General features: G+C 46.3%; 3 protein-coding genes across 6 annotated transcripts; 2 read left to right on the top strand and 1 right to left on the bottom strand.

Annotated features, from left to right (window-relative positions):
• Positions 1-22613: 22613 nt before the first annotated feature.
• DLG3 (discs large MAGUK scaffold protein 3) lies at positions 22614-79452 on the top strand. Of its 4 annotated transcripts, none has more exons than XM_056859798.1 (21): positions 22614-22971; positions 35639-35692; positions 36630-36680; positions 37092-37216; positions 37479-37648; positions 38292-38428; positions 38658-38802; positions 39351-39510; positions 43087-43243; positions 44526-44628; positions 66337-66451; positions 69378-69554; positions 69949-70024; positions 72400-72445; positions 73411-73452; positions 74578-74628; positions 74790-74891; positions 75215-75387; positions 76725-76834; positions 77657-77748; positions 78354-79452. In XM_056859798.1, exons 1-21 carry the CDS (start codon positions 22642-22644, stop codon positions 78458-78460), a joined length of 2523 nt encoding a protein of 840 aa, XP_056715776.1. In that variant the 5' UTR covers positions 22614-22641; the 3' UTR covers positions 78461-79452. The 4 variants fall into 4 exon arrangements, with proteins under 4 accessions (XP_056715776.1, XP_056715775.1, XP_056715777.1 ...); XM_056859797.1 differs by lacking the exon at positions 72400-72445 and adding an exon at positions 70716-70815; XM_056859799.1 differs by lacking the exons at positions 22614-22971; positions 35639-35692; positions 36630-36680; ... (4 more) ...; positions 39351-39510; positions 72400-72445 and adding exons at positions 41694-41798; positions 70716-70815.
• Positions 79453-81857: 2405 nt separating this feature from the next.
• Positions 81858-119359, bottom strand: TEX11 (testis expressed 11). Its single transcript, XM_056859013.1, has 29 exons — positions 119347-119359; positions 118840-118961; positions 115736-115820; positions 114958-115037; positions 113949-114029; positions 113736-113855; positions 112842-112922; positions 112604-112689; positions 110879-110936; positions 110657-110752; positions 108182-108263; positions 107613-107691; positions 106836-106987; positions 106264-106349; positions 99938-100075; positions 99145-99247; positions 95399-95511; positions 93707-93792; positions 93053-93106; positions 92579-92619; positions 91436-91522; positions 90730-90800; positions 88314-88430; positions 87870-87945; positions 86417-86566; positions 85781-85889; positions 83197-83317; positions 82519-82692; positions 81858-81929 (listed from the first exon to the last, which is right to left on the bottom strand). The coding sequence occupies exons 1-29, from the start codon at positions 119357-119359 to the stop codon at positions 81858-81860; spliced, it is 2733 nt and encodes a 910-aa protein (XP_056714991.1).
• A 1196-nt stretch (positions 119360-120555) lies between these two features.
• NCBP2 (nuclear cap binding protein subunit 2) lies at positions 120556-125289 on the top strand. Its single transcript, XM_056859810.1, has 4 exons — positions 120556-120642; positions 122447-122628; positions 124303-124441; positions 125103-125289. Exons 1-4 carry the CDS (start codon positions 120556-120558, stop codon positions 125199-125201), a joined length of 507 nt encoding a protein of 168 aa, XP_056715788.1. The 3' UTR covers positions 125202-125289.
• The last annotated feature ends 16882 nt before the right edge of the window (positions 125290-142171 follow it).

Below are 142171 nucleotides of genomic sequence, written 5' to 3'. Positions count from 1 at the left end.
AGTACTAGGCTCAAACCAATTAATTTAAATAATACACAAGCAAACTATACAATCATATATTGTGAACAATGTGTAACATCTACAGACAACCTTACAGATTCTCCCTACTTGGACGGAGGTGGGGGGGCATTGCACAGGGGAACAAGTTCTGGTAAAATAGGCCATAGCCATTTTGAGCAGCCTTTTTGGTGCAACAAGACTGAATTATTCTCTCTGTATTAGATTGCTATTATTGCATCTACAAAGACAAACCAATTAATATCTATGAAGATTCCAGCTGATGAAGCTGCAATTTTGCAGTGAAAACGCTAGTGTGCATTCGGACCGCGTTACTGTGGACTTTTTCAGCCTTCCTCGTGTTGCTTTTTGAAGAAAACAACCTAGAGATAAGACTCTTACCGTACTTACCTTGAAAAAGACTTTCCATCTTAGATTTGCTTGTACATACTATCACTGCTGTTTTCACTTGTCTGTAGATGTTACACATTGTTCACAATATATGTTTGCATAGTTTGCTTGTGTATTATTTAAATTAATTGGTTTGAGCCTAGTACTATATTTTCACTACTATCCCAGTAGTACTTGTGCATATTTTTCTCAGACCACCTGGAGGTTGGCAACCCCAACCATTAACCCTTCCCCTCCTGGGCCGCACCAGTTTGCTCTGTGCAAGGGACCAGGTAGCTTTGGTCAGGAGAAACAGCTCCCAAACATCTTCTGACCCTTCCTATTTTACCAGAACTTGTTCCCCTGTGCAATGCCCCCCCACCTCCGTCCAAGTAGGGAGAATCTGTGAGGTTGCCAGCTCCGGGTTGGGAAATACCTGGAGGGCGGAGCCTGAGGAGGGCGGGGTTTGGAGAGGGGAGGGACTTCAATGCCATAGAGCCCAATGGCCAAAGTGGCCATTTTCTCCAGGTGAACTGATCTTTGTTGGCTGGAGATCAGCTGTAATAACGGGAGATTTCCAGCTAGTACCTGGAGGCTGGCAACCCTAAGAATCTGGCATGTAATGCTAGGCTGGCTTGTATCTCGCAGTGGGCCTTGGACCCTCTACTGAGGTGACGTAGCTGCTTCGGAAGCTTAGCAGGGTTTCCTCCGTGAGAGTACATCTTCTTCTAGTTGTTAGAGTGGTGTTGGGCTGCAGGCCTGTACCAAGCCCACTCTCAGGCCACACAGAATGACTATTCACCAGGCCACAATGCACTGCATTATGCCCCAAGTCCAACGCAGCGGTTACTAGCGGTAGGCAAGCAGCCGTGGAGAGAATTCTCGCCAAGGTAGACAGTTTTGAAAAGCGCTTCCCTTTCCGTTGGTCCTGGTGAGGGTCTTGGTAAGGCTGGGTTATGACTCAGAGGCCCGCGACCAGAGCAGACACAAGATGCTTGTTTTGGGACTGAGCCCCTGCTGGGAGAAAAGCAGTTCTGGGGTCAAGGGAAGGGCCTAGCTCCCTGTTTGGTTGCCTCCTCCATCAGGGGGCCGTTACAATCCTCCTTTGTTTTAGGGCTGCCTCCTTCACAAAGGGAAGCCCTGGTAAATTGGTGCGGGGAGACGCGCCTTGCTGGTCAAGCCGTCTTGTTGACAACAGCTACTGTGAAGCACGGCCTGCAGTAACTCCCTGTTACGACCCATAGCTTATGGTGCTGATTCCATCCTATTCCAAGAGGGAGAGGCTTAGGGCTATTTGGCTGGGGAGGGGGTGGCACGCAAATAAGAGGGGGAACATCACAACAGTGTATAACATTAACATTAGGAGGCATGTGGGGGGAGCGAACAGCACTGAAAAGCGCTTTGTATGTGGATGTTGCTATGTAAGTAATAAAGACTTGACAACTGGCTTTCTGATTCACTCACTGCTAGAACTGACGGAAGGGTCATCCCATGAAATTGATTGGCAGGGTCAGGGCAGACCAACTGAAGTAATTATTTCACAGCATTCACAGTTATCTGTGGAAACGGCTGGGTGTGGTGTTGGCTACCAGTTTTGCACCAAGTTGCACATTCCGTGCCCAGTTTTTCAAAATGAAAACCAGCCAAATTGAGGCTAAATCTAGGAGGGAAAGGATGGTTGTGGAGTAGGCACAACACTTTCTTTGCTGGCCCTTTTTACATTCAGGATTGTTCCCTTCAGCTGTTTTTCTACCATAGATGGAAAAACCAGTCTCCATATTCCCTGCAGAAAGAGAAGTTTGAAGGGGAGTGGTTTTTGAGTGGAAAAACAGCATATAGAGGATCTTTCCATCTTTCCTTGGCGCTTATCTTCAGCCTCAAAACTACTGCTTTTTAAAAAATAAACATGCCCTGGGGAAAGGCTATACAGAACTCTGCACACTGTGTACTTTGGCTGCAAGGTGGCTTTAAAATATGCTTAAGACAAATTCATGTTGGAGGGGTGTATTTATTCACATTATTTATAGTCTGCCTTTCTCACCGGGACTCAAGGTGGATTACACAGAGTGAGTTAGTACAGTAAAAAAAAGGGGACATTGAATAATCAATGTATTAGGATTTTAGAAGTCTAGAACCTCTAGAAAGAAATGGAGCATAGCGTAAGTATTCACATGACATATTAAGCGATACAGAAATTGCAAAATAGGATCCTACTACAATAAGTTATACATAGCAGTATAGACCACAGTCCCAGTAATTTATCCAAGTTTGTGAATTGTTTTGTACAGTGTGACCCTATTACCTGTGCAGAAAAGACCTCTTGAATAGTTCAGTTTTGCATAGTTTGCAGAAAGCCAGGAGAGTCAGAGCTTTCCTGACTTCCTTGGGCAGGCCGTTCCACAAGGTGGGAGCCGCAACGGAGAAAGTGCTTGAACAGGCAGTTGTTGATTTTGCCCATTTGCAGGTTGGCGCCTGCAGAAGCCCCTGCTGATGTGATTGAAGTTGTTGTGATAGGACAGAGAGAGAGAGGGTGCCCTGCAAATAAGAGGGGCCAAGGCTATATATGTTATAGCCAATACCTTAAACTGAGCCCGGTAGTGGATGGGCAGCCAATGGAGAACTTGCAGAGTGGGAGTAATACGCATGCTCTATCTAGCTCCCATTGTCAGTGATTATTAGCCAATATACTTAAATAGAACGTCCATGTTCAGAGATAGTATATCCCTGACTGGCAGATGCTTGGGGGCAAACAGCATGGGTGCTGCTGAGCAAAAGGATGGGGACTGCCGGATGGTTTGACTGTATCTGGTTGTACACAAACTTATTGCTTTCACACTTTGACCTTGTCTTGGCAGATACCAAGCGGGCTGTGGAGATCCTGGCCCGGTACCAGGGTATCTTGCAGTCTCCAGAGGAGCAGCCTCTGCAGGCATCCATCGGGAAAGTGGTGCACGTCTTCCAGAGTGAGCTCTTCCAGGCACTTCTGGGTAAGGGAAGCCCACAGCTGCAGAGAGAGCACCCGGAGCCATCTGGGGTTGTGATTAGGGTCAGGACATCTGTCTGCATCAAAGCTCTTATTCAGAAGATCTATTGCACTGCTTCAGGACCTCTGATCCCTCTAGTACATTAGGGTAGGATCCACCATGTAGGCTGTGCAAGGACTGAGCAGTCTGCTTGCAATTTCCCAGCATGATTATTATTTACTAGCAATAGACCCATCAATTTGAGGGGGAGGATCCCTCTCACTTGTGGACACCAGGTGGATAAAACTTTCCTTTGATAACACTCCCCATTAACTGAATGAAGCTTTGCTCCTATTGGCTTAGTCCTGCATCTTTATCTGCATAGCCTCAACCAGTGTGGTGTAGTGGTTAGGAGTGGTAGACTCTAATCTAGAGAACTGGGTTTGATTCCCCACTCCTCCACATGAGTGATGGACTCTAATCTGGTGAACTGGGTTTGTTTCCCCACTCCTACACATGAAGCCAGCTGTGTGACCTTGGGCTACTCACAGTTCTCTTAGAGCTTTCTCAGCCTCACCTACCTCACAAGGTGTCTGTTGTGGGGAGAGGAAGGGAAGGAGATTGTAAGCCGGTTTGATTCTCCTTAAAGAGAGACAAAATTGTCATATAAAAACCTTCTTTATCCTGGCCTCTGTTTTCTGGTCACGCTGAAGAGCAATGGAGTGTCTGTAACTGGCTTATGCAGAGCTGTCTGTGTTCAGGATACATTATGGAATTTCCTAACACCAATTAGTTCTTGCTCTTCTAGAAGCTTGCAGCCTAAATTTCCAAAGTAAGGACGACAAAGGAGGTAGAAGGGCGGGCAGCAAAAGAGGGATGGGAGCAAACACAGTTCTATGCTCTTGGGTTTCATTTATAGTTGGGGGTCAAGCCAATGGCTTCACTGAAAAAAGTTTAATTGGGGGGGGGGTGGAGAGCTGAGAGCATCCCAGGAGAAATAGAATTAGTAATTTTCCAGTTTGTACTTCTGTACTCTGTTGTTCTTAACACCATGACTGAATTGGGAGCTCCACTTAGCATAGCAAATTTATTCGGAACTAAAGGGCCTGCCTGTTTGAGACAAATCAACCAGAGGGAGGTGCGTCTGGGGGAAGAGGGGGGAATATTCTTTGGGACGGTGTGTCTGGAATGGTCTCCCATGCAGTAACTGACAGGCCCAGATCTTCTGAGCTTCATGTGCTACCTCTTGAGTGGGCTGTGCGAGGGATGCAGCTCTGTCCTGCTCAGACAGAGATGTGAGCGCAAGGGGGCAGGGTTTGTCTGGCTGGAGCGAAACAGCCACGACTGCCGCTTCTGCTCAGGAATGTGAGACCCTGGCCTTGCTCACAGAGGAAATGCCTGGGCCTCCACCTCCCTCCTCCTCCCAGCTTTTCCTGGCTGAATTGGTTGGGTGCCAAGCGGTTCCCGTTGCCCTTGCATCAGTAACAGGCGGTAGGTCTGCAGACTGTGTCCCCCCCCCAGCCTGAAAGTGGAGGGTCTGTGACCCCCTCCGGCGGCCAGACCTGTTACTGTACCAGGTGAGCTACTGCATGGAAGGCCTGGCTTGCTGATTCCCACTGCAGGGCTTGTTGGGTGGGTGAGCTCTGCACATGCACAGGCTGTGCCATTCTGGGATCAGCCCTGGCCAAATTTTAGAAGGGAGAGGGTTGCTCACCTCAGCTGAGGGCTGGGATCAGATTTTTGGAAGAAATTGAGGAAGAGGGCAAGAGAGTCAATTGTATTTTCTCTACCTTTTTAAAGGAGAATCAAACCAGCTTACAATCTCCTTCCCTTCCTCTCGGGCACCCTGAGAGCTAGCGTGGTGTAGTGGTTAAGAGTGGTGGTTTGGGGTGGTGGAGTCTGATCTGGAGAACCGGGTTTGATTCCCCACTCCTCCGTGTGAGCTGGGGAGGCTAATCTGGTGAACTGGATTGGTTTCCCCACTCCTACACATGAAGCCAGCTAGGTGATCTTGGGCAAGTTACAGTTCTGTTAGAGCACTCTCAGCCCCACCTACCTCACAGGGTGTCTTGTGGGGAGGAGAAGGGAAGGTGATTGTAAGCCGGTTTGAGTCTCCCTTAAGTGGTAGAGAAAGTTGGCATATAAAAACCAACTTTCTTCTCCTCCTCCTCCTCCGGAGCCTCTGCAATTTACAGATGTGGAGCAGCATGGGGGGGGGGGAAATCCTGGTGAGTTACTGCTCTGGCAGTTGGCTTGGCTGTTTTTCACTGTTCTCCGAAGCTTTATCTGCAAATCCCAGTAGACTTTCTCTATCTCACCACTGGTCTCACATTTGGGACAAGCTCCAGATCCTGCATCTTTTGCTGTATTTGTTGGTGTGTGAGTCCTTGTATTATGTAGTTGGGCTCTGGCTTGAGGGCCAAGGGAGCTTTCATACCATGGCTAAAGGCTGTGAAGGGTCTGCCTATGCTGGTGGGAGTGGCTTTGCTCATCTTCCATGGGTGTTTCTTGGCCTGTCTTTCAGATATCCAGGAGTGTTATGAGCTGAGCTTGTTTTCTGCCAGTAGTCAGGATGGGACTCCGGATCTGGAACCTTGTACCTATTGGAAGCAGCACAATGCAGGCACCAAGTGCGCTCTGGATGACCAAGGCCATCACAAACATGCCCTACAGGTGAGAAGGCGGGCTTCTCCTAGGATCACCCTTGGGTTCTTCCATTCCACCCCCTAAGCCCTGCTGGAAATGGAGTTTTTGCAAGCCAGAGAAGCAGCATACTGCACCATCTTCCTGTTTTGTTTCCCCAAGCTGCATCTGGCTACTATTAGTATGGTTTGTTTTATTCCATGTTCTTCTCAGGAGTAAAAAACTGAGCCAAGCTGGGCCCCTGTTGTCTCTGGGAGTTCTGCTCCCTTGTATTATTCTTTGGCTGACTGGCTCTTAAGCAGGGAACCTTGTGCAGACCCCTCTTTGTGGTTGTTTTACATCAGGGGATAGGGTTTGCCAACTGGCCTGGAGAAAAATGTCCTGTCTAGCAGAGGCTTATTTACCTGCATGGCATGAAAAACTTCAGCTGCTCATTTCCTCTATTAAAGCTCTATTAAAGGAACAAGGACCTTTTTCTACAGGGCAGCTAGTAACCCTATCTGTATTTATATGATGTATTCTGACATGTTGTTAGCCACCCTGAACCTGATTCGTCAGAGGAGGGTGGGGTATAAATAAAATTCATCATTATCAATCATCATCTAGGGAAGCTGGAAGAAGTGTTTTTGGGACATGGGGTGGCCCTGATATGGCAAACTGTTGAGAACCCCGGAGCTGATGGCCGTTTTCTTAGGCTAGGGCAATGAGCATTTTTCCTGTTTATTTTATTTATTTGTTAAGATTTATCTACTGGTCTATAGCTACACTTTCTTTGCAGGTTAGATTAAGAAGTTAAAAGTATAAACCATCCTAAAGCCACTTGCAATATCCCAAAGAACCTGCAGCAGAACGGTCTTTTTGCAGCCTGAGATCATAAAAACTCCATGAAAGAATGAGGTCTTCACCATTTCCCTTAGCGTAGCTCTTTCTGGTGGCAGGATGCCATCTTGGGGCAGTAAGTTCCACAGCTCTGTTGCTGACACCCACCTTGCCACACCTTGGGAAGACTTTAATAACCTTCAGTACCTGCGTCTGATGCTGCTTGTGCTCTTGGCAGCAATTTTCTGCAGCTCTGTCTGGGTTCAAGTAAACCCTTTCCTGCTTAGAAAGGAGCTGGGAACCGATGACAGAGCTGAAGGTGGTGTGGTAGAGCAGATTGCTGTTGTCTCTCTGCACCAGTTTTGCAGGTTTTGTGCTGCTTAAAAAAACAACAACATTTGACCTGGGACAATAGCAGGATGAAAGAAATTAGTGTCTTGCGTGATGCTTCTGTAGCACCGTTTTTAACTCTTGAAAACTGTTGCCTGTTTCCAGGCAGACTTGTTTGCAATTTGGAAACTGGTCACTGGAGGGCACCAAAGGCAACTCTCTCTTTGTTTGTTTTTTTAAAAAGCCCAGAACAATTCTGTAGATGTCCAGGCCATGCTGAATTGACTGTAAAAAGGTGAAGGTAGTCCCCTGTGCAAGCACTGGGTCATTCCTGACCCATGGGGTGACGTCACATCCCGACGTTTACTAGGCAGACTTTGTTTATGGGGTGGTTTGCCGGTGCCTTCCCCAATCATCTACACTTCACCCCCTGCAAGCTGGGTACTCATTTTACCTACCTCGGAAGGATGGAAGGCTGAGTCCACCTTGAGCCAGCTACCTGACTGACTCGTCCCTTTTTCAAAGCAGCGAGAAATACTGTTCTACAGGTCAGCTCAGCATCAGTTGAGGAGGGGCTGTGGTTCAGTGGCAGAGCACCTGCTTGGCATGCAGAAGGTCCCAGGTTCCATCCCCAGCATCCCCAGTTAAAGGGACTAGGCAAGTAGGTGATGAGAAAGACCTCTGCCTGAGACCCTGGAGAGCCGCTGCTGGTCTGAGTAGACAAAACTGACTTTGATGGACCAAGAGTCTGATTCAGTATAAGGCAGCTTCATGTGTTCGTTTATTTTGTGTTAGGCCTGGCCTAATAATATTGGTGCAGGCCACCAACTGGGCCCTGCTGCTGGACCCTGGGTTCATAGCAGAGCTCCCATTTCCTAAGATCCAAGCCTACCTCCCTTGTCTGGATGTAGATATGGGTAACCAGCTCCTACTGGAATGCTGTGTCCGCTGGATTAGTGACTCACATGCTTCTGTTGGTTGAAAGCACTGTGGAGAGCGTGCTGACAGTAACATGGTACGGAGATCACATTATTTCTGTACTGAAAGAGCTTCCTTGGCTGTAGTTTGGTTCTGGGTGTAAGCCAAGTGCTGTTGACCTTAAAGTTTTGGAGGGCATTCTTCCACCCATATACACCTGCCCACCTTTTCTGGAGAATCTGTTTTCCAGGTGTCCCAACCTTTAGAAGAGAGGCGGGTGGCACCTAGCACCAGGGCCTTCTTGGTGGTGGCACTGTGGTTATGGACTTTTCTCCCCTGTGAGATTTTATTGGTACTTTCCCTGTTTGTGCTTAGATGAAGACTGGATGATGAAGATTTGATTGCCCTGTGGATGCATCTCCTCCAGCTGTGTTCAAACATTAATATGGCCATGGTTTATAGTTCTTCTGGTAGTTAGTTTTACTGAGTTATTTTATTTTTGCATGGTGATTGCTTTTAAATAGATTTGTGAGCCACTTTGAACCTTGCAGGAAACAGGGTATAAATAATTATTCAAGAACAGGCTTAGCTTTCCTGTTATGCTAGGATCACCATGTTTTGTTTTGAGAAGAGGAGCTCCTTTGATCATCTGCTGGAGGGGGTGCCCACAATCTGCCTAGCACTACCTTTATCCATGCCTAGTAGCTGTGTAAATGGCTTTTGCGCTGCTTGGCCTACGCCTTTAAAAAGAAACTCAGCCTGTGGTCGGGGTTGTGTGCATTCTGTGATTCTACACAAGCCAAGAAAAGCCACACAACTGGGTTTCGGGAGTAGAATTTGGTATCCTGAACACCTCAACATTCTTCTTTTTTTTTAAAGGCAAGTTTCTAGTCTTCATGGGTGAAAATCATAGAATCATTGTGCAGGGGGAAGGGACCACCAGGGTCATCTAGTCCAACCCCCTGCACAATGCAGGGAATTCACAACTACCTCCCCCACACTCACCCAGTGACCCCTACTCTATGCCCAGAAGATGCCAAGATGCCCGCCCTCCCATGAACCGCTCAAGGTCATAGAATCAGCATTGCTGACAGATGGCCATCCAGCCTCTGCTTAAAAACCTCAGGGGAAGGAGCACTTACCACCTCTCGAGGAAGCCTGTTCCACTGAGGAACCACTCTGACTGTTAGAAAATTCTTCCTAATGTCTAGATGGAAACTCTTTTGATTTAATTTCAACCCATTGGTTCTGGTCCAAACTTCTGGGGCAACAGAAAACAACCCGGCACCATCCTCCATATGACAGCCCTTCAAGTACTTGAAGAGGGTTATATGCTTTAAAAAGTGTGAGAAAATGTGTGATGAAATTTTCAAATCCAGGCAAAGAGTCAACGGGATTTCCCTTGCGGAAGGCTTTAGTGCCATGCGCTGCTTTTCCATATGACTTATCAGAAGCAGAATAAGTTATACAAACCAAGGAAATATATGAAAAATCCAGCAGAATGCAGAATCCAGCTTTTCTTTGAGCTTTTTTATTTTAAATTATAGAGTAAGCCGGTCTATATTGTACTGCATTGAACTGACAAGGTGCAGTGGTTCATCTGTATATCAGGAAGTTCCCTGGTGTTACTCTTGCCTTTGCCATGAATTCACTAGGTGGCCGTATAGAAAACATTGTTTTGCAGCCTCTGCCTATCTGCAGTGTGGGCCTAATATTGGCCTTCCTTGCAGAGCTGTTGTAAGGATTATAAAGTTTGAACACGCGGAAGTGCTGCATAAATGCCAAGTACTGTATTATTTTTGCTCCAAGTCAAGGCTTGGATTTCCCCCCTTCCTCCCCCCCTATGAATTGAATGGAGCTTTTGTATATGTAATAGACAGTGACGTGGCGGAAGGAAATCCACTCAGTTAACTTGGCTCTCAAGGGTGCAATCCTGTGTGCGCACTGTGCAGCGCAAGCATGGCTTCTTGCCTGCTGAGCCATGTGGCCATTCCTGTTGCTCATGTCCTTGAAGAGCCCGGCTCTCCCGAGTGTATGACAGCTGCCGGTGCTACGTGGGGGCAGCAGTAGCCCACAGCCTAGTCATGCTACATGTTTCTTGCTGGCAGCGGAAGCCGCTTCCCTCACCATGATTTTCTGGGCTTCTTCCTGTGCCTTCACCATCCTGTCTTGTTTCAGGGAGAGCTACAGGGGCGAGCAGCTTGGAGCCAGGACTCGGGGCAAGCGCCGCGGCTCGTGAAAGTGACCGAGAGTAGGACCGAGCCGCCAGCCAGAGTGCACGGCCTGGTGGTGGGCGTCCGCAGCTCTTTACCCAAGGTGAGGCTTGTGACAGAGGAGGGGTGGAAGCAGGGCTCGAGGTCTCAGGGTGAGGAAGGAGGCAGTGCCTCGTTTGGGGTGACACGGAGGGTGTCTGTGTTGGCTTCTCTAACAAAGCAGTGGCACTACTGGGGCTTCTGCCTCTGTAGGAGCTGTGGATTGGCATGCTGGTTAGAAGAGGGGGGGGCTGTTCATGTCGGTGTGTTTGTGATCATGCCGTTGCTCAGCAGCACAAATAAGCACCATCCCCTGGAGTAGTGGTTTTTATTTGCAACCTTAATGGAAGTGAATGGAGACTGCGCAAACGTTGAACTCACTTTTCAGAGCCTTGTGCTGGAGATGTTCTAAGCTGGTGCCTGTGGCTACCCCAGTCGTGAATTTCCCCAGCACAGGGGACAAACAGGAGAAATCCATACACACACCTCAATCTCTCTGGAGCCCAAACCACCTCTCCCTGTAGAGTCCCTTTGATTCAGGTCATTGATGATTTTCTGTCTGTGTGGTGCAAATGGGGGTAGAAGGCCCAGGCTTTGCCTCTAAGATGCAGTGTGCATCTTTGAAAGTAGGGATCCCATTTATTGATTTAATTACTTCATTTATACCCCACCTTTCTCCTCAGTGTGGACCCAAAGTAGAATCGTAGAAACATAGAGTTGGAAAGTATCACCAAGGGCATCTAGTCCAACCCCCTGCACGATGCAGGAATTTCACAACTACCTCACACCCCCTACTCCATGCCCAGAAGATGGCTAAGATGCCCTCCCTCTCATGAACTGCCTAAGTTCATAGAATCAGCATTGCTGACAGATAGCCATCTAGCCTCTGCTTAAAAATCTCCAGGGAAGGAGTGCTTACCACCTCCCAAGGAAGCCTGTTCCACTGAGGAACCGCTCTAACTGTTAGAACATTCCTCCTAATGTCTAGACGAAAACTCTTGATTTAATTTCAACCTGTTGGTCTGGTCCGGCTTTCTGGGGCAACAGAAAACAACTCGGCACGGATGAACACATGAAGCTGCCTTATACTGAATCAGACCCTCGGTCCATCAAAGTCAGTATTTTCTACTCAGAGTGGCAGCGGCTCTCCAGGGTCTCAGGCAGAGGTCTTTCACATCACCTACTTGCCTGGTTCCTTTAACTGGAGATGCTGGGGATTGAACCTAGGACCTTCTGCATATCAAGCAGATGCTCTGCCACTGAGCCACAGCCCAGTGGCTTATATTGTTGTCCTCTCCTTCACTTTATCCTCACCACAAACACTGATGTAGGTTAGGCTGAGAGAGTGAGTAACTGTCCCAAGGTCACCCAGCAAGCTTCCATGGTAGGGTGGAGATTCAAACCTGAGACTATTCTGACACCTCACTGAGTGGATGGTGCAGAATTTCTGAAGACAGTGTTTCTGAAGTCTGTCAGAGATTCTTGGACTACATTTTGCTTTAATGCAAGAACAGCACATGCTGGGTCAGACCAAGGGGCTCTCTCTCCCTCTCTTGCTTCCTCTACTATGACCAGCCAGAAGTTCCTGGAAAACTGACAAGCAGAGAAAGATGAAAACACAAATCCCCTTTTTCTTCCCCCAGCATCTGGTAGTCATAGGAACTTTAGATTCACCTAAGAGGAGAGAGCGTGAGAGAGGTATGTCTGGTTCTCACACAAAACACACACAAATCCTACAGTGGACACCCAGAGAAGATGCACTTTTCTCTCCATGCATCGATGCATCAAATTGTCCCAAGCATGAAAAGTTATTAATTGTGGGCAAGAATATATGGTGATCTCTGGTAAGCTACAGTACAGAGCTATTGCTGACAGCTCAAAAGGTAATTTGTGAATTATCTGCCATTCCTAACAGCCACAGAGAGACTTATCCTTCCATGAATTTGTTTGATCCTTTTTTTTAAAAGCCATATAAGCTAGAGGCCACCCCTCCCTCTTATGGCAGTGGATTCCATATGTTAAGTGTGCATGTTGTATGAAGTTTTCAGCAGCAGTGCCATGTTTTGAGTCCATTAGGGAGGTAAGGTGCCTCTACCTGGATGGATGGTTCTTTGACCCAAATGGGGGATGGGGGATGTGTGTCCAAAACCAATGGGGCACGAAACCAGTTGGGGTGTCCTAACTGGATATTCATGTATTGTTACTCTGCCTGCATAGCTTGATTTCAGAGCAGGGACACGGGCAAAGGTAGAGGGGTTCGGCCAGTCTAGGCCAGGGAATGTGGGCTTATGTGCTTGAAGGTGGTGAGGGATTGGTTTTTAGCCAACGAGTGGATCCCCAAAGCTTTTCTGATTCATGTGGGCTCGTTTCCCCCTCCTAACATGTTCCTGCTGCTGCCTAGCAACCCAGCTGCTGTCTGCATCGAGCCAGGAGACAGACTGTGGCTGGGCCCAATCTGTGAGCCCAGGCTGGAGTGCGGGAGGATGAGGAGAGGCCGTTTTTGTCATTCAGGTCCTGGGAATCCTGTGTATGTGTCAGCTCCGGCACCCACGTTATACCAGTGGCTGGCTGGTTGAGGCAGTCTAGTGTCCAGGTGAGGGAAACAAGGGACAGAGTAGCAGCCATTTTCATGGGGCTGGAGAAGGACTTCCATTTGTGCCATCTTTGTGCCCTGGAGGATTGTGGGCATAGTTTGCCACCTAAGCCAGCGTGGTGTAGTGGTTAAGAGCGGTGGTTTGGAGCGGTGGAGTCTCATTTGGAGAACCGGGTTTGATTCCCTACTCCTCCACATGAGCGGCGGAGGCTAATCTGGTGAACTGGATTTGTTTCCCCACACCTACACATGAAGCCAGCTGGGTGACCTTGGGCTAGTCACACTCTCTCAGCCCCACCTACCTCACAGGGTGTCTGTTGCGGGGAGGGGAAGGGAAGGTGATTGTAAGCCGGTTTGATTCTCCCTTAAGTGGCAGAGAAAGTCGGCATTAACCTCTCCCTCTACTCCCAACCCTGGAGCTTGCAGCTCTTGCCATTGTATGGGACCTGAGCTATCCAAGATCCAGTGGAGGGGGCACTGATATGGTCCCTTTGCACAGAACCAAAGAGATGATTCCAAACTGCTGCACCTGCCACCTGCCTTGGCTACAAGGAAAGCCTAAGTCAGGGAGGTTGTGGTGCTACCAGTCACTGCTTAAGAACATAAGAACATAAGAAAGGCCCTGCTGGATCAGACCAGGGTCCATCAAGTCCAGCAGTCTGCTCACACAGTGGCCAACCAGGTGCCTCTAGGAAGCCCACAAACAAGACGACTGCAGCATCACCATCCTGCCTGTGTTCCACAGCACCTAATATAATAGGCACGCTCCTCTGATACTAGAGAGAATAGGTATGACTAGTATCCATTCTAGGTAGCATGACTAGGCAGCATGACTAGTATCCATTCTAACTAATAGCCATGAATACCCCTTTCCTCCATGAATATGTCCACTCCCCTCTTAAAGCCCTCCAAGCTGGCAGCCATCACCACATCCTGGGGCAGGGAGTTCCACAATTTAACTATGCTTGTGCATGCTCCTGTTAAAGGCAAGGAATCAAGAGAGTTGGAGCTGAGCTGTGTGCCTTGCCTGGAAGTACAGGAGCAGAGACATGGCCATACCCAGTATTTCCAGGCCTAGTAGCCCCAGTGGCTTGCAAATGATTGCTGTCTGGTATCACCTGATTGGGTGATTGGTGAACTGTAGTTTTGTATTGGGTTATTGTGAAGTAACTAGCAGTGGGGAGCAGGAATCCAAGGTGTCCGAGTCCTGAGCAGGAAGCAGTGTTCGTGAGAAGCTGATTTAGCTCTTAGTGGCCATTATTCTTGCCCATGACTGGATTTACTGTTAAGCTAAGTATTATACTTAAGAGACTGCAGTGAAATGGGGGCTTGCAGCTATGGGCTTAATTATCTTGGCATTTTCCCAGTGTAGTGCAGGAGTTCAGTGGGGGAAAGAAATTCTCTTCCACCTACCAGCTGCACATTGCTGGTGGAAGATTTTTGCACAGCGGGGTTTGCAAATTGCCTGGGAGATGCTCTTTCATGCAGCCCAGGTGGAACAGGTATGTCCAGCTGAGGTCAACCCACAGAGAGCTTGAAAAGATTTGCTGCCTGGAATTCCCAACAGACGCGAGTAATGCAAGCTGGTCGAAACCAGCTAGGGAGAGCAGCTTTTCTTGACTACATCTGGTCAGTTCCCAGAGAACTAGCTGTCTACACGCAAGAGCAGTTTCTCAGTGGAACAGGCTTCCTCAGGAGGTGGTAGGCTCTCCTTCTTTGGAGGATTTTAAGCAGAGCTAGATGGCCATCTGACAGCAATACTGATTCTGTGATCTTAGGCAGATCATGAGAGGGAAGGCAGGAAAGGTTGAGTAAGTGTTTGGGTCTCGTGGCCCTTTCTTACATGCCCAGGGTAATGCTGATCATCACTTTGGGTCAGGAAGCAATTTTCCTCCAGGCCAGATTGGCCAGGGATCTTGGGGGGAGTGTATTGTTGCCATCTTCTAGGCATGGATAGGGGTCACTGGCGGTGTGGGAGGGAGGAAGTTGTGAATTTCCTGCATTGTGCAGGGGGTTGGACTAGATTACCCTGGAGGTCCCTTCCAACTCTATAATTCTGTTATTCTCAGACATGGGCCTCTACATGGATGCAGTGTGGCCTTTGGGTTATGGAACCTTGTTCAACTGGTTCAAGATTGTCACCAAAAACTTGGATAAGCTGATGTAGTGCACTAGTTAAGTCTCCACTTCAAATCTCGCCACAGACTCACAAGGTGGCCATAGGCAAGCCTCCCTGTTTCAGACCTTCATCTGGAGTATGGGGATGATAAAACCTGCCTTACAGAATTATTGTCAGGATTACAAGAAGATAATGTATGTAAAGCACTTTGAATGCTTAAAAAGGCTGTGCAAATGTTCAGGGTTGTTGCTGTCATCAACCAAACATCTTGCTTTCATCCCAGTCGGATGTAAAGTTGGCTGCTCATAAGGCAAGTATCCACAATGCCATGGGCAGAGACTGAAAATAACTCTTATTGATGGCCTCTGTCTAGCTCACAGAGCAAAGATTTTTTAGAAATGTGTGTCAGATGACACTTCTAAGTTTGATGGCTTATTTGCCATTAATATGTAATTCCGTGAAGATTTACTTGCGAATAGACCCGCACTAACCTCAGTAGGCCTCCTTCTGAGTTATTTGAGGCAGAGTGCTGTGCACACATTCACAGTCACATGAAGCTGCCTTATCCCAAGTCAGACTTGGTCCATCAAGGTCACTGTTGCCTACTCTGGCTGGAAGCAGCTCTCCAGGGATTCAGGCAGAGGTTGTTCACTTCACCTGGTCCTTTTAATGGAAGATGCCAGGGCCTGAACCTGGGTCCTTCTTCATGCAAAGCAGATGCGCTATCGCTGATCCACTGCCCTCTCCCCAAGTGTCTCCCAGCTGATTTGCAAACTTCCATGTGCTTGCACCTTAATACACAGCTGGTTGTGCAATGTCTTGTGGTCCCACCTGGTGATAATGCCTGCTCTAATACCGGCAGAGTGTAATTAATTATAGATTGTGTTGCCTGTATGTTGGGTTTTTTTTTTTTTTGCTCTTCCATGCTACCAAATCACAATTGGTTTGAGATGGTGGCTATTACTGTCTAGACTGCTTATATTCAGCCATCGTGATATGCAGGATGTTTCCAGTATGGCCCCAGTATGGCATACAACAAAATGGGATAGGATGGGCAAGATGGGCAGAGATAGGACAAGGCAGGGTAGGAAGGAAGGGACTGCATTGATCTGCAGCTGCCTTTGCTTAATAACGAAGCATGGCTTGTGGGTCAGGAAGATGGGGGAGGCAGGGATCTCCTGAATATTTTTGGCACAGGGCTTCCAAGCCCTTTAATTCCATCGCTGTCTCATTCTCCCTCACTTTTCTGTCCCCTCCTGCTCTTCATGAGGAGCAGAGAGCTTGCAGCTGCAGAGTTATAATTAAACTTGTACAGATGAAAGCCTTGGCCCAATGCCTCCCCCCCATGCATCTCTGTGGCACCCCTCTATATGCAGTCTTCATTTCCTTAGCTACGAAAGGAACCTCCCCCCCCACCAAAAAAAGTCCTTGATAATATCCCTCAAAAAGAGGTATAAAACCTGAGCAATTGTGAGTTTAGGCTTAATTGGGGGTGGGGAGAAAGCAACTGAAAATCAAATGGGAGGTAGGGTAGAGAGACATGATCCATTTTCAGGATGGAAAGGTCAGCTATGAACCTGCAATCCTGACTCAACTCTGCCTTCCATGGCATGTGAAGATATAGGGGCAACGGATTTTGTCTGTCCATCTGTGTGATGCCTGGCTTGGAGGTAGGGTTGCCAACCTCCAGGTAGTGGTTGAAGATCTCCCACTATTTCAACTTATCTCCAGGTGACGGAAATCAGTTCTCCTGGAGAAAATGGCCCCTTTTGAAGGTGGACTCTATGGCATTATCCCCTATTGAAGTCCCTCCCAAACCCTGCCTTCCTCAGGCTCCACCCCCAAAATCTCCAGGTATTTCCCAACCCAGAGCTGGCAACCCTACATGGAGGGGGAGGCACCTTCTTTTTGTGAACAGACTCCCATTCCAGGAGCTTTCTAGGACTGATTTTGGTCTCCCAGTGAGACAGCCAGGGAGCTTGTCTGTCTGAAGCTGGATAGACTCCTAGTTCCTGTCTAAACCTCCCGAACTATGAGTTCAAGTTGCTCCTTTCCATTCACACCTCCTTGCTTATATACTGGTTGATTCACCAAGGCTGAAATGTGAATGCAGTTTTCTCTTGATCTCTGGTTGCGTGCCTCTTTGCTTTTGTGTATCTGTGTGGCATATTTGTGACTCTCTGTTGATCCTTTCACTACAAGGTGGATATTTCATGTTCTGCTGCAGGCAGCTTCTGGTCCTGAGCATGCATATCACCGTGGCTTGTTCCATGCTAGAAGGAAGCTCTGAAAATGCAGAATTGGGGGCGGGAGGAAGGCAACCTTCCATCTATGGATCACAGTGGCAAAGTGTTTTCCTTTTGTAAGCAAGAGAAAACCTGAAATGGTTTCTAGGGCAGTGGTGCCTTTAAGAATCATCGGCAAGGCTGGCTGCTGCAATTCCAGTGCGCCAGCTGATTGGCTGGGAAGTGAGTTGGCAAGGAGGAGGGGGGGAGCAGCCATTCAGAAATCTGCAGCATTGCTTCCCCTGCTTAAAGGGGACTGAGCAAGGGGTGGGTGAAGGAACAGCCTGGTTCTCTCATTCTCTTCTCCTCCCCTTCAATTCAGTCTTGACTTGGCTGCTCCCCCGGAAGCCTTGCTGACATCGTTGCTTGGCTCTTGCCATTCTGAAGTCCTGGAAGCAGAACGAGGCATGAGGGGAGGGGGGCTGCTCTGGGTTTTCCAAAGCTGAGAGGGAGAAACCAAGCTGGCAATAGGAGGGGTAGATGAAGGCAAATGCCAGCCTGAAGGCTCACACCTTCTTCTGGAGCATGCCCAGAGATGGCTGTTGGTTATACATGTGCCCACGCTGGAATCAAAGTGGACCTACAACAGTGAATTTGTTGGCCATTGGCTGGCAAAAGTTTTGCCAGTTTGGTGTGTGCTAGCTGTAGTACATGAAGAAGGTGGTGATAGCAGGGAGACACTTTTGCTTTCTCCTTAATGTATAAATGTTTATCTCCTGAAAAGGAAGACAGAATCTTCCTCTCTCCATTTGCGCTCCCACCCCACCCCCCACCCCCGTGGTGACAGCTGCCACATGCTGTATGGATGGGTATGAGAAGGTAATAAAAGGGCCCCTTTTGGGGGGAATTGATGTGGAGTTTAGTTTAATAGACTCATAACCCACCCCTCCCCCAGCAAGCCTTTCCCTTCCAACGTCCATGGGGCTGAAGTCTGAAGGGGCTGAATATTTTGAGCATGTAACGTGCAAGGGAGGAGCGGACTGGTCCATTAAAAGTGAAAATCCCTAGGGTGTGGCCTGGCACATGATGCAGCTGTCTTGCCAAAGCGAAGCAGGTCTGGATCTGATTGGTGCTCCGGAGGAAGGTCTCCTGGGATCGCTGCCCCCCCCCCTCACCTTCTGTGCCCTGACTTTGGCATAGAGGACTTCTTTAATACACTCTTTGGATTCTTCTATTTTCTTACCATGTCTAGCTAAGATCATTTGGGGTACAGGAGGAATTGACAGAAAGGCCTTTAGGGCCCCAGGCTGGTATTCTGAGAAAGGGTGTGTGTCCTTTTACTTGGCACTTGATGCAGCTCACTCCCCCTCACCCCCGCTTTTCGTAAATTAAGAACACACATGAGAGCCAGTGTGGTGTAGTGGTTAAGAGCAGTTGTTTGGAGCGGTGGACTCTGATCTGGAGAACCAGGTTTGATTCCCCACTCCTCCACATGAGCGGCAGAGGCTAATCTGGTGAACTGGATTGGTTTCCGCACTCCTCCACATGAAGCCAGCTGGGTGACCTTGGGCTAGTCACAGTCTCTCAGCCCCACCTACCTGACAGGGTGTCTGTTGTGGGGAAGGGAAAGGACGGTGATTGTAAGCCGGTTTGATACTTCCTTAAGTGGTAGAGAAAGTTGGCGCATAAAAACCAACTTCTTCTCTTCTTCTTCAGTCAAGACATTAACAGGCTTTCTGGCTAAAGCAGCATAACCCAGCAAGAGTTAAAGGATGGTTCACACATTACACAGAGGTGGGGAGAGGCAGAAGCATGAGTGAATAATACTTCCTCTGGAAAGTGCAAAGTGGAGGCCTGCAGGTCTCCTTCTTGGGGGATCCACAAATTCCAGGATGTGCTGTATCTTGGTGTATCTTGACCTAAATATAACTTTCAAGCCCCACGTCTAACATTACAGTAGAACTGGGTAGAGTAGAAGGAAGACCCTTTGCTACCCTGGCGGCTTTCCCTGCTTCTATGGAGTGTTTGAGTCGAGTCTTGGGCTCTTAATATCATGCTGAAGAAGTAGCCAGAGAAAAGCCTGCAGCCTGTTCCTGTGGGTAGGCTTCCTTATAAATCTAAAACAAATACATGAAGCTGGCGTTATTCTTCAAGAAAAAACAAAACAAGTGACTGGTTGCACTGGACCCTAAACATTTGGATCTGGGAGTTAGGGCTTTCTAAAATACCAGACCTTATACAAGACTGGTGTCTTAAAAGGAATGTTGTTGTGGTTACAGAGACTTGAAATATTTCTTCCAGCTCTGTCTCATCTTACCTTGATGTTCTGATTTTAATTGTTGAACTTGTTGAGGATGTGATGGTGTGAAAGGGGGAAAAGTGTGTATTTGTGTGTGAATGAAGGGCAAATGGCAGCATGTGAAGAAAGAAGAGTAGGTTTTTATAGCCTTCTTTTCTCTACCGAAAGGAGTCTCAAAGCAGTTTACAATCACCTCCCCCCCCACACATACACACAACAGGCTCCTTGTGAGATAGGTGGGGCTGAGAGAGTTCTGAGAAAACTGTGACTGGCCCAAGGCCACCCAGGGTGGTGTGGTTAAGAGCGGTGGTTTGGAGCGGTGGTCTTTAATCTGGAGATCCAGGTTTGATTCCCCATTCCTCCACATGAGCAGCGGACACTAATCTGGTGAACTGGGTTTGTTTCCCCACTCCTACATGTGAAGCCAGCTGGGTGACCTTGGGCTAGTCACAGCTCTCTTAGAGCTCTCTCAGCCCCTCACAGGGTATGTGTTGTAGGGAGGGGAAAGGAAGGTGATTGTAAGCCGGTTTGATTCTCCCTTAAGTGGTAGAGAAAGTCGGCATATAAAAACCAACTCTTCTTCTTCTTGTGGAGGAGTGGGGAATTAAACCCGGTTTTCCAGATTAGAGTCCACTACTCTTAATCACGCTGGCTGGAGGGTGTGTGTATGCAAGACGATCTAAGTGTAGAAAATCCTCTGCCTGACCTGCAGCAGGCAGAACTTGACCTTTGGGGGCTCACCCAATGATCCCATTGACACTGCACACTCACACAAGACTGGATCAGATTAGAGGTCAGTCTAGTCCAGCATCCTCTTTCACACAGTAGCCAACCAGCCTCTTTATAGTTCTACAAGCCAAGGTCCCACACAAACAAATGAAGCTGCCTTTTATTGAGTCAGACCATTGGTCTGTCAAGGTCAGTACTGTCTATTCTGATTGTCAGTGACTCTTCCGGGTCTCAGGTTGAGGACTTTCACATCATCTACTTCCTCATCATTTTAACTGGAGATGCTGGGATTGAATTTTGGACCTTCTGAATGCAAAGCAGATGTTCTAACTCTGAGCCATCTCCACACACACACACACGCACACAAACACACGGGAACTGTGTGCTCTGAGGCAGACTTAGAACTGAGGGAAACTTTAGGATATTGATAAGGTGTGGCATCGCCTCCTGATCACAGAACTGGCTGTCCTTTCAGATTAAGTTCTGACTGCAGTTCGAGAAACCTAAGAATAATCCTACTGGATGAGACCAAGATGTCTTTGCCTTATCCACCATCCTGCTTCAAGCAGTAGTCAGCCAGATTTAATTAGGAAACCCATAAACATGAAGGCACCAGCTGTCCAATGTCATTTGTTGCCCAGCAACTGGTATTCAGAGGTACACTGCTTCTGAACATGGAGGTTCCATTTGGCAGTTGTGACTAATGGCTGTTGATAGACCTACCTGTCCTCCACAATTTTTTTCTCCTGCCCTTTCAAAGCCATCTAAGGCATGAGCTTTAAAACATAAATGTTTGGAATGGAGATTTAAGCACCACCACCACCACCATGGCAGGTGCCCTGGTACAGGTGACCACATCCCTTCCTTCATTCTAAAGTCCTATTCCATTAATTTTGTAGAGTCTCCAGGGCTTAATTTGAATGGAGGTACGCTAGGGCATAGCTTCACCCATCCTGTAACATGTAAAATTGTAATAAAGAAGAGAGAGTATCTGAACATGTGCAGAATGCTTATGTCTCTACCGAGTGATCAAAGCCTGCCCACACTCACCCGGGGCTGGGGTGCCAGACTTCAGAGTGTGTAGCTGTTGGAGATTGCCTTCAGACTAGGTAATTCTGTCTGTCTGCCTGGTTGGCCACTGTGTGAACAGATTGCTGGACTTGATGGGCTTTGGTCTGATTCATCATGGCTTTTCTTATGTCTACCACATTTTTATTCTACCCTTCCTTCAAGTAGCTCAGGGCAGTGTATGTGTGTTCTCTTTCCCTCGTTTAGGGTAAGAAGGAAGTTAACTGGCTTAAGGTCACCTAGAAAGTTTCACAGTTGAGTGGGGATTTGAACTCAGATCTTCCAGATCCTAGTCCAGCAATAACCAGTACACCTCACTGTCTCTCTCTAGCTTGCTATACCATACTGTTTAGAACTTACCCTACTGTCTGACACTCCTGGGTCTTTAAAAGCACCCACAGCTGAATCTCTGTGCCTTGGCATTGTGAAGGTTCATGGCTGGACAGATACATTTTTTCTCCGGGGTGGGGGTTGTGTCCCCCCTGCCACAGTTACTCCTGAACATACTCCAGTTTTGCATGTTTCAGAGTTGTTTCAGAGCCTGCTTGTATTCCTTAGCCATTCCCTGCCATTTGGAGAAGGCATAAACAGAGGGGCAGATCAAACCTTTCCTACATCCCTGATGCCCTCTGGAGTCCTGTAGGCTCACGCATCGGAAGAAGACAGCCATTAACCCCAGATAATTCAACAAGAATGTGAGTGGGACTGGTCAGTCTCAGAGTTTTCTGTGTCTTTTCCGTGTGCACCTTCCTTGATGTGTTTGTGTGAATAGGGGTGTGCTCTGTGTGAGAGTGTGTGTATGTGGTGGGTACCAGGCTGCCTCTGTGCCTTTAAGGGCCTTCTTAACATTCTCAGTGCTGCTGCCCTGAGCTCTGATTGGCTGAGGCACGGAGAACAGGGAGGCTGGAGAGAGATGCTCTCCTCTTCTCCCTTTCCCAACCGGGGACCAGAAGCAGCAGCATCCTCTTCCTCTGGCCCTCTAGGTGCAAGAAGCTTCCTTTGCCTCCCCCGCATACGCCTGCACACCAGGGAAGGGATTCGCCTTGCCGGCAAATCCATGCAGCAGCCCACAGGAGGGGGGAGGCTGCTTCTTCGGTGAGCCCCCTCCTCTTCCCCCCCCTCCACCGTGGCTACAGCTTGGCAGGGACCGAGGGGCAGGGCGATGCAGCGCGATGCGGTAACGGGTTGCCTTTGGAGATAATAGGGCTTTCGCTCACAGCTGCCCGCACAGGGGACGGGGGTTGTGTCCCCCCCCCTGCATTGTTTCTGAGCTGTGCGTAGGCTCCAAGCACGAAGATGCACAAGCATCACCACTGCTGCCGATGCCCGGAATGCTATGAGGTGACACGCATGGCGGCCCTGCGGCGGATGGAGCCCCCCACCTATGGCGAATGGCAACACGAGCAGTATGGCTACGGGGGATACGGCTCGCAGACGCTGCCTTCCCAGGGGGGTGCCACCCCCACTGCCAGGAACAAGGGCAAGTTGATCCCCACGTCTCGTGACAACGTTCCTCCTGCCCCCCCTAAACAGAGCCAGGGCAAGCCTGGCACCCCGAAGATGAACGGGAACAGCCCAGGCTGGTGGCCCGAGTGTACCTGCTCGAACCGTGACTGGTATGAACAGGTGGGTGCTGCTTCTGAGGATGTGTGGGGCACCATGCCTCGAGGGGAGGGTGGTTGATGTGAAGAGGAAGCATGCTTGGCAGAAAAGAACACCAGTCAGGATTGGTGCCAGGCTAGACAGAAGTGGTAGATGCCTTGACTAGCTAGGACTCCTGAGCCAGTCACAAATGCCTTGGCAGTGAGTTGGAAATGCCGGCAGGGGCCAGATGTTGCCCCTGTCCCTTCTTAGCGAGGTGACAAGCATGACATCCCCATGGCAGCTGTTGAAAAGGCAAGGTACCCCAGCCCTCTCCTGTTCCTTGAGTTATTATATAATCCCACAGGGTTTTCTTCCCCCTTTTCTGGTAGCGTCTTCCATCTTCTTGGCGGGCCGAGCAGCCCGTCCTTGCCCGTCTCTCTGCTAAAACAGAGAGGACACTCCTCCGCCGAACCCCTCTCATCCAGCTGAGAAAATGGATGGAGCCTGCATTTAAGGCAGTAAAATGGAGGCTGGGTCCATCCACCTTGCCTGAGCCTGCCACGTTCTCGGCTGCCACCTCCCACTCGAGGCTGGCTTTGTGCCTCTTGTCACTAACCGAGGAGCGCCACAACAGGCAAGCAGATGGGCCAGGCAGATGCACCCCTGACCCTCTCTGGCTGTGCCAGCCAGGTCTCGGTTGCTTTCCGTCCAAGATTGTGTAGCCCAGCCCTCCTCCTTGGCAGTGTGGCTCCTGGATCTCTCTGTCGGTTTAGGAAGCCTGGCTTTTCATTTCCACCCTCGTGCCCTTTCCCTTTCAGCTCTGGGCGCCAGGAGGGCCATGCTATGGGGGCTGCTTGATTCTGCTCCCTCCCCCACCACTGCTGTCAAACGGATGTCAGGATGTCCAAACATCCCTCTCAAGATGGCAGTAACAAGATTGGAGGGGGGGAGGAGAGTAGAGAACAGCTCCTCTCGATTTTGCTGTCTAATAGAGCAGTGTTTGGTCTGATGAGGCAGCCATGGAAGAAAGAAGAAAAGAGGAGAGAGCGATGGCTAGTGAGAGAGAGAGAACCGTTGTTGTCTTTTTGTAGAGCTGCAGTTGCATCTGGGCAGGGTGAAGAGGGCTTTTGCTGTTTTACAGGGAAGATGCTGAGCTGTGTCCCAAAAGCAAGAGAGGGGCCAGTGAAGCCTGCTCAGTGTGTGTGTGTGTGTGAGAGAGAGAGAAAGAGAGAGAAAAGCAAGGTTCTACATGCAGAATCTGACATGTGAGCGTGTGCGCGCAAGTGTGAGCATGTGCTGGATCAGGGCAGGCGGAATTGCTCACTGGTGTGTAGGCAGAGCAGGCACAGTGAGAGCGAGGAGGCTTTGCAGCCAGCATTACCTTGGACAGGGAAAGAAGGAGCCGGGCCGAGGAGCCCTCTCCTTCCCCTGTGTGAGGCTGACAGGCGGAGGGGAGCGGAGCCTGGGGGCGGTTGCTGACATTACTTGTAATTGTGTCAAGCGTCAGAAGGGCAGGCGATCCCTCTTAAGCAAAGGGGGTAGTTGGAGCTTTCCCCCTTGCTGCCCCCTTTCTCCACATGCATGCAAAATGTGTGTGCGCTCAGCAGAGGGACATTTCCAGGCTGTGATCTGATTGCCCTTGCGTGCTGTGAGCTTTGACACAGAGCCGGAGCCCCCCACAGGTTCCCTCGTGCACAGCGCAGAGCATGTGCCAGGCCCCTCGCCCCACTGCTTATGCTGCCTCCTCAGTTTTCCTCCTCACCCCCCCCCCCCGCTCCTGGTTATCCTTCTCTCCCTCCCCACCGCCTTCTTGGCCTTCGTGCTGTGGGGCATTTCAGCAAACAGTTGAGACAAACAGAGGCGGAAGGCTCTGAAAAAGCAAGGTAGCCACAGTCAGGCCTCACTGCCCTGGGCCCCATATGCTCTGGATCTTAGCATGGCTGCTTTAAGGAGGGGAGGTCAGCCAGGTAGGATGAAGCTCCTTCCTCTTCTAGAGCAGTGCTTTTCACCTGGGAGGAATTCTGCAACAGGGTTTCAAACCCTGTTTGTCTGCAAGCAGAATACATTATGGAAGTAGATACCAAGGGAAAGGGAAAGCTTGCACAGGCCCTGGTCCCTTAAGGAGCAGCTGCCATGTTAGCTTCAGACCCTATTGGGTCTGGGATGCAGTTGCTAGGGAACGCTCAAGATTCCATTCCCCAGCCATCACCAGGCCAACCTGAGGTGTGTGGAGGCGGTTGGCAGGGAGGACCGACTGTTTCAGAAGGAAGGGGCAAAGGGATGGGTGTGTGCAGTGACCTGAACCCTGGGGCTGGACCCATGTTGCAACCTTGGGTGTGGTGTTGGGAACGGTGCACCCCAACAGACATGTGCTAATGTTGTCCAGTTTATTGGGCAGAGGGATAACCAGAAAAGGCCAGGCGTGAGCTGTGTTTCTTGAAAGGCAATCAGTCCAGTTTGGCCCACGAGGACTTTGAGGACTTGAACTGCAAATGCCTGCTTGGAAAACCACCCTGGAGTGAATGGGCTCAGGCCAGCAGGGGGTAGATGCAGATTCCTCGGCTTCTTAGCCCTTCCAGCAGTATTGGACTCTCTCCTGAATCCCACCTTGTGCCAGGAGATCAGGCCCTAGAATCTACACTTACATTGAAGCTACAGTCCTGAAAAAAGGGGCCTCCCTGGTCTAGGACCAGGGAGGCCCCTTTTTTCAGCCTAATCTACCTGACAGCATTGTTGTGAGGATAAAATGGAAAAGGGGGGAAATGTCTGCCCCCATGAACTGCTTGGAAGATGGGCAGGATAAAAATGGATTAGGTTTTTGTTTTTTTAATGAACCTCTGACTTGAGTGCTTTTCCAGGGAGATGGGGATGGGGCAGGATATGTGTTGAAGGCATGTTGAAATTCTTGCGTGATGTTCTTGGCCTTTATGCCCTGTTTGTTTGGCCCTTCAGGGCAACTGGTTGGCTGCTGTGTGAAATTATGCTGGACTAGATGAACTGCTGGTCGGATCCAGCAGGAATGTCTTGTGTTCTTATATTCACTGTCAATTGCCTTCCATTACAACCGTGCTATGGAAATTTTAAAATGGAATTGGCCAGCTGGTAGCCAGTTGGCAAGTCTTTAAAATCCCAGTCCGGGGGGGTGGGGGCAGGAAGCATGCTGTAACACAAAAAATAGAATAAAATTTATCTTCTTCGGGGAGGCTCTGTGGCTCAGTTTCTACAGCATCTCCGTGGCATACAGAAGGTCCCAGGTTCAATCCCCGGCATCTCCAGTTAAAGGGACTAGGCAAGTCGGTGATGGGAAAGACCTCTTCCTGAGACCCTGCAGAGCTGCTGCTGGGCTGAGTAGACAATACTGACTTTGATGGGCCAAGGGGTCTGGTTCAGTATAATTCAGCTTCATGTGTTCATGGGGAGGTGGTTAGGGCTCAAGAAAGCTAGTTCCTGCGTTGTGTTAGTAGTGTGTAAATCTGTGGTGTTTGCTGTTGAGGGAGGGAGTGCCTTGTTGCTGGTTTACCTGGTGCTCCGCTTCCAAAGGCCTGAGAGGCAGGGTGTGTGAGAGAGCAAAGGGGAGCCCTGGGACTTGAGGCTGAGGCCCAGTGGGATGTCTCAGGCCTTCTGACAGTGGCTGGCCTCTGAGGTGCCTTGAGGCGAAGGGAGTGGGTGGCAACGGAAGAAATGTGACATCAGAGACTGGGGCGGGAGGGGAAGGGGATGAGCAGAAGGGGGATTTCTGGGATGAGGCCAAGAGCAGTGGGGAGTGGGTGGGCAGCGAGCGGTTGGCTGCTGACCCGGAGCCGGGGTGGGCTGGTGATGGTGGGCTCGTCGCTTGTGGAAGGTTACCGTGGGGATGAGAGGGAACTGTGTGCAATAGCATGGGGACAGAGAAGCTGGAGGTGGGGAGGTTGGCAGGGTGAGGTTGCTATGGCTACTTACTGTTCTATTCAGGGGAGAAATTGAGTTGCATCCTGGCACTGGAAGGTGGAGGCGGAGGAGGTAGCTCTCAGCATTGGGAGGGGAGAGGAGGTGGTGGAGTGGAGAAAGCAGCAGAGTCTGGAGGTGGTGGCACCGGGGAGGGGAGGGTGGGCGGGCTGTGATTCCTGGCTGGCGTATGTGAAAGCCAGGTCCTGGTTGGGGGAATGTCTCCCTCCTTGGGCGTGGGACGGCAACTCTGCAGCAGCCAAGATGACAGGACAATGGGCAGCATGACTGACTATCCAGCTCTCCTTGAGATATTCCAGCGTCTCCTGCACCAGGCCGGGGTGTCCACCACATTGAGGTTGCTCAGTACTGCTGCTGAGAGAATGGAACCCCCTGCCAGCTTCCTGCCAGCAGCTCTTCTTTAGCTGTTTCAGTGGGGCAACAACAAAGGCTCAAAGTCACCCCTCTTTTAAGGCCCTCGGCACTGGGCTCAAGAAGGGTGTCAGCACCCTCAGCCATAGCCCTCTGCTCCAGATCCTTCTTTTTTGCTTGATCTGGAGATCTAGCTACCAACATTCTCCCTTGGGTGGGCCTGGTATACTCTGTTCTCTTACCCTTTCCTTTAGGCTGGGGGTGGCATGTCCACCCTTGCTGAATGTCAGGATCCATGTCTCCACCATGTAGACAATTAGAAACAGACCTGGGGTGAACATTTTTTCTTGCATAAGAACTTCTTGTTCTCTCTCCCCCCCGCCCTTCCCTGCGCTGTTCCAACTTCCCTCAGGCCATTGACTGTCCTAAGGATCCCCATCACCTGCCTGTACCCCCTTGGGTGCACTCTCACCTTACATTGTGCTATCTAGGCTATCCCCAGTGCTGCTGCCTTAGATCCAAAGGTGTACGTACAAGTTTGCTGCACTTCACCATTCCATAGCTTGCTCTCTGCTACACCTGGCTGAGAGACACAAACATACTTCTGTGCTATATTTTAACTCCTGATTGTAGCTACTTGTCCTGGTGTTCAGTCTGGTTGGCAGTTGGACAGTGTCTTGCTAATGGAGAAACATCACCAGAAGCCCACCTTAAACATGGCTCTTTCTGCCATGTCTGGGTTTGGGGTTTTTTTATGTTAGAGGCAGGACGGTACCATCTTTGGAGAGCCTTGTTGACACCTGATAAAAACTGCAACTACAGAACTGGCAGCCAGAGTTGGGCACCTTTTGAAATTAAAATTTTTAGTATCCCCTTTAGTGTGCTTGGTAACATGATTTTTTTTTTAAAGTTCATCCTCAAAGTTTCTGAGAAAGAAAAGGTAGATAGTCCACTTTGAACAGAGAGAGATCTGAGGCAGGGGATTAAGCAAGGGAGAAGGACAAGTCCTATGAGGAAAGGTTGAAGGAGCTGGGTATGTTTAGCCTGAAGAGGAGAAGACTGAGAGGGGATATGATAACCATCTTCAAGTACTTGAAGGGCTGTCATATAGAGGATGGTGCCGAGTTGTTTTCTGTTGCCCCAGAGGGTCGGACCAGAACCAATGGGTTGAAATTAAATCAAAGGAGTTTCTGTCTAGACATTAGGAAGAATTCTCTAACAGTTAGAGCAGTTCCTCGGTGGAACAGGCTTCCTTGGGAGGTGGTGAGCTCTCCTTCCTTGGAGGTTTTTAAGAGGAGGTTAGATGGCCATCTGTCAGCAATGTTGATTCTATGACCTTAAACATATGATGAGAGGGAGGGCTTCTTGGCCATCTTCTGGGCATGGAGTAAGGGTCACTGGGGGTGTGAGGGGGAGGTAGTTGTGCATTTCCTGCATTGTGCAGGGGGTTGGACTAGATGACCCTGGTGGTCCCTTCAAACTCTATGATTCTCTGCATTCCTGCTGGTTGATGGTCTGCCTGGGGGCGGGGAATGTGGTCTATATAAATAAACATTAATACTTGTGACCCACCATCACCTCTAGATACTTGTCAGAAGTGATTGGAACATTGTCAGTAACAGAATACATTTAGTTTCCTCTTCAACACATAAAATTTATTCTGATTGGATTAAATTCTCTGTTTTGTGAAATGAAAGTCATCTGGCTGGGGGCCGTGTGACTTCTAGGCTCTGTGTAGGTCTTAACACGTTGTATGTCAGTGAGAACAGGAAACTATGCCTGCTTTTTTTGTTTCAGTGTTCCAGTTTATTAAAGTCTTCTAAAATATGCAGCCTCTGCACTGAAGTTTCTCCTGCGTTTGTGTCATTTTTGCAGTTGAGATCAATATTTGCATGTCCAGCTCATTAAGAAAAAATGTTGACCTTGATACAGACTCTTGTTGAATTCCAGTTGTGTTTTCCCACTTTGACAGTGATTTATTGATTGCTATTTTCAAGCTAGCAACCTGTTCCTATTCATATATAATCATTAAAAAACCCCACTTATTTCAGTGGGAGCTACAGCAATGTAGGTGTGCTTCTGATAAACTGCGTGTTGTTGCTCTTTTAGATACACCTTTGTTCCCCCCAGTTTTTATACAGTCTTGAGAACAGATCTTGAGAACAGATAAGACCAAGAGGCCCTTCTGTCCAGCATTCTGTCTTCAGGCAAATGTCTCTTGTAGCTCTCACACAAAGCATGAAGGTGATAGCTCTCCCCCACACCAGCCTGTTTGGTGATCCTGAGGTATGCCGCCCTAAATGTGGAGGTTCAGTTCCTTTTGTATTGTGGCCAATGGCTGCCAATACAGATATTTTTCTGACAGGTGCTGCCTCCTTCCAGAGTCATCTTCAACTTAGGTTTGACGTATTCCTCACCTCTGTTGCTTTATGTCCTGTGACACAACTTTCTGGCAGCAAACATATTTCAAGTTTTTGTTAAGTACTGCCAAACTCACATAGGGAGTCCTGTGGGTCAAACAGATTCCATGTGCCACTGGGGCCGCTGTTCTGTGAAAGGAATCATATTGAGATCTAGCTGGGATGACCCCAAGCATCATATTGATGTCTAGCTGGGATGACCCCAAGCATGTAATCTTGGCCTGGGAAATGAGGTGACACTAGAAGATCAGTCTGGTGCCACTGTTGGTTAGAGCTGCAGTCTTCCTACAGTGCGGCTGAGAGAGGCCACTAGGTCATTCCTCTGTGCCACCGGATTACTGGCCTACACTCTCTCTCCCTGTTTGCCTTAAGCCCAAGCACTTGCCTATCCTCATTTTATTAGCTGCCAGCATGAAAAACCGAGGCAGCAGCCGAGAACAGATCTGATTCTTGAGTTCTGGCACCAAAAAACCCCAGAAAATTGTTTCTGACCCTTCTTCCAAGTAGCTCAGAACATCACGTGTGGTCTCTGTTTCATTTGATCCTCACATCATTTCTGTGAGGTAGGTTAGACCGAGAGACAGTGACTGGCCTAGGTCACTGGTGAGTTTGTTGCCAAGTGGGGATGTAAATGTGGGTTTGTACTAGGGTTGCCAACCTCCAGGTGGTGGCTGGAGATCTCCCGCTATTACAACTGATCTCCATGTGACAGAGATCAGTTCCCCTGGAGAAAATGGCTGCTTCAGCAATTGGACTCTATGGCATTGAAGTCTCTCCCCTCTCCAAACCCCGCCCTCCTCAGGCTCCACCCCCAAAATCTCTAGGTATTTCCCAACCCGGATCTAACAGCCCTAGTCTATATGGTCCTAATCCAGCTCTTTAACCACCACTGCTGGGAGAACATGAGGTTCCTACCCCCAGTTTGCATTGCTCTGTTCCCTTCACGGCTCTATTTTTCTTCTTCCTGCTGACCCACAGTCCACGAACCTCTGGCCCAGCTTGCCCATCCCTAACAGCAAATTACCCTTGAAGCTTTTTTTTAGCGAGAGTTCTTGTAGGAGCTCCTTCTAGGGCCCACTCTCTTCGTGGCCATACTGCAGACCATCTGCTCAGTCGCCTGGAAACCAGGCCCCAGTGGTGAGCTCCGTAGGGTCCTGAGTGCAGCCCCAAGCTACACTTGCAGAGAATGAATGAGCAACAAGAATGGGAAGGCAGTGGCCTGGATGGGAAGGAATCTGACAAGCCCATTTAGCACATGGCATGTTCCTTGGGGACCAACCTGTTCCTGCAAGGCAGAATCTCTTCCAGCTGCTGGCAGAATCCAGGGCAGCATTAATCAGTCAGCCTCTGCCACTGAGAAGACTTACAATCCTTCTTGCAACCTCTTTTGCCGCTTCCTTCACACATTTGATCACCCGCATTTGATCACCCGCCCTCCCACGACTGCTGTTCGTGCATTGGGGCTTGCACCCCTTCCCCCTTCTGTGAAAGTAGCCGCAGTTTCTCATTGCCCTTTGGTTTCTTTCAGCTTTGCCTTCCTTGAACAGGTTGTGGCACTGGACCTTTCCCAAACACAGGTGGAGGGGGAGCAATAGCCCCGTATGGGGCAAAGGTCATTTGAATGGAGTCTAAAACTTCCTAAATGAGGCAAAAAACAACCCCTCCAAAAAACCTTGCTCCCACTCATTTAAATGTGAATCTGCCCAGTGTTAATTTGGCACTCTGGCTACTAACTACTCCATACCAAGAGAGCATGAGCTTTGTGTCTCTAGTTTTCTTTGCTCTGTCCTGTATCTTCAGGAACACACACACGAGTCTGGTGTTTCTCCACAAGCATTATTAATGGTGCTACATTCTGAATATTGTCATGGGCTTTCTTGCTATCAGATGTGGAAGGATCATTTCATGAACAGCAAGGGGAACTCTTGCACCTCACTGTCGCTTGGGGAGGGGGAGAAATAGAGAGTAGCCTAGGGCTAGAGCTTGTGGCTGCATGTGGTTTTAGGAGAGCCATGAAAATCTATGTAGTGCATTTTTATCCCACCGGTAGTGAATCCCTTCCCCAATTTTTGTCCTCACAACAACCCTGAAAAGTAGGCTATTTAATTTTTAAAAATCTATAAACGCACTTTTCTTCCAGAGAGCCAGCATGGTGTAGTGGTTAAAAGTGGTGGTTTGGAGCGGTGGACTAATCTGGAGAACCGGGTTTGATTCCCCACTCCCCCCCATGAGGAGGCTAATCTGGTGAACTGGATTTGTTTCCCCACTCCTCCACACGAAGCCAGCTGGGTGACCTTGGGCAAGTTACAGCTCTGTTAGAGCTCTCTCAGCCCCACCTACCTCACAGGGTGTCTGTTGTGGGGAGGGGAAGGGAAGGTGATTGTAAGCCGGTTTGAGTCTCCCTTAAGTGGTAGAGAAAGTCGGCATATAAAAACCAACTCCTCCTCCTCCTCCTCCTCTTCTTCTCCTTCTTCTTCAAACAGGTTCAGTGCAGGTAAAAAAAACCCACAGTCAAAATTATTTAAAATATCAATTAAAAACTCTTTAACAGTATCCTAATAATATCATCAGACAGATAGTAAAATACAGGACAACAATATACTTCTAAAAACAATTGTGCAACAAATCCCCAGTACAATCCTTATTCTGCACCCTCTTGCTCAGCCCCAAATGCCTTCCTGAACAACTCAGTCTTTCAGCCTCTCTGGAGCAACAATATGGTAGGCATCTTCCTCTTCTCGCCCCCAAAGCTATAGTCTGTAAGACATGGGCAGTGACTGAAAATGCCTGCAAAGAGGCAGCAGCTGATTGCACCTTAGTGCGTAGTGGATCTAAAAAGAAGATTCTGCTGTGTAGAGTGGAGTTGTCACATAGGTTTATACCATCATAGCAGGGGTCCGTGTATGTGGGTACCAGGCTGTAAAACGGTTTAATGATAAGCATTTGCATCTTGGACCCAGGAAGAAATTGGCAAATTTGCATGATTTCAACGTGGGAGTAATATGTTCCTGGCAACTAATTTTAGATAACCAATGAACTGCTGCATTTTGTACCAGCTGGCGTAGTCTTCCAGGGCAGCCCTACGTACACTGTATTAGAATAATTGGACCTTGATGTTACCGTAATGTAGAACAGTGCAGCTGGGTCAGTTTGTCTCTGAGTATGGGGGAAGTTTCAGGCTATTTGCAGCTGGAAAAGTACCTTTTTAGTCACCATCAATACCTCTAATTCTCAACATGACCAAATCTGCAGATACTTAAATCCAGAGACTGGAGCCCCAAACAGACAAGACATCTTTCTACAACCCTGAAAAAGCCCCAGGTTTGCAGAAAAATCTGAAATCAAAATTGGAGGGTTAAAACCTCCCAAAATAATAGAAGCGGCATCTGAAGCATTAAGCAGTGAATGCTCTCATTGGCTATTGCTAGGCAACCAAAACAGTATTATCAGCTTTCAAACCATGGTTTTTGTCAGTTAAAGGCAGGTGGGGGGGGGGGGCTTCCCCGGTTTGTTTTGGTCTTAATGGAAGGATTTATCGGGGCCAAGTCCAGCAGCCACTGGGCAACTTACTACCATGTGACTTGCATGACATCCAGGCCCAGCTGTTTGCTACTGTTCAACAGCAGTCAGCCCAGGAAGGCCAATGTGGTGTAGTGGTTAGAGTTTCAGGCTAGGGTATGGGAGACGCAGGTTTGAATCCGCAGTCAGCCATAGAAGCTCACTGGGTGACCTTGGGCCAATCACATACTCTCAACCTACCTCACATGGTTGTTGTGAGGATAAAATGGAGGAGAGGAGAATGATGTAAACCACTTTGGGTCCCTATTGTGGAGAAAGGTGGGGTATACATTAAATAAATAATAAATATAACTAAAGATGGGGTGCGGATAAAGGTTTGGTTGATTGGTATGTGGAAAGGGGAAAAGGAAGCAGGGAAAGGTGAGGAGATGGGGGCTGCCAGAAGGAAAACAGGAAATGGTGTGGGGAGGGGGGTATGGGGAAATTGAGGTGCCCCCCACAAGTTCTTTAGGGATTCCCACCGTGGAATTGGCCCAGCCCAAGCTGGTGGCCAGAATCACACAGAGTTTTCCCAGGGAGGGAGGGAAAGCTAAAGACAGGTGGCAGATAAAGCTTGGTTGGCTGATGGGAGGGAAGGGGAGAGGCTATGAGTTCTTTCAGGGAAGGGAAAATTGGGGGAGGGGAAAATGAGATGCACCCTGTAAGTCCTTCGGGTCCCCTGCTTGTATTCATTTAATAGCAAAGCAGGGTCTAACAGATATCCCAAGCTCTAAACTAAATCAGAGAAAGCTGCACCACATCAGTTCCTCTGAAGGACAAATGCCTTACTGACTAGCATTGCCTCCATCTTACCCGATTTCAGTTTACTCTCCCCTCAGTTAGGCTGAGAGTGTGTGACTGGCCCAAGGTCACCTCACTAGTTTCATGGCATAGTGGGGATTTGATCTAAGGGCCTCCCAGATCCTGACTGTAAAAAAGGCAAATTCCATGCTGGCCATAATTAGACGAGGAATAGAGAATACAGCTGCTGATATCATACTGCCCTTGTACAAACCTGTGGTGAGACCACACTTGGAATACTGCGTGGAGTTCTGGTCACCACACCTAAAAAAAGATATTACAGAGCTTGAGAAGGTGCAGAAAAGAGCAACCAAAATGATTAGGGGACTAGAGCAACTGTCCTATGGGGAGCGGTTAAGACTCTTAAGGCTGCTTTGCTTGGAAAGAAGGCGGCTAAGGGGAGACATGATAGAGGTCTATAAAATTATGCATGGTTTGGAGAGAGTGGACAGAGAGAAGTTTTTCTCCCTCTCCCATAATACTAGAATGCGAGGTCATCTGTTGAAGCTGGAGGGTGACAGATTCAAAACAGATAAAAGGAAGTATTTTTTCACACAACGCATAGTTAAATTGTGGAAATCCCTGCTCCAGGATGTGGTGATGGCTGCCAACTTGGAAGGCTTTAAGAGGGGAGTGGACATATTCATGGAGGAATGGGGTATTCATGGCTATTAGTTAAAATGGATACTGGTCATGCTGCATACCTATTCTCTCTAGTATCAGAGGAGCATGCCTATTATATTAGGTGCTGTGGAACACAGGCAGGATGGTGCTGCTGCAGTCGTCTTGTTTGTGGCTTCCTAGAGGCACCTGGTTGGCCACTGTGGGAACAGACTGCTGGACTTGATGGGCCTTGGTCTAATCCAGCAGAGCCTTTCTTATGTTCTTATGACGACGCTCAAACCACACTGGCTGTCCTCAGGGAGAAAGCCCTTGTATTTATTTCTTCAGTTTCTTTGATCCATCGGCTCTTGAGAACCATATTATGATCTCTGGAGCTGCTGTAGATACGTCTTCTTGTTATATTAACACATTTAATCATTTTTAAATGAGGTTTTGAATTGATTTTGTTATAAACTACTTTGGAGACAATTGTAGAATTGGGGACAATTGTAGAAATTCGGGTAGGGTAGAAATTCAGAAATAACGGAATATACTCCCCAGGAGGCTTCCTGCTGTAACTCTGTAGAAGAATGCATGGTTTGCATGTGAAGGGTCTCTCATCCAATTCTTGGCACTGACAGTTTTTAAAAATGGTGTGAGATGGACACCTACCCTAGATCAGGAAGCTAAAGTGAATAGATTTTACTGGGCTAGACAGACTATGATCTGATGTGGTGTAAAGCATCTCCTTGTATCCTGTATCTAGCAAGCTCTTGGAGGTGGGGTCCATATAGAAAAGTAGGTTGGAATCCCTGCAGTTCTCTCCAATTTTGCACAAAAGATGAGCTGGGGAAATTTGAGTGTTTACTAGCAATCTGTGTGCAAGGTAGGGGATGTGCCATTTCTGGCTTTATGGGTGGGTGGGGAGAAGGAAGGGGGGAGGGACAGTGGAAGAGCTTTAGATGCTGAGAGAGAGAAGAGCCTGGGAGGATGAATAAAAGACACTGGTTTCTCTTTTTTTTTTCCCCCAGGCTAGCCCTTCACCCATCATTGTGAACACAGACGCGCTGGAGCCAAGTCTGTCTGTAAGTATCCTCCTGGCTTTGTCCACAGGAGTCCATGCTTACCTCTGCAGAGCTCTGCAAATGGCAGGAGCTCTCCCTTGCCTGCACCCAATTTCACAATAATCTCTATGAAATAGCAGACAGAGAAAACTAAAGTTAAGTGGTTTGTATGTGTGCAGGGTGGGGTGTCTTGCCACATCTTCCTTGGAGAAGATTTGGAGTCTGTCCAAAATCTGTAGTTAGCCTGTGTAAGAAGGGGTGTGATTAAAGTCCCTTGGGTGAGGGTAGTTCTATTCCATTTGCTGTCATCACCAGTGTGCTACTGGGGTAGGGGAGCATGGATGTGGCATGCCCCAGTTTGGCTAGTCCGTCTCCAGGATTCTGTGCATGTCACTGCCCTGCATAGGTGTATTTTACATCCCATGGCTGCTGGCCGTACACATCCCATGGCTGCTGGCCCTACGGTTCTTCATCTCCTTACATTCTGGTCCTCCAGTTATTAATTTAGGAAGGAGAAAAAACTAAACAAGATGCACATATGGTTAACATGAAGGATTTTTTTTCTTTTGAAGCAGGATATGCAGTGAGTGGGGAAGGTGGGATTTATTCAGAACTCACTCATATATGACTTTAGCTGCTGTCTAGTAACCACAATCAAGGTCCCTTAAAGATGGCCCATGCAATTGTTCGCTCTTTGCTAAAACTGATGAAAAATGCTTCAAACCTCCCCACTCAACCCAGTAACACCTGGCCCACTGTGCCCTAAGAATTCGGACTTGCCTAGTGGGAACATTTTGATCAAATCCTGGGAAGGGTGCAGAGTGGGGAGGTGTCTGTGGAACAACACTGTTGTGATTGTACCACAAATTGTGGGACATGACAACTAATCCAGAATCTACAAGAGGAATCAAGGGTACGTGTTAGTCAGTTTATCTAACACATCTGTCTGCCTCCCCAGGTGAATGGCAGCGACGGCATGTTCAAATACGAGGAGATTGTCTTGGAAAGGGTGAGTGAGATGACCTGGGAGATGTTTTTGTTGGAAAGCAGAAACATTTACCATCCAGCCACATAGGCATGAACATTCTGCATCTGTGTATTCAAGGAGCACTCATAGACTGAAAGGGATTTCTCAGATGTGAGACAGACATACTCATACTCATTGTGGGGATTTTGGAGACTGGAGCCTATGGTCTTGATGGTTGCCCCAAGGATATAATCTGGGACTGTGCTTTCCAGTGCATGCTGGGAGATCTAGCCTTTTCCGACAGGATTATTGGCTAAATTAGGCTCTAGCTTTACACAGATAGTTCGTTTATTTTAACAAAACTCCCACATCCTTCAACTATTGTATTACTTTCATAAAAAGAGGCCTGTCTGGTCCTGTGTAATCCGCCTTTGCATATTCATCTCTTTCCAGGGTAATTCTGGCCTCGGATTTAGCATTGCTGGGGGCATCGATAACCCACACATTCCTGATGATCCTGGCATTTTCATTACCAAAATTATCCCAGGTGGAGCAGCAGCCATGGATGGGCGGTTGGGGTGAGTGCCAAGGCATAGCATCAACCCTGAGCCCAGGGAACCAGGCACAGATACCAGATGTAAATTGTGGGGAGGGGGGAAGACAGGAGAAGGTGGTGGGTGGGATGTACCTCTGAATTGTCATTGTTGATTGTGCCAGCTCATCTTGATGCAGAATGCTGTAGAACAATTAAGGGGTACATGAGGGCAACTTTTTCTTTTGGCCTTGGGTGGCTCAGACTCCCTCACAGACTTCTCTTTGCCTGTTCTGTATCTGGCACAGGGTGAATGACTGTGTACTGAGGGTGAATGAGGTAGATGTCTCTGAGGTAGTGCACAGCAAGGCTGTGGAGGCGCTGAAGGAAGCGGGGCCTGTGGTGCGGCTTCTTGTGCGGCGAAGGCAACCCCCACCAGAGACTATAATGGAGGTCAACTTGATGAAAGGACCTAAAGGTGATGCCCTGGACATGAGGTCTTATTTGAGGTTGTTCCTTTCTTGGTTGGCTGGGGGTGGTACACCTGGCAGATTAGAGGCCCCAAGGTCACCATCGTGAGATCAAACCATAGTTAGAAGCCTACAGGATGGAAAGGAGAAAGCTGAGGGAATGCGTCTGTGTGGGTAGTGTTTGAGAGCCCAGATGAAGCAGGATCAGTGGTCAGGAGTAACACAGGCATGAGACAGGATCAGGCTGTTCGAAGGCTAAGGAAGGATAATCATGAGGAAACAGCCACACCTTATGTAGCCCCGGTATGTTGAGCTACCTGGCCAGTTGGGGGGTCAGAATTGGCTATGGGAAGAAAACTCTCCGGCTGGACTTTAAACTGGTAATAATGACCAGCTCCCAAGGGGATCAGCAGGTCATATTACTGCCCTTGGGTATGAGGCTGTCAAATCTTTTCCAAGCATGTTTGCAGGCCATATTAGTCTTGGTGAGGCATGACAGGACCTGGGTGGGTGTGTATGTGCATAGTTGCAAGGTTGGAGGATAGGTGGTAGCATCCATGTCAGATTGATACTCCTAAGCAAACTCTCCAGCCTAGAACTTTCTACCTGCAATGTCATGGCGGAGTTTATAATCTGATCTTTTCTCTCCAGGATTGGGCTTCAGTATTGCTGGGGGCATTGGGAACCAGCACATCCCAGGAGACAACAGCATCTACATCACCAAGATCATAGAAGGCGGGGCAGCCCAGAAGGATGGGCGGCTGCAGATCGGTGACCGGCTTCTTGCAGTGAGCATATGACCAACTTTCCTGGGGCTTTAAGGTGGGCTGCACTTAGCAGGACACAGCTGGACACTGGGCATGTGCCCATCTTTGGAGACCCCTGTGGCCATCCCAAAAGTGTTGATGGGGCCCAACTGCCTTTGTTCAGGTTGTCAGTGGTGCCACATCTCTAGCGTCTAAACCAGCTCTTTGGCTGTTTCTTCCCCACCCTTCCCCAATGCCTCATTCTCTTCAGGTGAACAACACTAACCTGCAGGATGTGCGACACGAGGAGGCAGTAGCTGCACTGAAGAACACCTCTGATATGGTGTACCTGAAGGTGGCCAAGCCGGGCAGTCCTCATCTCAATGACATGTATGCTCCGCCTGACTATGCTAGCAGTATGTATCTGCTTTTTGCCTGCTCCTTGCTCAGCTGGCATTGACTTTTGCTCCCCACAATTCTCATTAGTTCCTGGACAGTGCCTGTCCAGACCTTGCGTTCTCAGCTTTACCTGCCTGGCATTGATCAGTCCTTGGCCTATCAGTTCTTCCCATCTGTCATTGCCCATCTGTCATCAAAAGGTTTTAGTATTTTCCTGGGAAATAAACAAGCTTGACTGGGCTGGTGTAACCCTAATTTCTCCAGTTCTTCCTCCTTCCTATCTGTAAATTTCTGAAAAATGACATACTGGGGTTCCAAGCCACATCCTTTAACTTAGAAGCCCAGTCATAGATGTCAGGGCTAATTGTAGTTGTTCAGTGATGAAGAAATACCACTCACCAAATGTTCAGAGGCACTTGTTACTTCAAATGTTCTAGGATTGAGTGGTACTGCTCAGAAGCTTTGGGTATCACTGTGTGTGGAGGAAGCGAGAGAGTGTAACGGGGGTGAGAAGGCTGAGGGGATACTTGCTCGGTCTCACCTTCAATTCTCTTTGTCTCCGTAGCCTTTTCTGCTTTGGCGGACAACCATATAAGCCATAATCCTGGTCTGGGCTACATGGGAGGCATGGAAAGCAAGCCAGCCTACCCTGCACCACCACAGGTCACACCTGCCCGATACTCACCTGTGCCACGCCATATGATTGGTGATGAAGATTTCACCAGGTGAGCATCAATGGCAAATGCCATCCATCTATGTCTCGTCTACATAAAAGCTGCAAGTTCATAATTGGAGGAGTCTATCATGTTGCTTCCTTGGAGTCCTTTGGTGGGCTTATGTGCCACTTCTGCTGGCCTAGTTTGTCTGAGGCCTTGGCATGCAGAGACCTGCCTCATGTGCTGTTCATCCGTATCTCATTGCCTCTCCCAAAGCCTGGTGCTCTGACTCATCCTTCGGTGCTGTCTTGCCTCTCTCTGGCTAAGCAGGCAATACCAGGATGCAAGCAGCTGGCTGGGCCTGGGAATGGCTGTGGGGATTACAGGAAGGGGGTAGGGAGCTGTGGGTTGCAGAATGCGAAAATCTAAGCATTTTAGGAATTCTGTAATTAAAAAGGGGGAAGGGGATCAAATGTGGTATGTCCCAGATTGCTCATCAAGAAAAACTAGATTTTGTGTCCTGCATATATTTATGCGAACTAAGAATATATTCATGGTGTGTGTAATATCCGACTGTTCTGATCATGAGGAAGAGAAAAAGTGCTGAATCCCCCACCCCAGCCACTGAGGATCCTTGCTCAGCCTTTCTTCTGGTTTCCATCTCTTATTTGTAATAGTAACAGTAATAACTAGTATTTAAAATATACGTTATTGCAGTAATCTTTCACAAGAATTCTGTAAAGTAGGCTACGATTATCATTCCTATGTTGTAGATAAAGGGTGTTCGGGGTGCTGAAGCTAAGAGAGAGCGACTTTTCTAAGCTCCCCCTACCCCACCCTCTGAGTTCATGAGGTGAGGTGAGATTTGAACCAGCAAGTTCTGAACTGGCCTGTCCTGTGTCTTTGGCTGTAGAGATTGCTGTCATGGTGTGTCAAAACAAAAGGGAGTCTTGTAGCACCTTAAAGACTTGCAGATTTCATGAAGCACAAATTTTTGAAGGCTGTTGGAGCATCAGGTGCATGAAGTGAACTATAGCCCGCTTCATCCAGCTGAAAAAATGAAGCAAAGAAGATGTCAATCTGTATGGTGGAGGTTCTCATCCACAAAAGTCTGTTGCACAAAACCTGTCAATCTTGAAAATGCAGCAAGACTCCTTGTTTTTGCTGCAACAAGGAGCTACTCGCAAGAATTTGTGACAATGTAGGTGAAGGGCTTTGAATGTACCTAGATAAATACTATGATGCTGACCATGAAATAGCGCTAAGCATGTACATAACCCAACAATATGTAAGGTGCTTTACAGAGCCCAGAGGTGTCAACGCTCTTTCACAAAGGTTTAAGGTTCACAAGAGATGGATAAGACCAGGGGCATGTGGGTAGAAAGAACTTGGGACTGATGATGGGGATGAGAGAATCATGGAATCAGTAAGGGGGAATTCTGGGATTAGGAAAGGCTCTGTTAAGTAAAAGGACTTAAAAAGGAGGAGAGAGACACAACACATTGTGAGGGACAAACCCTGAAATACCAGGGCATAAAGCATCCTCTTTTTGTCTCTCTCTTCAACAATCTCAATACTGTATGGTAGTGCCAGGCAGTAGCCACACGAGGGCATTGTGGTGCTTTCCGGTGGGATCCAGAGGAAAGACCGGGAACTGAGGCATTTGCGCCTTGGCGTTGACCCTAAAGTACTTGGGCATCTGGCCAGGGAGCTGCAGTTTGTGTTCCATTTGGTGATAGGAGAAATTGGCCTGAGCTCCTGAGCACAAGAAAGTGGGAACCCAGGGAACTGATTCATGGTAATTGTCAATTTTGGGTGCTTCACCAGCAGTTTTGCATACACACTCCCACACCATAGCCTGGACAAGTAATTGAGCCTTGGTCCTTCAGTAGCACGTGGATGAATTAGTATTAACTGGAATGGCATGACTTTTTCCCAGCTGCAGCAGTAGGAGTGCTACGGACATGCTTCCAGTGGGTGGGCACAGGGCAAGGGGTTCGCTGAACATACTGTCAGAACCTCTCCACCTGTTTGGTCTTCTCCATGGCACAAGAGCTGCTGGGGAGGAAGAGGTTAAAGTCTCCTGGCAGGCCTTCCCCAGTCCTGTCAGTGCTGAGTCTGGTTCATCTCAACATTTCCTTGACGGCTCCTGCAGCCCTACAGTGGAGGCAGGGGGAGGGCCAAGAGAAGCTGAGATAAAATACCAGCTGCATAGCCCTTTCTATCACAGTCGGATACAGGAGAGAAGCCACCACCATGATCACAGTCAACGTCTCCTCGTCCATGTCATATAGGAGGCGCCCTGCTGCCAGCTTCTCCAGACAGCAACCTGCTTCCAGGCACAAAAAGGAGATCAGGTATCATGCCTCCCACACTTGGTCTCGGGGGGAGGGGGTTGTGATGCCCCTCTTTCAGCAGGGTATGGCCCAAGACTAGGCTAGTATCCTCTGTATGAATTAGGTCCTCCTGGGGCTCAGTACTACCTCCTCAGTAAGGCCTAAGATTTCCAGCAGATCCAGGCAACTGCATTTTGGTGTTGGGCAGCTAGAATCTCACAGCTGCAGGTTCTGGGAAGCTTCTCCTCAGCATTCAACTAGCCAGATGACAAAAAGATAGTAGGCTAGTGAGCTATGGAGATGAGAGCAGGAAGCCTTCCTGCTTCAGGGCAAGGGAATAATGGGTAGTGTGCTGCCTAATGGATATGTTAGGGTTAGTCTTTGCATAATATGTTCTTGGAATGGGATGAAGGAGTAGATGGCAGCTCTCAACCCATTCTCTGCATGTTGCTTTCCCTTCATGGAAGAGCTCAGAAGGACCAAGGAGAGCAGGTGGTGGTGGTTGTTTTTCCAGATTCCCTTACAGGTTGTCAGTGGTGGAAGTTTTCAAAACAAGGGACCCATGGCTTTTCTTCTTTTGCCTCCAGCTCCAAAAGGACTCCACCTAGAAGCTATTAGTCAGTAATTTCCTTCCACTTTGAAACTATTCCTAAACACAGCATCTTCTCTACCCAGTCTGGCTCCTTTGCCATCCCCGTGGCCAGCATAGGCAGAATTTATTCTATAAGACAAACAACAGTTTAGAAATTTGCATTATTTATGCAGGGCACAGAATCCAGCTTTTCTTGGTGCATGAATATTTTGGAAAGAAGTGGAGATTGCACACCTCACAAAGGGTATAAAAATACAGGTCTGTGCCTGTAAAAATGCACATTTGCCAGCTTGAGCATGGGGTCCATACCCTAATTCTGCCCGAGGATGCATAATGCCCTCTGGTCAAGGCAGAGAGATAGGATCTGGTATTCCATCAAATGTGCAGCCCTGCCCATTTCAGTGGCAAGATTTCCACCTTACCTCCAGCATTCCACAGTTCATCTTCCATACTGGGAATTTGTGTGCCGTTTTAAAGCCACATTCACCCCCCCCCCAAAAAAAATGAAGTCAGGCTTACCCTCATACCAGTAGTTACAAGAGGGCAATGCAGAGAGTGTCTGGGTTCCCTTGTGTGTTGTGTACCCTGGATTGGAAGGTAGGTAATCTGCAAAGTGTGTTCAGTCTCCCTGGTCACAGCTGGGGGCCAGAGGAGTCCTCAGATCTGCCCCATCTGTGGCTGGGCTGATATCTTCGTGTCTTTTGTCTGTCCTCTCAGGGAACCCCGGAAGATCACTTTGCACAAAGGTTCCACGGGTTTGGGCTTCAACATTGTGGGTGGTGAGGATGGCGAGGGCATCTTTGTCTCCTTCATCCTGGCTGGCGGCCCTGCTGACCTGAGTGGAGAGCTGCGGCGTGGAGACCGAATTCTCTCGGTGAGTGTGTACACCCATGTTTTCCTTGCCTCCCCACCACAGGCACATGTGGCACCTTGTTCTCCTTTCAAAGGCTGAATTCGCAAAGGTGTGAAAACATGCCCTTGAAACCGCAACGACAGGAAGGGGGGGTCAGCATACACCCATACCCATCTTTCCTACTGCTGCCATCCCCATCCCTTCCCCTTTTCTCTGTCACACCTGTGCAAAAAGCAGACACTGTGGCAATTTCGATCCCTTTCCCCTTGGCCCAGCACCCCCCACCCTTTCCCTCTATTTCATATTCCCTGCCAAACTACCTCAGCTGGGAAAGAAAAAAAATAACCTTTAAATGGCTAAAAATGGTGTGTGTGTGTGTGGGGGGGGGTGTTGGCGCACAGCGGTTAAGCTTCCCTATGCCATTTTGAAACCAGAGCTTAGCTCTGGCCCCTACCCATAGTGGCCACAGGTGGAGCTTCCCAATAGACACTTCACCTGCATCCACCCTTTAAAGCAGAGAAAATTAGGTTTTTGTTTTCTTAGGATTAAAAGGAGAAAAAAGAGGACAATGTGTTGGACACTCCTATGTACTGCAAGGGCTTTCCACTGCCCATGTGGAAGCAACCAAGATGATTGATAGGATTGTGGGGATCTATTTGCAGCCAACTCTTCCATGTTTCCCAGGGTCTGGAAATGGCTCTGGCATTAGGCCCAATTGCCGCCAAGGCCTCAAAATCACTGTCCCCCTCTATCGTCTAGTCATCCTTGAAGGAGACCAGATTGGAGAGATTGTGCCCCAGGCACTAAGGTGTTAACCCACTTTGCCCACATTGAGCAGCTCACCCAACCGGTCTGGGTAAGCCCAGCCCAGGGTGGTAGAAGCAGTTTCCTCGTCGCCAGAAAAAAAAAGCCGATTCTCCCGGCTGAGTGTGTAAGGAGTCTACCCTGAAGCACAGTGCTTGCCCCTTAAATGCACCGATGGAGGAAGCCGGCTCGGATCCTCCCTTCCAGGAAGAAGCAGCTGCACTCTGCAATCAGGTGCGTGTCTTTTGCTTCCTGAGAGGCTTTGGCATTTCTTTGGACACGCTGGTGTCTTACGCAACTTGCTGTGGCATTTGGGACGACAGGGGCTATGGCTTGCGACTGTGCGGCATTAACAGTTGGCATGACCATGGCAGGACTGTAGAGAGACAGATGATATTCTGTGGTGGGGAATAAGTGTACAGTGCCATCCTAGGGAAGGTGGGAGTGGTACCTGATTTCCCATTCAAGGTGGCTGATGGGGTGAGGTCTGTTTGCCCAGGTGAATGGCGTCAACCTTCGGAATGCAACACATGAGCAAGCGGCGGCAGCACTGAAGAGGGCTGGGCAGACGGTCACTATCGTGGCTCAATACAGGCCTGAAGGTATGCAACCATACAGGGAGGCTTCTGTTCTTTTCACAGAGCTTTCCCTTTTGTGAACTAGGGTCTCTCCTTAAGTCAGTTACTGGTGGCGGCAAGGTGAGTTCTGCTGGAATTCTGATGAGAGAGACGTCCTTGTAAGGGGGAGAGCCTTGTCCTTGCTACCTAAGTGGGAACAGCCAAAGATGTGAGCCAAGGTAGCCACAAACCAGGCTTGGCAGGAAGGATGAAGCTTGACATAAGCATATTTTAGAGAGGACAAATTCTGCCCTGGAGCTTTGCAAAGGTCAAACGTTTGACAGCAGTAAGAGCAAGCAGAACTGGTTAAATCACCATGGGGTGGACATGGAAATTCATTCTGCAACGAGGCTGCTTATTGCTGGCTTCCAAACAGGATTTTTATGCTGACCATTCCTGACGCCTTGCTTATTATCATCTCCTGCCACATTATCCTTGTCAGGAACTCTGAGGCTTCCTCCTGGCATGCTTCTGCTGCGTTATCAGGGAGCCTACAGCCACTTGGAACACTCCTCTTCTTTAGCAGTACGTATGGACTTTGTGTATGTGAGTGGGGCGGGGATAGAGAGGAGTCTTCCTGCCAAAGCCTTGTGTAGGATGACTGGATAGCACAGGGCCTACAAGCAGTGGGTTCAGCCCCAGTCTGTTGCTGTGGGGCTACATGACACGCTTGGCTGTTTGAGGTAACTTCCTTGCCATTGCCATTTATTTCCCTTTGTAGAATTGTGAAGCACTTTTATGCTAAATTTTGTATAGGAAATGCGAATAGGGGCAGTAATCCTACTGACTTGTTTTGGGTGGGTGTTGGCACCTGAATCCCACCTTGTTTTGTCGGTGTGTCGCAAGCTGGACTTGGTTGCTCTTCTATACTTGTCTTGGAAGGCTCTGCAAAGGCTCTGCGTGGCAGTTGGTGTCTGAATAACTCGGTGTGTGAGGCAGGGAGAAGGGTTACCAAATTTCTTTCCTACCCAGGGCTACTGTGTATTGATAGGCAGGTATATAAAACCAAAAGTGGCTTTTCTCTCAGCCGCACCTGTTGCGTTTTAGGCTTCTAGCTCAAAGTGTCCAAGGCGGGGGAGTCCTGTCAGGAAAAGAATTTGGCAACCCCTGGTCCTGTCTGCATGCATTTCACAGGTGTCGGCATTCGTGTGCCTAATTCTCATAGGAGGGATAGGTATGTAATTAGAGACCTTGTGGATCTCTGGTGCATTTATAGAGAGCTGTAAAGAGTATTAGCTGGGGGATGCCGTAAACAATGCACTATGAAGTCCTTTGCACAGGTGGCGGGCGAAAGGACCAGGTTGAGGAAACGCAGGCAGCGAATTGGGTTAAAGGCGGAATTGGGGGCCTAGATTGCGTGAGCCCACAGAGAAGTCTTAAGCCGTCGCGTACTCGGAGTCAGTTTCCTGGCGGGCGGAATGCGCATGCTCCTTGAGCGGAGAGGCGGTGCCAATTGGATGGAGGCGGAGCTGGAGTAGAGGGTTAAGGCGGCGCGGGTGCTGATGGAACGCGGGGGCCAAGGAGGCGGGCGCTTGTTTGAGGGAGCCCTGGTGGCGATTGGGCAAAGGCGAGCCTGGAGGGGCGGCGCTCGGTTGGAGGAGCGCGGGCTCCGATTGGGTGGAGGCGAGCCTTGCGGGCCGGTGGCGATTGGGCAGAGGCGGGGCTTTGGGAGAGGCCGCTCGGGAGGCGATTGGGCAGAGCCGCCCGCGGAGGCGGCGCCCTGAGCGTTCCCGCCCGTGTGGGCGCCGTTGCTTTGTGTGGCGAGAGGGTTGGCCGGCCGGCAAGGATGGGTGAGGGGAGGAGGAGCCGCCGGGGCCACCCTTGAGCCGAGCAGGCGCCAGGTGAGGGGTCGCGGCGGGGAGGAGGTGTCGGGACGCGCCGCGGGCGTGGGCATGAAGCGCCCCACCCCGGTTACACCGAGAAGGGCGTCGGTATCCCCCCTCTTCGCGGGGAGTCGCTGCTCTGAGAGGCCGGCCGGGCGCGCCCCCTTCCCCCACTCTCCGGAGCTGCGGGGAGCGGCTCTGCGAGGTAGGCCGCCTGCCGGTTTTGAGGGCAGGGCCCTCTTTGTGGCGCCGCGTCCTCCGGCTGGCTTCCTTGTGCCTCCAGAGGTTCTGCGGGGTAGTCGGCGGTGAGGGGTACAACCGGGAGGGGGGGGGGACGACAGCGCATGGGTTCCGTTGCTCTGCTCGGGGCTGTCGGGCAGAAGGGACTTTCTCGCCTTGGGTCCTGCCCATACAGAGCCTCTCCTTCCGTGTGTAAGAATGGGCAGGTGTCGGAGGAAGGGGGGGGGAGCGTGCCATTACCGGATTCTCACCTTCCCCGGCCTCCGTTTTGCCTGGCAGCTGCTGACGCTTCCTTCCTTCGGGCCCCCGGTTCGATGCGAATGGTTGTCTAACGCCAAAGCTTCTTAAACTGTGGGCCGCGACCCCATATGTGGTCTCATAACTGAACGGTGGGGGTCGTGAAAAATTTGGCAACAGAAAAAAGATTGGTTTTACAATAAATTTCTTTCTGATTTCTTATCAGTAAATGTTTGATTGGTATACCTATTTTATATGCCCGGGGTCACGTAAAAATTTTATCAGGTGAAAAGGGGCCGCGAGTTGAAAAAGTTTAAGAAGCCCCGGTCTAACAGGGCTTCTTGAACTTTTCCCACTCGCAACCCCTTTTAGCTTGTGAAATTTTTACGCGACCCCAGGTATGAAGGTATATAAAATAGGTATACAAATCAAACATTTACTGATAATCAATTTTTCCCCGGCCCCCACATTCAGTTACCATATGGGGTCACGACCCACAGTTTAAGAAGCTTTGGTCTAACCCTTGCAAGTAGAAATGGGCTTCCTGTCTAGGAATAGGGGTTTCTGTGTTCCAGGGATGAACAGGTGTGTTCCTAATATCCACTGGTGAAAACCAGCTGTTGCTAGGTATGACTGGTTAAGAACTGAGAAGGTGGCTGGATCAATCAGGGAGCTTGTACGTTGCAAGGTACAACTGAATGTTTTCTTTAAAGTAGCAGGTTTTGTGAGGGGGATTAGAGGGGGAGGGCAAACAGAGCTGGTTGATTGGCAGCTGCCAAGGTAACTAATCCAAAGAATCTGGGGTGGGGGGGCAGGGAACTTGAACAGTTGGGCTTTGCTGTGTCTGAGCTTTGGCTACAGTTGGTTATCTGTTGAAGAGCCCAGGGGTTTAAGTTGGTACTGACTAAGAGGAGTTGCCTGGTGTGACCTCACTGGCACTGCCATGGGTAAAGAGTCAAAATGCCTTCTTCCTGTCCCTGCTTTATGTATTAGTGGTGTTTCAGTATACACAGGACTTGCCAATTTTTGAGCGTTTTTCATTAAAGCAAACTTTTCTGGAGGGTGTGGAAGAAATTCTGCAAGAGCAGCAGGCATACCTGATAAGGGAAGTACAGAGGTTGCTTCTGTGTGGGCCATCATGTGTAGTTATCAGTCAATGGAGAAAGGGAAGTTGGTTTGCACTCTTGTGTTTCAGGGGCCGTTTGCAAAGTGAGATTTACCAAAGTAACCTGAGTCATGCGGCAGGTTGGGCACTTGTGTTCACAAAAAGCTGAGCTGGTGCTCTATCAGCATCTGCTGGCTAAATGTTTGACATCAATCACAATTAACTTTGCAATATTTGGTCTTCTTGAACTGTATACCATATATAAATGACAGCGCCATTGGTACCTGGGCTCAGTGTGGAAAGGAGTGTTTGCTGTTTTTGATATTATCCTGAAGGGAACAGTGTTAGAGATGTTTGAGAAAAGCCTGAAGCCTCAGAACAGCTTCTAGGTGTGCAAATATTCAGCAGCTCCTTGAGCTATTCTGCAGTGAACATGGAGTTTCTGGGCTAGTTGATGTCTGTCTAAAATTGAAACCCCAAATTGAAAAGCCTGTGGAGCAGCTATGCACCTATAGGTCAGATGGCAGTGCTCAAGGGATTATTTGTTACTATGTGGTGTTTGGGGCTAAGAGCAAGCTGAATAAAATTCTGTGTGCCTGCAGCATTCAAAGATGACTACAGCAAAAATCTGAATATCCCTTTTCTGTAGTTATGTGGTGTTTTTCCTTCAGTGTTTTACAGCACATTCCTCAAATGCGCCAGCAGCCCTACCCAAAGACCTTAGGAGGCTGACGAAGGCCTCCACCAGCGCAGGGGCCCACACTCTGGCCGCTGGCACAGGCTACGGCGGCGAGCTGGGAGGCGTTCCTGGGGTGTTACGGCGCCGGCCAGAGTTACGGCGCCGGCCAGGGTGTTACAGCGCCCCCCTTTTGGGGGGCGCGACGTGTTGAACGGGTTTTTTGTGCCGGGCGGAGGTTTCAGCAGTTTGCCTTCAGGAGGCAATGCCGATAGTTTGCCTTCTAAGCCCGGCGCAGGCATTCCTTTCAGGAATGCGCTGTTAGAGTGCCTACACTTCTGTAAACACTCAAATTAGAAAAAAATAAATAAGAGGAAGCCCTCAAGCAGTAGCCAGCATCAAAGCTGAAGATAGAACAGACAATAATGATGTTATAGAGTGTAGTATAATCTCATGCACAGGGGCACAACATAAATGTTGCCTAGTAGAACCAATGTGCTGTCCAGCATAGTGGAATAGTAGAGGTGCTTATGTTCTTGTCCGTGTTTGCTTGCCTTTGAAGGAAGCAACTTTACAGTAAAAGACAACATGTTGCCATAGTTACTACCATAACTTCTAGCAGATCTTGATGTTTTTTTTAAATCTCAGGTCCAGATCAAACTTACTTTCAGTCTTTGAGATTTTCTGTTTTCTAATTACTGCTACCACAAAACCTAATTCTGATCTGTTTCGTTTCTCATAATTTTATTAATGCTATAACAAAAATGTTGTAGTATGTGAATTATAACTATAACCCTGATTAGCCTCACAACAGCAGACGTTTAACCCTAACCTAACTGCCTCCAGTTTCTTGTAATTTCATTATAACATTTTAAAAACCACCACTATTTAAAATTGGAGCCAGTATAGAGGAAACTGTTTAAGAAATGAGTTCATTTTTATCACTGTATGTTAACGTTTACATATGAACAAGCAATGGCAAGAACTTCATGTACATTGACTTTTTCATTCAACAGTATATTCTGATTTGGAATTTGTACTGTCACTAAGGATCACCAAAGGATGGTACAATACAATGGTTATTGAAAATACTAAGCATCACAATGAAATCGCTAAGCACCCTGGCAACCTAGTACCTGGGATTTGTTGAGCCCTTCTCCTGGCTTCTTACTGTATTTTGCTTTTCCCCTGGTATATGACTGAATTAAACAGTTTGAAGTGTTACCTGCGTCTGGCAGTAATAACATAATTCCTGTAGAAATGCAAGCAACTTTGTGGCGAGAGCAGAGCTTTTATATTTCTCTCCATTTAGGCCAAACATCGTGAGCATAGAAGCGTAGTTATTTGGTACAGAATGCTCATTCTGATTCCTTTGTGGGACCATCTGCCCATCTCTGCGTGGTTTGGATTTACTTAAATGAAACTGATGTGTGAGTAGTTCTGAAACTTTAAGCTTATCAAAGGATGGTCTGAATCTGCTATCTCGTAACTCGATAGGCAGCCAGAATACAGAGGCTGTGCAAGGCCTTAAGCTCTTCAAGGCCTCCCTCTTTTGCTCAGTAAGATAATTCTCTGATGGTTTTGCAGGTGGAGTTGCCAGTTTTTCTTGGAGATTTACCGATCTGTAAGGATTCGCCATAATGAACTAATACCTTCTGGATTTTGTACTTCATATGAATTTGTGTTTTATTTTGGTTCTGGAATCTTACCTAAACTTGCTTTCATAAAATACAGTCTGGGGCTGGTAGGCTAGCAGTTCTGCTTTTAGAGAAAATGGTCAGTGTAAAGGCTCATGGTAGCAAGCAGGCAATTTCAGTCATTTTCACTGAAATGATGTACCATTTGCAGGTGGTTCTCTCTGCTCACTTGTTCAGCCCTATATTTATGACCCTGCTGCTGTGTGCAACCTGCTGCTGAAATGCTGCCAGCTGCAGAAAGGAAGAGGGGATTAACCCTCCCAGTCAAACTGTATCTTGCCAAAATCTTGAGGTGACTGAGTAAACTACTGTGGCTAGTGTGGGGTGCTGGATTCTTGCCTGTTGTAAAACCATGTTTTAGAGAGACACGTAGCTTAGTGTTCCTGTCTAATACTGGAGCTTGGTGGCAAGTGAGAGGTTAATATGACAACTGCTTCCTTTGCCATAGGAACAAACCCTGTAGGAAAGTGGGGGCTGGCTTACCTCAAACGGAAAACTATGTGGGATTATATCAAAGACCGTTAGCATCAGGTTCACTATATGGATGAGGGTAGAGATGCAAACAGTAAGGAAGGGCTGTGGCTCAGTGGTAGAGCATCTGCTTGGCATGAAGAAGGTCCCAGTTCAATCCCCAGCAGCTCCAGTTAAAGGGAATAGGCAGGTAGGTGATGTGAAAGACCCCTGCTTGAGACCCTGGAGAGTTGCTGCCCGTCTGAGTAGACAAGACTGACTTTGATGGACCAAGGGTCTGAGTCAGTGTAAGGCAGCTTCATGTGTTCAAGTGTAGTCCCGTGGCTTTCAGATTTCACAGTATTCTGAGCTGGGGAGCCTGAGACCTTGAAGGTCTTCTAGGAAGAACTTGGAGCAAATGTTCCTCCTGGGTGGGATAGGAGTAATAACATCTCAGTTCCTGAATTTGTTGAACACTGACCTGTATGTTTTGGCCAAGGAATTAAGCTTTTCTATCCGTTAAAGCTCTACAAAATTATTTATTCTTATTTGTTGACAACATTTATATTCTGCCTTTATGCCCTCATCAGGGCCACCAAGGCTTCTAACAGGTAAAATAAGCATTATAAAACACATCTTAAAAACTGTTAAACCCAAAAAACCCACACCATTAAGATCAAAGCTAAAAATACTCATACAAAATGATAAAAAGATAAAAACAGTGAAAACTTAGAGCAGGAAGGAGGGATCATGGAGGGGACACCAGACAAAACAAAAAAAGTATTCACCCCTTGGCAGAAGACGGCAACAGAGGAGTCTCTGGGAGAGAGTTCCAGGCTTTTGCTGTCACGTCTGAGAAGGCGTCATGGGTTGCCACCCACCAAATCTCAGAGGGGCATCTAAAACAGGGCTTTGGAAAAAGGTAGGTTCGTAAGGGTGTAGGTGGTCCTTCAGGTATGTTGGTTGTCAGCACCTTGAATTTTGCCAGATTGGGAGCCAGTGTAGATGGGCCAACGACACGCTCCAGTCAGCATCCTGGCTGCAGCATTCTACACCCGTGGAATTTTCTGAACACCTTTCAAGGGCAGCCCCATGTAGAGTGCGTTGCAGTAATTAGTGACCAGGTGTTTTCTGTCCAGGAAAGGCTGGTATAAGGCATTCTTGGCCTTAGTTGCTGTTTGCTTATACAGCCGTAGGCCTGGTTTCAAGAGCACCCTCACATAACTGACTGGTTCCTTTAAGGGGAATGCAACCCCATCTGGAATGGGTCACACTTTAAGTCCCAGGTCAGACCTTCTCATTGGTAGCACTTCTGTCTTGTCAGAGTTAAGCGTCAGTATTAGCCTGCCTGTTGTCACAAGACGGGCAGATGCCAATTTTCTACCTTCTTCAAGGTTAATAGTTGCTTTGGGAGATTTGTGGTATCTCTAGTCAGCCTTGGACTAGTCCTTTCAGAATTTCAGCTGCATAAAGTCAGCCCCCATCAAAACCTCAGCAAGTGATCCAAATTGGCTCATTCCATTCTAGACTGACAAACAGACGCTTAACTGCCTGTTCTGTGTTCAGACATTGTAATTTGGCAGGTACCTACCTTGCACAGGCCATGGGACGGTACAGTACCTATCAGATAAAACTATTAAAATTTGTTTTTAGTGGTTGAAGAGTCTAGTAACCATTGTTCTCTTGGCTTCTGTGTTGGAGCTTAGAACATTGTGTGGTCAGCAGGAAGTTAATGAGGATAAACTCTGCTAATGATACAGGAACAAGATGACCTGAACATAAGGGTGGTAATGATGTTTCTAAGCTCTGATCCAGGTTGTCTTGGAGAATCCTCTGCTGTGTTGGGCAACCTGCTTTTCTCTTTCAGATGTGAATTGAGAGGTTTTTTCTGGATCAGTGTAAATATACTGCTTTTAGAAACTGATTTAGCCAAGTTGTATGCTTTCTTGTTGCTAATAATCATTGACAAACTGAGTCATATTGGCAATTTTATCTAAAGCTGTAAGGAGAGATCAGCCTGGAGCATGCACCCTTCCAATTCTTACGATTCTTTGCAGATAAGGAAACAAAGTACGGTAATTGTAAAATAATTCTTAATGAAGTGAATATGTAAGGTTAACAAGATGTAATGCTGAAACTCACTGATAAAATACAGCAATGATCCTTAGGAACAGTGGATATAAATAATAGCCAAAGTGAAGTAAGTTTGTAAAAATAATGTGCAACTTTTATTTGGTGCTTTTCTTTGCAGTTTCTCAGTTATGTCTCGTGATGGGTTGGGGAGGGAGTAGCACTGAGTGAAGAAGTCCTACTTTTTAACAATACAGCCCCTTCAGAGATGCCCTCTGGTTTCCAAGAGTTTAGCCAAAGGTGACTGCTTTGTTGCTGTGTTGAAGCTCAGGGGGAAAAAGACTTATTAAAATAGAAGCTTAGGCTGTTAATGTACCTCTGGTGGATATACCCTAGAGAATGATATGTGCCGGGAAATGGACAGGAGGAGTGCAACCCTGTTCGTTCCCCTGGACCTCTCTGTGGCTTTTGATACTGTTGATCATGGTATCCTTTTGGATTGCCTTTTGGGTCTGGGAGACACTGTTCTGCTGTGGTTCTGGTCTGACCTCGAGGGTAGGTTTCAGAGTGTGGTTCTGGGGGACTGCTGCTCTGCCCCTTGGCCTTTGGCCTGCTGGGTTCCTCAAGGTTCTATCCTGTGCCCTGTGGTTTTCAGCATCTGTGTAAAGCCCAGTGGGAGAGGTCACCCTGAAATCTAGGCTGAGCTGTCACCAATGTGCAGATGACACTGTATCTTGTGGTATTCACAGGCCCTGGGAAGGCTGTGGAAACTGAACAGGTGCCCAGAGGCAGTTCTGGTAGCTGAAGCACAATCCCAACAAAATAGAGATGCTGCTGGTGGGAGGAAGGTCTGACCCAGGAAATGGGTTATCTCCTGTTTTGGATGGGATTGCACTTCCCCTAAAGGAGCAGGTTTGTAGCTTGGGGGGTGTTTCTGGGCCTAGTCCTCCTGTTGGATAAACAGGTGGCAGCAGTAGCCAGGGTGCCTTTCACCAGCTTTGGCCCTTCCTGGGCAGAAAAGATTTTGCCACTGTGGTGCATGCCCTGGTAACATATAGATTAGATTACTGCAATGTGTTTGATGTGGGGCTACCCTTGAAGGCAGTCTAGAAGGTACAGTTGGTACAGAATGTTGTGACTACAGTGAATCATAGGGACCCTATCACTCCAGTCTTGTTCCATCTGCAGTGGCTTCCAATCTGCTTCTGGGCTCAATTCAAGATACTGGTATTGACCTTTATTGCCCTGTATGTCATGGGACCGACATACCTTAAGAGCCGCCTTCTCTCATCCGATCTTACCCACTCAGTCCAATCATGTTTAGAAACTCTGCTTTGGTTGCCCCCACCATTGGAAGCTAGATAGGCAGCAACCCAAGAAAGGGCCTGTATTTTAAATAGCTTAAATGTTTTAATGTTGTTGTTTTTTTGTTTGCCACCTTGTGGACCCTGATTGGTTGAAATGCGACATAACAATGTTTTAAATGAATAAATACTTTGCATATAGATCTGTGCTGCCATGTTCAGGCTGCTGTGGTGTTCCTGCCCTTTATGAACAGGATTTCTATTCTTCAAAGAACTATTAATGAAAAAATACAATATTGCATAGGAATTTACTCTTGCATTATAGCTTTTCAGCCCTGTGCATTAAAATTTAAGTTGCTTTGTAGCTGTGAAAACCGGATGCATCTATTAATCAACAAGCCAGAGCTTTTACATAGAACCAGAAGTTCCAGGAACTGGAATGTTAATAAATGCTAAATATTTCAGGGCTTGGAATAAAAAAGTAGGAGTTGGTATCTGCAGCAATGACTTTGTGTGTGAATGAATAACTCACTCATGAGGTAGCAAATGCAGAGAAAGGAGGAATGCAGCAAAAGAACAGTCTGCTTAAAAAAATGTGAGTGTGAGGTTCCAGAACTTGTCGGGTAATTAGCAGAGCTTTACAGGCTGAAGTGCCCCACATATTTTTTAAATTTCTTCAGGCTCACCATCACCGCAAAACCGGGCACATACCTGCTTCGCATTTCTAAGAGCCCCTTTAACCCAACCTTTGTATTTGCTCCGCCCCCACATTGAAGCATTTGCTGAAGGAACCATATAAAAGCAGCTTTCAGCGAGCATCAAATCGACCCTGCATAAATGGCCGCGGTAAAACTATCTGCTGGTAAAGTAGACAGTGGCCACTGAGCTTGGAGCTCCCTGTCTGTGTGTCACTTATTCGATGGTATTCCCAGAGGCAGGAAAGCACTTTTATACCTGAAAAACTGCCTTTGCCTTGGTACCCCTATATTGGCAAAAAGGAACGATGCCAAGTCAAGATGATGGATTGTTGTGGGTTCACTGATTGGTGCTGCTTTCCCAACAAAGCTTGTATTTTAGGAATCAGATGAGTTTTTCTGTAAGTTACTTCAATTCTGGTGAGAATTTGTTCACTTAGAGCAGTGGTTCCCAACCTGGGGGGTCGCCACCACTGTCCTGGGACAGCCCCCATCCCGGACTGTCCAGGACTAACCCAGACGCCCCGTAACCCTGATCCATCCACGAGGGCAGGGAAGACCCCAAACAGAGAGGCGAGGAACCGGCCAACCGACAGCCAGAAGGAGCCGGGCTGCAGAGACACGGTGGTGCGCCGCTGCACACCAGCTGTAGCCCCGCTGCCCAGCTGAGAGGCGGGCAGGCCTACTCTGGGCGCGGTCGCGCCTGCGCCAGGCAGATGACATGGCGGGATGTGTGAGAGGCTGAGAAAGCTCCCCTGGCTCGGCTCGTTCAGGTCTCGGAGGAGAAGAGGGCAGTCCCCCTTGAGGCCGCTAGCTCTACAGCCATGTTGTTTTTACTTTTAGCCGCGCTCGAGTAAACACCACGGTGGGGCGGGAGCTTCAGCCTGGAATCCAAGTGTGCATCTCTGTAGTGCGGCTTCGCTTTTCTGCCATGAATCATCAGTTATTCTCTGGCAAGGCCAAGGGGGAGAGAGTCGAGGTGCATGCGCAGTTCGGGATTTCCCCCTCGAGCGCGCGGGTTCGGTGAGGCGCAGAAGGAGCGGTGACTGGCGGAGGGGAGAAAAAGGCTCGAAAAGTCCGAGCGGGATAAGCGGCCCTCGGCTCTTTCCTGGCTCTTCGCTCTCGTGAGGTGATTAAACGGAGCTCCACTTTGGTTAAATAGCCAGTGAGGAACAAATAGCCCCAAAAGTCTCCTTTTCACCTCATAAAAGATGGCTGCGGCGAAATTCTGTCAAAATTGGTGACATGTTTTTTTCGGGACAGAAACACATTTTGTTTTTACCTCTGTGCTGCCAGTCCCGTCCTAACAACGCTTCCTTGGGAGTTAGCCCCATTGACGAAAACAAGACTTGCTTCAAAGTAGACCTGCCGGGGCTCGCTCCCTGTTGCTTCTTCAATACCTTTCCAAATAGGGATAACTGCAGTTCATCTGCGTGGCTTCTATGCAGTCCCACATTGGGACTGCGCAGGCCAGCCACGGATAAGATTTGTCAGCTTCTAGCAAAATCTAAAAGAGAGTGCTCCCCCTCCCCTTGGGGCATGCAATCTCCCCACCAGCAGTCACATGACCCAAGGAGGAGGGAGCACTCTTCCCTCCAGTTCTCTTTCTGCTGCCACGGAGAGAGAACGTGTCAGCACCTCTCTCTAGCCATGGAGCCCAAAAAAGCTCCTCTTTTCAAGAAATGCACTGTGTGTGGTACTAAAATGGCGAAGAATGATACCCACACTGAATGCCTCCTTTGTCTGGGGGAAGGCCACATTCCGGCAGCTTGTAAAAGTTGTTCCAAACTCACCAGCAAGGCCTTGAGGGTTCGGTCAACTCGGTTACTTTCTCATCTCTACAAAGAGTCGCTTCGCCCACGAGGTCATTCTGCTGAACCGGGTACTTTGGTAAGTCCCAATCCGAAGTGGGACCCACTACAAAAAAGTCAGCCCTTCTAAGAAGCCTTCCTCCGTCGTTATTAGGACAGCAAAGTTTATTGCTCCCGTTTCGCAAGATGGCCGCGGCTCATCGCACCATGCGTCCCACTCAAAATTGCCTTGGCGTCGATCATCTTCGAGGTCGCCGAAGTCCCTTCAACACCGGTCGCCCTCGGCATCCCCTCGACGCCGATCCCAAGCCAAGTCGCCTCGCTCGCCTCGTCCGTCTGAGTCGCGAGCTCCTGACGAAGCTGCACAGCAGCCTATTACCATCGAGGATTCGCCTCCTCATTCCCTGGCTACCCCCTCAGTTCCGTGTCCGAGCAGGGCCCAGGAAGTCTCGGCTGAGTTCAAGCAGCACCTCCTTCACCTCTGTAAAGATGTGCCTCCAGTGCTTGCAAAGTCCCCACGGCCTAATGATAAAGGGCCTCAGGCAGAACCTGCAGAGCTCCAGGTCGGTGCCGATCAACCACCCCATCCTGTGAGTGTTCGACGCCATTCTCGATCCCCGGCTTCGTCCGCATCCAGTCGGCGTCGGTCGAACTCGCGCCGTCGCCGATCTACCCGTCGGAGCCGATCTTCTCGACATTGAGCTGATCGTCAGTCGATCCGCTTCCTGCAGACGCCGGCCTCGTCGGAGCCTTTCCTCCCGTCGGAGCCATTCGTCCCATCGGAGCCGATCCGATCATCGGAGTTGTCGGAGCCGATAGAGTCGTCGGCGCCGATCCACGCAGTCTTCTTCAGGTCACAGCCATTCATCCTGCTCACGTACTCCGGCCTTTCAACAACACCAGTTGTCATCTAAACAGTCAGTCTCCGGACATTGCCGTTCACTTCACCCACATGATCCAGTTGTTCAGCCTCGCCGTTCTTCATCCAAACAGCCAAACACCGGACATAGCCCTTCACGCAGGCCGATTATTCAGAGGCGCCGCTACTCCTCTAGGAGTCGGTCTCCCTCCTGTCAGCATCGAGAGGTTTCTCTACGCCGATATCCTACTCCTTCCGTCTACTCGGGCTCTTCGGTCGACAGTCGTCGTCTTCACCGACGCTCTCGGTCATGTTCGCCTTCTGGAGGCCCTCATCGGCGTCGACACACGCCTTCTCGCCGTCCTGATGACCATTCCAAGGATTCCGTTTGTCCAAGGCAAGAGTTGCTTCGCAAGCTTCCCCTATCCAGGTCTCCTATGTCAAGGGACACTAATCCATCCGAGTATGATGCCTCCTTCTCCCCTGTTGAGGATGAGGAATCCCGCACTTCAGCTCCCTCACCCAAGAACACTGTTAGGGACTCTAAGCCACTCTCTCCTACGGGAGATGTCCGTTTATATGCGGAGCAGCTTATTCGCATGGCGAAAGCTCTCAAAATTGAGTTTAAGCCGGAGGACTCCGGCCCTATAGATGATATTATGGATATCCTCCATAACGCTGACGTAGGCCCCGTGGCCCTTCCTATGATAAAGAGCATTCTGGAGGTGATCCGTAACAACTGGGCTAAGCCTGCTTCGGTCCCCTCTTCCACCAAACAAGTAGAGAATCTCTACAAGATTCGCAGGGAAGGTGGAGAATTTCTTTACCAGCATCCCCCTCCTAATTCCGTAATAGTGGAGACTTTACCTGGTAAATTTAGGTCTGGAGCACACTCCTCCCCACTTGATAAGGAAGGCCATAAACTAGATACCCTTGCCAGAAATATTTACACTTCCTCTGCTGTGGGCCTCAGCATTTCCAATTTCCTTGCCATCATGGCCAGGTACCAATACTCCCTCTGGGATCGTATATCCCCTCAAATCTCCATCCTGCCCGACGATCAACGCCCCTCGGCAGTAGCCATTCAGTCCGAAGGCATGTCCCTCGCAAGGCAACAGCTTACAGCTGCACGCCACGTGGCGGATTCCTCTAGTAAAGCCATTTGCTTCTACCATTGTCATTCGTAGGCATGCCTGGCTGATACTGGCTGAAACTGATACTTTCCTGGATCGCTTGAAAAAACAAAACGAATGCCAAATCCCTAGGGATTGCTCCCCAAGCTCCCAACTTACAGCGGCGTTATTTTGGCCATCAAGCCAACCAATCTTCCCGCCCATATCGTTTTCAGGGTTCCTTCCAACAGCCCTCCTTCCGTCCGTCCTTTCCCCACCCGCAGCAGGACAGGAAGTTCCCACCCAAACCAAGGGTCTGTAAAGGCCCCAGAGGGTCTCCTGGCCATTTCAACAAACAGAAGCAGGCATGACTAGACGTGTCTGCTTGTTTTTTTGATCGCCTGTTGGCTTTCTACCATTCATGGTCTGCTATTACCACTGATGTTTGGGTTCTCAAAATAATTGTTGGTTACTTCATAGAATTTGATATGTTACCTCCATACAGGCCCACGGGCTGCTCCTTTTCGCCGGCCCCAGACCTACTCGTAGAGGAGGTCTGTCTAAGGGAGCCATTTCAGAGGTGGTACCTGCGGACCAAAATCGCGGGTTTTACTCCCGCTTTTTTCTTGTCTTTATTAAGACTAGGAAGTTCCGGATGTTCATGCTCCCAGAAGTGCTTCCCCTCCTGGATAAGTATATGTGGTTCGTGGTGTTAGATCTCCACGACGCTTATTTCCACATGGCAATTCATACTGAGTGTCGCCAATACCTAAGGTTTGAATGCAATGGAAAATGTTACCAGTACAATGTGTTGCCCTTCGGGTTGTCCAGAGCCCCCAGGACCTTTACGAAGTGCCTTGTAGTAGTGGTTGCTCACCTTACCTTGAAGGGTTGCGTAATATTTCCCTACCTGGACAACTGGTTGGTGGGTCGTTCACAATCGGAATTGGCCACACAGGCGGACTTCATCCTCTCAGTCCTCGGCAACCTGGGTCTTTTGGTTAACTTTTCTAAGTCTAAGCTTGTACCTGCGCAACTACAAACCTTCATTGGAGCACAGTCGGATGCTGTCCAGGCCAGAGCCTTCCTCCCTGTACAGAGAGCTCACTCCATTCAAAAAATGGTGACTAACTTCACAAAAAAGCGGTTTCAAACGGCCCATCATATTCAGAAACTGTTAGGCCTCATGGCCTCTACCACGGCCGTGGTAGAGTTTACGAGGCTCCGTATGCGCCCGCTTCAAAACTGGTTCCTCCGGGTATTCAGGCTCAATGTTGATCCCCAATACAAACGCCTTTCCGTCCCCAGATACGTTATTTCCTCCTTACAATGGTGGGCACACGATGCCAACATCCTCTCAGGTGTCCCTTTTCAGCGCCCTTCTCAGAAGTACCTGTTCACAGACGCTTCCCTGTCAGGATGGGGGGCTCATTGTGGTGACCTTACGGCCCGGGGCACCTGGTGTTCCCTAGAATCCTGGTTGCACATCAATTTGTTGGCGCTGCGTGCCATCCGTCTTGCTCTGTCTTCATTCACAGGGTACCTGGACGGACAGCACATTCTGATTGCCACAGACAGCTCCACCGCCCAGTTCTATATAAACAAGCAGGGCGGCATAAGGTCCACTTCGCTCTCCAAGGAAGCCAGCGACATCTGGGAATGGGCCATAGTTCACCGTGCTACTCTCGTAGCGATTCACATTGCAGGCAAGAACAATACACTAGCAGACGCTCTGAGTTGCCTTCCTAATCAGGCGCACGAGCTCACCCTGAGCAGCGATTGTCTCCACCAAATATTCCGCCTGTGGGGTTATCCACAAATAGACCTTTTTGCCACACACCTCAACTCAGTGTGTCCCAAGTTCTATTCGAGGGCGGGAGCCAGCCCGGGCTCAATGGGAGATGCCTTTCAGGCAGTTTGGAACGGGGCTCTGTTTTATCTCTTTCCCCCATTCCCTCTACTTCACAAGGCCCTAGCCAAGGTGAACCACGACAAGACAGATGCCATCATTGTCACTCTGTTTTGGCCCAGGAGGTCGTGGTTCGCAGTACTCATGTCACTTACACAAGGGACTTACATTCTTCTTCCGAAGAATCCCTCCCACTCCCCCCCGGATCTGCAACTTGTGGCCTGGAGGGTGCTACCCCAGGACAATGGTTTGACAGGGTAGCTAAGGTTCTGCTGTATTTGTTAAAGTCTTCCACACGGCGGTCCTACGACACTAAATGGAGACATTTTTCTGATTGGGCTAAGGTTATAAATGTTTCACCAATCAATTGCCCACTGTCTGTTGTGTTTGATTACCTTCTATCTCTCAAAGATGATGGTTTATCTGATTCTTCAATTAAAGTTTATTTAGCCACAATATCGGCTTTTCACCCGGATATTGAATCCTTCTCAGTTTTTTCTCACCCCCTTTCCAAAAAGTTTTTGAAGGGTCTCAATAACTTGTACCCTCCTGTCACTCCACCAGTTCCCCAGTGGAGTCTTTCCTTAGTCCTTTCACAGCTCATGAGACCTCCGTTTGAGCCGTTAGCCACTTGTGCCTGTTATCCTTCAAGGCGGCCTTTTTAGTCGCCATTACCTCGGCAAGGAGGGTGAGCGACATCTCAGCACTGTCACATTCCCCTCCTTATACTAAGTTCCACTCGGATAGAGTAGTATTGAAGCCTAAGATTTCCTTTTTACCTAAGGTCGTTTCAGCCTTACACAGGACATTGTCCTTCCCATTTTTACCCCTCACCCATCCTCCGATGCTGATAGGGCATTACATTCCCTAGATGTCCGCAGAGCCCTTCTTTTTTACGTTAAAAGATCTCAAAACTTCCGTAAAGATGACATCCTTTTTGTTTTCTTCGGCGGGCATCGCAAAGGTCGTCGTGCTTCTCCTCAGACCCTCTCGAGGTGGATCACGTCAACCATCAAGATGACATATGAGTTTGCTCACCAGGAGTGCCCTCCTATGATCAAAGCGCATTCTACCAGAGCGTATGCGGCTTCCATCGCCTTCTCCTCTAAGATAGATCTCCGGGTCATTTGTAAGGCTGCTACCTGGTCCACGCCCTCTACGTTTATGAAACACTACGCTATGGATGTGGACTCAGCAAGAGATGCAGCCGTGGGATGTGCTGTATTGCAGTCTTTATTTCGGTGACTGACCCACACCCACCGTCCTGGTAAGCGAGCTCGCTACTCTCCCAATGTGGGACTGCATAGAAGCCACACAGATGAAAAACAGAGTTTCACTTACCTGTAACTGTTGTTCATCTGGTGGATCTTCTATGCAGCACGCATCCCTCCCTCCTTCCCCGCTGTGGGACCTCTCCGCTAGACCAGTAGTTGGTTCCGTGGCGGCAGGTTGGAGAACGGAGCCTTGGCTTACCTGTGAGGGCTCCTTCTTCTCTGAGTGAAGAGGACATATTATGAGCGGGTATTTCTGTTCCTATTCTCAGGGATAGGCAGGTTTTTATGATTTTTTTCAACTTCCTGTCCCGCATTGCAGTAGCCCAGTTTGAGTCCACTAGCACTTTAGAGACCAACAAGATTTTTCGGGGCGTGAGCTTTATTATGCAAATGTGGCGGGGGTCGCAGGTTACTTGGCAATTGTAAAAGGGGGTCACGACTCGAAAAAGGTTGGGAACCACTGACTTAGAGTAACTTTGCTTTCTTGCAATTGAATGCATATGCTGTGACAGTATGAATAAGTCCATTCTGTTGATTTATTTTGGTCCTTTTCAGCTTGTGGAGACCTGGGTTGCTGCCTAGAAGTCGCAGAGCATCATGTCCTGAAACTGAGTTTTATGCTCTGTCAATACTTTCCTCCAGAAATATTTGAATTGGTCTCAGCAGGGTTTTGTTAAGCCTTTGTGTCCTGTAAATTACGAGCCAGGAACTGTACTTGAAACAGTGTATCTGGAAACACCCTGTTAGATGGGTAGATTTTTGTGTGTCCATCTGTGCTTATTGATAACCTCAGCAAACCATAATCTGTTCAGTTTATGTGCTTCGTTGTCCGTTCTTATATTTTCAGTGTATTCTGAGCAGGTATGTGTTATACCAGCTAAAATAATATTATTAGATTTGGCTGTATATACTTTTTTGCCATGTATGTGGTTTATGTTGTTAGTTCTCTTGGCTCCATGAGATTGCTAGTAGTTCAAAAGCATTTTTAGTTAGTAGCAGTGACAGTTCTATGGAATGTCCCATAGTTTAGCCAAAAATTCATATTCTGACGTTTGCATGATTATGTGCATACAATTTAACCAAGATTTCTAAACTTCTGGAAAGCAATTAGGAGGCTGGGCTGTTTTCATAGAAGAGAGGGGTAGGACTTGTTAGACCAGTTCTTATTAAAAGAAACAGAAAATTTGGTGTTTCACAAAATGCATTCTGTTCTTAATTGTCACAGTGGTTTGCTTGATCTCCCTATCAAGGATAACATGTCATGCATATGACAGAGTTGACATAGGTCATGAAAGTTTCTACCATGACACTCTTCAGATTTTTTCTAATTGCCCTTTTCTGAAGGTCAAGAAAAACAAATGTATGCTAAACTTTGTATAGTTGATCTTGGTGGGATTAAGTATTTAAAAAGAAAGAATTACTCAGTGTGAACTCATTTAGGAATATAAGTAATTTCCTCAGGTACTGTTTTTGGTTACATGTAAAATTGTGAAAATGGAGGGTTCGCTTGTTGTGAGCTTCACTGAGCTTCAGGAGATGGGTGGAGTTTCAGATGGTAGAAACATCCTGTACAAGGCAATAAATAAAGGGCAGGAGATGGCCCAGGGCCTGTAGTGAGCTCTTCTGTGCTAGTGAATATGGCTTCTTCAGTTCTTGGGGAATGCCATGTATGCAGAGTGTGCCATTTCCCCTGAGGTTTAAGCATTTCTGAAGCATTTAAGCATTTCTGACCTGTAGGGCTGTAGTGTACCAGCTGCAGGCTCAAAGCTACTTTTGGTGATTTGAAACTGGAAACAGAGACCCTCTCAAGTTGTATGTGAGTGCAGCAATCCCAGAATGTTCATGGGCAGCTCAGAAAGATACTCTTCCCTATAGGCAGGTTGTCTGTGCCATTTGGATTTCTTTGGTGTGAAGTATAGATCTGATTATCACTCTTCTAACCTGTATTCTTACAGTTTTGAAGAATTTGGGTGCAATGGCTAGGAGGGTGAATATTAGGAAAAAAGAGTGAGGAAGTAGTACCTATAGTAGACATGGTCACTGCCAGTAGTTGCTTTTTTCAGACACTGCCTGTTTATAATATTGTCGAAGGCTTTCATGGTCAGAGTTCATTGGTTCTCGTAGGTTATCCGGGCTGTGTAACCGTGGTCTTGGTATTTCCTTTCCTTTCCTTTCCTTTCCAAGACCACGGTTATACAGCCCGGATAACCTACGAGAACCACTGCCTGTTTATCTTTAGCTCCATCTTTACCGCTGAGGAAACCACAAGATGGTAGTGGTTGTTATTAAAAGCTACAGTTCTTAGGCATTTATATGCATCAGATACCCCACTCTATGAAATTCTCCACATGTCTAAAATGCTGCTCTGTTGTGGAAGTACCAACCTTCCTAGTAGCAATTACATTGTTACTGCAGTCCAGGCAAGCACTACTGAACAGTGGAACATTTGTTGCTCTCACAGCGTGGGCATTTGCTAAGGCACATTGGTTGGACCAGCTATTTTTGCTTTTCCTTTCTGGTTAAAATGTGTTCCAGAGGAAGCCCCTTTTAGTAATTGTTCTTCTGTCCCTCACTGGAGCTCCCCTGCAATCAGCACCTGGTGTTGCTAATGGTTAGCCAGTATTTGTAACATGCTGGGTGTTTTACAAAGGACAGAAATAACACTGCTATTTCACCTAGAAGAAGCAGCTTCAGACTCCAACTGAATGACCAAGTCCCAAGGCTTACTCCCTAGAATCCCTTGTTTCCTCATTCATCATGGGAACTAACTCCTGTCCTTTGGGGCACACTAAGAACGATAAAGCACTTTGTATTTAAATTATTTTTATGTAACGTTATTTATTTTAACAGTTTCTACACTATATTACTATTAGTATACCTTTTGTGATGTATGAATCCGTGACTAAAAACCTAAGGGAAGTCCTGCTGGATTGGATCTAGTCTACCATTTAGTGTCTGATAGTGGCCTGATCAGTGCTTCCAAGGAGCTCAGAAGCAGGGTGTTAAAGCTACAGTCCTTTCTTGTCATTTCCCCCAGCAATTGGTATCCAGAGACAGACTGCTTCTGAATATAAAGAAACCATTTAGCCATTGAGGTTTAATGGTCATTGTTAGATTTACCCTCTGGGAATACTCTAACCCTTTAAAAGGCCATCTAAACTTGTGACTACCGCACATTAAGTGGCAGTTAATTGTGGGATGAGTAAAGAACTGTGTCTTGTCCACTCTGCTTGTGTTGCTGATCCTTGAGTTTGGATAAGATGAGAGAAGAAGAAAAATATCTATTTTCTCATCAGATGTATAATTTCATAAACCTTTTTTTTACCTCAGCTCATGGCTCCCTTTTTCCTAAATGAAAGGCCCCAAACAAGTGCCGTTTGCTCTGTATAGTCATTGTTTTTCATCTGACACTTCCTTTGAGGAGCTTGTCACAGCATATGTGATTTTCCCCATTTTGTTCTCACAACAGCCCTGTGCAGTAGGTTAGGTTGAGCATGTGGTTGACTGACTCCATTTCATTCAGCAGGCTTTATAGTTGAGTAGGAATTTGAACCAGTGTCACCTGTGTCCTACTGGGTCTTAATCACTATAGTTAATTTTTTTCTGCATCTTTGCCAGTTTGACTGTCTTTTTGAGGGAGAAAAGGGATTATTAGAACTATACGCTATTCTAAATGCTACTGCACCCTAAAGCTCATCACTATCGTTAGTGTTTTACTATGTGTAAAGAAAAAGGGGTGGCTCGTGCCATTTACAGAATGGCAAAGCCAGGCTGCACACCACAGGGCTGGAGTTCCTGCGTACTCAGGAGACTAGGTGTTCAGAAAAAAAAAATGTTATTCTGTACATTTAAAGAACCCAAAATAAACATAACATGATTATTATCCTTGAAATGTTAAGAGCAATTGAGAGTTGGTGAAGGGGAATATTGGCCTGCTCAAGCCCCTGCAAACTTATAGTATCATGGAAGGCGTGAGTTCGTTATCCTTCCCACAATTCCCTGTTAGTCCCCTAGTTTCTTTTTGGATGTAAGGTAGATGGCTGCATGCCAGTCACTAGATCAGTATATAACTTACAGTCCAGGAGATTCTGCACACCTGGTGGACCCTCTAGATATGCAGAAAGTATTCTTGTAAATTTTGTCCCTATCAGCACATTTTTCATATTGAAGTGTTTTTGAGCTAGGGATGTTATAGCCCAACATCTGCAATATGCTGCCCATTAGGTTCAACTCTCAATTGGTCCTTGATAACAAATAATGGGTAAATTGTCTCCATAAGGCATGTTTGTGGATGGGTCAGGGATGGACTGCTTCCTTCTACCTTGTATACAAAATGCATGTCATTGTTATATTTAGTTGGATAGAAGCTGGGTGGAAAAGGATATTGCAAGTAGGCTGCTTCCCCAATCTAATCCTCCATGTTGATTGCAGAGTACAGCCGTTTTGAATCTAAGATCCATGACCTGAGAGAACAGATGATGAACAGCAGCATGAGCTCAGGATCTGGCTCACTCCGAACAAGTGAAAAGCGGTCTCTCTATGTCCGGTAAGGAAAAATGTCCTTCCTTTCCTACAGGTGGTCACAGAAGGGCACTCTTGAAAGTCTTCCTGAGTATGTCTGTGGTATATGATGAACTGTCTGATTTGTTCACATGTCTCCTTTTATTAATAAGAAGATGTCTTGTGGTGCTTCTTGTTGTGAAAGCTTATTATTTTTTCTTTGGCCTAACTGGCTCATATTGCCTGTTGGTAGCAGTGTCTCTTGTGGCTTCTTCCCCAGGCATCTAAGCAGTGATTTGGTTGTTTTGGGGAGAGATGCTCGCAGCATTCCTGAAAGTGATCTTATTTCCTGAATAGGCTAAGGGATTCTGGAGACTGAGGGGGTTACCGCACTTTGTATTCCCAGCGATGTGTTAAGAGTTTGAAAACGTTGTAAAAAATACTGTTCGCACTTTGTTTGGCCCCTTTAGCTGTGAGGATGTCTTCCAACCATTTATAAGCCGTGGTATCCAAAAACCCTTTTAAAGCGATGGGGGTTACCGCACTTTGTATTCCCAGCGATGTATTAAGAGTTTGAAAATGTGGTAAAAAAACATCGCTTTAAAAGAGTTTTTGGATACCACTGCTTATAAATGGTTGGAAGGCGTCTTCACAGCTAAATGGGCCAAACAAAGTGCGAACAGTATTTTTTTATAACATTTTCAAACTCTTAATACATCGCTGGGAATACAAGTGCGGTAACAGCCTGAGATTTGTATTAGCACACTTCATTTCCAGAGAGTGATCTCTATGTGTGGCTGTCCTGTGAAAGCAAAGCTGAATTAGATGGATATTGCCCTCTTTCTGAAAGGGGAGCTCTTGTAGATGAAAGAGGTGCTGTGGTCCTTAGTTTTGCCGGAGTTCTGCTATGCATGATGGAGTCTTCTGTGAAGTGTTAGCTGCTTCTCCTCTCCAGAAGAAGGATGAGCTCTTAGTAAGATTACTGCCTTGAGCTTGCTAATTGAGCAGTTAGGTATAAGATGAGCCTGAAACTGCAGGAGCTTTTCCTTTTATCTCTTTTCTTCTGTGTCTCTACCATATTCAGATAATCTTGCAAGGGGGATAGGTATGTGCTCAGATAACAACTTCCAAGTAAGTAAACTGGTTGCCTCAGGAAGACCTTTTGATATCATTTGACACAGGCTTGGTGTAAGTTTGTTGAGATAGCTTAGGCATTCTAACCTTTTTACAGTGTTTTTAAACACTGGCCAGTTTTATGGCTGAGTGGTGCTGGTCAATAATGTACACAGGCTTGTACTGCTTACAGCTATTAGTAGGCGTTTTTTTGGAAGCTTCCCTTCCCCACATATGTAGATGCCCTGTCTAACTTTTCCAGTTGGATTGTCTCAAAAAGATTGCTTATGCAGTGAAGACATTTTCTTGCCGAGTGTTAACTTATCTTGTGTAACTGGATTGTTCTTGTGGTTGAGATGGCACTCTGAAAACCCTTTTGCACTTGGAATAGGAGGCCCAGCCCTACTGGGTGGGGTAGTTTCGAGTACAATTTAACTGAAACTGATGGAATGGCCTGTTGTAGTGCGGGTAATGATAATTACAAGGCTTGTTACAGAGTAGTATTGAATTGTGAGGTAATCCCACAGTGCACATTGTGACATTGATGGTGGTCTTGTCCTGGATGGCTTGGCTAGACCAGGAAATTATTTATAAGCTTGACACATATATTTGAAATCCGTACTTGGAATTTCCTTGTCATTAGATAGCTGCATGTGGGTGCCAGTGTTCAGAGAACCTGGCAGAAGGTGCCCCATCTTGTGGCAGTCAGTGAAATTCTTGGAACAAAACCAGAGATAGGAGCATGCAGGATGTAAGTGGACTGAGGATACTGTTACTTGTGGCTTAATACAAAAGTGAAAGAGCATTCAGCTCGAGGATGAGTAGGGGGGTTACCGCACTTGTATTCCCAGCGATGTATTAAGAGTTTGAAAACGTTACAAAAAATACTGTTCACACTTTCTATGTATTCCCACAGATGTATTAAGAGTTTGAAAACGTTATAAAAAATACTGTTCGCACTTAGTTTGGCCCCTTTGGCTGTGAAGACGTCTTCCAACCATTTATAAGCCGTGGTATCCAAAAACCCTTTTAAAGCGCTGTATTAAGAGTTTGTATTCCCAGTGATGTTTTTTATAACATTTTCAAAGTGCGGTAACCCCTAGGTTTGCCAAGGTTAAAAACCCAGTTAAACCACTGGAGATAATTTTTTTATGTTTATTGGATATGTTAATCTTTGCTGCTTCACAAAACATATCTGTAACAAATTTTGAGACGCACAGTTCTAATGCCATTGCCCTTCAACTCACTTAAAACATTAAATGGAGGGGAAACAGCACCTTGTTTTATATCTGTAAAATGGGGTTCGTCTTGCTCTCAGCATAGTTGTTGACTTGAGTAGGAGTGTTCAGTAGAGATCCATTCAACCACACACTTCTTGGATGGGAGGCAATGTACTTGTGGCTGTTTTGGGAGATGTTCCAATATTTCTTTACTGGAATATGATGAGGGACCCAGTGGGCTGAGAAGTTCTTACTGGAGCAGGGGGGTTTCTTTAACCCAGGGAGTGCTTTTGCTCCTGGTCTGCTAGATAATCTAGTTTCTCGAGGCTGTTTCTGTAAAGCTCTAATATGAAGAAACCATCATGGAATCCTGGATGCAGAATCAGAACTGAGCAGCAGGTCCATCCCAGAATATGAATCCAGTTTGCTGCCATCCATATTGGAGTTTATCTATTGCTGCCTTCTCTTCTGCTATAGCCATATGTCCTAGTATTGAATGAAAGATCTTGAGGGGTCAAAAGGTATACCTATCCTTTAATGTGTCTGAAGGCATCCAGTTACTGGATGGATGAGAAAGTATCAAAAACAAAAGATTGTGTCCAGTGGAAGTCTTACCTCTTGTACTTTGCTCCTATGCAGGGCCCTCTTCGACTATGACCGAACTCGGGACAGCTGCTTGCCCAGTCAGGGCCTCAGTTTTTCTTATGGAGACATCTTACATGTTATCAATGCCTCAGATGATGAGTGGTGGCAGGCAAGGCTAGTAACACCTCATGGAGAGAGTGAGCAGATTGGGGTCATCCCCAGCAAGAAGAGGTGAGTTGTTTGTTCTCTGGTCCAGTCCCTTGCCATTACTTTCCCCTAGAAATGCCCACTCTGACCAGGTATCTCCTTCAGGTGTGCCTGAAATGAGCTGGTAGGAGATTGGAGGGGAAGGTTTGAATTTTGCTTTTTGCTGATTTTTTTTCTCAAGCAAGATGAGCTTTTCTTCATGTCCCACAGGGCAGAGGAAATTCTGCCAACAAAGGCTATATCTGTGGCTGTGAGCTATGCCCTATTTAATACAGAATCAGAACTGGGAGGAAGAGCCAGCTGTTGCTTTAATGAACTGAGGGTGGGGAGATTTGGGGATGGGGCAAGGATCCTTGTGTGTTGAGATACATACTTAGACAACAAAATTTTTCTTTTCTTTTTACCCTTGACTTATCAGAGTGGAAAAGAAGGAAAGGGCGCGGTTGAAAACTGTGAAATTCCATGCCCGGACTGGGATGATAGAATCCAACAGGGTAAGTGCTGGTCAAGGGGAAGGGGGGGCCGTGTGGGAGGAGATGGGGGGTGAATGAAATGAAGCTGGACAATGTAAACATGTTACCTCCAGGGTAGAATGTCACCTAGCCCATTTAAGGTGAGAGTGGAAGGATTTGAGCTGAGGCTTTATAGCTGAGATTTGCCTAGAAAACCTTCTGGATGGTATCTCCACTTGGTTTGTCCTTTGAAAAGCAACAATACTTGCAGCCTTGCTTTTTTGCTGCCCTCCCCGTAGGCCTTGGAGCAGCCTGTTTGCAGCATCTCCTTTCAGGTGCCACAGGACATAGTAATGGTGGAATAGTAATGGGAACAGCTGAGGTTGGGCTGGCAGGGAAGCCAGCGAAAGGGCGGAGCTTGAGTTACTTTTCTGGCGTTGTGTGTGGGGTGGGGGTGGGAGGCCATTAAAAACACATCTTTGTTGCTGTGGCCATGCAGATTGGTTAGTCATTTTCCACCATCCCTAAAACCCATTTTTCTCTGTGCTTAATTTTCCTCTTGCATCCCGTTCACATGTAATTTCCATGATTTCATTTGAGGGGTAGCTTCCCTGACACTGATCACCATTGTCTTTTCATTTTAATTTTTCTTGCATGCTTTAAACTCCATTGTTTTGTTCTTTTGTTTGTTTTTGTTTTCTGCCCCTCCTTCCATCTTCCATCTTTTTCACAGTCGATCAAAACGAAACGTAAAAAGAGTTTTCGCCTCTCTCGAAAGTTCCCATTTTACAAGAGCAAAGAGAACATGGCCCAGGAGAGCAGCGGACAGGAACGTAAGTAGTGGCTGCCCTGCTCGAATGCCAGCTTGGGAAGTTCCTGTGGCTGCCGCAAGGCAATGAGGGACACTCTGCCTCCAAGCCGGGCGATTCCAGCACATCCAGCTAGGCTTTGCTGGATCCTGCAGTACATTGAGGCCTATGCCACCCCCCAGATCCTCAGGCCCTTTCTTCTGTGCCTCTCCCAAGGATCTGAGCAGCCCCTTGTAGGGAGTGTTTCCTGCAGTCTGGCTGTGCTGAGATGATGCGACAGGTGCTCTGTCCCCTGCTGCCAGAATTAGGCTAGCATGGAAATATGCACTATGGTGAGCCTTGTGGCACCCGGAGATGCTGGCCACTTCTGGTAATGATTGCTCTCCTTTGCCTCATCTGTTACTAGTAACACTTCCAGACCACCCTTGTTACTCCTGTTCTAGACTGTGCAGTGTTCCACCTTTTCTTGATTTCCTGGTACTTGCCAAACATTCTCCTTTCTATGCTGCCATAGGCCAACGCCTGTGTAAGGCTGCATTTTACCAGGGTTCTCCCAGTTGAGTGGTTTGGAGACCCTAAGCCTGGGGTCAGAACAGGGGCCTTCAGTGCCTCACTTAGCTCCTTGCTTTGCTTCATGACTAGCAGATGCAGACTAAACTGAGCAGAATAGCCAAATATTTGCACACATGCATAATTCATGTTGGTTACTCACTTCTACTATCTTCGTGCTGCTAAGACAACAAGCTTCTGCAGATGGTGTGACTCCTAAACTCCATCATTGGCTGTGTGCGGCAAAAAGCAACCAAGGGCCTGGGTGCAGAGAGGAGTCACAGGAACAGCAGCCCATGTACAAGGCTTGCTTGCCATTGCTTTACTTGTTGGAACAAAAGGTGGGATGTCTTAAAAGTAAAGTGTGCTATGGAGTCACAACAGAAACATGCAGTCTGCAGCAGAATGGACCTGCTGGAGAGGGGAAGACTAGGGCTTCTATTTGCCAGTGTTATTTGTGGGTTTTGTTGCATGATACTGTGGTCAGTGTGTCTCGTTGCCAATTGCTACCTGACGAGTCAGGTCGTTTGATTTCAGGAGAGCAAGGGACTTGGTTTGGTGACACCTGATATGGACATTCTGGTGGTTGCAAGGCACAAGGTCCTTGCTTCAGGCAGTGGAAGCTCTTGTAATTGGATGTATTTAGGACTGTGCTGGAACAGGTATTTGCCTGAGCCAGGTACTGGATCATTTGAGCAGTAGGAAGGTCTCAGACGTGCCCACAGATGTTCCAGAGCTGGAGTGTGTTGGGGAATAAGGAATATCAGGTTGTTGGGCTTTGGGAGATGGGTGAACCTGGGACTCTGAGCAGGGCAGTTGCCAAGAGTCCTATTGAGAAGGTTTGGGACATAGAGGGCTTTAGAAGGGTTGGCCAGGAGCTTTAACTTCACTTGCTATTGCAGCTCTCAGCCATTCTGCACTCCTGTCATTAATGCTCTCCTGGCTCTGTCTCTCCTCCCTACTCTTTCCTTTCTCTCTCTCTCTCTTTCTCTCTCTCTCTCTCTCTCTCTCTCTTTTCTCTCCTTTCTCCCTTCCCCCTTCTGGCTGGCTATGAATCAGGACTTCCCTGGGTTAAGTGACGATTATTATGGCGCAAAGAACCTGAGTAAGTGGAATTTCACTGCACATGTACACTTTCCATTGATAGCATGTGTGTGACTGGGAAGCTAGTGGTGTGCTTGAAGCAACCACATGTTGTCTGAGCCCAGCTGTACCATGGCTACTTTGACCTCCATAGAGTTAGGCTGCCTGCTGCAGGGTGGGGGAACCCAACCTTCTGTTAGCTACATGGCTGTAGGCTTTGTGAATGCATCACCAATAGAGAGATTGTAGTGGGGCATGTGGCAGAAAGGCTCAGATCTCTGGCATTACTTTAGATAAGGGTCCATTTTCAGGAAGTTAGGGAGGGAGGAGGTCCTAACTGGGCAATTCCTTTTCCTGTTGACATTATCTATGAGCCCCTTTTCTCCTATACTGTAGACATGGGAATACCCCAAGCTATGGCACCTTAGGCAGCCCTGTAGTTTGTCTTGACTTCACCTGCATGTTCTGCCAGCTCCTCCCTCCCTTTCCTCTTTTCCTCCTCCCCACTTTGTAGTTCCCAGTGGCAGGATGGTACATTAGGGTCTGACAAAAAAAACCAGGCTAGGAACAGGGCTTGTATTGTCTGTGTGTCATCCCTGCTTGTGCCTGGGGTCATCTGGTTATGTACTTCTTGGACATGAGCTACTGAGGGAGGGGGGAGTACGTGTTGCCCAGACAAGAGCTCAGCGCCAGATACGGAAAACCACCAGGCTTATCTGTGCATATTGCCAGGTTTACCTTCTGTTAATGTCTCTTGGCATAGAGGAGAGAGAAGTGCTTAGCTCTATCTGAGCTGCTGGGTGCATTCCTTGAGGGAACCCTGTCTGCTGTGCCGTGGGGACTTAGCTCATGTATGAGCTGTCTGTCCCGCTTGCCTTTGTGTGGCATTTATCTCCCCCACGGTTCTTGTAGTCATCGGCATTTGGTGACTTTACTGCCCTGTTTTCATCTCTGTGTATTGAATTGCAGTCTCTTTCTTGGTTGCAGAGGGAGTGACGTCGAACACCAGTGACAGTGAAAGCAGTTCCAGTAAGTGTCCCCCTTGCCCCAGCCTTTGTGTCCAAACACCTGGGTTCCTGTGATTGCCTCTACTCCCAAAGGTGTTTGTTTGAAGGCCAGGTTATTTAGGGTCTGTCAATTAGAACTAGTGGGTGCTGTGCCCTGGGTCTCCAGGTACAAGCTGTGGAGTTGAAAGTTCCTCTTCACTGTTTGTGGCGGAGCATAGCTTAAAGCCTCAACTATGAGGAGTTGACTAAGATAGATCACTTTCACCAAGCAGTGGTGTTCCCAGTAGTCTCTGCATTCTCAAGCCAGTGTGGTGTAGTGGTTAACAGCGGTGGCTTGGAGAGGTGGACTTTAATCTAGAGAACCGGGTATAATTCCCCACTCCTACACATGAGCAGCGGACACTAATCTGGTGAACCGAGTTGGTTTCGCCACTCCTACACATGAAGCCAGCTGGGTGACCTTGGGCTAGTCAAAGCTCTCTTAGAGCGCTCTCAGCCCCACCTACCTCATAGGGTGTCTGTTGTGGGGAAGGGAAGGTGATTGTAAGCCGGTTTGATTCTCCCTTAAGTGGTAGAGAAAGTCGGCATATAAAAACCACCTCTTCTTCTTCTTCAAGTAGTGTCACAGTCAGAAGACTAAGCAGGTCACCTTGGGCTTTAGTCTATGTGAACATCTCATATACACTAGAGGAAACTATTGTTGCTATGAATCCATTCTGATAACTGGGGGAACTTATCCTGGCTGTGAAAACAAACAAACCCTCTTCCCCCTTGATATAGGGCATGCTTGAGCCTTCGTGCCCCTTTTCTTCTGGCTTGGGATGAGTGTCTGTAGCTTGCCCTCAGTGCCTGGGAGAACAGCATCCCTAGGAAGCTGGCTTCTCACTCAGCTGCTGCTCCCTCCCTAAGTTTGGGCAAAGTGAGCCGTGGGAAGGGTCCAGGTTAAAAGACCCTTTATTTCTGTGAAGGCAGCCAGTCACTGGTTTTGCCTGCACAGTGACCCCACCTACTGTCCTGAAATGTATGGTTGGGTGCCTGGAGAAGTGCCTGATGGGGAACCCTACTTTACTGTTACGACAGTGGGGAAAAGGATGCTTCAGGGATAACTGCTAGATGGCTGACCCTTTCTTCCCTCCAACTCTTTCAGAAGGACAAGAGGACACAATTCTGTCGTATGAACCTGTGACACGGCAAGAAAGTAAGTTGGGAAGTGAGGGTTTTGCTGTGCTGCAGTGGGTAGCTCTCAGTTTCAACTCTGGAATACCTCTGCTTCTCCCTGCGTGGATGTGGAGAGGTAGCTACAGGCGGAGTCATGTGCAAACCAGGGCACTGTTATCAGTTTTGTGGCTCTCTTTTCAGTTCACTACGCAAGGCCCGTGATCATTCTGGGACCCATGAAGGATCGAGTCAACGATGACCTTATCTCAGAGTTCCCTCACAAATTTGGCTCATGTGTGCCACGTAAGTCCTGCCCCCCTTGCCAACCTAGATTCATTGCGGGGTTTGGGGACTAGGCTGAACAGTTGGACGTAGGCCTTCAACTCTTTAGATGAGGTACAAGGCAGCATTGAAGATTGTATGAGGATGGTGTCTCAGCTGACTAGATTTCTGCAGTTTATTCTGAATCCCAGGTTAGACTGCCAAGGTCAGCGATACCTATTGATTGGTGGAAAAATTAGGAGGCTTTTGATCCATAAGGGTGGGGGGGGGAGGAGGAGGGGAAAGAAGATATGTGACCAGCAGACAGAACTAATTAATTGCTGGGCTGACACGTTCCCTTCCAGACACTACCAGGCCCCGGCGCGAGAATGAGGTGGATGGTCAGGATTACCACTTTGTGGCATCCCGGGAGCAGATGGAGAAGGACATTCAAGACAGCAAGTTCATTGAGGCGGGGCAGTTCAATGACAATCTCTATGGGACCAGTATTCAGTCTGTGCGGGCAGTAGCAGAGAGGGTGAGTAACTGCATCTGGCATCCTAGATGTAACCCCAGCATTGCAACCAAGGGGGCAGCCTGCTTGGGACTCCTACCATAGTCCTTTCTGCTTGTGTCCTAGGTCTCCTATGGGTCTTCCACAAGCTGGCAGTTCTCAACCCAGTTCTTGTGAGCTTGGGGCACTAGAAGGCATTCAGAACCTTAACTCAGATTGTTGAGGATGGAGAAGGGGCTATTTATCTAAAACATTTGTATCCTGATCTCATAATCAAATGATTCTTTCAGCAACTTTAAAATCTCAAACTGGTTTCATAAAACTAGCAGCACCAAGTATTAAAACAGAAATATGTGGCTGTGAGAATTTTTTTAAAAAGTAAGTGACAGCAGCAACAATTAAAAGTTTAGAAAAATAAGAATATTTACATGGCACATAAAACCCAGCAGAGCAAAAAGATCTAGGGATGGTATTCTATAACTGAGACAGTTTTTCAGAAACGGCTCTGTGTTTGATAGTCATTGACCTTGCTTTTGGAAGTAGGGTACACAGAGCAGGGCCTGTGATGTTAACTACCACTCAGGATCATATAGAAGCAGGCAAGCCTTAAAACACGCATGTCCCAGACCACTTGATGTTGGCTTTAAAGGTGACAGCCAAGATCTTGAATTGCATTCTTAAATATTTTAGTGTTGTTTTTATCTGTTGTGAGCTGCCCTGAGACTGGCTGTGGCCGACAGAAGGGCAGGATATAAGACTAAAGATAACATAAAAAATAAATAAACTGGTAACCCATGAAGCTCGCTCACAACCAGTGAGATAGGTACTCCTGGTACTGCCAACTGCTAATCTAGCTGCTGTATTCTGAACCTGTTAAAAGTTTCTGGTCAGTCTTCAAAGGCATCCCCATGTAGAATACATTGCAATAATCCAGTGTACCTGGATGTGATTAGAGCTTGACCAACTATGGCCAGATTCTGCTTTTCCAAGAAGGGACACTGCTGGCACACCAGCTGAAGTTGTTTAGGAGCTACATGCTATAGTTAATTCTTGGGATGTTGTCAAAGGCTGAAGCGTCTGCTCCATGGTTTAGAAATGGTCAAGCAGCTTCAGGGACATGGGACAGTTCCTTGACTTTAGGAGGTTTGGGCAGACATGTTCTGATCTTTGATCTTAAAAGGCTTGTGTTAAACCTTTGCCTACCATTGAGGTAACTGAAGAGTCAGACACTGATCCCTCTTGCGGAATGGAAATTGTTGAGATGTTCCTGGGATTATTGGGGAAATAAACACTAAAGTATTCTATATGTGGCAAGTTCTATGCAAAGGTTCAGTGGTAAAAGGTATCTTGTTCCACTCTAGGGGAAACACTGCATTCTTGATGTGTCTGGCAATGCTATCAAGAGGTTGCAGCAAGCACAACTGTTCCCAATTGCCATTTTCATCAAGCCAAAATCCATTGAAGCGCTTATGTGAGTAACCCAGAGGCTACAAATCTGGTTATCCCAGAAACTTCTGCCTGAGAGAAAGGGGTGGGGTCAAGGAAAGATGAACAGACAACCATAGGGAGTTATGGAAAACGGGGAGTACCTGCATTCTGGACTGTCCTTTCCCATTTTAGGAATAAGGGGATGTTGCATGCCTGGTGTAGTGGTTAAGAGTGGCAGACTCTAATTCAGAGAACCGGGTTTGATTCCCCACTCCTCCACATGTAGCCTGGTGGGTGACCTTGGGCTAGTCACAGTTCTCTCAGAACTCTCTCAGCCCTACCTACCTCAAAAGGTGCCTGTTGTGGGGAGAGGAAGAGTAGCCGACTGTTAAGTTTCTGTGAGACTCCTTAAGGTAGAGAAAAAAACAACTTCTTCTGGCAGCAGGAAGCCTCTTATAGATCAGTGTCTCATTTTAAGTAGCATGCTCCTATCTAGTAGATATGTGTACATGAGCTGCTCGGCTGGGAGGTGGAGGAAGTAATGATTCCCAACTTCAAATAGCCTGATCATGTCAGCTAGCGTTGGTGATGAGGCTGTTTGACAGCTCTTGTTAAGCGTCAGAAAATGAGCTGGTGGTGGGTTCCTTGGTGATGATCTCCCTCCTGTTTTGGGATTTGAATGAGGGGGGTGAGTGCAGAGTGTAAGCTTCTCGGTGCTGTTTTTATTGAGCTGCCTGCACAGGAGTTGCTGATGGAGCTCTAGGTACACTCCAATGTCACCTTATAGGTTGTACCCTCAAATGTGCTTGGGCCTGTTTCAGATTGCGTGTATTTGTACTGAGGTTCTTCTCATCTCTGCTGGCAGGGAGATGAACCGGAGGCAGACGTATGAGCAAGCCAATAAGGTCTTTGACAAAGCCATGAAATTGGAGCAGGAGTTTGGAGAGTATTTTACAGGTGAGAACTGACTGGTATTAGTGACTTCCACTTGCTTGTACCTTACATACTGAAGTGTTAAGGGTGCCTTGAAAAGGGTGGGGGGAGGCTGACGGCTATCACTTGCATGTGGCATGTTGGATTATTGGAAGAATGAGGCAGAATTACCCGTGTGCGAGCACTGAAGAGTTTAGCCAGAGGCTATGGCACTCACTGAGGAAGGAGCTAGTGGTGCTTAAGGAAGCCCAAGGAGTGGAACATCCTACACTTCAAAGTGGGGAGAAGCATGGGATGATAGACTCTCCTGGGATGGAAAAGTAGCACAAGGCTGTGCTACTTGGGTCAGTGCTAGCAGCTTCTAAACAGCCTGGCTGTCTTCCAAATCTGAACAAGTCTGATAAAGAAAGCTTAAGTTTGTGTGCCATCTGAAGCCCAAGGCATCCCCTGCATAAGGAAGCTTTACTCACTTTGGAGTGATTTATTACTTGGTGTCACAATTAAATTGGTATTTTAGTTGGGGAGAGCAGGGGCTATTGTTTACTGCCTGGAACCGAAAGAGCGTGTGGCTTGCTCCCTGTTCCAACCTAGGACAGAATTACTATTTTTTATCATTTTGCTTCTTTCAGCCATTGTACAAGGAGACTCTCTGGAGGAGATTTACAGCAAAATCAAACAGATAATAGAGGACCAATCTGGGCATTATATCTGGGTCCCATCCCCTGAGAAACTGTGAAGTCCCACCCTCTAGTCCACTTCCTTGTGAGAAGATCAGAGACCCCTCCCCCAAGCCCTCTGCCCCAAGCAGGGGAGTGTGAATACTGTTCCTCTCCCTTTTTTAGATCGTTGAGAATTCAGTTTTCTAGTCCTGTTTTCTTTTTTCTTGGGATGGACCAATCTCATTCATCAAGTGACTGCCCCTGCCATTCCTGCATGGACCTTCCTGCTGTTTCCTTAGAAACGGAGACAAACCCTATTCGAGAGTTGTGTGGTTTTTATTTTCCTTTTAAATTATGATCAGTAAAATCAAGAAGCAAGATGGGAGGTGGCAGCTGAGGACTAGCCTAAAGAGCTGCCAAAGCAACTGACTTGGACAGTGACTGCCCGTTAGACATACTGAGGAATGTGGCATATGGGGGCAGCTTTCCGAAGAGCATCGTAATCACCCAGCACTGTGACTGAAGGAGAGGCAACAGAATGCATATATTTATCTGTATATGTAGTTATATAATATATATATATACACATATATATATATTATATTTGGACTCAAATATGAGGGGGTGCTTACGTGGTACTGTGTTAATGCAAGAATTGTACTGCTGCTGCGTTGCAGCCATTGGGCGTGGAGACCCATTGTGGGAAAGAGCAAACATAACGGTACCAGGTACGTATTGCGTGCTGCTCATTTGTTTTCCAAAGCCGTCTGGAGAAGGCTGCATTTGGGAGGAACAGAGAACTAGTGCTGTGACTGGAGCAAGCAGAGGCCCAGAGCCCCAGGTGAATACAGCAGCTGATCTGGCTACGAGAAAGCAAATGGATTATGCTACATATTGATTGCACATTGTTTTATGTCATCTGATGTGTTTGCATGAGAGGCTTTTTGTTTTTTTTAAGCTGGTGTTAAACCAAAATCAAGTTTGTGTTGGTGTGTTGGCTTTTTCATTATTCCAGGCTTTTGATTTTAATAATGAACCGAACGGGTATAAAATCCAGTTTTTTAACTTATTTTTTAAGATTGTGCCATTGTAAATAGACTCCAGATCCAACCTACAGACATGTGGAATGAGTGCATCGGCTGTTCTGTGTTGCAGTGGGGTCATTTCCCTGTAGAAAGACGAAACTCCATCCCACTGACTTGTTCTGTCTGGTGGAAGAACACGGGAGTTCCATGCAGTTAGAAGCTGGAAGTAGCAGACAATGGGAGGAGAAGCTGCGTTTTAGGACACAATATCCCAATGGAATTGAGAACAGACTTTTTTTTGGGGGGGGGGGTCTTACTAGCAGAATTGTGGCAAATTCTGGTTGCATCACTTGATGTCCTTCTCAACAAGCATATCAGGCTGATCTTCCTGTTTTTGCTCTTGTGCAAAATGTGCACAGCAAAGACTGTCTCCCTTTTCCACCCTCTGCTTGCAGTTTTTCAAGACAGGAAAGGACAGGTGGAATTCAGAAGGCACCCTGGTGTGAGGCACAGACTGTTAGTCTTCCATGGACTGAGGCAGCTGCTTCTGGGAAGCCTTGATATGTGCTCATCTGTGTAATTATCAATATGTAAACTGCAGAGTTGCAAGAGTCTTATTTGATACACTGCTTTGAATCAGTCAGATCAGAAACTGTTTTGGATTTTCAAGCCTCAGGGGGAGATCGTCTTTGCTTTCGTGGTCTCACCCCCGTCTCAAGCTTGAAGCTGGCAATTGTACATCTGGTTTCCATGGAGTGAGCACAGGGGCTGCTATGGGAAGAGACCCAAGTGTTCCTGGTCCTAATCCAGTCACTAGGACCAGACCTGATTGTAGCAGGTGATGCTGCCTGCTCCGTAGCTGGTAGGTAGCTGTATCATTCATTCAGTGTGATTTGTGCACGGGCCTCATTGTTAAATAATGAGTGAAAACTGTCGTCTTGCGGAGATTAATTCTGGTAAGCGAGAAGCTGTTTCCACATCAGTTGGTGTTCCAAGAAGCTTCACATGGAATTTAGGACTGGAGCTGCTGCTTGCCGACAGGACTACGAAGGACAAAGACAAGGAAGCTGCTTTCATATATGTGCCTCTGGTGGAGGGGATTTGGATGAGGGGCTGCCACCTACTTCTCTGCTCCGCTGGTGCTGCAAGGCACGCTCATAAGAGTTGGCCGACGCGCAATAGAAGCAGCTTCTGAGATGGCCAGTCTCCAGGTTTCAACTCCTTTTCTTTTCTAATAGCCTGTCACCTTGTCTTCTAGGCACATGGAGGAAAAGCCTATGTACTCCATGGCATAGCTGAAAGTATCAACCATGACACTAGTTGGTTTACCAGTGTTTCTTCCAAGGAGACATATATTTTTAATAAACAGAATGTTGCAATGAATTCTTGTCTGCAGAGGTTTCTTGTTAGGTGAAGCTGTGGTTGGGTTACAAGGAGAAAGAGGTGGCTAGTACACTAATTGGGGAGGGGGGCAGTGTGGTAATTAAAAGATAGGTTCAAGAATACAGGACACCTGGGTTTAACAGTGGGAAACTTCTGTAATCCATTACCTTCTCTTAGGAAGTGCTGGCTATTCTCACTCGGAAGCAGGTTTGGAGTAGGCATTCGTGGTAGGCAGCCTCTGAAACATCTGTCTTGTTTCTGGATAGCACATGGATTGTACAATTGTCATGTTGAAATAACATTAAATATTGTGACAATGTTTGGTTTTGCTGAATTAGGTGGCAAATACAACTATTTACCAAGTGGTCTTTACATAAATGCTTCATAACCTGTCCTGGGTTGAAAATTCTCTGGAAGGGTAAAACCCACTACAGTTAAGCAGTTTGCCAACTGATGAAGCGTTTGCAACAAATGGCTGATTAGCTGCTCAGTTAGTTCATTCTTTTTCAGAATCTTATAGCATGCGCCCTAAGCCAGCTGCTGAAGGCAGAAGAACTTATGACAGATGGCACCCATTTAAAGAACACACTGATAGCTGCTGCATTAGCAGGAGAAGGTTGACCTTGTGGTTAAAAAGGTGACATATGATGCGAGTGAAAACACCTTGCATACTTATTTTCCCCGAGTCACCAGCTTGTTTGAGCGGTTGACTCTGAGAAATTGCATTCTTGTACAGAAGTGGACAAAGTTAAACAAGCCAATAAATATTTATATGGAGAGACAAGTGTGGTGCCCAGAGGCTGTAATGCAGGCCTGGACTGCTTTAGTATTCACATTACAACTTTTCCAAAGCAGCATTCTGCAAAACAAGTCTGCTCTTAGTCAAAGTGTGGGATTGTATTTTCTTCCATGATACAACACCCCCTTTCTCAGGAGCAGCACCAGTTGTGTATTCCATGCTGCCTGCAGTGACCAACATGGGAGGGTGCTTGTGCACTGCCTTTTTTTCCTCCTGTGTTAATGCCTGCAGAACTCTGACCTAGCAAGATGGCTGAAACTGCTGGTGTCACTCCTCCTTTGGAAGTAATCTCTTTGTGCTGTCTAGCTTGTCCAGTACCTCACTGTAAACGCCAGTCATCTGTAAGCAAAAGTTACCAACAGTCATTTGAAAAATCAGTGTCATGCTTTCTGTGGCCCTGAAGAGAAGCTGACCCATACCATGTTTATCTCCTGCTTTCTAGGATAACTTTAGGGGAAAGAATAGTGCAGCTAACACCCTTCTTACATGTTTTCTGTCTCATGCTAAATCACACCAATACAGAACATTTCTAAGCAGAATGGGCAGAAGTACATATAGTATCACACTTTTCAGAACTCGGGCAAATGCAGTTGCCTCAACCCCAGAATTACTGCAGATAATCAGCTGATTGTGTTGATAGCCTAGAATCCCTTGCCCAAGACCTTCCTAGGTTCTAGCCCCACCTTTAAATCACCCCTCCCTTATAGACCACTGATGCCTGTTGACTGACATGGGTGCTCCATTCACATAAAGGCTTGTCCCTGCCTAATGCAAGCAAACCAGTTTGTTCAGACATGTGCTTGCTTTCAAAGACTTACTGCTTCCAGTGCCTCAGTGCATGTTACAATGTGGTTGCCCCTGGATTACAGATCACTCTGCTTAGTGTGCTGAAACATTTTTAAACCTTTTTGCATTCATGCTGCTGTACCTGGCTCTCATAGCTACTCCTCAGGGTCCCCAGATGCCCCAGGAAGCGCATTCCTAGGCCACACCACTGTTCCGCTTCCTGGTATCTGCCAGTGCTGTACTGGTATATTCCTGCGTTCCAAGCTCTAGTCATGAGCCAGACTATCTCCACCTGTGGGTAGCTGGCCTGTAATACCTGCCAATATTCAAGAGGATACAACAGTGGTCAGGGCCTTCAAATTAACTTGCCTGAGAGATTGCTCAGTTACTACTGGAACTACAGAGAGGAAAATGCTCTAAGTGCAGTCTTGTGATCTATTTACAAAAGCAGCCTGGAATTGCCAAATGGGATGTTGTAGGGAAACCTGACAGCTTGGCCTTCTGAAGTGGCAGACATGCTAACAGGCCAGGATGGAGGTGGAGGGACTTCTCCTTGCCTAAAGTAACCAGACATTGTACAACACATGCTGCCATCTGCAACAGACAATAAGCATCACCCCACACCTATAGGAACATACAGTACTGAAGTCAAAGAATCTTGCGAAGGCTTAAATGTAGCATGCTGTTGATAGTCATGTTCAAGGCCTGGAGGAGAAACCTGATAGCCAGGGAATCCCAACTGCCAGGGATAGAAGCATGCTCTTCAAGGTGAAAGGAATTTTAATAGCATTCCACAATCAAACTTTCTGTCCCAACTTACGGAATTGCCCAGAATCCGCAGAGCATCTTCAAAGTAGCCCCATGCTTCCTCCAGCACGCATGCATCTGTTTCTGTCATCCCCGATGGAAGTGAAAGGCAGACCAAGCTATGCAGGCATTTGCTGAATAACAACAAAGCAAAAGGAAATGTCTTGGAAAGTATAGTGATATTTCCCTGCCTATTCCGCAAAGCAATCAGACCCATGGCAAGCAGCTCAGTTCCAACATTCCATTCTGTGTCAGGCCAAGATTTTGCATACATCCTGGATAGGTTGTTTCGCAGGCAAATAACATGGGGGGGGGGGAGATTGGTTGGTGCATTCTCCTGAAACCTCCATCAGCAGACTCACAGCTGTCCAGTTTCTAATGGCATACAGACAGAGAAAGTGAGGCTCATATTGTTGCCCTTCAGATTTATTTTATAGAGGTGCTTGAGTGCTGATAGTGGCCAATTTTGTACTCTTGTTGTAGAATGTTCTGATAATGTAGAGAAATGCTGACTCTGGAAGGATGGATCTATCAGTGGCATGGTTAGTAAAGGGAACCTCCATGTCTAGAAAGAGTAGGAGGCCTTGGCTTCTGTACCATATTTGCTGGCCCTCCAGGGCAACTGGTTGGCTGCTGTGTGAAACAGGATGTGGGGCTAGATTGACCACTGGTATGGTCAAGCAAGGCTTTTCTTATATTATGACCTCATTAGGACAGCAAGGTAAGTGACATGATCCAGCTTGTGAGTGTTGCTTTTGGCAGCCACTAGATAGGCCACTTTGAGGGACAAGTTGTACAGAAGCTTAGTATAGGTGGCTCAAAGGATGCTTTACTCAGAGCTTTCAGGACTTAGTGAATATTTCAAGCCAGGGTATCTAAAAAGTGGAATATGGCTAGAGAAGAGAAGCTTCTATGTGTGGAGGTGGTGAAAGAGACTTGAAAGCCAGGATAGACTACAGAATTCCATCCCAGATCTTTAAAATATTTGATCCAGACCAAACTGCAGAAAAATTAATGCTACTTTGGTACTTGCAGGCTGGTATACAATGTGCTCACAATACCAATGGATAAATGCTGTTCTAGTTGTTAAAGTTTGTAGAATGTCTATGTGAAGCTAAGATGGTATCAGTGACTTGCAATAAACACATTGTTCTAAGGGTCTGCTGAACCTCCAAATGGAGAGATGGGGCTAAGCTTAATCCAGATAAAGTTGGAGACAGGCATCCACAATAAGAAGTGGAGAGCTTACTGATTGTGGGTGTGCTGAGAAAATGGGGTACCTTTTCTACCTTCTGAGGGAGATCTGAGATAGAAGGTTCTGGCTCAAGCCAGAAGAATGAACACATTGATTGATATGTATGGCAATGATAATGGGGCAGCGGGGGCTGGGGGATGCCTGTTCCTGAATAGGTAAGATTCATATGTATTCTGTTCCCAGCCTGGGGATCTGCATAATCTTAAGAACTTTCTCTCTCCACACGAGGCTATGTGGCAGCAGCACTCATCCCAGCAAATTTTTAGCGGGGCATGACGGCTCTGAGGTCTGTCACAGCCCAAGTCATGGATCTTTTTCGTGGCTGCGTCAGTGCTGTGGAACAGCTTCCTGGAACTTATGAGGAAAGCTCCCTCCCTCCTATTCTTTAGAAAACAATGTAAAAGTGAATTGCTTAGGAGAGCCTTTAATGTTACTTATATTTGGTAGTCATTCTTTTAACATACTGTAAGAAGTTAATGTAGATCTAATGGTCTATCATTATTTTAAGGGTACTGTTTGCTTTTTAATCTTGTAAGCTACTCTGGATCTGTGTTTAGAAGAAGAAAGGTGGGATAAACATTTTGAAATAACAGATATCTCTGGCTTTGTCTTCCTGCTTTATAGCAACCGTGGCTACAACAAGTTGCTGAGGTGACCTTCCAGTACTGTATGCTGGAGGACTCCTGCTTCTTATTGCTAGCACTGGCTTATAGCTACCAGGTTACAAAGAGGCATCAGGGCACTTGGGTCCATGGCTGTGCACCTCCGAGTATGCCGGACACTGCTCTCCTCATCTTAGAGCAAGGAACTTTGTGGCTAGTAGCAAGCTTGTTGTGTGCCTTAAGCCATGCCTCTCTGATAAGGCAGGCTGCTGACATCTCCAAAGGGTGATGCTTTGTGAGCCACTCTTAGCAAGCAGAGTGGATAGATCTGTTAATAGTATGCTGAAATAACTCAAGTTCCTGTGGGAAACATTAAGCTCAGAGCAGGAAAAAAATAGAGGAAATTGGTTGAGAAGAATTGAAGTTTCTGGGAAGGTGGTGTGTGCGTGCATGCGTGCATGTAGAGAACCATGCTGCAGAGCAGACAGGCCCGGAATAGGAATAGAAGACTCAGCAAACTTGCACGGTGTTGTGGAACAAATGAGATAAGTAACCTAGCTTAGCTTCCCTTCTCTACCAACAGAGGAGAAAACAGATTTCACTCTACCAAAATTATCTCGTGCTACAGGTACACTGTTCTTATAAGAGCAACTGGACTTATAGCCAGGGTACATTCTACAAAGCTAATGGGACACAGAGGCATCAAGTGACCTTGTCCCTTCCCTAACACAATCACTTACCTGAACGTGACTACATCAGTGGTCTCTTGTTTCCTGAGAAGTGTCAAAATCATCTTGAGGGCCTTTTTGCACATGGAGGGGTAGTGAGCAGGTGACTCCATGGCCAGCGCTTGAAAAACAAAAGCATAGGGATGAAAGTTACTTCTAAAGTGTAAAGTTCTGTCCATGTGCTGTTAGGCGATGGATGCCCAATGAGGAAATGGCAGAGAGCACAGCAGTTGCTCTTGGAGGCTGAATGTATTTCCTGAAAAAAGGAGAGGGCCGCACCAAGGCAAAAACTAAGGCAAGGAAACAAATGGCACAGAAGGAATGTATTCTCTTCCTTTCTGTAAGATTGACTTGCTCAGCATCTCTTGATGTGACTAGATGATGCCGTCTGAATCATCTATACCCAAGACTCCCATCCACAGAATGGGATGGGAAGAGATTCCCTGGCAAAGCACCAGTGACCTCAAATCAATCTGCTCTCTTTCCTCATCAAGTCATCTTTCAAGGCCAATCCGCAATAAAGCAGTCTCTAGTTAAATAATGGACAGGACAGCAAAATCCTTTGCACAGAAGCTGTGATATTGGGCTTGATGCAGTAGTAGCTTCTCTGGGCTATGAGGAACACAGATGTGCAAATTTGGCTCTTACATGCAATGGTTTCTAGTATCTTGATCTCCACTTCTGGCAGCTCCCAAACCTGATCCAGCAAGCTTTCCACTGACAGATCATTCAGCTTGGCTCGAGCTTCAAATTCATAAAGCAGAAGCACTGTGTCTGTTGAGTCTTTGGTAAAATCACCTGTGAAAAAGAAAAAGTCACATTTTGACTGTTCCACTAAATTAGCTGATGCAGTTGTGAGATAGCTAGACTGGCCAGAACCAAGGGCCCCAAGCCTCATTCTATATGGCCAGTAAGAAAAGGGAAACCTACGGGGGTGCCTTTCCTAAACCCATTTCTGCACAAGCTTTGGACTGATACACAGCTTTTGCATCAGCATAACTTGCCCTACTAGAAAGCAAAATAAGGAGACCACCTCAGTCAGCAGATTCTGGTTATTGTTAAGGGCCGAAAAGGAGGATTATGTCTGTATACATATTTAAGGGTTGGTAGCCTAGACTGCACAGGAAATACACTTAACACATTTTATGGGGCAGACACATCTTCCCTACATAGCCATGCAAGTGCAAACCCAAAGGCCAGAAGTTTATTAGCTGGCAGTAAGCTACCAAGCTTTCCCAGCATCAATGTACTTTCTCGTCTGTCTCTGTCACATCTGCAGTCCTGGTTCTGCTGCCTCAGTAGCTATAATTAATGTTGACAGCAACTGCAGATTCAACAATGTAAAATGCATTTAAAAAAATTTTAATTGGATCTCGCTCTCTTCTGCAGAATGTACTGGCATCGGCTCCAATTATGTTGCATTTCACTTAGTCCAGAGCATGCTGCTAATTCCAGCATCACTCTTCCATTTTCAGTGACGCTCCAGGGCACAGGTAGCGCCAACAACTTCACTGAAAAGGCAGCAGGCTTATCTAAAGGCATTCTGATGTCTCCAGTCCAAAGCAGCCTTTTATCTGTGACACCATCTCACCCACAGGTGCAATTTTGAAGGGAATTGTTTCAGAACGGGCATACTCTCCCAAGATCCACTGCTGGCATTTTCTTGCCCCATGTCTCAGGGTCAAGCTTTTGATATTCTCCTCTCCCATGACTGACTTCCTTTCTCTTCTTCCACCTCCTATAGGATAGCTGTTGCAGGCAGCAATTATAAGTAGTGTAATTACAGGACAACATCTGCAGCCCTATGTACACTGTTGATTAAGCTTGGGGGGAAGCTTACTTCTGAATAATTGTGTCTGGAACCAGGATCTTGATCAAAGATCTCTATACAATAATTATTCTATACTTTTATACCCTTCCCTCCAATCCTATCTCTGTGGTTTCATTCTTCCTTCTTCCAGGCTTCAAATATCTTTATTCCCAAAGACGACTCCATCCCCATCCTTAGCAAAGCAAGAGGGATTCTCATCAGTTCCCTAAGTCTGTGGACATATATGTGGTTCAATCAGTAGCACCTTTGGTTGCACAATTTCTGGCTCACCTGTTTGCTTCAGAACCATCCAGATCTCCCTGCATGACTGGATATGTTTAAGAGCCTGAGTTAGCAATTCAGTCTGCTTGTGGAAATAAATACACATTGTTACAATATTTGCTGTTTAGGGGGATTCTCCCAATGCCCTGTGTACATAATAAGCCACACTTATGAGTAATCAATGCCCATCATATTTATTTGATTTCGAAATGCAGTCACAACACACCAAATAATACAAGAGTCGAAAGAATTGCAAAGTAAAGTGGGAAGAGCTAGAAGATGACCAGGCACTTCTAGAGATGGCCTAGAGTTACCCAAATATTCCAAATCTGATTCTAAGCAGGATGCAGGCAACTGTCATCTCCACATGGAATCAAATCACATCAACTCTGAGTTGCATTAACCCACTAATGTCACAAAAATGAGCAGCATAAGAGTCTCACTTCAAACTACCTGATCTGTAGGCAATGAACTGCTTCGGCCCATGTCCAGATTAACAGCAGCAGCCATGAGCAGGCACGTTCTCTGGGCAAGCAGGACAGCTTTATCAGGTGGGCAAAACTGGGAGAACTGCAACCAGGAACACGAATGGAAGTGAATATACTGTCTATTGCAGCAGCAGAAAATGGGTGATTTTGATTTTCCCTTTGATTTAAAAGTCTGTGGCTTTGAGTTTGTTTAGATTTTTTTGCTTCATTGAATCCATTGCTTTCCTTCCCTTCCCCCTCTCCCTCATTGTTTGTGGAGGCTCAAATATTCCTATTGCTGCCACTGGAGCTGACCCTCAAAGGCTTCTGTGAAAGTCCCTATTTAAACAGTGGCTTTGTAAGCTGAAGGGAACGAAGTCCTAAAGGGGCATGCGTGTTCCTTTCCCAGTATTTTCTGCGTTATTCGGCTTCTAAAAAGCTCTCCTTGGGCAACCAATAATTGTTCATGCCCTGAGTAAAACTGAAATGAGCTCAGGTGGTTCTTGTTTTCATGGGCATGCAAGCAGCATCCTTTTCTTTCAAGCATGCTGTACCCTGAAAAGAGCCCTCATGAGCTCAGATCATTGGTTTATTAAGTTTAGTACTGTCTTTTCTGACCAACAGCTGCTCTCCAGCATCTCAGGTAGAGATCGTTCGCATCCCTCCTACCTGATCCTTTTAACTGGAGATGCTGGGAACTGAACAAGTGCTCTACCTCTGACTCCAAAAGAATGAAGGGAACAGGGCAAGGATCCATCTAGTCCAGTGTTCTATTGAATATACATGAGCCCATGAAGCTGCCTTTACTGAGGCAGCTGATCTGTCTCAGCTTACAGGTTTTTCCTATCACCTATTACCTGATTAATTTAACTGGAGATGGTGAGAATGGAACCTGGGACCTTTTCCATGTGAGGCAGATGTTTCAAAGTGCATTATTTCTATATATTAAAACACTCTTAGTCTTTGAACAAACTTTAAACTTAATATTAACAAGTAATTTATAGAGCTCTCTCAGTCTTGGCTTTTCTCTCATTCTGCTCAGGCCCTGACTGAGGAGAAACACAAAATGGGTGTTACACTTGCGTATTGGCTCATCCCAGGAACTACAACATAATCAGTTTTTTCCATATTGCTCCAGTAGATACGTCCCCTCACCTGTAAAGCATGCAATAAGCACAGTTCTGCCAAAGCATAGAGAGACTGGTATTCCTGCCAAGGCATTTTTGGGGAACTTGTGAATGTCACAAAATTCTCTTTGCCATGGTTCTAGAAGAGATGCTAAGGTAACACCACCTTAACAGTGAGTGTCCCAGAGGTAAGCGACAGTGTTATTTTGGAATTATATTTTGCAAAGGTTGGGCTAGGAATATCCATTCTTTCCTATTCTGGGTTCATTTTCAAAGCAGGGCTGCGGGCCAGAGAGTGGTCTCAGTTGCCCTGGTGAAGCTTCAAGGTGATGCTATGGATCTCAACAAAGTTACTTCAGCTTTGTAACAATGGAAGCAGGGAAGAGTCACCTCTATGCTGTTCAAATGTGGATGGTTATCTCAACTAGTATAAATGGGGAAAGCTTTGAATGACATAATGAAAACTCAAAACAATTGGTTTGTTTGATTAGATTTCTTATCTTGCCCTCCCACCACTGAAGCAGGACTCAGTGTGGCTGATACAGCTTGCCTCTTTTGGAAGCTGTTTAGTTTCAGCAGTGCTTGTCCGCTATTCAAAGCAAGATCTGAACTCATGGCAAATTTGCCAGGAGAATGAGCTATTGCCAATTTGGCTGTCTGCAACAATACTCTCTTCCAGGTCAAGCTGCTCCTTGACAATTGAGCAGTGTGAAACTAAGCCCAACAACCTGACTTATGCATTTTGCCAAAAGCCCCTACTCAGAGGGGCTTTTGGCAGTAAATCATACTGCTCATTGTGCATTCACTGAAGCAACAACCACTAAGCAATTATGATAGCTGATTAGCACGCGCATGATTTTTATTTCCCTCCCAGACTCCTACTTTGCATGCCTAGGTTCAACATTGATTTTGTTTATAACCACCCCAGGAGGGCACACTGGTTACTATGTACTGATTAAAGTTGTCAAGTAGGAGTTAAAACTTGGTAGAACCTCTTTACCATATGACACAAAGGTTAATTTGGGTTCTATAAAACCAGTACCCAATTTGTATCAATGACAACCTTGTTAAATTGCTGTAAGACGTCTTTCCCTTAATTACAAATAGTTTTCTCTGACCCAGTTCTGTAACAATACACCATACATTACTGACTAGCTCATGCTTCTGAAGTGCCAGATGACACTCTCTAAAGAGGATTCTTTGAGAACTCTAGCTGAGTTTGTAATAAAAACACCCATCACAGCTCACAGAAGGAATGTTGGCAAAAGCACATACCTTGCATGAGATTACAAAGAAATCTCTCATAGTTCTCGGGCAGTTCTCACATTGGACAGCCAAGTTCCAAGCTCATAAGGCAAGTGAGAAGGAAGACCAGAATTAAAAACCGACCAACCAGTCAATCTTTGCCCAATACAAAGCCTTGTCTATTCCAACAGGCAATACAAGTTCAATAGTAACTTCCAACAACATAATACATACATTTAGCATAGACAGCAAACAGCTGACAGGTAGGTTTCAATGTTATATAAGTTCTTTCAGTAGCTGATCATTTTGTCAATGTATATATTCACACTACGAGGCAACATTTCAAACACTAGCGGGGACACCCCCCCTCAACTATATTGTTTCTGCGCAATCCACATAACCATTGTTTATCTCAATCCATGTAGCTGGGATTTCCTCTCCTTGTGGAATAAATGTTGGCTCAGTGGCTTCCAGGTGTGCAAACCTCACAATCTGAAATGTGTGAGACAATCCACACTGTTCATCATACTTGCTCAAGAAATGGTCCACTGCATTTAGCCTGGGCAGGAAAGTAAGCCAGCGTTCTCTGTTACTAGCACTGCATTAACAAAGATTTAAATCCTGTCAATTTAGCGCCTTCACTAGTGAGGATTAGAATTCCAGACTTTGAAGTGGAAACTTTTCAGTCCTTTCTCAAAATGGACTGTTTCCTTGTGACCCCAGCACTGACACCTACCTATCTTCCTGAACCAGTGAGCTTCACTGACTCTTGTGTCCAGTGTCTTGCTTTCTTCTCTGATTGGTGCGTCAAGCCTCTGGAGAGCTAGAGCAGGAACATGTAGCATCCAATAAACTGCATTATAAACACTCTGAAAACACTCTAGAGGGACTGTGTTGTAAAGCGGCTAGAGCACTGGACCACGACTGGGGAGACCTGAGTTCAAATCCCTCACTCTGCTATGAAGCTCAGTCACTCTGGCCATTTTCACACAGATTATTTGCCCTAGGTTCACTGCTGTTAGGAAGCATTTTTTTCCTGCATTGTGCTGCATTCATGCCCCTTCCAGGAATTTCCTGATTTTTTCCAAACCTGCTTTACTCCAAAGTTTTGTGAAAAATTGTAGTAAAGCCTGGATGACTGCTGTGTAGGTGGAGAAGTTTGGATTTTCCCAGTCCTGCCTACATGGCAGTCAATTCCTCTACATCTGCCATTTCCTCTCTCTGCCACTGGGATCTTTTTTTAATCTGCAACTGAATATCATTATAACATAACTACATGTAACAGATTCTCTGAATTCCCAGCTTTCATTTCTTTAAAATAAATCTCTAGCACTTTCATTGCAAAGCTATTAGGGAAAAAGACATATCTTGTCAAATAAAAGGAGCTAGAGACTAAAAATGAAAACTGGGGATTCAGAGAACCTATTTCACATACTTTTATGTTATATCACTATAAGGATCTTCAGTTGCCAATTAAAAAAAACCCTGAAAAAGCCCTGGTGGTATGTGTGTGTGGGAAGGTGAACAGCCACTGCCAGAGGGGCAGGGCATTTGCCATGTAGAAGCCTTCTTGCAGCTGTGCTATATTGGCAGTTGCAGCAGCTATGGGGAAACTATCCTTGCCTGCTCCTGTGTGGAAAATGCCTCTCTCAATCAGCCTAACCTACAGCAGAGTGGTATCGTGATAAAAGGGATGAAGGAAGAATCATGAGCTCTATAATTTTGGGCAGAGTAAAACATTTAGATAGGTTGCTTGCTTGAGATTTTTGAAGGTAAACCAGGTGATGGAATTGGAATTGGAACGGAATTGGAATAGGTGGCCTTTTTCAGCTGACAACTTACCATGGTCAAAAAGAGGCATGACAACACAGCTACATACCTGCAGTCAAATACGCCAGAAGGGTTTCCATATCGTTTGTTCTAACAAATGGGGGGGGGGGGAAGGAATAAGTTACTGAACAAATGGTATATATAAAGGAAAACTGACATGTTTTTTCTCCTAATTGGTGTTAGGAAGGCAATTATGAAAGGGCTTAACTGCCGTTAAAAATGCTTTACAATTATATTGCATCTTTAGAGCAGTCATGTGAGGAAGATAACTTAATTTCCACCATATGGATGAAGAGCAAAAACTGACAGGCGGCGGTGTTTGTCCAAGGCCTCATCAGTGAGTCAATATGTGAAGTGAAATCTGGAGTCCAATATATAACAGATTGCTAGAACTTTAAGGTGAGCATGTTTTATTGATTTTATTACGTACACATACCAGTGCACACATACCTCTATCTTATCAATTCAAGGCACATAGGTCTTGTATGAAATTGATATAAAGAGTTATAAGAAATGCACTTACATCTCCTCCTTAGATTTCACTGTGATTTTGGACAACACAAGCCGAATCAAACATCTGTAAGCAAAAGAAATGGCACAAATAATGCTGTTACTCAAAGCACCAGCCTTTCTTCAAGATTTCTTATTTTTCCTTGGCAAATTATCAAGGCTGAGCATTCCCTTTTTTGCACCATTCCAGTATGTAAGTACTATTGTAATGGCGTACATCATCAGCAAGATTCTAGGTACCATTAAGTACAGGTGCATGTAAATTCAGAAGAACAGGAATCAGGGATATCTTTAATTTTTTAAAATAAATAAAATATATTTTATTTTATTTGTACCCTGTTCCCAACCAAATCAGGCTTAGGGTGGCAAGTCCCATGGTCCTTATCCAGATGACACATGCACCGCATGGCTGCCTTTCAGGGACATAATACACATCTGGAGTTCCAGTCATGGAACTCTGGCATCACAAGCAGCTAGAGGTACTATGAGCCAAGAATGATGGTGTTTCTCACATATGACTAGCCCATTCAATCAACTGCATTTGTTGCTAAAAGCAACGTGAAATCACTCATTTCAACAAAGAAAGTTAATATAGTTCTGCCTCACTTGCTAACTTTCTTTGTTGAACTGATTAATTTCATTAATGTAAACATAAATTGTAACTCACTTTAATGCAGTAAGTGCTTGCTGGGAGTCTTGCAAGAGCTGAGATAAATACTCCAAGGCTTTGACTGCCACAGACTGTTGGTCATTCTGGGAAGGAAACAAAACATAGTACTATATATAAAGGACAAGTCTCTGTATCATCTTAGGTATAATAGGAACTTCAAACCACACAATTTTATCTCTGTAATGCAAAGTCAAGCAATGACATGACCCACTGTAAGAATAAAAAGGAATAAAAAAACCACATTAGTAAGGAAATCTTACTCAAAATGTAAACCACAAAATGAATGAATGTTTGGTTTACTTACAATGGAACATAACGGGTTCTAAAAATATTTATGTATGCTCTAATTAGGAGCCCCATGGCGCAGAGTGTTAAGCTGCAGTACTGCAGTCAAAAGCTCTGCTCACAACCTGAGTTCAATCCCGACGAAAGTTGGTTTCAGGTAGCCGGCTCAAGGTTGACTCAGCCTTCCATCCTTCCGAGGTCGGTCAAATGAGTACCCAGCTTGCTGGGGGTAAAGGGAAGATGACTGGGGAAGGCACTGGCAAACCACCCCGCAAACAAAGTCTGCCTTGGAAACGTCAGGATGTGACGTCACCCCATGGGTCAGGAATGACACGGTGCTTGCACAGGGGCCCTTTACCTTTATGATCTAATTTAACAAAAACTCCTTATGCAGCTACAATGTATCAGCTCAGACCTCTTCATAAGAGATACCCTCAATTATAATAGTATCTCATATAGGTCTGACAACAGTGCTCAAAGGAAATCTGTGTGCAGAAGAAATGCTAACTAGATTCTACATGAGGATAAGATTTTGTTAAGAAAGGAACAGAATTATTCCAGTCTAAATCCACCTATTTCAGTTGGCTTAGACTGGAGTAACTCTGCACAGGATTGCACTGTTAAGATTGTAATTGTTATGTGTATTTTTTGTTTGCACATGCTGCAATTTTTTCTAAGCAAACTAATACAGAAAGAAATATTGTCGAAGGCTTTCACGGTCAAAGTTCATTGGTTCTTGTAGGTTATCCGGGCTGTGTAACCGTGGTCTTGGAATTTTCTTTCCTGACGTTTCGCCAGCAACTGTGGCAGGCATCTTCAGAGTAGTAACACTGAAGGACAGTGTCTCTCAGTGTCAAGTGTGTAGGAAGAGGAACATATAGTCAGAAAGAGGTTGGGTTTGAGCTGAGTACTGTCCTGCAAAAGTAATGTGCTAATCATTGTCCTGTAAGTATCATGATAATGTGCTAATGAGGGTGTGGTATGTTAATATGGTATGTTATTAACTAAGTTCGATCCCGACAGAGGTCAGTTTCAGGTAGCAGGCTCAAGGTGGACAGAGCCTTCCATCCTTCTGAGGTCAGTAAAATGAGTACCCAGCTTGCTGAGGGTAAAGTGTAGACGACTGGGGAAGGCAATGGCAAACCACCCCATAAACATAGTCTGCCTAGTCACCCCATGCGTGATGTCACCCCATGAGTCAATAATCACCCAGTACTTGCACACGGGACTACCTTTACCTTTAAGATTAGGACTGAAGTAGCCAAAGTGTGTACTCTGGAGTAACCTTGGACTGACAGCTACCTGCTGCAGTGATGAGTCAAACCAGAGCAAATTTAGAGAAAAATACAAGCTGAAGATACCCCAAATCTGAAAATAAGCCATTCAGTAGACCCTCTTTGGTACCTCCAAGGCAATCTGGGCTGCTAAGCTTAGAAGGTTGGTAGCCATGGTGCCATCTGTTAATAGTGTATCCAACTGTGCTGATGACTTCCCCATCGCCACAATGGCATCAAAAGCTAAGACAACAGAAGAACAAGTCAATAATAATAATCATCTGCTGCTGTTCATATAAAATGGATAATATAAAGCTTCTTTATACAAAATCAAACTACTGGCCAGTGTTTCCTTAATGGCACTGGCTCTCCATGATCCCAGACAAAGTTCTTTCCCAGCATCCAAGATCCTTAAATGTATTGTTTATTTACTTAACTTCGTTTATCATCTGTTTTTCTTGTTGAGGCTCCAGGCAGATTAGAGTTATTAAAAATGCAATAAAGACAGTATAATACAATGAGCACTGCAATAAAACTGGATTACACAATTAGGGAACAATGAAATAGAAACACTATAATACATCATATAAACCTCAAAGCTGCTACACACAAAGTAGGCACTCTGCCACTGAGCTACAGTCATCTTTCTGGTTTCTGAAGTTTTCAGCTGATTTTCTTAAGGCCTATGGACACCAACTCCTGTGCAAATAAATTCTTCTTTACAACCGATATTTCAGTGTAAAGGTATCTGCATGTCTTGGGTGCCCGTTATGGTCAGTGTGACACCCTAAACCCCTGATATGATCTCTTCAAAGAACAACTATTCTCTTGACTAGAGTAAGCATCATGCAGTACCTAAGCCATAATAAGGTATTTTACCATTTTAGCACATGTGGTTTAATATATAACAAATCAGTTTCAAAGCGAGAAATCTTAAGTAGGTCTACACAGAAGTCCTGGGTTACTCCAGTGTTCTTAACTGCAGCCAACATCACTTACACTGTGATCCTGCAGTATTGTGATCTGTGACATGGAGGGGCCGTGACTCAGTGGTAGAGCATCTGCTTGGCATGCAGAAGTTCCCAGGGTCAATCCCCGGCATCTACAGTTAAAGGGACTAGGCAAGCAAGTGATGTGAAAGACCTCTATCTGAGACCGTGGAGAGCCGCTGCTGGTGTGAGTAGACAATACTGACTGATGGACCAAGGGTCTGATTCAGTATAAGGCAGCTTCATGTATGTGTTCAAAATATCGGATTATATAATATATACTCTTCTATTTTACAGACATCATTTTCCTAATTACTAGGACTGTAACTTTGCTTAGTAGTATTTTGGCTCAATGTGAGTTAGTTTGTTCATTTACACTTCAGACTCCTGCATTTTGCATAAGAACAAAAATGCTACTTTTTTCACTCAAACTGCTGTTATTTCATTTCCTGGATTTTATGCACTAATTACATATTTATTTCTGGGAAGAGATTAACTAAAACAGGTTCTGGTTAAAATTTGCTATGTATATGCATGACTTTACTTGCATCTCACCTTTGATTTATACAATTTGATCTGGAGACAGAAGACTTATAATTAAGATCTCTCATGTCGGGTTATTTCTTAAACATCAGCCACAGGGGACCCCCAGTTTATATCAGGGCTGGGGCATGAAGAGGGGGTGTTTAACGCTACTCCTCTCATTATTGTTATTTGCTTCACAAGAGACAGAATAATGGTTCTCACATGGTTTGAAATGGTTATGTTCATTAGGGAAGAGGAGAAATGAGTCAGAAACACTCTAATCAAAACTGGTTTAGAAATAGGAAGTGCAATAGTTACCCAGTCACATGCTTGAAGGACTTCTAAATGCCCATGTGGTGTGTGTAATAACTAAAAATATACCACAACAATTCAAAATATATGTCCAAATAACAGTGGTGTAACTGAAAAGCACCCATATTATGCACTCACTGATCACAGTTAATAGCATCTGTATAATGACAGTAATAACTACAATCAGGCAAGAGGGATTAACTATGCTGATAGTATGCCACTGATATAGTGAACTCTGCTATGATCATGGGTCTGTATCACTGCTCCAACTCAAGTGCACAGAGGGGAGTTCCCTGCTTTCCCAGATGAGCATGTCATTCCCCTGGTGCTCAAAAAACCCACCAGCTGGAGGCATTTCCTTCAGCCTGATGAAGGATTCTGTGTAGGTTGAAAATCTGCATACCCTTTTAACAGCAGAAATCAGTCCTACAAAAGATCATACCTTTGTTGTGTTTAAAAGGTAACCGTGAACAAAGATGGGAAAGACAAAAGAGAATTGCTAAATATAAAATCTAAGAAGTTTGGAAAGAGCAAAAACTGCTTGTTATATTTAGTTCCATGGTCCTTTTCACCATGTTAGTTTTTACAAGTACACCGGGAGGCTGGTACATGAGGAGAAAAGTTATTAACGCTTTCCCTTTGTTCATTTCTCTGCTAAAAACAACCACTACCAAATTACTTATAGCTCCACTGGAAAAGCTTATGTGTAGCCATACATTTTTTACAGTACAGCCAAATACAGCTGTGGGGGGGGGGAGATGAAATGGAGGAAGGATATCTCCTCCAGCATGGATCTCCTTAAATTATATTTCCACAAGGTGCAATCTGTTTAAAAAGTGGTAAAAAGGATCACAGCACTGAATGTAATGTGTGGTTGTGCCCCAGGTTTAAGGACACACAAAAAACAGTGTTGTAGTTACCTGTAACTGCTGTTCATCAAGTGGTCTTCTGGGCAGGCACACATGGGACTGTGTAGGCACAGGCCAGCAGCAGAGATTAAGATTCTAAAGCTTTCTGGAAGATTCTAAACGCTAAGAGCATTCCCCCTCCCCTTCATCTTCCACTGGAGTTTTCCCACCCCAACAGGAACCTGATGGAGGCAGAGAGAGACATCACTCAGTCTTCCCTTTGCTGCTGGGAAGAAGACAGGCCCTCAGAGCAAACATCTCACAGGGGGGAAAGAGAGGGATGAATACCTTACAGAAGACCACTTGATGAATATTTAATGTATTCAGCCATTCTTTTCCATAAAAACATTTGATAGCAGCTCGTTTTGGCTGTGAAGTTGGCTGGTCTGACGCCTTATGCTCCTGATGAATAGGCCTTATGGCCCAACATGTCCATTTTGCAGCTCTTTCCCTGGACTGAAGCACCTCCACTAACAGAGAATTAGCCTGGGGGTGCTGAAAGAGAAATTTACACCCCTCCTCCTTAATTTTATATATGTTCTCAAGTTTTTTGCAGATGCCAGCCCTGATTCTGGTCTTGTCAAATGTTGTTGGCTATGTCCATGTTCCCCTGGACCATGGGGAAGGTGTTGGAATCATATAACACCTTCACAATCAGATCTGAAGGCCTTGGTTCCGATGATACATAGTCTAGTTCCAGTCATGAGCTGTGGTGTTGTGTCCTTCCTCCAGATAGAGCAGGCACAATTCTTTACATTTTTTTAAAAAGCCGTATTTCAGGCTTTACCAGTGAGTCATTTGAAGAAACTATCCTGAGGCGAGAAAAGCTTCAGAATACATCCTCTCTCCATGGCAGCGAAGAGAGTACTGAGGGAGGAGTACGCTCTCCACCTCTGTCATGTGCCCATTTGGGTGGGAAAACTCTAGCTCAAGACGGAAAGGAGAGCGAGCGCTCCTAGTGCTTTGAATCTTCCAGAATCATCTCTGTAGGTGGCCTGCGCCTGCACAGTCCTATGTGGAACTGTACAAAAGCCAAGAAGATGAACCAATGTGCTGTTGTCCTTTTACCCTCTGAAGCTCAGGCAACTAGTTAAGAGTTACCAAAATCAGTTTAAAAAAATCAAACCACAGGTGGCTTTTACCTTTCTGTGATTTCTTTTCTAAGACGGCTATTTTATAAACATAGAACTGAGTGAAGATGCTGTTTGGGTCACACTTCTCTGCCTCTTTCACTGACTCATGAGCCTACAGTATGAGAAAATTAGCACAATAATTCATCAGCTAATGGCAGTTACACACAGAGCAAAAATGCAGTGCTATATTTGCATCATTCCATGATTACCCACAAGCCACTGAGACAGCATCATCCAATCCTTGTAAACTGCTTTGTCTCTAATGCCAGGATGTTTTCACCAGCAAATGTGTCACAAAATTATGTTAACATTTTTTTAGACAAGCAAAGCAGAACTGGCTGCAACATTTGCTTGGATATGAAGTTACGAGGTGCTGCAGAACAACCCTCTGTGCTCTGCAATGGCTAAAGCAAGTGACAAGGTTTATCTGTAAATCTATTAGCTACTGCAAGATTATATTCCAGCACAAACCCCATTTTTGATTACGTAATTAATATTACAGTTTACCAACCACACATAATTAGGGAAGATTTGGTATTCACTGATGAATCCCCTCCCACTCTAAAAGGTGAACATCGCTTGGTAGGAGCCGCAGCCTTCCTGTTACTGATTTGACACAACTTTAATGTTAAATTAGTAAAGAGAAAATATCAAAAGAAAACTTCTCCCCCCCCCAAAAAAAAACAACCTAGACAACTTTAAATAGAAGCAAATTTACTAAGTATCCTCACAAATTCACAAAGTATGTCAAAGAGGAAAGATGCTTGAGGTTGAATAGAAGAATTTCACTCAAAAGAAATACCTTTTCAAGCTGCTCCAGATGAAGATAGCAAGCAGCCATATTCCTTTGCAGCTTTGCCAGGTTCTGGTGCATCTGCCCAGAGGAATAGAAACTGAGGGAGTACTTGTACCATGAAAGGGCTTCAGAGTACCTTTTCCCCTACAAAATAAACAGCATGTCTACCTTACTGCATTTTGAATAATTCAAGCTCTTTATGTGTTATGAACAAGCATGCAATTAGGAAAAGGGAAAGAAGCAGCTCCCTTTTAAGCCCAAATAAGAGATCCCACAGTTTCTTCTCATCTTTATTAACTCAAATGTTTGCTTTGGATTTTTAACTGTGAGTGATGGTATCAGATGAAACCACATTCTAGAAGCAGGCTAAGTCTTCAAAAATAACAGGCACCCTCAAAGTGCATTAAGAGCCAGAGTGGCTGAAATTGATTTGCAAATACTAGGTGCTTTGAAATCATCTTCATAAATGTGGAAAATAGTAACGGATGATTGGTAGAAATATCAGGGAAGTAGCCATGATAGTCTGTTGCAGAAAAACAAGAGTCTTGTGGCAACATAAAGATTATAAGACTGCAATCCTGGGGGGTGAGGGTGCTGAATCTCCATAGAAGCCAGCATGATCCCACGCCGGCGTAGGTGCCACTTTATCATGGATTAACATGGCAAACACGCCGGCATGGGGCATATACGCCTGCGTCTGTGAGCAACGGAGCTCCGTTGGCCCCCACCTTGCTTTTTTCATTGGGGAATTTCCCCCCATTTCCCCTTATTTTATATTTTAAAGGCTTCCCCCCCCCCTCCATGGCAGCCGGGAAGCCTCAGAGGAGGCGGTGCTCTACCCCCTTTAGAAATGGGCTGTAAGACTGAGTGTTTTGATTCCAGCATAAGCCTTCATAGACTAAAGCAGTATTTGGCAGAAGAAAGATTGGAGGATATATTGCATATGGCATAATTATTCAAAAAAGAACGTTGCCAGGTCACAACTTGAAGATGCTTCCTTGACACCTTGAAAGAGCATGTTTATGTTTCTGAGTAGTCCCATGCAATCCTTTCTGAATGTGTTATACTCCTGTATGGAAAACGGAGCCTTGGCTTACCTGTGAGGGATCCTTCTTCTCTGAGTGAAGAGGACATCTTATGAGCGGGTGTTTCTCTTCCTATGCTCAGGGATAGGCAGGATCTTAAAGACTTTCACTTCCTGTCCTGTGGTAGAAAGGCCCCCTGACTTCCAGTTCGAGGACTTCCAAAGCAGAAAATTAGGACAGAAAGCACATATAACATATAACAGTAGTAATTTTAAACATGAAAAAATATGCGGCAACAAATTTAAACAACTGTGTAGCCATAACCAACTTGACAACAATCAAGGTGTTAGAACTTGGGAAAACACACGTGGGATAGCATAAATGGCGGCAAATATGTATTTGCATCTTGGTGTTCAGCAGTGGTGCTTAGAATGTGTTGATCTTCACCCTGGGCGGGCAAGATGTCCTCTTCACTCAGAGAAGAAGGAGCCCTCACAGGTAAGCCAAAGCTCCGTTCTCTTCTCTGAGACACAGAGGACATCTTATGAGAGGGATTTTCAAGAGCTGTACTTCTGGGTGGGATTAGTTATCTTCCACCACCTGCTGTAAAACTCTTCTCTCGAAGGACGCATCGGTGGAGGCATAGGCGTTGACTTTGTAGTTCCTAACAAAGGTGGATGGGCTTGCCCAAGTTGCCGCTCTGCAGATCTCTTCTACCGAGGTGTGTTTATCAAAGGCCGCTGAGGTCGCCGCATTGCGGACTGAGTGCGCGGTGATCCCCTGTGGGCAGGGGATATTGGAGTGTCGGTAACATAGTTGAATGCATTGCTTAATGCATTTGCTGATGGTTGAAGGTGTCATTCGTAGTCCCTTGTTTGGTGGATTGATAGAAATGAAAAGGGCCTCCGCCCTCCTGAATGGCTTGGTTCGTTTTAGATAGATTTTGAGAGCTCTCCTTACATCCAAGGTATGCCAGTTTTTCTCTCTAGGATGACCCGGATGTGGACAAAATGATGGTAGGGACAACTCCTGTTGTCTGTGGAAGGTTGAGTTTACCTTGGGGATAAAGGCTGGATCCAGGTGAAGGACGACTTTGCATGGAATATGCAGAGACTGTCTCTAGATGAAAGGGCACCTAACTCTGACACCCTTCTTGCTGATGTAATTGCAACTAGGGTAATGACCTTCATACGCAGGAATGACAGCGACACCTCTTTTAGGGGTTCGAATGGTGGTTTTGTCAGTGCATTGAGCACAATGTTCAATCTCCAGGTGGGGAACCTGTGAACCGTCGGAGGAGTTAAGTATGAAACTCCCTTCAAGAAGGTGATTACGTGAGGATGCCGAGTGGTAGGGTATCCATCCAGGTGGGTGACCACGATAGCTATAGCTGCCACCTGCCTGCGAAGGGTGGCAGACCTCAGTTTAAGCAGTAGGCCATCCTGCAAGAAATTGAGGAGGTTAGCCGTAGAGATATTAAGAGGATCTAGGTGTTTTCTCCCACACCAACGGACAAAAACCTTCCAGGTAAAGCTGTAGATGCACAACGTGGTGGATACTACTTCAGCAGAATAGCCTAAGTTCAGCATCCTCTGCCTTTCAAGGCCCAGGCGGTCAGTTTTAACCACGCTGGGTCCGGATGCAGGATGGGTCCCTGATGTAGAAGGTCCCTGGTTTTTGGCAGCTCCCACGGGTCTTGAGGAACGAGACCCTCCTTGCCTGTTCAGATGCGCTTTGGCGGACACGTTGTCCGTCCTGATCAGGATGTGCTGATTCCTCAGCAGAGGCTGGAATTGTAAAAGGGCTTTGTGTATGGCTCTCAACTCTAATTTGTTGATATGTAGACGGGCTTCTGTTGCAGTCCACTGGCCCTGGGCGATGTGATGTTGTAGGGTAGCGCCCCATCCTTGTAGGCTGGCATCTGTAAAGATCTGAGTCGTGGCTTCTGGAATGTATGAGAGGCCCTTGGTTAGGTTGGATCTCTTGGTCCACCATAGGAGGCTGGTTCTGACTTGCTTCGTTAAGGTAAGGCGAGGGTTCCGCTTCTGGGATATCTGGATTTGATGCGGTTTCAGGAACCACTGAAGAGTCCTCATGTGCAATCGTGCCCATGGTACCGCGCCGATGCAAGCTACCATGAGCCCTTGGAGCCTCACCAGGGACGATAGTCCGGTTGATTTCGAAGTAATGGTGGTTCTGGCTAGAGCCTGTAACGTGGATACTTTGTCTTGAGGCAGGAACATTTTGTTCTGGGTTGTATCTATGATGGCCCCCAGGTGATGTATTGATTGCGTTGGCGACAGGAGGCTCTTGGACATGTTGACCAGGAACCCATGTTGTTGTAGGGTTTGAATGACGGTCTCTGTATGGAGTATCGATGTTCGTTCCGAGGGGGCGCTCACCAGAATGTCGTCTAGATAGGGGAAGATATGGATCCCCTGCTCTCTTAAGACCGCCATGATGTTGACTAGGACTTTGGTGAAGACCCTTGGGGCAGATGTAAGGCCGAAGGGCAGGGCTCGGAACTGCAGGTGTAGATGTCCCTGCGTGAATCGAAGAAATCTGCGATGTGCTGGGTGTATCATGATGTGCAGATATGCCTCTGTGAGGTCTATTGATGTTAAATAGGCTTGAGGTCGCAGCGCCTCTACTATGGACCTGAGGGTTTCCATCCTGAAGTGCTTTTTTCGAACAAACCGGTTGAGGAATTTTAAATCTAGAATGGCCCTCCAGTCTCCGTTCCTTTTTGGTACAGTAAAGAAATAGGAGTAAACCCCGGTGCACTGCTCTGGAATAGGAACGTGTTCTATTGCCCGAATGTCCAGGAGGTGTTGAATGGCTCCTTGCGTTCTGAGGGCCTTGTCCGGATTTTGGGAGACTGGAGAGACCAGGTAACGATTCAGAGGAAATTTTTGAAAGTCGATGGTATAACCTTGGGATATCAGCTGATGTACCCATGCGTCTGTTGTGGAGGAGGTCCAGGTTTTTGCAAAGAACTTTAACCTTCCCCCCACCGGTGCCTGATTGGAGTCATTGTTTGGACTGCTTGTCAGCAAATCTGCTTGCTTTGTCTGCCCCTTGGTTGTTGAAACGGGGGCCTTTTCCAAATCTGGATCCTCTCCTGAAGGTTCCCCTTCCGGAATTCCAAGAGTTTCGCCTCCCATCTGATCTGGGGCATGCCATGTAATGTGATGTCCTGAAGGGACGAAAGGAATGGGAGAAAGATGGTTTCCCATCCTTTTTGAGGTACTTTGGCAAGGCTTTTTTCTTATCCTTGTTTTCCACAAGGATGTCGTCCAGCTTTGGTCTAAACAACTTTTCCCCTTCGAAAGGGTATCCCAGTAGGATGGACTTAGACCCACAATCTGCCAACCAAGATCTGATCCAGGCAGCTCGCCTACCTGCACAGGATGCTGCCAATGATCTAGCTGTAAAAGACATAGAGTCCAATGTCGCGTCGGCCATGAAGTTGGAGGCCTTTAAGAGACGTGCGAGACCGTCCAAGACTCTTTTGTTGTCCTGTGGGAGCAAATCAATGATTTTTCAAATCCACATTATGCTAGCCCTTGCCACTAGGGCAGCGGTGGCTGACACTTGGATAGACAATGCTGCAGCCTCGTGTTCCTTTTTGGCTGCCTAATCAACTTTCTTATCCAGGGGATCCTTTATATTGCCTGCCCCATCCTCCGAGATTAGGCCCGAGGATTGGAGGTCTGTTACTGGTGCCTCTACCAGTGGTACCTGCAGCAGAGTCATGGCTCTAGGCTCCAGTGTATACAGCTTTTTTATGGAGGCTGGAATTTGCTTATTAGACATGGGTTTCTGCCATTCAGCCTTAACCAGATCCTCGAAATACTCTGGGAAGGGCACTGATCTTGTTTTGGTTTGGAGTCTAGTGAAGAACTCCTTGGATCCCCTAAATTTTGCCTTGCTCTTGATGGCCTCAGTGTCCTCATCCTCATGAAAGTCAAGGGCTTCCATGACTTTGCAGAGGAAGGACTGATAGTCCTCCCCTGCAAATAAACGTGGGTGGGGGTCTTGGCCCTGGGTCCCCCCTTCTTGCTCCTCTTCTGAGGAGAACTCCCCTTCCTCTCTCTCTTCCTCAGGGTAAGGATTTTCCTGGGATTGAACAACTTGGGATAGCCTGGGCGGATTGGCTGGATGAGCCTTTTGGGCTGCTTTAGTTGGCCAGGCAGTACTGGGACCTTGTGCTGCAGGCTCAGAAATCATTAAGCGCTCTGATCTTACTGAGCTTCTAGAGGGAGAGGAGGCCCTGGAGCTCACTGGCCCCCTAGAGGACGATTCTCCAAGGAGGGCAAACTCTTCCCTGAGGGCCCTTCGCATTAAGGCAATCATGTTTTGTTCACTCGCCCCCACCCCCCCGCCATAAGTTGGGAAAGAGAGGTTCTTACTATGCTTGGTCCGTCGCCCGTAGCAGAGTCTCCTTCAGGGTCGGCATTACGGGCTGGTTGAGAGCACTCACCCTCGTCACCTTGCAGGGACAAACGGGGAGGTTCGGCGGCCGTTTCCTCTGCGCGCGCCTTTTTCGCGCCATTTTTAGCTTCCCTGGCTGCTTTTGCTTCTTTGGCCGGCTGCCTGCGCTTTGATCTCCCGGCGGCCGCCTCAGGCTCGTTGCGCCGCTTACTCTTTCCCCCACCCTCCTCCGTCGTCTTTTTCCGGCGGAGGGGTAGGAGTCCTGCGTCCAAGGCCTCGTCCCCGGAGAGAAGTTCATCTCCGGAGCGCTCTTCCATTGCTGCCATTTTCCTCCGTGAGGGGAAAAAATGAGCAGGCTCGGGTCGGGAAGGCAACAGGGGCACAAGCGGGACAACAAGGTACAGACTTGACAGGGAAGACACAACAAGGGTAGACCTTAGGCTTTAGTAGGAAAAAAGGGTAGGTTGAAATGGGGTAGCTTGGCTCAAAGCTTAGCAGGAGCTCGCTTTGATGATGCTTATCCCTCTGAGGCAGGATTAGAACTGGAAGTCAGGGGGCATTTCTACCACAGGACAGGAAGTGAAAGTCTTTAAGATCCTGCCTATCCCTGAGCATAGGAAGAGAAACACCCGCTCATAAGATGTCCTCTGAGTCTCAGAGAAGAGAACTATAGACAGCCCTTGAAAAATACTGATACATGGACTTGAGAATAATGAAAAGTGAGAAAATGAAGAGATTGGGCTGTTTTATATTTGATTGCATGTCTCAAACTAGCACCATGCCTACTAAACCTATCTCTGTACCCTCAATGGGTAGAAAGCTGGGGAGGGTTTAAACTTATACCAACAAAAACACCACTAGAGGACCCCAAACCTCATAGTTTCTGGCAGCTCTGTCCCACAGAACATGGTGCAAATGGTCCATTATTCCAGGGGGCAGCTGTTTTCCTGTATTGTGACCTGAGGATATAAAGTTCATCATTTTATCCATTTTTAAATATGAAATTACTAGTCTGAGACAAATATACAAGCCCACAAACAGAATCTCCATTAGGGCCAATAGCTCTAAGTACATACTGCCACAAACTCTCAAGCTATGTAATTAAAGCCAAAATTTCCACTGATGCATTTCTGAAGCTGGGCTCTACAAATATAATTACTTTATTCAAAATGTGTAATGATCCACTAAATTCATGAAAATTTACTTCCAAATAAGTATGCTTCAGTTTATAGTGTTAGTCGACAAGTCCTAACCAGAGTGACCCCCATCTTAAGGCCATTGTACTGATAAACTAGTGCAATTGTGATAATGATAATGATCACACACAGATGTGGACTGCAAAGTCATACACACCTTTCTTGGTTGAAATGAGCCCTCCCCCGTAATGTAAATTTTATCTCTGTGACTGCCATACAGCATCTACGGTAGATAAGCACAGCTCCAACCTGCAATGATGTCTTCAATCATTTTCTTGGCAAGTGGTTCCTTCGTTCTCTGTAACAGGAGTTCAATGTGAAGGAGAATGGCTTTGCCAACATCTGGGGATCCTTCAAACAGCTGACTGACTGACTTCAGAAACTCAAAACCAATAGCCTCCCTGTATATACAAAGACCACAAAAAAAGAAGCTGGACATACATGTTGACTTCGAAGGAAACGTCAACTGAGCACAACTTAATTTCTCGGTGACAAAGAACCCATTTTCCCATTTTATAAAGAAAGAACGTCAGTCCCTGCTGATATGATACCAAAAGTTTCATGATGCCCAAATCTTCTTGAAAGTAGTTTCCTTAACATTACCAGCAGCAACCTAACCAAACTTCAGACACTTCGGAAAGATCTCCTTATCACTTTGAATGAACAAAATCACAGACCTCTGACTACTTAGCCAGTCTTTGTCCCCAAATTTTACTCTTCAAATTGTTCTGAGCATCTCAGTGTTTAGGGTTAAATAATCATCATCTTTTATTCCTTATCACCCCCACCTAACCTATACTCCAGTACCTGTTGTTTTATAGAGTGGTTTTTGCCCTCTAACATATCCCACAGCTCCATTCTTTGCCCAGTGTCGCCTCCAACCACTGTTCACAATAGGGGCCAAATGGAACTCACTGAAGGGCATGAGAAGCCCCATCAGAATTGGCCTTGTTTGTCCTCTTAGCTGTTCTTATTAGCAAGAATCTACCACTGGCTTGAATTAGGTCCCATTTGAGATCGCTGTACCTCTCATGCTCCAGAAGAAGCTTTGCTGTGTCCAGGAAGATATCCAGAGAAAACTTATGGTGCAGGAGTTCAGTAACAGCTAGAAAGGAGGAATCAGCAAAGTTAATTGACTCACCGGTGGTGGTGGGGAGATAAAGTCCAAATATTTTGCCATGTATAGAAACATGCAATGGACAATTGACATTTGATTTCCAGGAAATAAAGCACGCAACATTATGGTGATAAAGCTAGGACGAGTTGATTCAGAGGGATGGACAGGATTGTCTCTGCTCAGTGACAGCAAAGGCTTTGCTATCAATTTCCTTTGAGTTTGTGAAGTCTTTCAATCGATGAGCCCCTCCACTTTTTCTTAATAAGAGGAATTAACTACAAATTAGCGTAAGGGCAGCTGTGGGAGTTTTTCACTCTGAGCCAAGAGAAATCCCTCCCTTCTTCCATCCCATTAATGCATGGGAATATTCAGCTTCATACAATTCACTTTCAGTATCATCTCAAAGTCCACCTCAGCCCATCAAGAAGATTCAGCTCTGTTCATACAGAGTCTGACTAGTTCAAATAAAGCATGGCACCTGAACCAACATCTTCATCTGATGCACAACCCTTCAGCAGGATTTTAATTTTCAACAAGAACCCGGCCGGATGCAAATTCTCCTGTAAATCAAGAAATCAAGACATTATTTTGACAGCCAAACTATTTTTGTTGGATTCAGGTTATTTTTAACTGGCTGCTGTCACAGCTCAGACTATTCATAAATCTGAAGGAACGTCAGGAGCCAGTGCCTACCATAATATGTATCCCAAAATGTCTTCTAATTTAAAACATTAATAGCAACATCCTAAATGAGACAGTTACCCAGGTTTGCATCCCTTAAATAAATAAATATGCTTGGGGTCACTAATAGGAAAAAGGTGAAGGGATACAGGAGGACCAGAATTCCAAACTGATATCTATACCCTGCCTTTCCCTTGTGACTCAAGGCAGCTTACAATCCCAAAATTAAAACATACAAAATACAGTAAAAGCTTATTAAATTTCCTGTCCAGGAAAATGCTTGCAGTTTAAATCCCTTTAAAAGCCCTTAGTGTTCTTATTATAACAAAACAAACAGGAAAACTAACAACATTAATTAATACTTGTTATTTAGATTGTTCAAGCAGAATTCAGATTTGGCTGGGGGTGGGGGAACTTTCCTAATCATTAGTCAAGCAGATCTTGCAACAGAAGATTTTTTCCAAATAGGTATCTTTCCACAGTGTTTTCACAAAACATCAATGGGCTGGGGAGGGCTTTCTTGATTCTATATAGGCTGCATTCATGCCGCCTCCCCCCCTTTTTTTTTTTTGCCTGATGGAATTCTGTTCTCTTTGAAATGGAGTATTTTCAGGTTCTCTCAAGTATTTTGGTTTTAGCATTACTACTCTGTGAGTGTTTGATCTAGTATTTTTGCTAACGTTGAGAAAGTGTAGCTTTTATTTATTTATTTATTTGATTTTTTAAAACTCCACCCTTCCTGACTGAAGTCAGGCTCAGGGCGGTTAACATGAGATAAAATATACAATGAAAATAAATACATTACTCAAGCATATAGATTAAAACATTTAAAATCAGCATTAAGATTAAATTTTAGATGGCGCCCCTATAATAATCATAATAATAGCAGGGAGAAATAATCAAGGGAGGGGGAAGAAAAGAAAGGGAAGAGGAAGAGGAAGGGCTGGGGCAGGGAGGCCAGCTGGAGTGGAATTGTTGCTGTCCTCAGCCATAGGCCTGGTGGAACATCTCAGTCTTGCAGACCCTGTGAAACTAAGCCAGGTCCCACAGGGCCCGGTTCTGATTTGATAGAGAGTTCCACCAGACAGAAAAAGGCTCTGGTCGAGGACAGCCAAACACTTTTTGGGCCAGGGAACACCAGTAAGTTTTTACCAGCCGACCACACTGCTCTTTGGGGGTATATCAGAAGGGGAGGTCTTTGGGGGTATAGTAGGAAGGATATGATGGTCCCAGACCGTTTAGGGCTTTAAAGGTCAATACCTAAAACCTGAACCTGGCAAATCAGCCCGGCTCTGTTCCATCCTGCCGAGAACGGAAACTAACCCACTCTCGTTGTGAAACTGACCATTTGTGATTATTTCAGCATTCTCTCAACCCTTGGATCTGAAACTGACCCACACTTGCTGTGAAATTGGCCAAATAAGCAGCCTCATGGCTTCTCTCGCTAGTGCACTCAATAATGGCTTTGAGGGGAGGGGGTTGGATGAGGGGGACAGACATGTGGCAGGGAGAAGTGAGAATGGACATGGGGAGAAAAACCCGAAGTGACAAGTATGCACAGGACCGACTTTCGATTTGGGATCGAGGCAGACTTTAAATTCGGGGTAAAGCAGCACCAGGAGCCCCGTGGCGCAGAGCGCTAAGCTGCAGTACTGCAGTCAAAAGCTCTGCTCATGACCTGAGTTCGATCCCGACAGAAGTCGGTTTCAGGTAGCCGGCTCAAAGTTGACTCAGCCTTCCATCCTTCCGAGGTCGGTCAAATAAGTACCCAGCTTGCTGGGGGTAAAGGGAAGATGACTGGGGAAGGCACTGGCAAACCACCCCGCAAACAAAGTCTGCCGTGGAAACGTCAGGATGTGACGTCACCCCATGGGTCAGGAATGACCCGGTGCTTGCACAGGGGACCTTTACCTTTTTTACTTAAAGCAGCACCCTGAAAACACGGGGAGAGTGAGGTGACTTTTGAAGGTCAGAAAATACATGCAAAATTGAAATGAAGCTCCAAAGTAGTCGGGGAATGACCACGACGGGAACAACCCTTGCATAAAAGGCCTGTGTCTGAGTCTTAAGAGGACAATGTAAAAAAGTTATCTTTCAGACTCAAATGCCTAATGATGTAAGTCAATCACTCTACACAGGCTTTGGGAAAGATACTGTTCTCGATTTAACTCCACTAACTGCAACATCCTTAGCAGGAATGAATATACCCATGTAATTAGAGAAAAATAAATCAGTTAAATTATGACTTGCAAAGAGTTATAAACTACGTCACCTCATTAGCCATGGTAATAGCCCTGAGAGCTTTGTCTTGATACTCTTTATAGTCCCACTCGAAATAGACAGTAGCTAGTAACCGCAGTACTTTGGCCTACAAATTAAAAGAAATTAATATTTAAATTTAAAAGGCTCATGTAAATGTGCCAAAGTTCTAACTCTGAAGGGAAGGGGAATCCTCAGTAAAGTTATAAAGACTTTACAACACTACCTTCCTTACCTGCATTTCTTGTCCGGGTGAATATTTCTTATCCATCTTCCCAATTTCATAGCTCTGGCTGCGAAAGAGGTAAAACTAGCAGAAGATTGGCTGACCATTCATGTAGCAGAGGACGAGCCAATTAAGCAAGTTAGGCCTAACTAGTCCATGGCTTTATTCACAAAGGATACCGTGCTGCATAAGAATAACTATATCAGGTGTTCTTCCACAGTATCATTCATTCATTTTTTCATCTTTACTACAGCCAAAGGCCAGCATAAAATATAAATCCTATGGTAAAATTATACAGATCCTGCTTACAGCATCTCATCCTGCTGATTAACCTGAAATAATCATTTTTGTCTGTTTCCAACAGACAAAAGAGCAAAATTTTGCTACAGAGTGCGAAATAAAAGTCACCCTACTTCCACAGTATCAGATTTGCCACGACAGCTATTTACGTACAACATCCCATAACAAACAAATTATGCCATGGATAAGCCATGTCAAGATTGTGAAGGGAATGAGGTTTAATTTAATAATCACTCAGTGAAGCATTGAGCACTTATTCTCTCCTCCCTGGCCATGGCTGTATGGCCCCCACTCTGCCATTTGTACCATCCCAGAAGCCCCCCCCCCAAAGTTCCCACATGAACTGATGTTCTAGGGCACATCTGTTTATGTACAAGCACCCACATTTGAAACCTGAAGTTGGCTTTCTACTTATTAATGAGTACGCAGCCTGCCTTCTCAACAGGTAAGATGGAGCTTCTGATAGCAGATTTGCTTGCAGGTAAGCAACAAAGTCTGCTACTTAAACTCTAGCATGCAGCACAGGAACATTTTGTAATAAAATGAGATTGTTTGCTCCTCCTTGTCCCAGAAAGAAATACGTGATGGAGTACTTGCATGAACATAGCTTACAAGACAGCACTTGAAAAGGAATGGGGAAGGGGAACAAGAGCACCTCAGTCAGTCGTGCTATGGGCCTGATCCAGCCTTTTAAAATGGTGATGTCCCCATGGCAAACATGAGGATGCTGTCATGTCTAGTCTGGTCCTCAGTATTGCATGCAGATGTGTATAACAAAAATCCCAAAGGTTAGGTTCTTTAAGCGGTTTTAGGAGATGGTAATTTAGAATGAGAAAGCAGCAGGGGAAGGGGAGCACTAAACGTTGCCTATTACTGTTGCTTCTTTGCTTCATTAATACCCCACTCCGTAGCTGTTTCCCCCCCACACACACACACACTCAAATTCACACCTTTGTTATACTACTCCTTTTACAGCAGTGGTTCCCAACCTTTTTTTGACCAGGGACCACTAGGACTTTTTTGTTCGGTGCAGGGACCCCAAGGTTCAAAATAAAAATTCTGAGAATTTGAAAATAAACTTTAATCATAACTGTTAGTTAAACATTAAACTTAGAATAATATTTGAATATATATTTTTATAATAGAGAAATTTTAATTGAAAATATTAATTTATTATGGGTTTATAACTTTGTTTCGCGGACCTTAATTTAGTTCTCGCGGACCCCTGGGGGTCCACGGACCCCCGGTTGGGAACCAGTGTTTTACAGCCAGAGGAAACTTTAAACCACTAGATGGTGCTAAATTACTCAGTTCAGACAAGTGCATGTTTTTGATCTCAAATAGTCTCTTGCATATCTGACAGGATTGTGCATTCTCTCGACAATGGGCCAAGAAAAGCATCTATTAACTATGCTGTTTTTCCCATAACATTACCTGAGCCAAAAGGAGCTCTGCTCATACCTCTTCAGTTCATAAGTTTCCACACCAAAGTTATAGCACAGGAGAGAAAGGTAACAGCTCTACAATAAAAAAAAGTAATTTCCATTTTGCTACATTAAAAACATTAGGAATAAATACAGAAAGGTAGCACTGCCCATAATTTTCACTGCAATGGAACAGTGCAAAGTGCACTTCAGTTCACCATTAACAGGACAATCTCTCAGTTAGTAACCTCTTTTGGCAGCCTCAGCAGGATGTCTTTGCAGCGCTGTACACACACGACTGCTTTCTGAAAATCTCCTTCAGCCACTGCCTGAGAAAGCAACAGAAGAAAATGCCAGTGAGCTCCTAGGTGGCCACACTGGGCACTTTTAAATTAGCATTTATAAATGCATAGAATCATAGAGTTAGAAGGGACCACCAGGGTCATCTAGTCTAACCCCCTGCACAATGCAGGAAATTCACAACTACCTCCCCCACACACCCCCAGTGACCCCTACTCCATGCCCAGAAGATGGCCAAGATGCCCTCCCTCTCATGATCTGCCTAAAGTCATAGAATCAGCATTGCTGACAGATGGCCATCTAGCCTCTGCTTAAACCTCCAGGGAAGGACCACTTCAGGGAAGTGAGCACTTACCTCCAGGGAAGGAGCACTTACCACCTCCCGAGGAAGCCTGTTCCACTGAGGAACTGCTCTACCTGTTAGAAAATTCTTCCTAATGTCTAGACAGAAACTCTTTTGATTTAATTTCCACCCGTTGGTTCTGGTCCGACCTCCTGGGGCAACAGAAAATAACTTGGCACCATCCTCTCTATGACAGCCCTTCAAGTACTTGAAGATGGTTATCATATCCCCTCTCAGTCTTCTCCTTTTCAGGCTAAACATACCCAGCTCCTTCAACCTTCCCTCATAGGGCTTGGTCTCCAGACCCCTCACCATCTTTGTTGCCCTCCTCTGGACACGTTCCAGCTTGTCTACATCCTTCTTAAATCGCGGTGCCCAAAACTGAACACAATACTATAGGTGAGGTCTAACCAGAGCAGAGTAAAGCGATACCATCATTAAGAAACTAAATTTGTATTAAAAGCTAGTTCGAAAATGAGAGCCTTTTCCACCAACATACAGATTCAGCTTGATAAGAGAGAACTTTGAATACATCCTTTTCGACATCAGCTTTGTGTGTATGAGTATCTGCTTCACTGGTGCTTTTTTTTGTTAGCTGGGCATAGAGCTTCTCCAGATTCTACAAAACAAAGCATATGATAGTCTAACAAACAGCAGTATCACTCACATTATTTACTGAGATACATACTGTCAACAAGACTTTACAACTTACATTCATGGCAATCTCAAGAAATGCATTAGCAAGGGTAAGCTTTCCTGCATCCACCCACCCTTTTCCAGTCTTCATGGCCATCTGGAACAGAAAAAGAAATATGTGGGATTAAAAATATCATCGACATTGGCTGTTGTGAAATCCTACTAAACTAGTAAATATAAACAACAGAATAATAAAGCCAATAGGTCTTTACAACAACTGGTATGACTAATAATCTAAGACTGCAAACAATATATTTTAGAACAGCTCTAAATATCCGAATTGAAACACATTCCATACAACATTACAAATTATTCTAGATTGGAGTCCCTAAAGTGGTACTGTAGGCATCAAGGCCAACACTCTTCCTGGCATTTGCCAAGTGTTTTTGAAAGTGAGTGGAGCCAGGTGAGGCTTTTACCCCACAGTTCTTTACAGCATGACTGAATGTAAACTATGTGTTTGCAAAAACCATAGAGTTTTTGCTGAATCCTAGACAGATGTGATATCACTTCCAAGTTCACTTGGAATTTTTGCATCATTTCCCTCACCCTTATTGAGTGGCAATGGGAGTTGAGAGCTACCAGTTGGAGGTCTCCCACAATAGTGGAAGACCTGGCAACCCTATGTGACAGCCATTTTGTGGTTGGCTCCACCTCCTGTGGCAGCCAATTTTTAGTTGTATCTTTGTCAGAATTCCAAAGGTGACTGCAAGCTCAAAAAGGCTGGGGATCCCGCTTCTAGATGTTTATTATTACTACTATTAAGCCTTGGCAGCCTTTAAAGTGAAATTTGTCTAGCCAAATATATGTTTTTCCTTTGCCAGTTAAAAAGACACTTGAAATCTTTTTCTCTGTGCAGAACAAGATCAAGCCCAGTTTTAACCTGCTCCTGGATATACAGCATAAACTGAAATCTAACACTGAAAAAAGAAGAATTGCTGTAACTTCAGAGCTACCTCTTAGGATTTTTTTAAAATCAGAACCCAACTACAAAAAGAATATACATACAATGGGGTTGCAATTACCAAAATCTGCCTCCGCAACATCTCCTCAGGTGGATCGCTTACTTCACAAAGCATCATCAGTTTGCAGGCAACATGGCGCACTATAAGAAGACAATGTACATAAATGTTGGCTGCTTACCTCTAACTCCAACCTAAGTGGAGGTTATGAGAACAAGATTCTGTGTTGCAGTATAAAAACACAGTATTCACTATTATGAGGACCTTGAGCATGCTGAACAAGAAAGTCATCACCTACAGCTGGCATATGCTGCACTTATGAAACAAGATACTGTACTATGATGTTCATGTTCATGCAAAAGCATTTGGCTTGGGAGGATGGTAGAATCAAGAGGCTGCCTGGGAACCCTAAATTTTGTAAGATTCCTGCATTTCCCCTCCAGTACTGACATTACAAGAGGATGATCCTTTATACCTTTCCTCTTGATTTTTAGAAAACACTGCAAGGCAACACTGCTTCAGAAAGCTCTTTGTTAAATTTGCTCTAAGAACAATGAAATGTTGAGCTGTTTCTGCTGATAGGATGATGAATGATACATGTAGGGTTTTTATTTTTAAATGCCTCATATGTATATTTTGTAATCTGCACTGGACCCCTGTCTTTTTCAGGAGGAAAGGGTGTAAGTATTTTAAATAAAATACAAACAAATACACTGCAAAGAACACATCCTGGTTACAAAGTATGGATATCACACCTGTTCGTTTGCAAAGAGGTGTGCACAAATGCCAAATTTACACAAATGCCAAAACAAAAACATTTTGCTTTTGAACTCAAACATACACTTAATTCTTTGGAGATCACTGATAGTGGGGCCCATTTTCCTCATCACAGTCCAGTTCCATAAGTTGACAACACTTTCTTCAAGCTACCAAAAAAGAAAAACACAGACCTTCTTAAACTTCATATGACATTTTTAATAGGAAAAGCATACCAGTAACTGGAGCTGTAGAAGTATGTTTATTTAATTTTAACATCAGGCAGTTTTTAAAAGGGGAAGATATGAAATGGGATCTTGTTAAACATCCCATTGTTGTAGCTTCATTATGATATCCACATAAGGTTTTGGAATGATAATTTGAGAGAACTATAACAAACAGAATAGACCGTATGACTTCCCTCTGAATTGTCACCAAGGATTATTGTTGCTGTCATGTGTTAACATACGCAGCTACATCATGTCAGCTCCTAATTTTATATGTATTCTAGCCTTAAGTATATTTGACAATATGAACTTTAACACCAATGTTAAGGATGGAATACATTAAAAGGCTGTCATAACAGTTGTCAATCTCTTTGTTGTAGCTGGACCAGGCCTCAGTCATCATGGTACAAAAGGAGTCATCTTATGAAGCAGAAATCCATCTTTTTTTCAGAGAGATGGAAGAACATAGAAGCTGTTGCTTCACTGCTTGAGACCCAGGGGGACAATGGACTAGGTTCACTATAACATGGGGGAAATGGCTCCAGTAACAAGAGAGAAAACTACGTGTAGAGGTTGTATCTCAGAATGTGGCTTATATATTCCATTACACCCTAGCTGGACCATGTCCAAATCAGGAATTCCAGTGGGGCCAGGTGTTAATCGGTTGCAGCAAAAACAAAAGAGGGTCTTACGGCACCTTAAAAACCAACCGGTTTATTTAAAAGGATGCTTTCTTTAGGTAGGCTATAGTCCACTTCATCACATGCACAGGAGTGGTCTTAGTGGTTCTGGGGCCCTGGATAAGTCAGGAATGGGGCCCCAGAATCACTGCCACCCTCCACTGGGAGCCCCCATCAAATTCACCTGCTGAGGCTAAGCAACAGGCAGAACCATGGCCAGAATCTGGATGCCTGAGCCTCAGATGGAGCAGGCACAAGCAGCAGCTGTGGGCCACTCCCTGAGCCCAGGACTGGAAGGGTGTGAGTGGTAGCGGCAGGAGTCTGCTCTTTTTTCTTTTCCTCACTCTATGCGGGGCATAGGCAGTTGCTCCCCCGCGTGGGGCTGAGCTGCCCCTGTATATGCATGAAATAAACCCTCTGATAACTAAGAATTTATTTTGACAAGTGGGGGACTGGGGGGGGGGCATCTCATTTCCCCTCCCCCACTATTTCCTCTTTCCCTTCCCTGAAGACCTCCATATCCTGTTCTCTTTTCCTGCTTCCTTTACTCCTTTCCACCCATATGCCAACCCTACCTTTATCTGCCCCATTCCATCCTTCGCTCCCCTGGCAGCCTCTCCCTTAAAAAACTGTGCAGATCCAGCTGTTCCGTGGTGCTGGGCACTGAGCCAGACACAGTTGCACAGTGGGGAACTCACAAGGACTTGCAGTGGGCACATCACTTTCCCCTATATCCCTCCTCACACTATTTTTGTTTCCTTCCACTTAGCAACCCCCATATAATCTTTTCATGATTCCTTTTCTCCTTCCCACCCACCTACCAACATAGCTTTTATCTACCCCCCGCATCTTCAGCTATATTTATTATTAATTTACTTAATTTATATCCCATCTTTCTCTATAATGCAGACCCAAAGCATCTTACAGTATTCTCTTCTTGTTCATTTTATTCTCACAACCACCCTATGAGGTAGATCACGAGGGGTAGCTGTGTTAGTCTGTCTGTAGCAGTAGAAAAGAGCAAGACCCCAGTAGCACCATAAAGAGTAAAAACATTTCTGGCAGGACATGAGCTTTCGTGAGTCACAGGTAACTTCTTCTCATACCTTCCGATTCACTTCAGTATCTGAAGAAGTGAGCTGTGGCTCATATCTTGCCAGAAATGTTGTTAGACTTTAAGGTGCTACTGGACTCTTGCTATTTTCTACTGCCTATGAGGTAGGTTAGGCTGAGAAAGCCTAAAATAGCAGAATGGGAATTCAAACCTGGTTGTCCCAGATTCTAGTCCAAAACTCTAACCACCCACCACATTGGCTTTCATGGAGTGAATCATGCAAGTCAACTGGCTGCAAGTGATCCAGTGGTTGCTATAAGGCCTGGCCCCATGAATCCTCCCTTAAAGGCTGAAACAGCCCTGGAAAGGGCCCTTTGCTATCCCGTCTTTAACTGTCAGAAACCAAGGCTGGAAGGCTGGCAGTACTGTGATGGTTGCCAAGAAGCAGCCACTGAGGACGTTTGTTTCTTAAAGGGCCAAACATTGCTTCTATTATTTTGGAGGGGTTTTTTTAAAACCCTTTTTTAAAAATTTCAGATTTTTCTGCAAACCTGGGGCTTTTCTCTGATTTGTAAAAAGATCTGTCTCGTTTGTCCATGGCTCCAATTTTAGTATTTAAGCATCCATCCACACCATGTTTAGAATTAGAGATATTGATGAAGCGAGCTCCAGCCAAAACTCATACTTCAATATGTGGTTTTTAAGGTGGCACAACACTCTTTTCTATATTTTCAAATTATGTTATGAAATATTTTATTTCCGTTTGATTGAAAATTGCTGTCCAGAGGACTGTGACCCTCTTCCAGTAACTGTAGATGTTGGGCTGACAAGATTGTGCATTTTTTCTTCTTCTTCAGGTTTCTCCACCTGATGCTGTGGGAGTTGTAAGCACATCCAGGATGAGTTCCTTTGCTCCCCCATTCTTCATTGATGGGTAAGAGAGGAATCCTTGGAAGACTCCATTTGCTGTTCTGATTGCTGATCTCTTTGTGAGCTATTCTCAATAACTCCAGCTGTTGGTATAATTGGACACAACTGTACCTATGTGAGTTAATTACTACTCTTTATCACACTTATCTGGAGCACAATCTTAACCACCATAACTATGAATACCAACCTATGCGAGTCAAACTGATCAATGATAATCAGTCACATTTATATTGGGCTTTTTTGGTGTCATTTTGGTGCCACTTATATTTAAACAGCAATCTCCCTTCTCTGTTTTTACCTGGGCCTTTTGACTCTCATTCCCACTTTCCTGATTCATGTTTTTTATCTCACTGAACAGTTTCTCAATGTCTTCTGATACATTACATTGAGTTTCTTTTTTCATCAATTCTTGAATAAGTTCTGAAAGGGAAAAAAACCCAAAAAAAACAAGTAAAAGGTAATATTTTATTTCAGCAGCAAAATAAACTGCAAGAGAGAAAGGGAAGTTTAACAGATTGATCACCTGTTATCTTTGAAATTCCACAGCCTAGGCAGTTTGCTTCTTTATGAGTGAAAGAAAATAATACAAATATCATTGTGGGAGAAATACAACATGTTATGCTTTCACTGAGTTATCCATACTCTTGCAGACTCAAGATGTCAGGGTAATTCACTGGGAACATCTCCTGCACAAGCTTTGCTGAAGAGTACAAGAAAGCACACTAAAGTGGTAGACGGTGCCCTCAGTATTCAATGTGCAAATCAGTTATTTTGCTTAGGGCATGGGATCCAAACTGCTGATTACCTTTGATTTCCATTAAATTTTTCCCCTCCATCCTTCTGATTCCGAATAAAGCCCTTTAAAAACAAGGAAGTTTAATTATTATAGTTCACAAGTGTTGTCCCAGCTTGAATTTCTCCATTATCTTTCCCTCCAGATACTAATTGCATCTGTCCCTGCGGTATGTCCCATCCATTACCAAATGTTATGAGAGGCCTGAAGCCGAAAAAACAAAACAAAAAAAGGATAATTAATTCATGTCAAAATGTGAAGCTCCTCCATTGTCTCCTCTGTCTGCCTCTAAGTTACCTTCTCTTACCCTTCCCTCAGATTCTTTCTTAGTTCACGCATGCAGGCGAGCAAGGTAAAAATGAGGGACCAAAATGCACTGTACTATTAATGTTCTCTCTTGTCAAAAGAAATCCTACAAATAGAAAACCAGAGCAGCAAACAAAGAGAAGGGTAGAAACTTTCTTCTTCTTGCGCTATTTGCACTTAGGTTTTTTTTTTTTTTAATGTAAAGAAAGATTCCAGACTGAAATAGTGTAATGGTTCATCATCTCATTCCCTTGCATGTGTCAACCAGGCCTCAGACTACCGCCTGTTCTACATCCTTCCTTTCTTTTTATGACGGCCATGTTTTAGTCATTGTTCCATTGATTTCTTTTTCCACGTTCAATCTGACCTGCCTCGGGGCTGTTTTTAAGAAGGGCGGGGCATGAAAAATTCAAAATGAAACGAGAGATTTCCACCAAAACCTTTCCTCACACTGGTGAAACTACAATCGCGTAGAGACTTCTCCCCTCCCCCACCCCCGGATGGTTTCGACCTCCCACAATCCCGCTTCGCTGTCTCTCAGGAACGAAGGTTCCCGCCCAAACTGCACCACGCCCCCTCCCCCCACTCCTTCCCGCGTCTCCTTAGGCAAGCTGAGAAGGTAACGGAAGGGAGCATGCGCGCACTATAACTCGAAAAGCCTACAACCTCCAGCATTCCCTGCGACAAGGCCACCCTGCGCCGGAGACGGCCCCTGATTGGCTTTTCTTGGGCTCCGTAGGTGATGTCATTTCTTCCGGTCGCCGGGAGGAATGACATTACCTACGGAACCCAAGAAAAGCCAATCAGGGGCCGTCTCCGGCCTGTCAATATTGTGATTGACAGGCGCTGCAACCAATTATTTGAAAGGCCTGCTTGAAGCCGATTGTGAATAGTTTGTAAGCGGGACTCGTCAAGATGTCGGGGGTTCTGAGCACGACGTTGCGAAGGCTGAATAGCGACTCGTACTGCGAAATCAGCCGTTACCGCGACCAGCGCTTTCAGGTAGGAAAAGGAGAGGCTGGAGGGGGGTTCAGTCTAAGGTACATCCCCGGGGGAGGGGGATGCTTTGTACGTGGTCAGGCGTTTTCTGCCATTCCTCCTTACACGGTAAGGCCATTTGTACATGTTTGGAGTCGCCCTCGCTTTCGGGTCCATTTAAAAAAAAAAACAACTCTTTGGTTCTTTGTAGAGATAGGGTTGCCAACCTCCAGGTAGGGCCTGGAGATCTCCCAGAATTACAGCTGGTCTCCCGACTACAGAGAGCACTTTATCTGGAGGGAAAATGGCTGCTTTGGAGAGGGGAACTCTGTAGCTTAATATCTACTGATGTCTTTCCCCACAAACCCTGCACTCCCCACTCTCCACCCCCAAATCTTCAGGAATTTCCTGGCCCAGAGTTGGCAGGCCCACGTAGAGGACAACTAGAACGCCCTCAGCCTTTTGTTTATGCCACTTTTTTAGAGGTGGAGCTTTGCTTGTCTTTTTCCTCTGCTAACAGGGCATCTTGTTTGTGGAGTTGGAAATCTAGGAAAGCGGCTCGAACAAGTGCTGTGTAGAGGTGGCATAGAAATTTTCTAAATAAGTAATAAAACAAATGGGAGCTGACATTGCTAGAGATAAGGGATGCTCAGCGTAGACCTGGAGAAGAGAGATGAGGTGGGGTAAGATGGAGAGGCCCTGCATAGCTTGTAGAGGCTGGTTAATATGACCCTGTGGCTAAAATGGTAGAGCATATGGGTAGAATTAGCTGCAAATCCACACAACAATATTGATCTTGAGCAGAGCAGAATTAAAATTTGGGAGGCATAAAGCTTCCTTTTCAGCCCATGAGGGGTGATGTACTACTACCTTTGTGACATGGAAATGTAGGTAGTAAACCCTATGGGGTTGCCATAAGTCAGCTTTGACTTGACGGCACAAAAAAAGGCCATTCTGGTCTCTGTGGATGTGATGGCACAGGAGTGCTATGATATAATTAATATGGTAAAATGATTTTAGGACACATTCCCCCATTACCGGTGTTGCTGGGGTGGGAAATACTAGAAAAATCCTATGTGCCAGTTGATTGTAGGAGCTAGTATTAGTAAATAACTATTTTAAATTTGGGAGTGACTAGGCAGCTGGGATTTCCCCCCCAGTGTATTTAATTTGGGACGATTGGCGCATCTTGCATTACTAATAAGGTGTCTTTGAACTGGCTAGACCCAACATAAGATGTATTGACTCAATCAAGGTGGTATGCCAATAAAGGTATTGAAATTGACTCAGTCAGGGAAGCCAGGGACCTCAGTTTGCAAATCCTGAGCAAGGCTTTTAACAACGGGACGTTTTGGAGGACAATGATTCATAGGGTCACCATGAGTTGAAAGCAACTTGATGGCACTTAACACACACACACACACACACACACATAGCCTAGCTCTTAATGTTCTAGATTTATGGAAGATGTATTCCCAGATCTGAGTATCAGAAAATGTCTCGATAGATTGTCCTTGTCTCATGAAGGCACTGGGAGTATATCTTCGGTTCTGTTTTGCCTAATCTAGTCCATTGGTACTGAAAGATTGGTGCTATAGTTTGCTATGCGTTGCTGGCAAATGGTTCTCCCCCCCCCACACACACACACACACTGGTTGTTTGCTAATGCTAGCCTTTTCCTCAACCTTTATCTTACTTGGGTAACCTTTATGTATGTAGCCAAATTATTTCTGCCTCTTCTACAGTGAATAACACATTTGGTGCTCAGTGATGCTATAAACGGAAAGTATGTGACACTGTTTCTCCCCCCCCCCTGTCCTTTTCCCAGGGCAGCCATTCCGAGCAGAAGAAGGTTCTGAAGCACGCTACCACACTTTATGTAGGCAATCTGTCCTTCTATACCACAGAGGAGCAAATCCATGAGCTCTTTTCCAAGTGTGGGGATGTCAAGCGCATCATCATGGGGCTTGACAGGGTGAAGAAAACCCCATGTGGCTTCTGCTTTGTGGAGTATCCTTGGCCTTTGATTTAATTGTTTGCTGTTGTTTATTAAAAACATTTTAGCCGGCTTTTCACCCTAGCAGGGTCCAAAAGGCGGTGAACATAAAAACATTTGTACAACTAAACCACAGTTAAGAATATAAAGTATAATTAAGAATATAAAGTATAATTAAAAACTCATAAACAACATTAGGAGGGCCAAAAAACATTATTGGGGTATACCAGATGAAACAAAAAAGTCTTTAAGTGCTGGTGAAAGACACCAATAGAGAAGGACATGAATCTCCCTGGAGAGGAAGTTCCAGAATTTTGGTGCCATGATGGAGAAGGCCCTTTCTTGGGTTGTCACCTGTGTAGACTCGGATGGCAAGGGCAACAAAAGTGGGGCCTCCAAGGATTATTGGAGTGAGTGGGTAGGTTCGTATGGAAGAAGGTAGTCCTTACGGTATGTTGGTCCCATACCGGGCAGGGTTATAAAAGTCAATACCAGGACCTTGAACTGAGCCCAGAAGCAAATTGGAAGCCAGTGTGGGTGGAACAAGACTGGAGTGTTCCCTACTACCCTCTCCAGTTAACCCTCTGGCTGCAGCATTTTGTACCAGCTGTAGCCTCCACAATCTTCAATGGCAGCCCCATATGGAATGCATTGCAGTAATCTAATCTAGCTGTTACCAGGGCATGCTGCAGTCCCCCAGCACCACACTCTGGAGGTAAGTTTGGAACCACCGCAGAACAGTGCCTCCCAGTTGCACTATTTGTTGTGTACCTATTTGAAGTCTTATTTTTCATTTTAAAAATTGGTTCTTGGAGCAGTTTGAAACACCTAAATCCAGGTTCCCTAGTGGTCACAAGGTCTGGTCTTTCTGTGCCTTTGTTATATAATAGCCTAACTGTGTAATCATAGGAGCCCCGTGGTGCAGAGTGGTAAGCTGCAGTACTGCAGTCCAAGCTCTGCTCACGACCTGAATTCGATCCCAACGGAAGTTGGTTTCAGGTACCCGGCTCAAAGTTGACTCAGCCTTCCATCCTTCCGAGGTTGGTAAAATCAGTACCCAGCTGGCTGGGGGTAAAGGGAACATGACTGGGGAAGGCACTGGCAAACCACCCCGTAAACAAAGTCTGCCTAGTAAACGTCGGGATGTGACATCACCCCATGGGTCAGGAATGACCTGGTGCTTGCACAGGGGACCTTTACCTTTTTAACTGTGTGATGCCTTGTATTTCTGTGACTGGGCTGTAACACTTCTAATTGTAGGTGAGACTGAATGAACTAGCATGTTGAAGTAAAGGTTTCTTGAATCTATTTACATATTCTTCCTTCAAAATTGGTGACAGGTGGGGCTCTGAAGTAGTATCCAGGCTGATAGACTTGCTTAGCTTTAACAGTGAAACAGCATTGTATTGTACTTAGTATTCTCTGGATCATGGGAAAAAGTTATGAACCTCTATCTGAGACCCCGAAGAGTCACTGCTGGTCTGAGTAAACAATACTGACTTCAATGGACCAAGTATCTGATTCAGTATAAGGTAGCGTCATGTGTTCATGTGAACCAATTGACTTTTGATTGGGGGATGGGAGCTTTGGGGATCTCTGGCTCTCCTCCTGTCTTCTCTTTAGCTTGGGCCAGCCAGCACCAGCTCTTTAAATGGTCCCATGAGTCTTTCCTTATAGTAATATTCCAGATACTACACTAGAGTAGATGCTGAGCATTCTATGCGGTTCATCAATGGAACTCGGCTGGATGACCGCATCATCCGAACAGACTGGGATACCGGGTACAAGGAAGGACGGCAGTTTGGCCGTGGGAAGACAGGAGGCCAGGTAAGGAACACGAGGTTTGTGGGATAAGTTTGAGGAATCCAGCAGATATTTGGCTGGACTGGTTCTGATTTTTGTCTGGATATGTGCTGTGCTCCAAGTTCTCAGGATGGGGCTGCCTACTAAGGTATGCCAATAAATGTCTAGCTAGTGCAATAAGTAGGCTTGTCATAAATGGTGTTTTCAAAATTAAGACCTGGATTGGAAACTGCAGCAGAGACAAGAGTGTGAAATTGAATAGCTGTGGGTCCTAGTTCTTCCAGGCCAGAGAGCTAACTTTGTTCTCAGTAGAATTGTCTCATGGGAGACTTCTAAGTAAGCTTGTAAGCTTGCCTGGAGAAATATGTTCTGTCTCTTTAGTAGAAGATTAATGGGATGTTATTTACTAGGTGATGTTACATACCTGTATGCCATGAGAAGCTTCAACTGCTCATTTCCACACATTAAACCTCTATTAAAGGAACAGGATGCTTTTCTTCGAGATTGTTCTAAAACAATGCCAACTTGAGCTCTGACAAATTCATTATTAAAAATTTCAGGCTATCGTCTGTATAGGCACCTGTGGCTTTGGTGAGGTGAAAAAAAAACCCTCATGACACCAACTTAAACTGATAGTTCTGAGCATGTATCCATGACTTGGTTGCTCGTTTTTCTTCCTCTGTAGGTGCGAGATGAATACCGGACAGAATACGATGTTGGAAGAGGTGGCTTTGGCAAGATGGTTCAGATGCAAAAGACAAATCAACAGACAGTGATCTACTAGCAACTTCTTGGATTGAGGGCAGGAGTGGGAGAAGAGGAAGACAGGATTCTTCCAGGACTGTTGGGTGTGTGTAGTTCATGATGGCAGAACTATCCCTGGACTCAGAGGGAAACAAGGTGATAGTTTGACAGCATTCTTGGCAGTCTGCAGTTCTAGCTGCCCTTGAGGGCATCTCGCTCTGGCTAACACGGGTGACTTCTTCCAGGGGTATGTGCTTGTTCTGCAGTATCTGAGGCACAGGGCCAAGGAATCCAAATGTTGTCAGAATCTTTGTCTGAGCTGGATTATGTCAGAAGACACATTGGCCTGTGGAATTTGAATGTCTCTTTGCACTCCTTGCTTTTCCTTAGTAATAACTTGAGTGCCCTAGTTTGTCTCTGTTTTGAATCCTTTATTCTTTTTTTTTAAAGATTCCTAAATAAACTGTGCAACCTGTAACTTCTGCTGTAGCCTGTAATCAAATGGCGGGTAAAGAGAATAAAGAATGAAACTTCTCCCAACCAAGGGAGTTGTGACTTTTCTGGTTGGTACTGTTTCTTCTTATAGGTAACTATTTATTTCCTGTGCCAAAAGGGAATGGTAAACTCGAAGGGGGAGAGGAATGACTTCCATTTGCCTCTTTCAGTCTTCAGGGAATCTCCAGCAGGAACCTGAAATTCTTCCTTCCCATAGGCTCTTTGAGCCAAGTTCTTACCCTACAGCTGTCTCTCCATGGCAACATCATGCAGGACTCTGCACCAAGCTAGCCACCGTTAGGGCCAAACTGGATGTGACAATGTCCTTGTAGCCATCATGAGGATGTCACTGCCATTTTAAAGTCATTTTAAAACGCCATGAGGGTGCTCTTGTTCACAGCCACCTTTTCAAGTTCCAGTGCTTTGTGCCTGTGTGTGTTGGGGGGATAGCACTTGACTTGGGGAGACTTGAGTGACTCAATCAGGATTGGGCTCTAGCGAGTATTTTAAATTGTCAGGCCACCACAAGGATACCATCATGTCCAGTTTGGCCCTTAGGGTAGTCTACAAGAGGACAATGCAGATGCTGACACTAGCAGTGGTTGGTGGTTTTCTTGCATTGTTCTTTTCCCCCCCATTTGGACAGGCTAAACTTTGGCACTTACGGGATGACAAGATGACTTTGACTGCAGTGAGTGGAAGCCAGACCCCAGCCTTTTTTTTCTTATAAATTGGATAATGGGTGCAGGGGGGAGAGATTGCCCTTGACCTGCTTGACACATATATGATATAAGAATTGTTGAGTTTGTGTTTTAACTTGGAATTTTTAGGCTGCTCGATTGCAGAGGCCAAAATAGCTTCCCCGGATTCAAATCTGCTATAAAGGTACAAGGTCTCAGAAATATATTAGTGTGCAACCACCAGTGTCTTCTGGCAACAGACAGAATTCCAGGCTCTTCCTACCAGTAGGAGAGGACAGAAAGAAAGGCAAGTGGGTAGGGAAGGGGGCTGCCTTATGGTAAAGAGAGACGCCCCTTCTATAAGTACAAATGTATTTTACATTATTTATAGTCCGTATTTCTCAGAGACTCAAGGTGGGCTACACAGTGTAAGGCTATACAACCAACAAGATGGGACATCCAGTAAGCAATGCAACAGGATTAGGATTGCAGACATCTGAAACAGAGCTGAAACACACCATAAGGTTCGCATGGCATGTTAAATGATACAGAAATTATGTAGATCATACATACAGCAACAGATAGTATATACTATATACTGCAGAAGAAGAGTTGGTTTTTATACCCTGATTTTCCCTAAAGTAGTCTAAGAGTGGCTTACAATCATCCACTCTTCCTTTCCCCACAACAGACACCTTATGAGGTAGGTGGGGCTGAAAGAGTTCTGAGACTAGCCCAAGGTCACCCCCAAGGTTTCATGTGGAGGACTGGACTGGGGAAACAAACCCAGTTCACCACTCATGTGGAGGAGTGGGGAATCAACCCTGGTTCTCCAGATTAGAGTCTACCATTCTTAACCACTACACCAAACTAATACAATCCACAGTCTGTTTCCCTAAAGATCTTTCTGGATCATTCCGTTATAGTATAGCCTTGTTACCTGTGCAAAAATGCCCTGCTGAATAATTCAGTTTTGCATTATTTGCAGAATGCCAGGAAAGTGAGAATCTTCCTGACCTCACCAGGCAGGCCATTCCAGATCAAATGTTATCTGCAGCAAATTTAAATACAGCTGAGACATATTACCACTTGTTCCAAATAACCTTTTAGAAGTTGAGGTGCTGAGAAACAGGCAAGTGTTGAAGGAGTGTGCGTGCAGCCAAGGACACTATATCACTTGTGGGGAGTGGAGAACAAACTCAAACAAGATAAATGTGGGAAGGGGTAGCGATTCGCCAAAATTACTGGAGGGGTCATATATCCACTGATTGTAATGTAGCCCCTTTCAATTTGAGTACAAGGTCCTAAGTCCTAGCTCAACCTTGCTGACTGCTCAGAAGCAGCCAGAAGTTATTAAAAAGCAAGTTTAATCCCACAGACAAAAGTATCAATTATTACTCCTGGAATTTAGCTGTACTAATCTGTTACAGCAAAAACTAGAATTAATGAGTTACCTTAAAGATTAACTACACTATTGTGGTAGAAACTTTGTTGGCCTGTGGTCTGCTTAATTGTTGGGATATAGTATGATCCTCAGATGACATACAGATCCACATTATTTTTTTATGAACAGCAGGACCAAAAGGCTAAACACATATACAAGCTAATATATACATATATAAGTAATGCTGGTGGCCCGTGTTTCCCTTTTGATCCCACCCTTCCTTCATAGTTGCAGGTGGTGTTAGAAGGATTCTCCTGGCTGAAATAGGCTTTCCAATGACGGGGGACTGGGAGGCCCGCCTGCAGTGACCCGAGTTGGGGCTCGCCTGTGTGTGGCCCTTCCCTTAAGCTTGCAAGGTGACGGGAAGGGGCTGTGGCTCAATGGTAGAGCATCTGCTTGGCATGCAGAAGGTCCCAGGTTCAATCCCGGGCATCTCCAGTTAAAGGGACTAGATGGGTAGGTGATATGAAAGACCCCTGCCTGAGACCCTGGAGAGCTGCTGCCGGTCTGAGTAGACAATACTGACTTTGATGGACCAAGGGTCTGATTCAGTATAAGGCAGCTTCATATGTTCATATAAGCTAAGAACAGAGTTAATTGTAGCAAATGGTATTTAGTGATCTCCCTATGCTAATTTAATACCTGTAGTAGCAAAAATTACCTTATGTTTCAATTAGGTCTGACCTGAATTTTCTGCTAACTTTAACTCAGCAATTTCATGGCAGCATCCTACTGAATGGAGATGAAGAACTTTAACATTTGCCATACTTGGTTTGTACCCATTCTTGGCAGCAGAGACTGGCTTGTCTTCTATAAACAGCAAAAGGGGATTCTGCTGGTAATGTATCTTTGTCCCCACACCTGGCTGCTTGCTGCTCAAGGTGTACTGTTGTTTATGCAAGGGATCAAGAGCAGCTCACATCTCGTCAGGCCTGAAAGTTATTTTGGTTAAATAGAAAATCTGAGCAAACTTCAGGGCAGTGAACCTCACAACTATATAACTTATATAACTTTTGGTGTTTTTCCTAGTTCTTTTCATGAATACACTATTGCTTTCATCTGGGAGTTCTATACCTTAGAATAGATGCCCGAGCCAGAGGTACCAGATCTAGCATAATGGTATTGGCAGATGAGGTGAGTGCTCTATTCCATGGTAGTTCCCTGGCCAATCACTGCTGAAGCTTGAGAAATGGGTCCTTCTCTGGAGTAACTGCTGGTATTGATATAAATGAAGCCTACTCACCTCCAGTGGTGCAATCCTAACTCTTGCTTGTTGGGAGTTGGAATCAGTTCAGATCTATCCTTTTGGGCACATAAGTGCCTATCAGTTATTGACTTCTGTGGTTCACTCCATTTCCTAGTTGGCAGTAAGAATTCTTCCTTGATTTTACTGGCCCATGTGATGTAGTTTAGTCCATTGTGGTTGCAGTAGTAGACAGTGAAGCCCCACATACTGCTTTGACACGAGAGCAGCAATGCACCCCAAGGAAACCCTGACCAGTGAAGTGAACAGATATTCCAGCAGGGGACAGTATCTTGTGATGGGGAAAGCACCATTCTGTGTTGCCATCTCTGCTTCCTTGCCCCAGTGCTGTTGGTTCTGGTGCTGAGGGCTTGGGTAGCATCACCCACTGCTCTGTAGAAAAAGTCCTGGAAATTCTGAGGAGTGAGTTGAGGCTGGCCCTGAACACGTCTCAGTGAGCTGCCTGACCTAGAATGCTGTGAGCTGTGACTTGGTTAGTAGCTACAAGATCTGAGCAACTAGAGGAGGGAGTGGATTTTTCTAGGCTAGGTGAGGGCATGGCAAAGCCAGCACACACAGGCCAAGAACCTTCTGAGGTCCAGTCAGGGAGAAGTCAGAGCATTCAGTTGCCCAGAATGAATGTCTTAGAGTTCCCTGACATACTGTAAGAGACTTGTCACAGCAGCAGCAAACCTCCAAGATGTAAAGTTGAATATTTGCAATCTTTTGGGTTCAGCAGCCCTAGAAGTGGTCTGTCCCGTGTTCAAAAGCCCGGAAGGCTACAGCTGAGGAACTCCTGCATTCAACCTCTTATTCCAGTCGCGATCTGTCATGGATCCCCAGTACCAAGGAGCATCCTAGCACTTTCATTGTTGCTGAAGGGATACAGAGCCAGCAATTGCTAGAAGGGAGAGAGAATCAGACGGTGCCAGCAGGAGGCTCTCAAAAGCTGCAGTTGAGTCCTGACAGCCCTCCCCATGAGCTTGCAGCTGTCTTTCTCATGATAGCACTTTAACTCCAAAGCACTTGTTATGCTTTCCTGGCCAGGAGGGAAGTCTGGATGTGGAAAAGGGGAATTTCATTCTTAAACGAATCAGATGTTCATTCTAACTTCATGGAAGTGCCTGGGCATGCTGAATGTTTCCTCTCCCTAGCAGCTTCTATTCTCTGTTTAGAAAAAGGGAGAGATTTCATAATGAAATTACATGGAATAAATACTTTACAAGCTAAGACCCAGATTAATTCTGGCCCCTGATATTGTTGAGCTTGGGGCTCTTTCCAGCTCTATTGCCTATCTCAATTCATGCTATCTACTTCATTTAAGGCAGTTAAGGGGAGACATGATATAGGTCTATAAAATTATACATGATATGGAGAGAGTGGACAGGGAGAAGCTTTTCTCCCTCTCATAATACTAGAACACAGGGTCATCTGCTGAAGCTGGAGGGTGAGAGATTGAAAACATAAAAGGGAAGTATTTCTTCACACAATGCATAGTTAAATTGTGGAACTCCCTGCCCCAGGATGTGGTGATGGCTGCCAACTTGAAAGGCTTTATGTTCATGGAGGAGAGTAGTAGTAAAAATGGATACTAGTCATGATGCATACCTATTCTCTCCAGGATCAGATGAGCATGCCTATTATATTAAGTGCTTTGGAACAAGGGCAGGATAATGCTGCTGCAGTCGTCTTGTTTGGGGGCTTTCAAGAGGCACCTGGTTGGCCACTGCGTGAACAGACTGCTGGACTTGATGAGCTGTGGTCTGATCCAGCATGGCCTTTGTTATACCATAGTAAAGGGGTCCCCAACATGATGCTCATGGGTGCCATGGCACCCACCAGGTGTCTTTAGAAAGCAGGTGGGTCTTTTGCCCAGCGAGGCTTCTAATTGACTATTGGAAATTTGATTGTTGTGCAGATTTTTAAAAACTTTGCTTTGGCAGTAGCTGCCACCATGGTACAACGATCTTCACTGTGTGACTGAAGGTAAGCTGCAGCAGCCCTTTTGTGGCTGGGCCCACCATTCAGTGTCAGAATTCCAAAGGCGTCTGCAGGCTCAAACGTCGGAGACCCCTGCCATAATAGCCTTAGCTCATCCACTCCACATGCTTATTTTATCCCATGATTCATCTCCTTGCGATGGAAAAGCACATAACCTTTTTTCAGGCTGGCTAGCTCCACCAGGGAATAAGGAACCTCCAAAACTCCTTCATTTGGACCCAGCTCCTGTCCTAGACCAGCAATATATTCTCCAATTCCCAACAGATACATGTAGCTCTTAGCAAGGCACAGGCCAGTGCATCTAAATGCCACAAAGCATGCTTAAAAGCACAAGATTTGGGTAGACAACAGTAGGCATTCAGCAGAGGGCAATGTAAAGAAGAAGAAAAAAATGTAGGCCCTGAAGGGTGGACACTGAACATATTACCTCTGCAGCAAGCATGGACAAGATTTGCAAACAGAACAGCCAGATAGCAAATTACTCTTGGACCCAAAGGCAAGAATGAACGATGTTGGTAGAGATCTTTCCCAGCTCAGGAGCCAAAACTATTCTTGCATGATGGATTGTAGGATTGGCATTATTGCAAAGCATGCACAGTTTCCCACCCGGTTAGCTGGGAGTTGAAGTGCCTCAAACGGATATAAAACACTTCAATTATAAGCTGTTAGAGAAATATAATTCTAGACTAAGTCTGTCAGGCTTCAGAGGTGCTAGGAAGCTTAGACTCTGGCCTGGCTGGCAGCACAGCTCTCTAAGCCTAGGAGTGTGAGGAAGACTGTAGTTATGCAGTAGGGAGGAATCTTGCACTCTGCGTATGCTGAAAGGCAGGGTAGTGTTCTTTTGCACTCTTGTAGAGCTTTGTCCTGACATTCTTCAATTGGTTCAGGATCCATGGCTCAGTGGTACAGCAGCTGCCTTGTGTGTAGAAGTTCTCAGGTTCAGTCCCAAGTGTCTCCATTAACAGGATCTGGTTGTAGATGATGTGAAAGACCTCTGCCTGAGACACTGGACAGACGGTGCCAAAGGAGACAATACTGACCTTGAGAGATCAATGATCTGAGTCACTAAGGAAGTTTCATGTATTCAGGGACTAAACCCTGGTTAGTGTTGGCTCAGATTTAGCCCTGAGTAGTCCTGAAAGGAAGGGGGATAGTGGTTAATAGTGGTGGATCTAATCTGGAGAACTGAGTTTGATTCCCCACTCCTCAACATGAGCGGCGGACACTAATCTGGTGAACTGGATTTGTTTCCCCACTCTACATGAAGCCTGCTGGATGAGCTTGGGCTAGTCACAGTTCTCTCAGAACTCTCTCAGCCTCACCTACCTCAAAAGGTGTCTGTTGTGGGGAGAGGAAGGCAAGGCAAGTGTAAGCCAGTTTGATTATCCTTAAAAACAAAGGTAGGAGAAATCGACATATAAAAATCAACTCTCCTCCTCCTTATATTGCTGAAGATGAGCTATAGGTAAGCTGTACTGCATGAAGAAGGTCTCACGTTAAATCCCTGACAGCTGGTAACAGCAGGTAAGAGCTTGCATCAGTGGAAGCAGGTTTGATTCTCCATTAAAAAAAGGCAGAGAAAATCGGCACATAAAAATCAACTCTCCTCCTCCTCCTTCTTCTTGTATTGCTGAAGATGAGCTATAGGTCAGGTGTACTGCCCCAGTTTTGCATGCAGAAGGTCTCACGTTCAGTCCCTGACAGCTTTTGCAGAAGGCAGCTTTGTGTTTTAGGTTGATCGTCTTACTAGTGTAAGTTAGTGTAGTTTACTAGTAAGACGACCTGGGAGTGCCAAATAGGTTTTTTTTAAAGAAGTCCCTTCCCCTCCTTAAAGAATTTTAAGAAATCCTTGACCTGATTTATGTAGTAATGTTTTCTGTGTATTGCATCAGTGCAAGGGGTGGAGCAGGGGGGATGGCTCTGGGATGACAGGGCTGGCCCAATGAGAGCAAGCAAGGAGGCTGCCTTAGGCAACAGGCTCTGGCCATCATTAAAAAGTGGGAAATGTCCTGTGAATCTTTCAGGTATCCAGTCCAACATTCAGACTAATGTGACCGCTCTTCCACCCCTCCTATAACTCTTCCAGAGCTACTCTATTCAGAATGGCTTACAGTAGCCTGTCCTCACAGTTTACATAGCATGAATAACAGTTGCTAGGTCTAGATCAGAGTTGGCAACCTTCACAACAGCCAGAGTTTAGTGAAAGGCGCTGCAGTGATAGGAGCTTGGCATCTGCACTAGAGGTGCTGATGACAGCAGGTGAGAACTTGCATCAGTGGAAGCAGAGCATCCTGGGTAATGTAGTTTGGTACGATCTGCACTCTCTGAAGCCATCTAGGATTGCCTTATTGCTATCTGAGCACTCACCCAGGCAGGAATGCTAGAAAAACACAGACGAAAGGCAAGGGGCCAGCAGCTGCTCACAGGGAGGTTCCTTTGCACTAGATGAAGAAAGGGGTCTTGTTTCCAACACACTATCTCACCTGCGTTGCCTCTTCCTGGATGGGCTTGCCAACTTTTAAAAACTGGTCTTGCTTCTGGACCTTTTCACAGGATCCCCTTCTTTCATGGGTTGACTGAGTAGTATCAGAGTTGCTCACAGTGCAGCTTGTCTGGGCTGCTGACCAGAACTTGTAAAAGGTATGTGAGTTGGGGGGGGAGACTTAATGAGGATTGACACACCCACTAATTATAAGGGGAAATGTTCCCAGCAGCAGCATCTTCTACAGTATAACCCTTAGGGCAGCGATTCAGGTGAGGGCAGGCAAAGCCACACTCCAGGTGCCTGCTTGATGCTGCATCTTGTGCAAATTAAAACTCCCACAGCATGCTGCAACTAAATGAGAGATGTCCAAAATGGAGGCAAGGATGGTGTGTGGGCTTAGTGCTTTGTAGTTGTTGTTGAATGGTGTTTTTTTTTAATATTCATTCCAGCCAGAGTCTTATAAAAGCTGCATCCACACGTAGAGGTTGGATATTTGACTATTGTTGTGCTAGAGCAATTGTTCACCTTCTGGATGGTCTTGTCCACAAACGGAAAATCCAGGTGTAAAGGACTGCTATAGTACCATAGTCGATGTTTGGATGCATCCTTGGGCTTTTTGCTATATGCCTGTAGTTCCTTCTCTGGCTGACTTGTGCTGTCTTGTCTGCGTGCTTCCTGCTCCTCTCTCAGGTTCCTCTTCATCTCCTTTTTCCATGTTGAAAAGTCACCAACAGATTTTTTTTCCTCAAGGTGAAATAGTTCTGTGACCCAGCCCAACGCATTGTAATGTGGAAGAAATGCTCAATTAGTTCCGCAAAACTTAATCCTGGGTCAGTAGATAGACGTGCAACCTTAAATCTACAGAAAGACAACTGCAAGGGATCTGGGGGCGGGGGGCACATCTCAGTTTTAATCATTAATGATTATCTGGATAATGAATAATGATAATAAACATTGTCAATATGCATGACTCTTTCCACCATAGAAGAAGGCAGGACCTTGCCTCAAGGGATGTACAATCTGAAATTTGATTAAGGGAGATGGAGGGCTGGATAGACAAAGAGGAAATGATAAATTTATGTACTTCATTGATAACCAGCCTTTCTCCCCAATGAACACTCAAGGTGGTTTACATCATTCTCCTCCATTTTATCCTCACAACAATCCTGTGAGGTAGGTTAGGCTGAAAGCAGTGACTTCAGCCAGCAAGCTTTCATGGCAGAGTGGAGATTTGAAGTTGGTTCTCTCAGATCCTAGTTCCACACTATAACTACAACACTACAGGGGGGAGAATCAGCATTTCTTCCAGTCTGGAGTTTGCAGGAAGTAAGAAAGGCATCAAGCAGGAATTGTGGACTAAGCCATGGAGAAAGGGCAGGGGAAGAAGGGGAACCTTGGTGAGCTGGTCCTGGTGGAAGTGAAGGCATCAAGGAAAACATGTTTGGTCCAATTATTCTTTGCTGCAAAAACAAACAAGGAGGATTTTGCCTTACTTTATAGATTAACATTCCCCTTATGGCCCTCAGCTTACGCTCTAAACTGCCAAGTTCTGCGCTGTTGCTATTAAAATACGCAGAACTTTATTAGAAAATGATTGCTAGAATATTTTACAATTTAAAGATGATAATTTTAATCAGGGGTATTGATTTTATACCTTTATATCAGGGGTGAAGAACGTCAGGCCCGGGGCCGTTTAAGGCCCAAATCATTTGGTCTGGCCCTTTGTGGGTCCTGGCTGATCTCTAGCTCAGAAGGATCTAAGACTGGCGATCCGCCCCCTCCCACCGACAGGAATAACCTCTATTCAAGAAGGATGTTTGTTTTGCTGAGAAAAGGAACCTTTTTCCCCCCTTGCAGAAGAGCCATTCGCTATGGAGCTGCTAGGACCGCCCAAGAAACTGTGTTAACTCTTTCCCACCTAGGCCATAGAGAAACATATTCCCTCTGTACTACAAGAGGGCTGGGGGGCAGAAGTGCCAACAATGGAGGGGTTAAAGAGGGCAGGACCAGAATGGGGGGGGGGGGAGTTCTTAGCCAGTGTCTCCTCATTTCATCCCTGCAGGGGGATGGCCTGCTGGCCCTGACCATGCAGAGCAGGAGCAACTCCTGCGCGTGGCAGGAGGGCTATGCCCAGCTAGTGCAACAGACCATCTTGTGCCACCAGGTGGGCGAGTGCACCACCGGTTGGATGCCTGCCTGCGCTGGGGGGGTCATCTGGGGCAGCTGCCTGCTTGGGGCTTGGTTGGCTAATTTTTAAGTTGATAATTTTGTACGGCCCGCGAATGATGTTCTAAATATCTAAGTGGCCCTTGACGGAAAAAAAGGTACCCCACCCCTGCTTTATATGTTCGGGCAGTCTGTGATTCTGCAGGGCAAAACTATTAAGTCTGGAATTTTTGATGCGCTGGCAGGTGGTTGGTCAGTCGACCCCATTGATAAATTTGAAATTCCCCTTATGGCGGAAGCACGCGCGGCCTTGAACCCTACGTGGGCTGACGACACGGGGCCGTAAATGCTTTCCCCACTCTCACAACGAGCCCAAGTCGACTTGAAAAACGTCGGAAGGCTCTAGGCAGCTTGGCTTCAGAAGAAACCGGGGCTGGAGGGATTGCTGGGCAGGTAGCGCTAAAGGATGAACTCCAGGGCCATTTATTCATGGAAGGTTTTGCATTGGATTTGCCATTGTATAGATGCACCTTTTTCCCCATCCGAATTCTCAAGACTCTGCATGGGGGCATGTTGTTGAGTCTGGAGAATATGGATGGGGGGAAATTCACAGTTTGTGGGCGTCCTAGAGGCACCTGGTCGGCCACGGTGTGAACAGACTGCTGGACTTGATGGGCCTCGGTCTGATCCAGCGGGGCCTTTCTTAGGTTCTAAAAAGTGCATCTAAACAGTGGCAAATCCAATGCAAAACCTTCCATGAATAAATGGCCCAGGAGTCCTGGGAGAACAGGGAGCGGGCACGTTGCTGTTTGGGCGCCAGGACACGTGTCGCTCCCCCGCGAGCGGCTGCCTCTCCACCCCGCGGCCAGGGTTGGGGCTCTCCTTGCATGCAACCCCCCCTCCCCTTCCTCACAATGGGAGGCCGATCGGCCCGCCCGGAGGAGGGCGCTTTGCAGGAACGCCTTCCTCGCTTCCTCCGGGGAGATCCGCCTGGCTCCCGCGCTCCGCTCATTCATTTGCTTTCTAGTTGCAGGGAACAGCGGAGCTGCGCACTTTTTGGCGGGTGAGAAGCGAGGGCGGTGGAAGCGGACGCTTTTCCCGGTTGTCGGGGAGGGGGTAACACTGGGGGTGGGGAGGGTGGATGATCTCAGGTCCCCCCTCCCCGCCTAGTTGTTGCTTCTTGCAAGTGGAACTCCAGGTTGCGTCAGCCCTATTCAGGCTCACGCTCCGCTGCCTCCGCCCCCCCCCGCAAACCTTTCAGAGCTGCCCATCAGGCCGAAGTTCTGCCGGTGAAGGGAGGGGAAGGAAAGCTTCACCTGTTGGATCGCCGCGCAGCGGATTTGTGGGCGCTTGCGAAAGCTTCTCCAAACTGATAGTGGGTAGCCGTGTTAGTCTGCAGTACTAGAAAGGAGCAAGAGTCCAGTAGCACCTTAAAGACTAACAAAAATATTTTCTGGCAGGGTATGAGCTTTTTGTATCAGAAGAAGTGAGCTGTGGCTCACGAAAGCTCCTACCCTGCCAGAAAATATTCTTGTTAGTCTTTAAGGTGCTACTGGACTCTTGCTCTGAAGAAGTGAGCTGTGGCTCACAAAAGCTCATATCCTACCAGAAAATATTCTTGTTAGTCTTTAAGGTGCTACTGGACTCTTGCTCTGAAGAAGTGAGCTGTGGCTCACAAAAGCTCATATCCTACCAGAAAATATTCTTGTTAGTCTTTAAGGTGCTGCTGGACTCTTGCTCCTTTCTACTTCTCCAAACTGTTGCTGTTTCGCCCTCCGCACGTGGCCGGCGTCCTGGCGCTCAGCTGCCCTTCGGGGTTTGGGGGGCTGAGTCTGGTCGGCGGGGACAGGAGCCTGGCCAGGCTTTGGGGCAAGAAGAAGGTCGCCTGCTGGCCAAAGGGGATGAGAAGAGGTCTCTGGGAGAGCGAGGCTGGGGTTGGAACAAGGAAAAGAGAGTGATGGTTGTTGGGCCAGGAAGATCATGGCTTAGGTAGATGCCCGTGTCTGTCGGAGACCCGAAGCTGGAGGACTGACCCCCTATATTTGCTCCCTATAGATAGATCTGTGAATGCCCTGTTGGAAGGGAGGGAAGGCAGGCAGAGGTGGACTGCAAGGCTGCCAGTTGTCCAAAGAGTACTTTAAATTGGGTGGGGGGGGGGGAGAAACTAGTGTTGCTCCTAACTCCAAGCTGAGCTGGTTCCTGGAAGAGAGACTAGGGTGTAGTTGGCTGCGTCTCTTGCCAAGTCGGTTGCGTAGGTCTCAGGCAGTCTTTCAGGCTGTGATTTTTTCCTCTGATGCCCTCCTCCCTCAGATTGGGGTTGGCTTGGGGCGTTCATGTTGCCCTGTGTCTTAGTTGCCTTCCTTGGTCAGATGTGAGGCAGATTCTATCGACTCAGTCCCTCGAACACACCTTGTCCAATTTCTTGCTCTGGTAAGTAAACAAAAAGGGGTGTGGGAGAGAGAGAACCCTGAGCTGTATCCAAAGCAGCCCTTGCTGTTGATGGGCACATCTGATTATAACAGTTAGTCCAGTCAGAGGCGTTTTGGTGCCCCAGAAGAGAAGCAAGTGCCAGCTCTTGCCTCTCGAGCCCTTCTGCGTTGTTCTTGTGCAATCTAGATTCTGAAAAGTGCTTTCCAGCAGCCGTCTCCTTCAGCCCAGAGTTAGAGTGTTGGACAGAGCTGGTGTGATGTTATGGGAGAGAGGTAAGAGGATTCCCACTGAGATCCTGGTCTGAGTAGCAGGCCGTTTGCACATATGAGACGTTGTTAGCAGCCCAGATTCCTCTGCAGGCTTTAATTTGCCCCTCGTCCACAGCAATGGTGGTGGTGGTGTTCCTCAAACACAGTAGGAGGTACCTGTTTCAGCATTTCTGTTTCCCATGTCTCTATTTGGAACAGGACATGCAACAAGAATAGGTGCCTCCAGGATGGGGAGTGGCCCGGTGGGGTGTTGGAGCCAGTTTAAAGGGAGCCCACAGCATAAGCTTTAGGAGCCCCACCCTGCCTGTTTCCTACTATTGTTACCTGCGGGCACCTCAAGCTGTGGGGAGTGGTGCCCCCCATGACTAACATATCCTGTGCAATTATGCACATGTATCTGTCTTCCTCTTCTCCTGCACAAGCAATGTTATAGGGCACGCCGGAGGTTAAAAGAAGCACTTTGGAAGGGGGGTGGGTTGTGCCTGTACACAACACCGCCCAGGCACCAGTAGACTGAGGAGAGCTGGTTACGACCGAGCTGATGCCTGCCACTGGATAGCTTGCCTTCTGGTTTCTCCTGTCCCTGGAATACCTCTGTAGTTAAGTGCTTGACAGTAATCAATCAGTGACTCTGGAAAACAGCCAGGCTCTCCTTTCTTCTATCTGGTGCTGTCCATTTTGAGACTGCACAATTTTTCTTGCTGCTCTGTTTTTATTAATTACCCTGTTCTTGCAGACTGCGGGCTGACCACTTCTCCTGTTGCGGGGGCAGAGTCTTGAGACCATGTTCACGCAAACCCCCTCTTGAGTTCAAGGAAGCCATCAAAGCTCTTTTCGCTTCAGTGAGCACAGTTCAGCTATTCTGTTGGTGTCCACGCCTGTGCTTCAGATGAAGGCAACTGTGTTGTCCCTGGCTGAGGAGGATAAGAGTCAGAACATGCTGTGCCCCTCCCTGCTTCTGAACTGTGTTGAACTATCTGCCAGAATAGGATCTGCTCCCATCCCTTTCCGTGGTGGCTGCCTGGGGCCACCATGATGATGAGGAGCCCTCTCTCTTTCTCTCTGCAGAGCAGACAGAAAAGGGCCTAGGGGTATCCTTGCCTGGTTTCCTTGTAAGCTGAGCCATGCGCTGCTAATAACTCTAGTAGACAGAAGCACCTGATGCTGCTTTGTTCATATGAACTCGGGCTCAGGCATGAAAGGGGAAATTAGTTAAGAACTGGGGCAGGAGACAGGACTTGTTTTACCACTTTCCTGGAGCAGTCTGCTAAAAGGAGTGCTGAGGGTGTTTGGGTGGGGAGGGCTGCCAACTCCTCTTTGGCCCCAAATAAATGAATGATCCGGGACTGTTCCCAGCTGAAAAGAGTAGTATGGCATAGATGCCTTCCCATGTATCGGGAGGCTTGACCTTCTTACTTGAAGGTTGTGCAAGCTGTTTGGTCTTCCAGAGGTACCATGAAGTGTACAGAGATACTGTGCAGCAGAACTTCTGTTTTGCATGCAGACTGTCCCGGGTTCAGTTCCCAGCTGGCATCTCCAGTTAAGAGGTGGGTGATACGAAAGCCATCTGCTTGAGACTGTGGAGAGCTGCTGCCAGTCAGAGTAGGCAGTTATGACCTTGAATAGACCAATGGTCTGACTGCTTCGTGTGTGTTCTTGCTCTCGTTGTGGCAAACTGTGCGCCTTCAGTTGTTCAGTCTTCATGGGACTGATGGATAGCCCAGCAGGTAGTGCTGACTTCTTGGAAGGGATGAGGGCCATTTCAGTTCTGTCTGCTGTTGCTGAGCAAAGCGTGAGCCTGCAGTGAGTCTACCAGATTTTAATGGTCTAAAAATGATGAAAGAGAACCATGTTTTCATGTGCAGATGATACAGACTCTTCTTCTCAATAAGATACTCACAACTTTTCAGATTTTTTTTTTTTTACAGCAAAGCTAACTCTAAAGCAGACCGCATTAGCATTGCATCCTAGATTAGTTCCTCTAGGCTTCCAGGTGTTGGGGAAATTGGTCTGAAATCTTTCAAGAAGAGTACATAGAGCTGTGTGGGAAAAGATCCCTTCTGGAAATGTGGGAGGAAAGGAGAGGAGACAAATCTCTGTGATTTTGTTTGTGTAGTGCCATGAATGTACATAGCACTGTACAGAGTAACATTAGCAAATGAAGAAATGGGCAGGTTCCTGTTCCAAGGAGGTTATAATTTATGAGCTGGGAAAATGAGAGAAGCAGAAAAAAGAGTTGGTTTAAACTCTGCTTTTTCTCTGTCTTTAAGGAGTCTCAAAGTGGCTTACAGTTGCCTTCCCCTCCCCACAACAGGCGCCTTGTGTGGTAAGTAGGGATGAGAGAGTTTGGAGAGAACTGTGACTAGCCCAAGTTCACCCAGCAGACTTCATGTGGAGGAATGGGGCAACAAACCCGGTTCCCTAGATTAGAGTCCACCACTCATGTGGAGAAGTAGGGAATCAAACCCCGTTCTCCAGATTAGAGTCCGCCGCTCTTAACCACTATACCACACTGGCTCCCGGAGACAGGATACTGCGGAATGAGTGCACAAATGTGCACAAATACATAATTAAGTTTAGCTTCAGGTTGGAGTGAGGACTAAGGCTTTTTTCCCCTTTGGAGGGGGTGTAAAATATTTCTAGCTTGGCTCCTGGCTCCACAAAACAGGAATGGTTCCCTCACATCGGTAAGGGCAAGGTGAACACACATGAACACATGAAGCTGCCTTATACTGAATCAGTCCCTTGGTCCATCAAAGTCAGTATTATCTACTCAGACTGGCAGCGGCTCTCCAGGGTCTCAGGCAGAGGTCTTTCATATCACCTACTTGCTTAGTCCCTTTAACTGGAGATGCTGGGGATTGAACCTGGGACTTTCTGCATTCAAAGCAGAGGCTCTGCCACTGAGCCACAGCCCACATTTACAAGAGAGAGTGTAGGAAAGAGCCTGCAAGGAGACATTGCAAAGATAGAACCACCCGATGGAATATCATGAAAAATGGGGAAGGGAGAAACGTATTCCACCCTGAGCTTTGAAAGAAAGGCAGGATAAAAAATCCCAGATACCAGGTAGAAAGATAAATTAATTGGGATCGGCCTCACCGTTGTGGCCAAAGCAGCATTTAATTCCTGTTGTGCATTGATCCCAAATGCCATGTAACCTGGAAGATGGTGAGTCATCCCGAGAGCTCACACGCCTGCTGTTTGAGGATCACTGAGCTTTGAGATCTTGGCACATCACTTGTGCGAAAGTTTTCTTCCCACCCCCTTTAAACCCTTCACCTACTGGTCAAGAGGTGGGTGGGAGTGGGGCAGCTGTGCGGGGAGCAGCAACAGATGAAGGAGGCAGTAGCTTTTCCTCTTCAGTGACTTGGCTGATGCAGTTGGCCTTCCCTGCTTCTGTTGTTCTTAGCCGTCCAGGACTTTTACCCCCATCAATTCACGCGTAGTTGACTCTGTCGAGGACACCTTTTGCTCCTTAACTATCACTCAGCTGTCATTTACAGAGTGTGAATTGGCAGGGTGATGCTCCAGTCTATCACAGACACCATGCAGGTCTACGGTTGCAAATCTTATCCAGCTGTTATTGTCGTATCGCCGTTTCAGGCAGCAAGAAGGGTGCGGTTTTGTCTCGCCTGCAAGGAGGGGGGTTCTGCCTTCCAGTTGAGAAGAGGTGGCCCAGGTTGCTTGACATTGTGCAAAGCCCAACTGCATCAGAGGGGGTGCGGAGGGGCAGCTGGAATGCTGAGGGCACCCTTGAGGTACCGGCTTTCCTCAGAGCAACAATTCCTAGCTGT

Source organism: Euleptes europaea, chromosome 13 (genome assembly GCF_029931775.1).
Source record: "Euleptes europaea isolate rEulEur1 chromosome 13, rEulEur1.hap1, whole genome shotgun sequence".
Classification (NCBI taxonomy): Eukaryota; Metazoa; Chordata; class Lepidosauria; order Squamata; family Sphaerodactylidae; genus Euleptes; species Euleptes europaea.
This window is presented reverse-complemented; position numbering and strand designations above follow the sequence as displayed.

What these genes read in the sequence shown, in the direction of transcription:
- DLG3 (XM_056859797.1), top strand. Translation starts at nt 22,642, where the DNA reads ATGCACAAGCATCACCACTGCTGCCGATGCCCGGAATGCTATGAGGTG. An exon ending in GGCTCAATACAGGCCTGAAG is followed by an intron (nt 44,629 to 66,336) that starts GTATGCAACCAT and finishes TGTTGATTGCAG; the next exon opens with AGTACAGCCGTTTTGAATCT. An exon ending in GGAGAGCAGCGGACAGGAAC is followed by an intron (nt 70,816 to 73,410) that starts GTAAGTAGTGGC and finishes TCTTGGTTGCAG; the next exon opens with AGGGAGTGACGTCGAACACC.
- TEX11 (XM_056859013.1), bottom strand. An exon ending in CTATTACCATGGCTAATGAG is followed by an intron (nt 108,264 to 110,656) that starts GTGACGTAGTTT and finishes CTTGATTTACAG; the next exon opens with GAGAATTTGCATCCGGCCGG. An exon ending in GATACTAGAAACCATTGCAT is followed by an intron (nt 85,890 to 86,416) that starts GTAAGAGCCAAA and finishes TTGTTTTTCAAG; the next exon opens with CGCTGGCCATGGAGTCACCT.
- NCBP2 (XM_056859810.1), top strand. Translation starts at nt 120,556, where the DNA reads ATGTCGGGGGTTCTGAGCACGACGTTGCGAAGGCTGAATAGCGACTCG. An exon ending in TGTGGCTTCTGCTTTGTGGA is followed by an intron (nt 122,629 to 124,302) that starts GTATCCTTGGCC and finishes GTAATATTCCAG; the next exon opens with ATACTACACTAGAGTAGATG. An exon ending in GTGGGAAGACAGGAGGCCAG is followed by an intron (nt 124,442 to 125,102) that starts GTAAGGAACACG and finishes CTTCCTCTGTAG; the next exon opens with GTGCGAGATGAATACCGGAC.